General features: G+C 34.2%; 1 protein-coding gene and 1 long non-coding RNA gene across 2 annotated transcripts; one reads left to right on the top strand and one right to left on the bottom strand.

Moving 5' to 3' along the window:
* Positions 1 to 68,499: 68,499 nt before the first annotated feature.
* On the bottom strand, positions 68,500 to 74,476 carry PCDH20 (protocadherin 20). Its single transcript, XM_006191292.3, has 2 exons — positions 73,668 to 74,476; positions 68,500 to 72,600 (listed from the first exon to the last, which is right to left on the bottom strand). The coding sequence occupies exons 1-2, from the start codon at positions 73,797 to 73,799 to the stop codon at positions 69,877 to 69,879; spliced, it is 2,856 nt and encodes a 951-aa protein (XP_006191354.2). The 5' UTR covers positions 73,800 to 74,476; the 3' UTR covers positions 68,500 to 69,876.
* LOC116668741 lies at positions 74,384 to 115,078 on the top strand. The gene is made up of 3 exons (XR_004325987.1): positions 74,384 to 74,517; positions 81,030 to 81,100; positions 113,305 to 115,078. It is a non-coding gene; the product is annotated as an uncharacterized LOC116668741 (long non-coding RNA).
* The last annotated feature ends 29,101 nt before the right edge of the window (positions 115,079 to 144,179 follow it).

Here is a 144,179-nt window from a genome sequence, read left to right as displayed (position 1 = left end):
GATGAATAAAGAACTAAGTAAGGAAGATTTTTTTCATAAAAAGGAGGAGTTGGCTGAACCTGTTATTAATACAGTGTCAATGAAGCTTGGGATTTAAAGCTAAAGATGTAATACATTCAATGCATCCATTTATGATTCACTCTGAATTCATATTTATATATTGTATTTGATTACTCTCCATTCTGCTTTAGATTTTCACTTGCTGTTCTAGGCAAACTAAGCTTTTCATCATTTCTTTAAATATCCATGCTCTTTCATTCCTGTCTATGCTGTTCTCACTGCCTGGATTTTCCTTCATCTTTCACTGTGCAAGCAGTTAATTGTCCTATCCTCTGTGCTTTATTGACATTTAGACTATTTTTGTCATACTGCCTATCACTCAAGGTGTGCTGCATTTCTGTATTTCCATTTACCCCCTAGCATGTTTAAGAATCTTGTGTATAGAAGCAACTTACAGAGTGTTGTTGAGTGAATTGTGTCCCTCACTTTTTTTAGTACTTTCTCCAACTTTTCTGCTGAGATTTAACCCACCATTCAATGCAATAGTTTTCGATAGTGGTTTCATACCTTTCAGGTAATGGTAACAGAGAGGAATAGAAATAATTTGGGGAAAATGCCACTTCAAAGAAACTTTTGGCTTAAAGTCAGAAATTCTGTTTTAGAATGTGATAATCTGAGTGGTTATTATGGTTCATGTCCCCTCTACTAAGAAAGCAATCAAAACTGTTAATTGAATTAAAGGAGCTAGAAGGAAAATTAAGAGATGCCCACTTGTTTTTATCATTGATGTAAAAATAATTTATTCTTACAATTACTTTGAGCATAAGCAACACAAATAATCACTTGGCAAATGATAAACACTACAAGTTGTGGTAAATCTATATTCTTTAATTATAAGATATAATTTGAATAATATTTCCCTATAGTGTTTCCCTAGGGTGTGAACTCAGACCCTATTTTTATTAAGATGAAAATAAAAGATGAGTTACAGAAGCGTATTCATGATCTGCAAGTGAGGAAATAGTGTGCTACAAATGCTATAGAGGTATACAATGATAACCATTGAAGGGATTTTTTAATTCACAATGAAAAGAAGTACTCTACCAAGAGTGTCAATTCAATTCAGTTTATGATTATAAAGTACCAAACAGATTATAGGATAAAGCAAAATAGAAGGCAACCGTATCATAGATTTTTTTTGAAGGGATCTAATTATTTAGCTAATTTATCTTAGGCCTCCTTTTTAGAGAGTTCAATATAATATGATTTGATTGAATTTGAAATTTTATTTTGAAGGCTGCTTTTATAAATCAAGTAGTGGGATAAATATCTGATGTGGAGGATAGAAAACTCAGGCTACTCTATATTTGGACATTTACATGTTTATTTTTGTGCAATTAAAAAAAATATATATTTATTTTTGTAGTGATTAGAATGCTCAAAAATGAAATACACACAGTTAAAAGCAAGGAGAAAACCATACCAGAAATAGTGAAGAGAATGACAACATAAAGTAGCAAAACGATGTACAAATATGGTGGATGTATTACAGCGTATAAACTAACATGAAGTGGTAAAACTCCTATCTTACATAAATTCTTTATAAATTATTAGAATTCATAGACATATTAGTGAGTATTTTTTACTTTAGTTCACTTCTTTCCTTCTTTTTTCTCTTCTTATATTAATGTACTAATTAATTTCTTTTTGGCTGCCCAATATCTAAACCAATTCTAATTTAGAAGAAATCTACTATGAATCTTTGTGAGAGGTGGAAGTCCAAGAGTCCATGTTTCCCCAGGGTTTTAGTCAGCCCTTCTGTCTCTTCAGATAATCCATATTTTGATGGTACAAAGAATTGTATGCTGGGGTCAACCCAAATATTTTGGACTGCAAATTTCTATGACTTAAAAAAATCAATGAAGAAATTATTAAATGGCTAGAGGTTGTAGTTATACTTAAGAGAATCAATTAACAGTCAATGTGGGGTTCTTTTCTGCAAAAATATATCAATGGTCTGAGATTTTACCTATTGGCAAGTTAACAAGTTAGCCTGCCAATGTTTCATGGATGCTAGTAGAAGACATAGACTTCTGGATCAGAGACAAAGGACAGTTTATCGCCCATAGCAATAGGGCAGCTTATTGCTCACAACTATAGCAGTAGTCAAAGTATTGGCATTTTTGCACCAGTTTCTTGAGTACCAGTTTCTACAGGGCTATATGAAAAGTGCTAGGTGATGCATGCATACTCAGTGAGACACAAGGCAGATAAAGGGCTTTGGGAGTCTGAGTCTTCTTTGGGCATTAAGTATACCTGCTCTTTGCTCCAGAAGAGGCACTATCCAGCTCTGTCTTTTAAGATGATTCACTGTACAAGCATTCTTGAACAATGGGCAGTCAGTGCTTTGCTCACAGATCTACAGAAATTCAATAGATGTGTAGAAAGTGTCTTGTCTCCCAACACTCGTGGACCATGAGTCATCCTATGTTACAAGATTCATGTCTCAGAATATTAGTCTCAGAATATTAAAAAAAACTCTAATCTGGAATGAGTTTATGATTTTTGTATTAATGCTACTATTCTTAAGTAGAAAACAGTTACATTAAATAAAGAATATGAAATTTAAATCATATTTAAAAATCTGTTACCAGGATGAAATATTATTTGTGAAGTGCTTTGAGTATAAAGATGTATATACCTCTCAACAAAGATTATCGCATATATACTTTACAGTAGTTTTATGGCTATTAAAGTTAAAGACAATGACAACTAAAGGGCAAATCTATCTTCAGTTTCAAAGATTAATCATTGGCTAACTTATACCTTATGATTTAGTTAAGTGTTTTACTTTTTCAGTATGAAAATGTTCACTGGTGTTTAATGCTAGGCTTACAACAAGCAATGCACTTGTTAAAAATTAATTTTAAGATTTTTTCTCCACATTCATTAGACATCCTGTTTTACAATATACATGCATGTACAGAATTATTTCTTAAATTTCTTTTTTCCCTTGACTATGCCACTTCTTTGTCATTAGCAACTGAATGCTATTTTTTTTCCATTTTCATGAATGATAATGACAATGGCATTGGTACTAAATATGCAAGTAGGTCTGAAAATAATCTGACCTTTTTCTCTAATGTGATTAGCATGGGCTGCCACCCTTTATGGTGTAACATAACAGCTCTTTTGATAGCTGACTGCAATCAATCATTTGCACTTGCCTGATTCAGCAGGGCTGAATTGCTCTGAGCCTGTTTCTCAGAGGACTGATTTCACTCTGGGAATTGGTTGATACTGTTTGTCTTACTCTATATAGCTTTTGAGGAACCTCAAATAATTGTGAATAAAGCAAAATGATAATGCAAGTGTAAGCCTAACTTAAATAAACATATGTTTAAAACTATGTTGTGGACCAAATTTAAATATGGTGAGTTGGATGCTAGAAATTTAGAATGCATGTTCTAGGCACCAAAGTTGAAAGAGAAAATCTAATGTCATTTTATATGCTGTTAGGTTCCAATGTTAGTCTTATTAAACTCATAATAAAATTTGAATAATGACAAAAAATGTTTTCCCAGACCTAATATTAAAGTGAAGTTAACAACATTGAATTAAAAATGCCATTTTATTTATCTTTACTTTTACTACTTGAGTAAAATATTTTTAGAGAACTATAGATTAGAAAACTAAAATATAGAGGTATGCCTGACAGTTAGAACACCAGTGGTGGTACCAGAGTAGTCTTGGGTCAGTGACTGGTTAGAAAAAACGATGTGTCAAAAGCTCACTCATACAGGTGGGAAAGGGTGAGAGCGTCTAAGAACCTGCTCTCCTCAAGGAAGAAGTATATAAATATCATTGACTCACTACTAGGTGGAGCTTTAAATGACTCATTTGTCCCAAAATGCAATATATTGGTTTATTTATGGCCACGAGTATCTCTATATACACCGACCAATTGGAACCTAGTGATGTCTTTGCAGTGCCAGTAAAATTAAAAATTCATAGTACTTCCACAGCAATTTATTTCACCTCAACTTTTTACTATAATATTTTTCACTGTTTTTCATCTTATAACTAAGTGGGCTTTTAGAAAGCTGAATAGGGAAATTATTTTTAGAATGTTGAATAAGGAAACTTTAGCTGATGTCTTTTTTCTTCTTTTCAGCAATTTTTCTTATAGCAGATAGATCATTTAAAACAAATTCTTTGACCTTAAGACTACTCAAAGCACTGTAGCAACCAATCAATACATTTATGTTGTTGATGATAGAATAATGTTAGTGTTTCTTCAGCTGAAAAGCCAATTATTTAGCTACTCTGTTCATCACAGGCAAGTTGTCTCCTCCCTGTTCAGCTGAAAGAGTTCGTTAATTATTTCTTCATATATCTATAGACTCTTGACATCTTGTTTGATTCTACTTGCACCCATGAAGTCTCATGTACGTACAAATGTACACGGAAGAAGTACAAACAAATGGATTCACATTTATATTCCATACCATCGACGTGAATGGAGGCCATTACTCCAGTAGGTCTATATTAATAAGTGAAATAATAGGTGAAAGGGATAGTTTGCTACGATGTTTTACAAGTACACGTTACATACACACACACAATTACATCTGATAATATGTTACTTCACGTCTTTAGGTTTGTACTTATTTATTTTCCACCTGCTTATGCTTTGAAATCATAGACAACATCTTCTAATACTTTCTATTCCCTTAAACTCCTTCTCAATATTGTACTCCATATATTATGAACAATTTCTAAATTATATTGACTTTTACTACAAAATATCTTTCTCTTAAAATATGATTATATAAACTAAAAGTTGAACTTTGGCAAGATATTAAGGAAAAAGTTTACTGAAATTTTTTTGTTTGACTTTGACAATTAATAGCGCCTGGTTTAGAATACACTTAATATTACTATATTTGACATCATATTTAATGGATAAAAGAGCACTTTATTAAAATTTTTAAACTTTTAGAATTAAGAGGACTCCCTCATCACCAAAAAGCAACATGCGATTTCGACTGACACTTTTTTGTTGGTTTTGGTTTTAAAAATGTATTTCATTGCTTTTTAATAGTTTACAGCTTGAATAAGATTTAATTGACATATCACAAATTTAAGGTTTACAATAAGATGATTTGATACACACATATATTGAGAAATGATTACAATAATGTTGGATAACATATCTGTTACCTTACATAGTTATCATTTTTTGTGTGGCTATGATGATAACTTTTAAGATCTACATTCATAGCAACTTTCAAGTATATAGTACAGTATTGTCAACTATAGCCATCATGCTGTATATATGTCCCCCCAAATTATTCATATTATAACTAGAATTTTGTAACCATTTGACTATTTTCCACTATCTCCCCCACCAACCACCAATCTGCTTTCTATGGAATTCACCAATTAATGGCAATCTTGTCCTGGAATTTTCTTTGTTGGGAGGTTTTTGATTATTAATTCAATCTCCTTACTCATTACTAATCTGTTTATATATTCTCTTTCTTCATGATTCAGTCTTGGTTTATTGTATGTTTCTAGGAATTTGTCCATTTTTTCCAAGGCTCTCCAATTTGTTGGCATACAATTGTTCATAGTGGTATCTTTTCAAACTTTGTATTTCTGTAATATTTAAATTTAATATGTTATATTCTATTTACAATTTTATCTGTCTTTTTTTCTTGATTAGTCTAGCTAAAGTTTTGTCAGTTTTATCTTTTAAAGAACCAACTCTCAGTTTTTTAAATCTTTACAAAATTGTAAAATTATTTTTCTATTCTCTATTTCACTGATTTCTGCTTTTTCTTATTTATGATTATTTTATTCTTTATTATTTCCTTTCTTCTGCTAACTTTGAACATGACTTGTTCTTGTTCTACTCCCTTGACAGATGAAGTTAGGTTGTTTATTTGAGATCTTTATGTTTGATGTGTTTATTGCTGTAAACTTTCCTCTTAGAACTGCTTTTGCTGCATCCCATAATTTTTGGTATGTTGTGTTTATATTTTCATTTGTTTCAAGATATTTTTGATTTCCCATTTGATTGATTCTTTGTCCCATTGGTTGTTCAGAAGCGTTTTGTTTAATTTTTATATACTTGTGAATTTTCCAATTTTCTTCCTATTATTGACCTCCAGTTTCATACTGTTATGTTTGAAAAGATACTTGGTATAGTTTCTATCTTCCAGAATTTGCTGAAACTAGTTTCATGGCCTAACAAGTGATCTATCCTGGAAAATGTTCTGTGTGTGCTTTAGAAGAATATACATTCACTCCTGTTAGAGGAAATGTTCTGTATATATCTATTAGGTCAGTTTGGTGTATGTTGTTTTTTGATCTGTTTTTTTTTTTACAACAATATACAAAATTTCCATATTGATTTTCTGTGTAGATGATCCATTAATTGTTGACAGTTGGGTATTAAATCCCCATCTATTATTACATTGCTTTTTATGTCTCCTTTTAGTTCTGTCAATATTGGCTTTATACATTTAGGTGCTCCAATATTAGATGCATACATATGCACAATTATTTTATCTTCTTGATGAATTGATCCCTCTGTGATTATATAATGATCTTTTGTCTCTTGTGACCATTTTTATGTTAGTCTACTTTTCTGAAATAAGTATAGAATTGCTTGTGGTATATTTTTTCCCTTTATTTCTATTCATCCTATGTGGGCTGTCAAAGTGAAGTGAGTCTCTGATAAGCAGCATATCATTGGATCTTGCTTTTTTCATCCATTTAGCCATTCTGTGTCTTTCAATTGGATAATTTAATCCATTTATATTTAAAATAATTATTGATATGTAAGGAAGTATGATTGCTATTTTGTTAATTGTTTTCTCACTGTTATGTAGATATTTTGTTCCTGCTTTCTCTCTTTCTGTCTTCCTTTGTGTATTTTTTGCCTATATGTTTTGACTTCTTTATCATACTTTTTTGTGTTATTTGCTATAGTTTTTTTTCTTTATGATTACCATGAGACTTGCATAAAATATTTCTAACATTCTGTTTTAAGCTGATAACAATTTAACTTGGATAGCATACAGAAACTTTATACTTTTATTTCTTCTCCTTCACAGTTTAGGTTATTGATGGTATAATTTACATTTATTTCATACTGTGTTTCCAATAACAAATTATTGTAGTATAGTAGTTTAATGAAATTATTTTTAACTTTTAAACTAGAATTTTGAGTGGTGCACTTCATTACAATACTAGAGAACCTGACATTGAATCTAGAGTTACATTTACTGACAAGTTTTACACATTTGTATGTTTTCATGATGTTTATTAGCATTCTTTCATTTCAGCTTGCATTTCATCTAGCATTTCTTATAAGATACCTCTAGTTGTGTAGAACTTCCACAATTTTTATTTGTCTGTTAAAATCTTTAACTCTCTTTCATTTCTTAAGGCCAAGTTTGGAAGTATAGCACTCTTGGGCAACAGTTAATTTTTTTCTTTCAATATTGTTATGTCACTATCTCCTGGTCTGCAAAACTTCTAAGAAATCAGCTTATAATCTTATGAAGACTCACTTGTATGTGATGAGCTGCTTTTCTCTTGCTGTTTTAAAACTCTTTGACTTTTGACAATTTAAGTATAATGTACCTCATTGTAACCCTTTTAATGTTTAAATTATCTTTCTTTTGGCAATCAGGATGTTCATTTCTCGTCCCAAGTTTTTGGAAGTTTTCAGCCATTATTGCTTTAATAGATTTTTGTCCCTTTATTCTTCTTCTCTCCTTCCAGGAGTCTTATAATGTGTGTATGTGTTCACACATACATACACATATATACACATATATGTGTGAACACATACCTACACATATATACACACACTTTTTTTTAATCCTGTACCATATATCTTGTAGGGTTTCAGCTCTAGGATTTCTGTTTGTGGGTTTTTGATTTAATTTTGTTTTGTTTTGTTTTTGATGGTTTCTGTTTCTTAGTTGAACTTCTCTTTTTGTTCATGCATTGTTTTCCTAATTTTGATTAGCTATCTATCTGTGTTCTTGTAGTTTGCTGAAATTATTTAAGAGGGTCATTCTGAATTCTCTGTCAGACAGTTGATAGATCCTCATTTCTTCAGGGTCAGTAATTGGACCATTATTAGAGTCCTTTGGTGGTGTAATTTTTACTTGATCCTTTGTGATCTTTGTATATTTGTGTTGATATCTGTGCATTTGAGTAAGTCTTCCAGACTTTATAGATACTCTTCATCAGGGAAAGATCTTCACTGGTCAGTTTAGCTTGGGATATTGGGTGGGTCAGCTGGTAGTGCCATGGGCAAGTTGGGCTTTTTTTGGGATCTCTATTTGGACAAGTCCACTGCCCATGCTCTGAGGTTAGGGAGGGCGTAACTGGCTGGGCTCTGTGGTTGAGTGAGCCTGCTGGCTATGTTCCATATTCTAGTGGGGCAACTGTTTGGTTCTACAGCCAGCTGGGGCCACTAGCTGGGCTTTGCTATTACATCTGGTTGGGTGGGATCACAAGCTGTGTTCCCTGGCAGGGTGGTAACACTGGTCTGCAGTTGGGCAGGGCTATAGGTCATGCTCAGCAATTATTACCAGTTAGTAGAGTCTCAGTCTGTGCTCATCAAATAGATGTTGGTACTGGCTGGATTCCATGTACAGGCAGGGCCACGGGCTGTGTTTCATGGTCAGATGGGCCCTTAGGCTGTGCTTTGCAATCAGTCAGGGCCTCAGGTTGTGTCCTGAGTTTGAGTGGGGCTGCAGGCTGGCTTCTCAATCAGGTTAGCCATTTATGCTCTAAAGTTGGTCACTGGAACTTGTTGCTCAAGGTCACTGGCCATACTCTTTCATCAGGTGGGGCTTTTGGCTGTACTCCACAGTTGGATGAAGCTGGAGTCTGTGCTCTGCAGTTGGGCTGCATCACTGGTTGGGCTTTCCTGTTGGGTGGAGCTTCAAGCTCTGGTCCATAATTAGGCAGGGTCACAGCTGGGTTCCCTTCCTGGGCAGGACTGCTGGTTGTGTTCAGCAATCAGGTAGAAGTATAGGGTGGTCTCTGCCGCTGGTTGAGGTTGTAGCCTGGGCTCTGTATTTGAGTGAACTGTAGGCTGAGCTCTGAGGCTGCTCAGTGTCACTGTTCAGGCTCCCTGGTATATGCATCCAGAAGCTATGTGTCCAACAGCTGGGCAGAGCGGTTGGCTTGGCTCTCTGCCTAGGCAGGCCATAGGATGTGCTCTGCAGCTGCTGGGCATCTATGACCCAGCTTCCCTGTGGGGTGAAACTGGAGGCTATGCTTAACAGTTTCTCCTAGTGATTCCTGTGAAATAAGACTCATGTGGGCCTCCTGGGAAATGTTCTGCAATGCTGGGGAAGCAAATATCCACTTTGGGTTATCTTTTTCACATTGGGGAAACTGTAGGCCTGGGAGACCCATACGGTACAACACCATGCCATCCTGGGGGAGATGTGATGAGATCAAAGCAAATGTGTTCCTTTTACTCTTCTAATGAGGTCTTTTTCAGTCTTTGTGTTCCAGGCAAGTGCTTTAGCCTCCTCCCCAGGGATGTGTGATTTTCACAATGGTTTCTTATCTTTGGAGAGTTGCTAGGTGGTCTTGTGAAAAGACGTGAAGTCAGGAATGACCTATGTCAGCATCTTGATGCTGTCACTCCTCCACTGACTCTTTTATGCTTGAGGCCATAGAACTACTCCAGGAGCTTAGCCAGAACTATGTTTCCTAAATCTAAGCTAACAGAGCTTTTTCAAGATGGTATACTGATTTTCAAAGATTATTAGATTTTACTGGCCAGGAATTATATCCCTTTTCCCTACTTACCACTACATCCCTATACTAAATTTTTTTCTAAGGTCAGTTTCAATGGTTAATTCTTTGAACCTCAAATTCTGGCTAATTTCTGTTATTTGTCAAGATCAAAATGATCCTGTGCATTTCACAGCTTTTGCTGTAATGAAAACTTAGGGGCTGTCTATGAAGAAACAAATTAGAATTTCCTGTTCATCAACTGCCAGGGTAAAATGAATTGCTTCAGTGCATTCTCTGGAAAGAGAAGGCAAAGGAGATCATTTGTTTGTATTCAGTTTAACCTCTTTGGTTTATTGACAATGGAACTGGCTAATGACAAACTGTTAAGAACTATTAAGTTCTCATTAGGGATGCCTCTGGATTAGAGTCATGTGGTACATGACGTCATTTAATAGTAAATATTAAAACTTATTTATGAAAGGAAGACAAAGACACATCTGCATTATTCAGAAGAAGAAAACAGAAGAGTAGAACTTAATTGGTATCAAAACCAGGTCAGAGACTATGATTTCAGTTCCATGTAACTTTACCTTCTCATTTCTTGACTTGGTAATTGTTTCTGGCAATGCCATGGCTAGAAGAAAAAAATGCTTTCAGAAACATGAGCAGCTTGGAATCATTATTAACCTCAGGTTGTCTACACAATTAATAATTCAATGTAATTTTATCTATACTAGTTTTCACAATGCTTTGTTATAAGATAACGTGATATTAATCCATCTGCCAGGGAGCAAGCTCTAAGAAAGAATACAACTCATACATCAATTAATTTATTCTTAGTTTGGAGGTTTCTATGTGGACTACTATGTGACATGCCAATTATTAATGATTTAAATTTGAATGAATTTTATATATTATGGGCATATTAAGGTGCACTAAAGCAAGCACAGCAACACACATTGGCATGTGATGGCTTTGAAAAATGTTTATAAAATATGTATGCAAAAGCAGGTCTTCTAAATTTTATTAGCTTTCCTAAGTACTCACCTAGAAGCCACTTACTAGACTGTCTTAAACAAATTAGATTTATTATTTTTGAAAGTTGAACATTTGTTTTTTATATTTGCTTCAGATTTTTCATTACTTTTATCCATATCTAGAATGCTCTATCTGATCTTGATCTGTGAGGAAAAAATAAATAAATATAACCTTTTAACATATAAGAGCAAAAAAAAAAACCTCTTAGAAAGTATAATTTAAAACAAACCCCAGAATTCAGATTTATACAAAAACAGTATTTCATTGAAAGACTGAAATTCAGCTAACCTAATATTTTATTTAGTTTCTGCTTTTATCTTACTGTGTGACCATATGCACACCAGAGTGCCTGTCTATTTTAATTTCCTTGTCTGAAAAGTACAGCTAATAAGTTCTATTTACTTAATTCATTGGTTTACAGTAAAAATGTCAAAGCAAGTTCTAGTGCTGTATTACAAAGACCCCAGCTTTTGTGTTAATGGAAGATTAAAATCCCATTAATATTGTGAGAATGATTTAATCTCTCAGATTCTCTGTTGCTTCATCTACAAAATTTTGTGAGAGTTAAAAGTATGTAAGGTATCTGGCACATAGTAGATACTTAGGCAATTGGTCAATTTTCTAATCTTACTATACAAGACTTTATAGGAAGACTGATAACCTATTATAAGTACCTCAACGTGCAACTTCCCACTGATTGAGGCAAGGGTACTGCAATGCAAATAACAATGATATACATATTTTTATGAAACCATAATTTTGAAGTGTACATTCAATCAAACTGTTAAGACAAATTAAAGTCATTGGTGAAAGATGATTTTGTCAAGCATTTGGCTATTCATCAGAGTCTCAATTTTATTTATAAATTCTTTTCTACAGGTATCTGTTAGATACTGGAAATTCATAATACTTTTTTGTTTACAGAAAGTTTCAGCATCCCTAAGTAAAAGCCTACTTCCTGCCATATAAAACAGAAATATTAGTAGCAGTATTGAATCTCTATTACCTATAAAAATTTGCTTGATAATAATTCCAGATAGATCCTTTAAATGTCTTTGAATCCTAAGAATTAAGCCCTTGAACCCAGCCTGGTCTTGGAGCTAAGTCAAGAAGTAAATGGAGTTTGGAGGGATTAGGATACTAGTGACTTGAGTGGCATGGAAATTAAAAAGGGGAATGGATATATTCTTTAGAGATCAAAGGGTGAGTCAATGATGGAAAGTTCTCTAGCAGCAGGAAGGCAGTATAAAAAGTAGAAACTCACACATGCAGTTCGTTGAAGGTTGTAGGTTAATTGAAAAAGTTTGCCCTTATGGTTTACTACTACATACATACTATGTTAGATGTGATGGAGATAAAATGTATGCCATTCTCTGTATATTTATCTATAAGTCATAGAATCTTGTATTTGGAGGAGACAGTATTGGTTATTTACTTTAACCTATGTTCAATTTCATATCTCAAAACCACAATTACAAAATTTTCCTTGGATGAAATGAGGACTTCAGTGTCATTATTTATTTTGACTTGCTTGTTTTATATCATATCTTTTTCACTTCAATACAAATATAAGAATATATGTGACTTAAACTATGCATCATTTAGTTCAACTTAAATTGGCAGCTTATAAGGGCAGGAAGCTTGTAGGCAGCCTGGTAGCTGATTACTTGACAACAGCAGAATGAATTATTGGCAACCTTAACTCTGCTCAAAACTAAAAAAATGCAAAGTGAATAATAACAATCAATAATAGAGATTCTGTGGCAACATTTTTCTGGTTATTTTATATCCACTTAATATTTAGCTGCGTTTGGGAAACTGCAACAACAAACCCCTAGAACACACTGGATATTTATGGTGACCAGATTCAGAAAAATGTATCATAATTGTCTCAGAGGTTTATTGAGGATTTTTATCCAAAGCTGGAAGTGACAGCTGACAGATTTTACTGTATAATTTGCTACAGTGGAAAATGATGCATTTTGTCTCTTGGCATAAACTTTGCCAAGGGAACACTAGTACCTTCCAAATGGATTAAATTTTTTTAAATTCTCACTATCTTAAAAAAAAAAGCTGCTTTCTATTCAAACATTATATAAAGCAACACAAAAATTTGAAATTATAAATTTCTTAACTGTGATAGGATATGATGAAAGAAATTTTCACATATTGACACATAGGGAAGCAATTTTGGTGTATAAATGATTTAACTCACACTTTATGTTGACTTAACCAGCCTGTTTGTGGCCTATCAAACATTCATTGTACATATGCTTTAATTAATAAAGAAAATAATGCATTGGCCAGAAGTGAGTTATGTCGGTATTAAAAATAAAGATTAAATGTCTTCCTTCTTGGGACACCAATGATGGTACTCCTTCCGCACTGATGATAGCACTTCCCTCACAGGTGCCAACGTCATACTGATTCTCTGTTTACATGATGATATGCCTTTTTTCCCCCCAAACTTGAAAGAATGTATCCCTGACTTGTTTGATGTTATTTGTTCTGACAAGATATAAAGCTGTGCTGAAAACCATGCTTCTCTGGAGCAGTTCTGCAGAGTTATCTGAGAGGCTGTTTTCTGGGCTATAATCTTTTGTTTGGCTCAAATAAAACTCTTTCTATTTCTATTATAGATTATTTATTGATTACTTTTGTTGACAGATATTTGAACAAGAACATAGTGGTCCCCCCACCCCCATTTTTCCTTCATTAAAAACACAACAACAATAACTGACTTTGGAGTTGGATTTTATTTCTTTATTTTCTCTTTTGATTTTGACTTATAAATTTTATGTGTTTTCAAAGACATGAATTATCAGAGATGGAAAATTATTTACCAAAAGTATAAGATAATAAAACAAATTCCTTTAGATTAATTTAACTGCCATAAAAAGATAAAGGTATTTTATGTTATAGCCTGAAATATTATATTTAGATTTGTGAATATCCACATACTATGAAATATTTATATCTTTAGAAATTATAAAATTAGGGCTGCTGGTGGTTTATGTAGTCCATATAAAGAATAAATGCTAGAGTATTAGGAGAGGGAAAAAGAGAAAAATTTGGAAGTACTCATGTTAATTTTTATTTGATTTAGTTATAATTATAAACACTTCAAAGTTGTCATATTAGAATCATAAAATCTTTATTTGCATAGGCATGCCTTCATTTCCACTAAAGCATATTCAAACCTCAGAGAAGTCTGATTTTCTCCAATCTTCTATTTCTGAGCATCTCTCCATATTCTGGACTAATGTCTGGGTTGGCTAAGCAAGAAGAACTGAGTATTCATTCTTTTATGCTAGTTTTCATTCTAGAAATGAGATAAGGTTTTTCTATTCAGCCATGATCTCTCTAGGTTTAGTTAGGCCCCTCCGAGCTCTCTAAAGATACGCAAGGGTGGAGCTTTTTTCTTATTGTTTATTCCCCAGCCACTTTCAATGATGTTAATATATAACTTTGAGGAAATTTGCCAGGAGATTATAGCATACAAGGAGCCCTCACTCAAGTTTGCAAGGGAGATTTTTAGCACGTGACAACAAAGAAATTGACAATGCATTTTCTAGGAGAGTTAAGAGAGATTGTATGTGCATTTAATACTTATAAAAATTTTAAAATAGATATTTCACAACCAATTTGACAAATTTTAAACAAAAGAAAAATAGATTTCTAGGAGCTATAGACCACTGCATCATTGTAATAAGTTCACAACTACATTTAATTAATTTTACATGGTTATGTGGTTTCTTTTAATCCTGAATATGTCAAAAAGTACAAATAACATTGATTTGTAATAAATGAGGACTTCTCAAATATTACAGGCTGCAATGTTTATTGTCAGTGGAGCTATTAACAAACAACTTCACTTGAAATTTTTAATTTAAATTCGGTATTATGTATTTACCAACAATGGAACATAAATAACATAAACTTTTTCAGGAAAGAATAAAGCTACTGATTTTAAATGAATTCATAAATTCTTTGACAACTGCTAAAGTAGAAAATTTGATTCATGACCCAAGAGACATGTCTGTTAAATATACCAGTTACATTTTTGCTTTATTTAAAATTGCTTTCTGTGTGATCAGTCATCCCTAAAATGTTCTCTCAACTAGATACTATTCCATATTTTCCACAGATTTTATATTTAATAAATGTATGCCTTATATGGGTATGTGGCTATATGGGGAAATATACATACATAAATCTATCTACTGTAATCATAAGAGAAATAGCTTGATTATCTTATAGTCCTGGGCTGTTGATCTTAACAAGAAAGGGCATAGGTGTTCTAGTTTGTCCTGTGTGATCAATCATGAGGTGAAGTGTCAGATATTCAATCTCTTGTGGTTTAGCAAAAAGTTTTAGTTTTATTTATAGTAGCCACAACTCCCTAGATCCCATACAACTCCATAATTAGTAACTATTTAGACCAGATTGGAACAGGATTTATGCTGAAATCTTTCCTTCTGGGATAACTTGAGACTCAAGTACCCCTTCTACCTAATGTAGCATATATTCTCAACCAAACCAGAACTGGTAATTTTTCAAAATAAGAATAAAGTTTATGTCATGAATTATTACAATTATCATCATCTTGTGAATCTTTGCTCTTACTTTGAAAAAAAAATTTGAAAAATAATTTTTGAAATATTTGAAAAATCTTGTGAAATGTGAGGACAATTTCAGCTATTCTTTTAGTGTTTGAAAATCATCACACAAAATATCCAAATATATATATATACATATATAGATTTGTATATGTGTATGTATAATTTTAAAATTATGTTTTTAAATTTATTGTTGCATAACAAATATGAACCATCTTAAAATGTAGTATCTTAAAAACAACATTTTGTTATTTTTCTGTAACAATTCTGTGACTTCACTAGGCTCCGTTAGTTGATTCTCTCTTGGGATTTCACATATATTTGTAGTCAGATGGTTGTCAGGGTTGGAGGTATCTGGAGATTCAACTGGACCAGATGTCTAAGGTGGCTCACCCATGTGGATGATAATTGATGCTACTTGTGATCTGAGAGCTCACCTGTGGTTGCTGACAGTACCCAACATACATAATAATCCCTCTAATTCATCTTAGACTCTTCACAGCATAGAAACTGAGCTTTAAGAGTGAGTAATTCAAGAGGTAGAAGATTGAGGCTGCCAGTCTCTTAAAGCCTGGAAATAAAAACTGTCTCATCATCACTTCCACAATTATCTGTTGGTCAAAGCAGATACAAAATGTGTTCACATTCAAGGAGAGGGAATTTTAACCTGACTTCTCCATGGGAGGAGCTTAAAGAACTTGTGGCCAATTTCAGCTTCCCATAATTTTTTTTTAATAAATAATTTCAGTAATGTAACCTTGCTTTTTGTTGAAAATGAGGAAAGTGCCATCTATTTATTCCCAGTGTCATTCTGTTACCTCGATAAATCATCTTATTTTGGAAACTTAATTTGTATAATTTGAACAAATGTCATAAATGAAATACTTTCCTATAAAAAAAGACTTAGGGAATGCTTATATTCTTTAAATAACAAATAGCTAATTATATATCTAAACCTAATTATCAATCTGTGATCTAAATTAAACTGTTATAGGTTTTGAGATTATTGAACCAATCATGTTACTATAAATATTTTATGTTAGGACTCTCTGGTACAAATGTGCAGATTAATACTGTAATTTATAAAGATCTTTCAACTTAAATGCTTAGTGATTTTTTATTATTTTGTCCCATTGGCTTTCTGACTGTTTATTATTCATTTTCAGTAAATGTGAGGACAATTTCAGCTATTTTTTGAAAATCATTACATAAAATATCTATGGATTAGTAAATTCTGAAGAGTAATAATTTGGTGGAAGAGGGCAAGAGTAAAATCAAACAAAACCAAGCAACATTTCTGAATAAATGATTTCTAAAAACCAGCACATTTTTTATTCTCATTTTGACATTTATTTTTGTCCTCTATTGCATTTTTCTTTGAATACTATCATTTTATTCCCATAAATATCCATCTTCTTCACTGATACAATAGTTGAAACATATCATTTTAATATAATGCTTGTATAATGAATGATATGAATGATATGATATATTAATTTAGCAGAAAATATTGATAAGGAAATTATTTTAATATTGGTTTACTTTTCCCAAAGAAGAGAATTTACAAAGTTGTGGTGATTTACCTTTTTAAATTTTTTAAACAATGAAGTATAATTGAATTACAATATTACATTAGTTTTATTTATACATTGATTCAATTCTTTTATACATTATGCAATGATCAGCATGAAAAATCTTGTTATCATTTTTCACCATAAAAAGTTATTACAATATTATTGACTATATTACCTATTTTTTACATCTCAAAACTTATTTATTTTATAATTGGAAGTTTGTACTTCTTAATCCCCCTCACCTATTTCTTTAATCCCCATACCCACTTCCCTCTGGCAAACACCAGTTTCGTCTCTGTATCTATGACTCTGTTTCTATTTTGTCCTGTTGGTCCATCTGTTTAAGATGTTTTTTAGATTTCACATGTAAGTGAAAGATAGTATTTGTCTTTCTGCCTGGCTTATTTCACTTAGCATAAAACCCTCTGAGTCCATCTACATTGTCAACAATGGCAAGATTTTATTCTTTTATAATTACATATACATATATATATGTATAATTATTCTTTTCTATTTTTTAGTCTCTATTTTATTTATTTATGCTTTTATGTTTAGTATATTTTTTTCTTCTCCTGCCTTTGGGTTTTGTTTGGTCTTATTTTTCCAGTTCCTCTAGGTAGAAATTTAGATTGAGATTTTTCTTGTTTCCTGATGTAGGCCCTTATCACTATAAGCTTTCCTATTACAACTGTATTTTGCTGCATCCCTTAGATTTTGGAATTATTTGTTTCCATTTTTATTTATCTCCAGATTTTTTTGATTTCCTCTTTGATATTTATCCAGTGACCCATTGGTGGTTTAGTAGCATCTTGTTTAGCTTCCATTTTTTTCTTTTTTTAATATAGTTGATTTCTAGTCTTTTAGCATTGTGGTCAGAAAACAATTCTTAGTGTGATTTCAGTCTTCTTAAATTAACGAGAATTATTTTGTGGCCTAATCTGTGATCTACCTTGGAGAATACCCCATAAACACTTGGAAAGTATATGTATCCTACTGCTTTTAGAGCGAATGTTCTGTTCATATATCAATTGAGGCTATATGGTCAAACGTGTTGTTAAGACTAGTGTTTCCATATTGATTTCTGTCTCTATGATCTTTCCATTGATGTAAGTAGGATATTAAAATCTCCTATCATTATTGTGTTAGTGTCAATTTATTCCTTTATATTTGGTAATATTTGTTCATGTATTTAGGAACTCCTATTTTCGATGATATATACTTACAATTCTTATAGCTTCTTGTTGAATTGATCCCTTTATCATTATGTAATGTCATTCTTTATTTCTTTTTACATTGTTTGTTTTAAAGTCTATTTTGTCTGTTTAAATATTGCTACCTCAGCATTTTTCTAATTTTTCTTTGCATGGAAAAACTTTTTTAATCTCCTTACTTTCAGCTTGTGTGTATTTTTTTGATCTAAAGTGAGTCGTCTGTAGGCAGCATATGAATGGGTCTTTTTTTAATCCATTTTGATACTCTATGTTTTTTGATTGGAGCATTTAGTCTGTTTACATTAAGGTAATTATTAATAGGTATGTACTATTGCCATCTGTTAACAGTTTTCTATTTGTTTCTATAGTTCATTTTTGTTTATGTCTTCTTTCACTCTCTTCCCTTCTTATTGATTTGATCACTAACATTAATGTTATGTTTGGAGTCTTTTTTTTTCTTTTTTGTGTATGTATTTATTAACAGTTTTTTATTTATGATTGCCATTTGGTTCATATATAAAACATATATATATATATATATCACATTTATACATACATGTTTACATGTTTATTTTAAGTTCATCTCTTCAGTCTGAACACATTCTAACACCTCTACAATTTTATCCCTCCTACACTGAATATATTTGACATCATATTTTACATTTTTATATGCCTCTCTTATTGTGGGTATAGATGATTAACTACTTTGTCTTTTACCCTTTTACTAGCTTTATAAGTGGCTTTTACTGTATGTTTACCTTTTCCAGTGAGATTTTTTTCCTCTTTAAACTTTATGTTTCTAGTCATGTCTTTTCCACTCAGAGCAGTCCTCTTAACATTTCTCATAAAGCTGGTGAGTATTGCTGGACTCTTTTAGCTTTTGCTATTATGTAAATCTCTTTCTCTCTTTTACATCTTATTTTTCTCTCTTATGTCTTAATGATAGCCTTGTTGAGTAGAGTGTTCTTGGTTGAATTTTTTTCTTTTTTTTCATTTTATCATTTTGAATATGGTGTGCCACTCTCTTCTGCCCTGCAGTTTCTATTGAAAAGTCAGCTGAGAGTCTCATGGTAGTTTCCTCATATGTAACTAGTTGCTTTTATATTGCTGTTTTTGTTTTTGTTTTTGTTTTAAGATTCTCTATTTATCTTTTTGCTATTTTAATTATAACGCGTCTCAGTGAGGACCTCTTTGGGTTCATTTCTGGTGGGGAAACTCTGTGATTCTTGGCCCTGGATAGTTGTTTCTTTTCCCATTTTGGAGAAGATTTCAGTTATTATTTCTTTAAAAATACTCCCTGTCCCTTTTTCTCTCTCTCTCTCTCCTCCTTTTGAGACTCATGTAATGCAACTGTCAATATGCTTGATGTTGTCTCAGAAGTCTCTTAATCTATTCTAATTTTTTTAAACTATTTTTTATTTTTTCCATTTAGCTTGGGTGACTTCCATTTCTGTCTTCTAATTAACTGATCTATTCATCTGTATCATTTAGTCTACTGTTGAGTCTTTCTAGTGTATTTTTATTTCAGTTATATGTTCAGCTCTGTTTAGGCCTTCTTTATATTTTCTAACTCTTTGTTAAACTTCTTCCTGTGTTCACCCATTTTTCTCTTGAGATCATTGAGCATCTATGATCATTACCTTGAACTCTTTATCAGTAGATTGCTTATCTGTACTTTGCTGGGTTCTTCTTCAAGGGTTTTGTCTTTTTCTTTCCTTTAGAATATATTACTATTTTGTCTCATTTTGTTTAGTTTTCATCTCATTATGGATTCTTCTTTACATCTTTAGTTGTGGAGTAATTTTTCTGCTCTTTTTCAGATCATTCTTATAGATAATTGTTCTTTAAATAGTTGTAATTTTGGTGTGCCCATGAAAGGAAGTGAGCTCAGGGTCTTCCTACTCTGCCATCTTGGCTACATCTCTCATGATTTCCCTTTTATAAATATATGTAGCTATACTTTTGTATGTAAAATGAGTACAGTGTATGTAAAAGTAATGATTAGTTCAACAAAATTCTCCTATTAGACAGTATATCCACCAAAAACATGTAAAATGAAGTAGCTAAAGCTTTAGATGCCTTCAGTGAGTCATACATCTTTTCTTGTTAAGTAACCCTATATATAGAAAATTAGATAGTATTCTTTCCAACTGACACCACATGATAGAATGACATTGTACATGTGCTAACTTTAGGAGTTTCCTTTTGGAAATTTCTCTGATGTAATAATTATCAGAGTCTGTGGGTTAAATCAAATGATAGTTTCTGTACAAGAAACGTGTTCAAAAAATTACCCTACTTGCAAGCTAACAAATTAGCCTGCCATAGCTTCCTGTCTGGTGACAGAATACACAAGACTCTTGGGTCAGAGAGGAAGGACAGTTTATTGCTCACAGAAATACCAGGAGACAGAGTGTTAATATTTTGTATTATTTTCTGAAGTTCCAATTCCCATAAAGAGACATTTGGAGAGCCAGATGACACATGAACACATAATAGTTGCATTGTAGGAGGGAAACCCTGGACTTAGGGGACCAAAAACATGCCCCATCTTTGCTCTGGGGGAAGACATTATCTTTATTACCCTGAACAGTAAGCATGTGTTACCTTTGCTTTGGAGGGACTTTATCTCCATTCCAAGGCTTTAGACAAATCTGTCCTTTCACACTCTTTACCAAGAGAATTTTTTGTGACGTTATCCTTAAAAAGATAATGTGACTCAAAGAATAATCAGTGCCTCACTTTGCTAGATTAGCAGAAATATATGAAACCCATGGAAAATTTTTTCTCAAAAGTAAAGTGTGTAATATAGTTTCCCTAAAACAAACATAAGATATAAATAAATACTAGTGGCATAACATAGTGAATATTCATTCACAATGCCAAATTGGGTAGCAACTTTTTGGTTTTCTTATTGACACAGAATATAAAAATAGTAAGGTTCAGGAAAATATTATAGGTCCTTCAACTTTTTCCACAAAATCTATAAATGAACAAATGATACCTTGTTGGAAAATCATACTATGCATTGTAGCAGTACCAAAAAATTACATTCCCTTAAATGGTTTATAAGTTCTATGGGGAGACATAAAGTCCCTGTATGAAGCAAGATAAAGGACAACTTATTAAGGTGTATATGGAAAAACTAGATTATGGACATAGAATTAATATGCTATTGATTTAATTTATAAACCATTTTGACATCATTGACTCATTTTGTATTCATACTTCATTTATATTATAATATTTTATTGATTTGACAATTTAAAAATTTTACCATCTCTGAAATAACCATGGATTTTATACTAAATGGTATCTTTAGAAATAAAATAGTGTTTTCTGAGTGATACAGATAATAGTGATATATTTTTCATCATTCAAAATGTATCATTTCCATTTGGAGAAAGAGGAAGTGAAGCTCAAAAATATTGTTATTTTCTCAAGGTAACATAGGCAATGCATATTAAAACATAATTTGAACCAAGGCCCTTTTATTCTAAAACTTTTTAATATAACAAAAAATGCTTTCTGCTTCATGGTTTAACACTTAAAACTATTTCATTATTAATGGATTTGAGAGTTTCAGAAGAAATAATATTTGCTCAGATTAGCTTATCACCAAACAGATGTTTTGTTTCCATCCCATTAAAATAGTCTTCAGAGAGTTAAAAGGCTAAATACAATGCTGCTAATGGGAAAATAAAACAAAATATTATCTTTTTTGCTTGTGGCCATCTGAGTTGTGTTTATCTCTTTCTTTTCAGCACACAGGCCTTTTTTACCATTGGTAATTAAAACTCTGTCGTAAGTATGTAAAATATATTTCCTATTTAGTTTTACTGGAAACATTTTACTTTTATATTCTGTCTTCTGTTGCTATTTTAAGTTTATAAATGTATATTCTTAAATTTTTACATAATGGTTTCTGTATTTATTATGTTCTCTTTCATATCTGTGGTTTGTTTTTACTTTCATTATTGGTGTTGACATTTTCACTTTTATCATTTATTTGCTTGTTGGCTCATTCTAATTAATTAAGCTTTTATGTTTCTTTCACAATCTTTGGATGATTTGTCAGTCTGGATAAGGTGGGCTAGATCATAAACTGGTCGAGTTTTAAGGATGAGTGAGATTACTTATACTCACCCAAGGGAACTTTCACTAGGTTCAAAAATAAGCATTGCAAATTCTCTAAATATCTGCAAATATGAAACAAATGAGTGTCAGGACACTTAATGGATGCCATAAACTAGTGTCTCCCTTCTTCCTCTTGCAGACTCCAAAAGTATCTTAACTGTGGGTGGAGATTCAGGGATGGTTTACAGGAAGTGTTTTCACTGACATTAGTACTTTTTACTGGGAATTGGGGCACAATGGTAGCCCATATTGCTTGATGTACAAATTCCAAAGTTTTACCAGTGCACAGCTACATAGTATACTTCTATAATGATTGCAAACTTAACTATTCTCATATTTTATTTGAGATTTAATCTCCACAGACATCCCAGTTACAGTCTACCACAGTAGGATGCTGGGTAGAGGTTAATTATAGGTCTGTGCCTAAGAGAAGTCTATAAGCACAAACAAGCCAAAGATATGTGGCCTACTTTGGGGTTTCCTGGGGCCTGATGACTCGTAGGAGTACAGGACATGCTATTTGTCTTTGTAGTCTCTCAGCTAACTCACACTTTTATGCCCTTTTCTTAACAGGTAAGAAGTAATGGAAAATCTCCCTATATTGATTCCTTGAGAAATAGGATTTTTAATTTTTACTTTCTTCTTTTTACTTTCTTTTTATTTTATTTTCTGTCTTTTTTGTTTGCTTGTTTATTTATTATTTGCCAGTACCACAAAACCTACATAGTCATCTCCTAATCACTATTCTCAAAAGTAATCACCATCTAGACTTTTAAGTCAACCACTTCCTTGCAAAATTATCTGGTAAGAGACAGTTCATGACCTCTCCTTACTCTCAAAGGGATCTAAATCCCCCAAAAGTTAGCTAACATTTCCCTGAAAGTGTAATCATTATAATACTATAGGGAACTGTAGAAAGAAAGGATTGTGAGAAATAGGTTCATCCTAGAACCGGTTAATTTTAATTCACATATAATACTTGGTAACGCATACTTTAAAAATGTAGCTAGCAAGAGGAAAGATATAGAGAAATAAACTATTTCAACATTACATTTGTCATTTGTAGCTTAGTGATAAACCAATAATTCAAACAAAGAAAATAAAATTAGATATTTTCAAGTTTTAAGGAGTTTTTTTGAGTAATCTGATAAATGACAGCTTTTATTATTTTGATGCATTGTGGATTCCCAAGACAGTATTTTAGAAACACTGTGGAAGAGAGACAGTAATTTGAGACATTTGGATTGCCCTCGGCATGACCCAAACACCAAACATTTTTACCTGTTGCTATTTATTTATTTACTTTATTGACATACAGTCAGTTTACAGTGTTGTGTACAGCATAATGTTTCAGTCATCCGTATACATACATATATTCCTTTTTATATTCTTTTTCATTGTGGGTTACTACAAGAAGTTGAATATAGTTCCCTGTGCTGTACAGTAGAAACTTGTTTATCTAGTCTATATATATTAGTTAGTTATCTGCAAATCTCAAACTCTCAATTTATCTCTTCCTACTCCTTGCCCCCTGGTAATCATAAGTCTGTTTTCTATGTCACTTTTTCTAAATGAGAATAACAGGTAACTCTGACTGTCTATGTAAGGACTTTGCCAAGAACAGTAACAAAGTATTTGTTGTTGCATTTGTTTACAATTTAAATTCATTATTACTGTTGAAATTTCTTTATTCTTTCTATTTATACTGCAAGATGATAATTTGTTTCAGAAGGTGGACTTACTGCCTTATAATAATCTAGTAATTCTCTCCAGGATTCTTCAACCTGAGTTCTTCAACTTGGTTTCCATAGACTTCGAGGGGTACCTAAGAATGACTGAACTTAAGGATCTATAATAATTTCCTTGCTTTTAGGGTTTAATTAACTAAGCATGTGTTCCTAAACAATCTAGTTCAGTTTTTCCTCCTTTCTTTCTGTATTTTACATAAATATAGTCATTCAGCATATATTATTTTGTGTGTCTGGCTTAATACTATATTGTGAGATTCTTCCATATTGTCAGTCTTTTAAAATTCATACATTCAGGTGAGTGCTTAATAGTACCTCATGATTCTAATCAGCAACCTTGAATAATTTTTCAGTTGTTTAATTTTCATATGTCAGTTTATTGTAAATTACTATGCTGTTGTTTAATAAAAGAAAGGAAAGGAAAGGAAATAAGCCAAATAAGAAAGGAAAAAGGGAAAAAAGGAAAAGCAAAAAGTCAAGGAAAAAACAAAAGAAAACTGAGTGAATTACAATAACAAAGGTATTTTTTTTATACATGATACTCGATCATCTTGAGTTGGTTGTGGCTCTAATCCAGAAGTTTTGCACTCTGAGATCTAAGCTGATAAAGAAGCCCCTTTCCAGATATTACTTGTCTCATGACAAATGAAAAGGAGAACTGGTAGGCACCTTTCATGGATTAAAGCTTTTGCTTAAGTGGCACATGTCACTTTCACTCATATTTCATTGGCCAAAGCAATTTGCATTGTGAAGCCTTTCACCAGTGGGGCATAGAAGAATGTGCAAATTTTGTACAATAATACAATCTATCAAACCTTCTTTTGTGAAGTGTCAGTTCAAATCACTTGTCTATTTTTCTCTTTGATCAGATCCCCTCAACCAAGTTGTTAGTTTTTGTTTTACTTTGGTTTTATTGATCATCTTCTATTTTCAAAATTTTCTATTGTATTAAGTCATCCTTCTATCTTTATTATTTGTTTATTTTATTATTTAATTTAATATGTCCTTCTTATATTGACTTCCTTTAAAATTGTTCTAAACATTTTTAAATTCATTTTTATTTTAATTCATTTTTATTTTAATGGAGGTACCTGGGATTGAATCCAGGATTTCATGCATATGAAGCATATGACCTATCACTGAGCTATACCCTCACCCCTATACTGATTTGTTATGGTAAATGCTTAACTTACTAATTATCAACATTCACATTTTTAATATATACATTTAATGGTATATATTTTCCTCTAATTTGTTTCCCACAAGTTTTAATATATGCAATTTTCATCAACATGTATTCAAATTACTTTTTAAAAATTCTACATCATAATTTTTCATTAATCAATGAGTTATCTGATAGTTTTCAAACATGTTGAGATTTCCTAATTACCTTTTTTCATTTTTTTCTATCTTAATTGTGACCATAGAAATACTTTGAATGATTTTCATCTTTTCAACTTTATTTGCCAACCATAGGTAAGTCATCATAATAAATGTCCTCTATATGGAAAGAGGTGTATTGTAGTTAGTAGTAGGGCCAATAGCCTACATATACTTATTAAATCAATTTGCTAATCTTGGTCTAGTATGATATAACAAGTGGTATGGGAAATCTCAGACTGACTTCTCTGAGCCTATTGTGTCCATCTTTTTCCAACTCAAGATCAGTGATTGTTGCTTGAAATTAGCCATGGTGGGAGAACTTACACCATAGAAATTAGTACATATTACAAACTATTTGGGGAAGTTTATAACTTCTGTATATCCAGCAGATTTACCTCATCCAGTAGGTTTGGTAAAATTAGATGAAAATCTGTAATAATAAGATCATCATAGAAGCTATTTTACACAATTATAGTCATCAAGAGAGAAATGGATTTAAAACACATACACACACAAACATACACACGGAGATGCATGGTCTAGTTCTCTACAAGTGTAAGCTTTCTTCTAGTACATCACTTGTAATGTGATTGGTGGCATCAGTTCAAGTGAGTTTTCTCTATCATATTAAATTTTACAAAATTCTGTAATAAAACCAGTCCAGAAAATGCAATAGGATAAATGAGAAGCCATCTTATCATTTGTTTCTCTTATCTCTAATCTGCCTTCCCTTTCCTTTAAAAGGGAATATCACAGATTGTCAGTAATATTATAAAAATTACAAGGAGCATTCCAACAGGAGGGAAAATGTAATAACTTACTATTTATATAGTATGAATGAAGCAAGAGATATTGCTACTTTTTGATCTTATTCCATAAAGGAAAGTAATCACTTCTTTCCTGTGGTCTGTGATTATAGAAATGTCAGTACAGTTTTAAGATTTTATATCACCCATGGGTTTTTAACTTAAATTGGATCCAGCAAGAATAGAAACGGTTTAAAGACAAGCCAGGAGATAGTCATTTAGTGTGGTAATCAAGCAGAATTCCTCTAAAACTAGTAGTATGAAAAATATTTATGACATTTCCAGTTTAGAGACTAACCAATAATTCACAAAAGGAACCTTCTAAAATTAGATATTTTCTAAATTTTATGAAGGTTTTTCTGAATAACCTAATAGATGGTGGTTTTTACTGGTCATGCTACATTTTAGATACCCAAGGCAGTACTTTAAAGATTTTTATGGGAGAGAGACAGCAATTAGGGACATCTGGATTGCTTCGGGCATGACCCAAATATTTTTTACTTGTCATTTCCTCTTTAAAGAGAGTAATTATATCTAACCCTGACTCTCTAGGTAAGAACTTTGCCAAGAACAGTAATGAAATTACAAAGTATCTTTTTACAATTAAAATTCAATGTCACTGTGGAAATTTTTTACTCTTATTTATGTAACATGTTGAGAATTTAGATAATGGGCTTATTACCTTATGATAAGCTTATAATTTCTTCCAATGTATAATTCCTTAGTCAGGTTAGCAGAGTCCTTGGATTTTGAGGGGATCTATTCATGGATGAACTTCAGGAACCATAAACATAATTTTATTCAATTCATAGCTTCTTTAATTTCTCAAAGGACTTTTGTTTCCCCAAAACCAACAGTCCTTTGGAAGTGTGATCCTTGTGGTACTACATGACATTTTGAAAGAAAGAAGTGTGAAAAGCAGCACTATCTTAGGATAATTTTAACTATTACATAAAACACTTTGTAGAGTTATTAATGCACTTAAATGCATATTATTAAAGAACAGCAAATAGGAAAAAAAGATTCCAGGTAAATAAAATGCATTAATTGCCTTCTATATGTCAGGCATTATATCATATCGATCATAAAGATTTAATTTTTTGTAGAACAAATATTACACTTCTATGTAGCTAAACATGGCAACTAGACTATTTGAGATTAAAAATAATTTTTAAATCAGTATTAATTTTACTTTAATAAAAACCATTGTACTTAACAGAAGTTAATAATCTCCAGTTCCCAATATTTGCTCCCTATTAGAATCACCCTGGTAGTTTATAAATTACTCCAGAGCAAAGGCCTTACCCTAGACCAGTTGAATCAAAAACTCTCGGGGAGGGTCTGGGTGTTGATAATTCAAAAAATCTCTTCAGATGATTAATTGTTCAGTGAGTGTTGAGAACCACTGCTCAACAATTTAAATGAATAATACCTAATTATATAATTCAAGCAGTAAGTGCATACAAGTACAATTTTGCTTAATTTATCTTGAGGACTTAAACTTCCCAATTTCAAAACATACTGTAAAGCTACAGTAATCAAAATAATGTGGACCTGGCTAAGTACAGACGTAGAGATCAATGGCATAGAACTGAGAGTCAGGAAATAAACCTCCATGTTTGGAATCAATTGATTTTTGACAGTGAAGGCAATACAATTCAATTAGGAGAGAATAGTATTTTCAACAAGTGGTACTGGAACAACAGGGTGTCCACAGGGGAAAGAATGAAATTGAACCTCTTCCTACACCATGTATGAAAAAATAATCAAAACATACAATAGACCAAAATTTAAGAAATGGAATTATAAACTCTTAGAAAAAATATGGGAATGTATTTCTGTGATCTTGAATTATATAAAGCCTTCCTAAATATGACCCAAATCATCACAAGTGACAAAAGAAAAAAAAAGATAAAAATTTAAATTTACCCAAATTAAGAACTTTTTGCTTCAAAGGACACCATAAGAAAATGAAAGACAACAAACAGAATGGGAGAAATATGCAAATCTTTATATGATAAAGAACTTGTATCAAGAATATTTAAAGAACTCTTACAATTCAATAACAAAACTACAAAAAGCCCAATTAAAAAAGGGCCAAGTGAGAAGGAAAAGGTTGGGCTGGGCCAAGACTGGGCTGGGCTAACTCATGAATTTAAGTCTCACTTTGCAAGACTGATTTTGGGTTACTGCAAGCAACCCTTTGCTTCTACTTTTATGATACTGCCTAGCTGTATTCACCCTATTGGTTGATGGACCCCAAGCTTGTAAGCTACCTTATAAAACCTCACTTACACTTCCCAGAGGCACTCAGAGCTCTGGAGTGATAGCCTCTCTGAGCCCACTGGTGTAATAAGCCTGAATACTTCAGCCCTCTGAGTGGTGTTTGGTTCTTGGCTGGACTGCCATTTCTGTAAAATTTTTGGAGGCTCCAGCAAGATTCAACCATGCTGGCCCCTTGAGCCACTGGACTGGTGGCTCTGGCCAATAGGGGTATGAGACTCTGGTGATGAATGAGGTGGTGCCACCCGACTGTATTCCGGGTTCTCTTTTGCAGTGGCTCAGCCCCCCATGAGGCTAGACATCAGACTCGGTGGAGGGATGGACAGACTCACCAGGGAACCATCCAGACAAGGTAGGGCCCCAGGATTAAAGTCAGGTCCTGTCCCAGTGGACAGAGGCTGATCCCTTCCTTCACCCGAATGGTGCACCAGGTTTCAGGATAATGTGGGAGGACTGTTGTTAACCTCTATGTGTTTGTGTGTGTGTGTGAATATGTGGCCTGAAAAGCATGCGACCAGGCTCGAATCTGTAGCTCCATGGCCTCTGGGCATGGAGTGCGAGTGAGTCCCAACCTTTGGTTCCATGGTGACCTCATATGTCTCAGGGCAGTATCTACCCCTCAGGGTATCGATCAGGGTCAGTGGTTTATACTGACCCACCAAAGCTAAGAGGCACCTTCGTCCCCATGAGGGGAGTGGCCAGCCAGACACAGCAAAAATCCTCCCTTGTCTTGTCTGTGACACTGGCACAGGGTGGCCATATGGGGAGGGAAAGGGACATAAAGCAGCCAATGAGTCAGCGCCCCCCTGTGCCCCTGGAGGCTAGGATGCCATTTTCTCGAGAAAGTCTTTTACCTAACCTTGTCACAGAACACTCAAGACTTGCTGTCCCAGCTCCTGAACCGACCTAACAAGTCCCTTTTGCCTAACCTCAGACCCTTAGGACTTGAGTTTAGAACAGAGATTTCTTCAAGATTGGGTTCACTTGGCCTTAGAAGTCCCCTTTCTAGTCCACTTGTTTAGCCATCAACCATCAGTCCCAGTCCCTCGGTATGTTAGTTCTGGATATAGAGAGGATTTGGTAAGGAAGTCCCTGGAGCTAGTTCTTGCCTTGGGCTTCAGAGACTTCAGCTGTGTCTGGAACTCGGACTCTCTGACCAAGTTAGCCTTCAAATAACTCATAGAGCCAGCAAGAGAGCTGTCCTTCTAGGAGCTCCAGTGCTTTGAAGAGTGGAGAAGGGGGAGATATAAAGGCTGCCTTCCCAAGTACCCAAAGCAACAGGTCTACCACCCTTAAAACATCTCGACAAAATGGGAGGCTCGAAGTCAAAGCCCACAATCCTAGACTGCATGATTAAGAATTTCAAAAAGGGGGTTCACAGGAGACTATGGAGTTTGAATGACCCCTGGCAAGCTCTGCACCTTGTGTAAACTTGAATGGCTGACCTTTGGAGTCAGGTGTCCTTCAGGAGGAACTCTGGACCTACAACAGTGTGAGCAGTCTATTAAATAATCACTAGAAACCCAGGCCACCTAGACCAATTCCCTTACATTGAATCCTGGCTGAATAACACCCAGAACTCTACCCCCATGGATTCTGTTCTGCTCAAATGGGCCTGGACAATGCAAGATATTAGCAGTTCAGCCAATCCAGGCCAAGAAGGCAGATAGAGAAAAGCCTATTTTCCAGGGAGACACAGAAGATGAGATATGCCTGCCCCCTCTGTATGTCCCTGAGGCACTGACATGTCCAGTCCCACTGGAGATACCAACACCCTCTGTGTCACCACCACCCCAACCTGAGGACCCAGAGGCAGAGCCCAGCCCCCAGCCTGAGCTGGTAGGAAGGAGACTCCACTCAGCACAAGCTGGAAGACCAGCACCACCTGCCCTCCAAATGCTGCTGTGGGAGACACAAGGGCCATAGCAAGCTGGGGAAGACAGAGTTATTCAGCCTGGGCACCCTGTACTCTATTACCAACCCTTTAGCACTACAGACCTTCTCAATTGGTACCATCATACTCCTTCCTACTCTGAAAAATCTCAGGCTATGATTGACCTCAGAGAGTCTATCTTCCATTCTCACCAGCCCACCTGGGAAGATGTCTGCCAGTTGCTTCTGACCCTTTTCAATACGGAGGAGAGGGACACGTTCTCTCTAAAGCACAAAAATGCCTGCAGGGCTGAGACCCTGGGGACACCCTGAATATTGAAGGATGGGCCATGACACGGGCCCCTGACACCAGACCAAATTGGAAATTTAATACCCAGGAAGGAAGAGAAGTACTACGTGAGTACCAGGAGGCCATCCTACAAGGTCTCAAGGCGGGAGCCAAGAAGCCGACTAATATGTCCAAAATGACCTCGGTGACCCAGAGGCCAGACAGAACATCCACTGACTTATATGAGAGACTATGTGAAGCATTCCAAGTGTATACTGTTTGATCCTGAGGTGCAAGAAAACCAGTGGATGATCAACACTGCTTTCATAGCCCAATCATGCTCAGATATACACCGGAAACTCCAGAAACTAGATGGATTCACAGAGATGAACTCTACACAGCTGCTGGAAGTAGCAAACAAGGTTTTTGTAAATTAAGAGCGGGAAGTCCAACGAGAGGCAGACTGGTGAATGAAGCAGAAAGCCGCACTTCTTGCAGCAGCCCTGGGAGAGATGGGCTTCAACCAGAACCCTGCTCCACCCCAGAAGAGGGGACCCTGACCCTGGACGCCCCTGATCGATGCACTAGTGTGCATACTGCCGGGAGACAGGACACTGGAAGAATAAGTGTCCAAATAGAAAGGATGGGGAGAGAGCACCCCTCAAGAAGCCTACCTACCAACTGGAACCTCCAACTGAAAACCTCATTGGACTGGCCAGAATCGACTTGGAATAGAGAGTACCAGGCTTCTTGCGCCTGGGCCCCTGGGAGCCCAAGGTCAAAATGCTAGGGGGCCAGCCAATGACTTTTATGGTAGACACAGGAGCAGAATATTCTGTGGTAACCCAGCCTATAGACCCCCTTAACCAAGAAAAAGGCAACCATTATAGGGGCTACTGGGGACTTGACTGCCCACCATTTCTGCCAACCATGATCCTACCAAGTAGGGGGCTGTCTAATGACATATGAATTTTTATGCTTGCCTGAATGCCTAATATCATTGCTCAGATGAGACCTTCTATCTAAATTGGCTGCTCAAATCAACTCTGTTTCTGGAAACCAGGTGTACCTGACCCTCCGGGGGGGGGGGTCCATGATCCTGGCTATCTCTGCTCCCCGAGAGGAGGAATGGCATTTGTATGAAAATAATGAATCCCAGAAAAACCCTGATGGGCTCATGGAAGAGTTCCCATCAGTCTGGGCTGAAAATGGGCCACAGGCCTAGCACGTAATCAGGCACCACTAGTAACTGACCTCAAGCCTGGAGCTGGCCCAGTCAGGCAGAGACAATACCCTATTCCTCAAGAGGCACACCTGGGAATCCAGAAGCACATACAGTGCCTACGACAAGAGGGAGTCTTAACTGAATGCAGATCTCCTTGAAACACACTGTTATTCCCTGTAAAGTGGAGGGAACAGACTATAGGCCAGTTCAGGACCTACAGAAGCTCAACAAAGCAATCATCACCCTATATCCAGTGGTGCCAAACCCATATACTCTCCCAGGCCTCATTCTCACAAGTGCCAGATGGTTCACATGTCTGAACCTTAAAGACGCTTTCTTCTGCCTTCAACTCTTGCTGCTAAACCAACCCATATTTGCATTTGAATGAGAGGACCCTCATACAGGGAGGAAAACCCAACTGACTTGGATGCGCCTTCCCCAAGGATTTAAAAACTCACCCACCCTGTTCAGAGAAGCACTAGCTGCAGACCTTGTAAAATTTCTTGGGGAAACATTGAACTGCACCCTGCTCCAATATGTGGACGATTTGTTACTAGCCAGTCCAGATGAAGATGATTTTTGGAAAGGAACTTGAGCCCTCCTGGAGTTACTCCAGACTATGGGATACAAGGTCGCATGGGAAAAAACCCAAATCTGTAAGAAGACAGTCAAATACCTGGGATTCATTACCTCAGAAGGACACCGAGCCTTGCGGCCAGAATGAAAACAAGTTATCTGCACTATACTGAAACCAGGATCTGGATCCCTGGGTTTTCAAGGATAGCCAAGCCCCTCTATGAGGCAACTGCCAGGTCAGGAAAGGAAACCCTCAAGTGGGAAGCTGAAAAAGAGAATGCCTTCAGGCAGCTAAAAAAACTATTAATCCAGGCCCCGGCATTGGGCCTGCGAGATGTGACACAAGAATTCATGAAAGAGATTGAATCACTCTCGGAGTCCTGACTCAGAACGTGGGTCCATGGCAGCACCCAGTGGCCCATTTGTCCAAAAGACTGGACCCAGTGGCATCAGGATGGCCACCCTGTCTGTGGGGCCTCGCTGCCACAGCCCTCCTGGTCAATAAGGCAGACAAACTCATGCTGTGGCAGACTTTAAATGTTAGAGTACCCCACTCCATGGTGAGCCTGATGAGCGGCCCAGGTTACAAGTGGATAACTACTGCAAGGATGACCCACTACCAGGGGCTATTACGTGAGAATCCAAGGGTGCAACTGGAGACTGTGCAAACCCTAAACCCAGCCACTTACCTACATGAAGGGGAAGGACAGCCTGACCATGACTGTGAGGAAGTCATTGAAGAGGCATACGCAAGCAGGACTGATCTGACTGGCATGCCCCTCCAAAACCCAGACTTGGAGCTCTTTACAGATGGCAGCAGTTACGTGCAAGATGGGCAACGGCAGGCAGGATATGCCGTCACAACAACCTGTGATGTGATCAAGGAATGATCTGTCCCCCAGGATGGTCTGTCCAATGACCAGAGATTTGGGCTCTGGTCAAGGCACTAAGAGAAGGGAGAAAAAAGCAAGTCAATATATACACAGACTCGAAATATGCTTTTGCAACCCTACATGTACATGGAGCCATCTATAAGGAGAGAGGACTCTTGACTGCTGGGGGAAAGGAAATCAAGAATAAAGAAGAAATTCTGCAGTTACTGGAGGCAATATGGGATCCAAAGGAAGTGGCCTTTATCCATTATAAGGGACACCAAAAAGGAAATGACCTTGTGAGCCAAACTGTTAAAGTTGCAGGAATCATCCCATGGATTCATCACTCCAGGATTAAGACGGTGACCCCACCCCAGGAAGAAGGTTCCTGGAAAGCTGAGCGATCCTGGGAGATCCACTCAGGCTCAAGATCTGGAGAACCCAGGAGAAAGACTACAAGCCCTGCTCTAGCCACGCCCAGAGGCTGGCTAGTCAATGCACAGCTGAAGCTTGAGGAAAAACTACTGAATATACTCCTCCTGTGCCCCCTTACCCCTTTCCTTTCTTGCTATATTAGCCTGCCTACTGGCGGTGGGGCTGGCCAGCACTGCTTCACCTGACTGGAGCATAGGCCAAAAGATCTTGATAGCCCTTTCATACCTTGTTATAACTAGCTCTCTCACTACAGCAATATGTCTAAGATAATCATAAGGCTGATGTTACTGGAGCTAATGCCTTCACTCCCCTGGATTTTGCAGTGCACTTGCATTGAACCAGGTGGCAGGTAGATCAAGTGCCAATGTGGATTCATAGCTTATACCTATTAGCCAGGTAAATGCTATGACTCAGCTTCAGAGTGCACATATCAGGACAGGCCCTACTGGACTGGTATGGTTAAGGCTTCCTCTGTATCTGGCATCAAGTGCTATGTCACACCAGGCAAGCCGGTGTGCTGGACCAAGCAAACACATTATGGGATAAATTATGGAGGAGGGATACAAGACCAGGCATGCCAGCAAGCAGCCCAAAAAGCAGTCCAGAGGCTGCACCAGAAGCTATTTCCTTCCTTGGAGCCCATAAGACTCCCACCTTTAGCCAAGCCTCAGAATCTAGCTCCACAAATAGATGGGCTTTTGGCTGCTGTCCATGGAATTCTTAATCATTCCAATCCAAACTTAGCAAAGGATTGCTGTCTGTGCTTGTGTCCCAGTCCCATCCAGCACCTAGTTCTGCCTTTGGCAAACCTCTCTAAGGTTTTCACCATGACTAACAGCAATGCCGCCTCCACCACTAGGAGTCCCAGGCTAAACTGGGTACAGCTCGCTTACAAGGCACCAGAATGTTATTTCAACAGTGGAACCAATCCATTAGGGGGCAATCTGACCATAAATCAATGTCATAAAACTTCTCACTGTATGTGTCAGGGCTGCCAACCCACACGGGGATGGTCTAATAATGGGACTTATTTTGTGTGTGGCGAGTTTGCCTACCAATGCCTCCCCCCTCAAAGAGGACAGGGCTGTGTGCTTTAGCCTACCTCACCCCCAGGTAGATATTTTGCCCAACAACCAGAGTCTCCCTATTTCAGTTGTAGCTCACCAGCAGCCATGAAGAGTAAAGTGGGCTATATAACTAATCCCTTTGCTCATGGGGCTGGGAGTGGCGACGGGAGGAGGCATGGGAATCGGTGGCATAACCTTATCCTCTTATTACTATTATCAGCTCTCAAGGAAGTTCAATAAGGACTTCCACGTGTAGCAGAAATCCTGGGAGCTCTGCAAAATCAGACTGACTCCCTGGCCGAAGTGATCTTACAGAACAGGAGGGGTCCAGACCTGCTCACATCCAAAGAGAGGGGGCTGTACCTCTTCCTAGACAAAAAGTGCTGTTTCTATGCCAATCAATCAAGAATTGTCAGAGGGATGGCCCAAAAGTTACAGGACCAGGTGGAACGGAGAAAACATATTTCAGACAAAGGCCCACAGACAGGCCCCTGGGCTGGACCTCCTGGCTGGCACCGTTTATAAGTCCCTTGTTCCTAATTTGTGCAGCTCTACTATTTGGGCCTTATATCTTAAATGTCCTGAACCATTTTGTCAGTGAACGGATAGAGGCTATAAAGCTCCAGAAGTTAGCTTCCAATTATGAGCCTCTACAACAGATGGAGGATGATGCTTTCTCCAACCTGGGTTGTAAAAGCATCAAGAAGGTGGAATGAGAAGGAAAAGGTTGGGCTGGTCCAAGATTGGGCTGGGCTAACTCATGAATTTTAAGTCTCACCTTGCTAGATCAGTTTCAGGTTACTGCAAGTGACCCTTTGCTTCTGCTTTTATAATACTGCCTAGCTGTACCCACCCTCTTGGTTGATGGACCCCGAGCTTGCAAGCGACCCTATAAAACCTCACTTACACTTCCCGGAGGCACTTAGAGCTCCGGAGCGATAGCCCCTCTGAGCCCACTGGTGTCATAAACCTGAGTACTTCAACCCTCCGAGTGGTGCTTGTTTCTTGGCTGGCCTGCCATTTCTGTAACAAAAGTACTTGAATAGAAATTTATCCAAAGAAGATATGCCATTGGGTAATAACTACCTGAAAAGATGCTGAACATCAATAGTCATTAGGGGAATGGTAGTCAAAATCACAATGAGATACAAACAAACAAACAAAAATAATAACAAGTATTGGTGAGGCTGTGGAGAAATTAGAACAGTTTGATGATGAGAATGTAAATGTTATAGTCCTTGTGGAATAAAAGTCTGACAGTTCCTCAAAAGGTTAAACAGAGTTACCATATAAACCATTAATTCTTCCCCTTGGAGTATTCCCAAGAGAAATGAAAACCTGTGTTCACACAAAAACTTGAACATGAATGTTCATAGCAGTATTATTTACAATAGCCAAAAAATGGAAACAACCAAATGCCCATGAACAAATGAGAATGAACAAATACTATGGAATATAATTCAGCAATAAAAAAGAATGTGATACTGATATATTCTACAACATGGAAAATATTTAAAATATGATAAATCAAAGCAATCAATCATAAAAGATGACATATTATATATTTCTTAAATTTTATTGAGTTACAACCAGTTTACAATGTTGTGTCAATTTCTGGTGTACAGCACAATTCTTCAGTCATACATGAATATTCATTTTCATATTCTTTTTCACTGTGAGCTAATACAAGTTCTTGTATTTATTTCCCTGTGCTATACAGTATAAACTTGTTTATCTATTCTACATTTACCTGTCAGTATCTACAAATCTCGGACTCTCAGTCTGTCCCTTCCCACCCCATCTTGCCTGGCAACCACAAGTTTTTATTCTATGTCTGTAAGTCTGTTTCTGTTTTATATTTAAGTTCCTATGTCTTCTTTTTCTTCTTCTTCTTATTTTTTTTAGGATTCCAGATATGAGTGATATCATATGGTATTTTTCTTTCTCTTTCTGGCTTACTTCATTCAGAATGACATTCTCCAGAGACATCAATGTTGCTGCAAATGGCATTATGTTATCATTTTTATGGCTGAATAGTAATCCCTTGTATAAATATACCACATCTTCTTTATCCAGAAGATGACGTATTATATAATTACATAATTCCATTTAGATGAAATATACAGAATATGTAAAACCATAGAGAAAGATAGTAGATTAATAATTGTCTAAGGCTGGAAGCGTGGAGATGGGAGGGAGTGACATGGGCTTGAGCTTCTTTGTGAGGTAATAAAAAATATTCTAAAATTGATTGTGATGATTGTGAAATTCTGTTATAACATTAAAAAGCAGTTGAACTATGTGTTTAAAATAGTTGAACTGTATGCTATGTGAACTATATTTTAATAAAGCCATTAAAACTCCCTTATAGAAATATTACACCATCATCTCCTCTCTTAACAACATTACTTCTATAATCCTCACTTTAGCATCACCCTGGCTTCTAATTTCTGAAACAAAGGTGCACTCAAGAGGGGCAATAATGCATCCCTATTTTCTATTCTCAGTATCCCATGTCCTATTGTCTCCTCAATAAGATTGCCTCCTCAATTGGAGGATAAAATTTGTTGGTGTCTCCTTTCCCTTGACCTCCCTGTGTTGGTGTGTTCTAGGTTCAATGCATGCAACTTTGTATGTAGTTAATTCCCAGTTAATCACAACCAGCCTCATGGTTTTTAATACTAACTGTATACTAATGAATTCCATGTATATTTCTAGCTTAGTGCTCACGTTAAAACTTTAGAGCTATATGTTCCAACTGTCAACATCTAAACCTTCATTTCCAATGCTCACCTTATTTCATACACCCCCAAAACCTTTTTATTTCCACACACTCTTTCCTATCTCACAAAATGGTGACTTTATTCTTGTATTTGTTTACACCAAAAACTGGAATTCTTCTTGACTTCTTTCTCTTGTGAAACCTTGCTGACCACTTCCTATTTCCCATACTGCTCTCCTCCTGGATAGGCCACCATCATATTATGAAGTTTCATTCTGGTGCACCAGGTTACAAGTGGAGAAAAGGAGCTTGGGATTTTAACATTCAGGATATATTTTTCACTTAATCATCCCTGTTTCAATACATCACTTCTATTCTTACTGTGCTGTATATTCCCTATTTCATAATCATTCTCATTCAACCTTACTGGAAAGTAATCTTCTTTGTCTTCTGTGTTGGAGCAGCAGTCCTCCAGCTGGGCAGAGACAGGGAGGGAATCTGGGGACCTATTGTCTTTCAAATAGTATTTCAACCAATATTTCCATTCTCACCACCTGTTTCAACCACCTTCAAAAATACCAATATTGTTCGGTACATGGAGTGTTAGGGAGTTTTTCCCATAGCCAGTTGACTTGTTTTTCCAGGTCTGCTCATTCGGTTGACACTTTTTCAGCTTTTTTCTTTATCTAGAATTTTGCATCTGCTATTTCTTTCACACTCTATATTTTGTTCTCTCCTTTAAAACAATTTCTTTTTTTGTCATTGGAGTGGAGTCTCTGGAGAATGAATGATAAGCAATTTTTCAGACTTACATTGCTCATATTCCTATTATCTTTTTAACTCATTCCGTGTAAACTTTTATCTTTACCACTTTACTCAAATTGTTCTTTTCATGATCTGAAATATTTCCGTTTGCCAATCCAGTAGTTAATATCCCAGCAAACTTAAACAAAATTCTTTACCCATTTAGTATTGAAATACCTTTAACACTTTATTTTCATAACACCATTTATTGCACTTATTTGTGGTTTTTCTTCCATTTCAATGGACATTCCACCTATATTAGTCTCCTCTGCTGTCTCCTACTTTTCTCCTAGACCTTGATGTATTGGTGAACCCCAGGGTCCTGGTCTTGGACTTCTTTTCTATCTACCTTTTTAAAACTGAGTTAATGTATTTTCCATGGATTTAAAAATAATTTAAATGGATAACTGTCAGATTTATATGCAGTTTTGACTTCTTCCTTGACCAGATATGGTCATATACATATCTTCTGTCAGTTCTGCTTGGTTATCTGAAAGGCATCCTCATTTCAGCATACTCAAAATACAAGTCTTGCTTTCCCAAGTCCCCAGCATTCCACAGGTTCACTCTCTCTCCAGAGTAGTTAATGGAATCATGTCTTATTAATTCTTTGTTTAAATACTTGTGATTGTTTCTCACCATGTTTGTAGTAAACACTAGTCTTACCATGACCTGCATGTCTCTGTTTATCTCGCAACTATATGCCTTAAAGAAAAAACTATATGCCCTTCTATTCCCCTTTCATTTCACATTTATTATTTCCTCAGATACTCTGAGTTCATATGGCCCTCAGGCTTTAGGGCCTTTCTAGTTTTTACTCATTCGAAAAGGAACACAAAAACTTTCTTATTACCAGCTTTTTATTTTAACTCATGTTTCATGAGTAACAAGAGTTATTTCTTCAGTAGCTCTCTTTATTCCCAGTTAAACTTTTTATTACTATTTTAAAAAATATTGAAGTACAATTGGTTTACAATGTTGTATTAGTTTCAGGTGTATGGCAAAGTGATTCAGTTACATATAAGATATTGAATATAGTTCCCTGTGCTATACGCTATGTTCTTGTTATCTATTTTATATACAGTAATGTGTTTCTATTAATCCCAAACTCCTAACTTATTTCTCCCCCCTTTTCTGTTTGGCAACCATAAGTTTGTTTTCTATGAAACTATTTCTGGTTTGTAAAGAAGTTCATTTGTATCATTTATTTTTAGATTCTGCATATAAGTGATATCATATGATATTTGTCTTTGTCTGACTTACTTCACTTAATATGATAATCTCTAGATTCATCCATGCAAATAGCATTATTTCTGTCTTTTTTATGTCTGAGTAGAATTCCATTATATATATATATATATATATATATATATATATATATATATATAAAATATATTACATATACAATATTATATACAATATGTATATATACACACACATACATACGTATATACATATACATCTCATATATCTTTTTAATCTATTCATCTTCCATGAACACTTAGGTTGCCTCCATGTCTTGGTTTTTGTAAATAGCACTGCTACAAACATTGGGGTGCATGTGTTTTTTCTAATTAGAGTTTTCATCTTTTCCAGCTATATACCCAGAAATAGGGTTGCTGGATCACATGGTAGCTCTATTTCCAGTTTTGTAAGGAACCTCTGTATGGTTCTCCATTGTGAATGCACCAATTTACACTCCCACCAACAGTGCAGGAGGGTTCCCTTTCCTCCACACCCTCTACAGCCTTTATTATGTGTAGAATTTTGGTGATGACCATTCTGACTGGTATGAGGTAATGTCTCATTGTAGTTTTGATTTGCACTCCTCTAATAATTAGAAATATTGAGCATCTTTTCATTTGTCTATTGGCCATCTGTATGTCTTTGAAGAAATGTCTATTAAGATCTTCTGCTCATTTTTAATTAAAAAAATTTTTTTAAGCTGTACGAGCTCTTTGTATATTTTGGAAATTAATCCCTTGTTGGTTGCATCATTTGCAAATATTTTCTCCCATTCCATAGGTTGTTGTTTTGTTTTACTTATGGGTTCCTTTGCTGTGCAAAAGCTTATAAGTTTAATTAAGTCCCATTTGTTTATTTTTGCTTTTATTTCTTTTGCCTTGGGAGACTGACCTAAGAAAACATTGTTACAGTTTATGTCAGAAAATGTTTTGTCTATATTCTCTTCTAGGAGTTTTATGGCATCCTGTCTTATGTTTATGTCTTTAAGCCATTTTAAGTTTATTTTTGTGTATGGTGTGAGAGAGTATTCTAACTTCATTGATTTAAATGTGGCTGTCCAGCTTTCCCAACACCACTTGCTGAAGATACTGCCTTTTCTCCATTATATGTTCTCACCTCCTTTGTTGAAGGTTAATTGACCATAAGTCTGTCAGTTTATTTCTGGGCTCTCTAGTCTGTTCCATTGATCCATATACCTGCTTTTGTGCCAATAACAGGCTGTTTTGATAGCTGTAGCTTGGCAGTATTTTCTGTAATCTGGGAGGATTATGCCTTCAGCTTTGTTCTTTTCCCTCAGGATTGCTTTGGCAAGTCTAGGTCTTTTGTGGTTCCATATAAATTTAGAATTATCTGTTCTACTTCTGTGAAAAAAAAATCTCATGGATAATTTGATAAGGAGCACATTTAATCTTTAGATTTCTTTGGATTTTGACAATGTAATTTTTCTCATAGCATACATCATTTCTTTTGAGTTGTTACCATCCCAGGATAGTTTTCTTTATTATTTTGCTTATTTATTTTCTTTGAAAATTTTCTGCTTCTTGTCCTTATAACATATGGTTGAATAAAATAAAGAATTAATGAAAATATCACACAGTGAAAAAGGAAAAACATAGTACTCACGATCATAGTGTTTGACATTGAGTCACCTAGACAGCCTGTTTTGCTTAACCTAAGTTTTGTTTTCTTCAAAATTTAACACAGACCTTATTAACAAAGAAAATACTGGTAAATGTTAGTTATCAAGGAGTGATAAAAAGTTAATAATAAATCAGAAAGCATGATTTCATATAAATCAAGAGATTCTAAAAGAGGACATGCTCAACTGATACCAGACCATGCTAAGATGTCAAGTTAGATATGAAATGAGAAGAGTCTCTTGGACATTAGAAGGGGAAATGGTGAACAACTGAGTTAACTTATTTTCTTGAGGGTTTTCTTTGCAAAATAATGTAGAAAGATGGTGGGATGTTAGCTGTGAGGGAGTAAATTCTAACTAATTTATTTGATATTGGAAGAGCAGATACCATTTTGGAATAGAAGAACAGCTGCCTATGCTTCTTCAGTGGGATAAACCCTGGTCTTTTGAGTTCAATGATAAACATTATGAAACTGTGCAATGTCTTCCTACTTAAAAATATTTCATAGGTCCAAAAGTGTTTATTTCCCATGAGACAGATCCCTTTATTTGTTTATGTTTTAAATTCATTTCTATGTGTCTTCTATTTTGGCTAAGGAGCCCATATTTTAGTATGAGGTTGACCTTTACATTTAGTTTTTGGTATTTGGTATTTGATCATCTTTTTTCTTTCTTTGTATAAGACAATTCAGTGGGAAGGCTACATAACTGATTACATTCAGAAACCATTTTGAGTGGAAGTTCATAAAAACTCTCTTAAGGTGTCTTGCACTTTTCATTCCTGAAGTTCTTCCTATTACAGTTAGATCATAAAAAAATGCCATATATGCCATATATAATTTTCTTTTTATAAAAATAGTACTTTATTTTCCATATTTGTGGAGAGTTGATATAAAAGATAACCATTTGATAATATTTCCTGTGGCTTCAGCAAAGTATTTAAAAATACATTGGCAAATATGATATGATCTATTGTACAGTAAATTACTGTAACAGGGAAAGAGCATATTTAATAGGGCTTCCAGAGTAGTTCTTTTCTAATCTTAGATGGAACATTATTTATCCAGAAGTTTGTATTGCTCTGGAGAAGAATTCTGATTTATATAGACATGCCATAAACCAAAGAACTTCATGGTGCTCTTTCTCTTATTCTTGTTGAGTAAACTATCTTACCTTCTCTCAAGAAATGGAAGCACACCTCAGAATTGCAAAAATATGGCAACATAATGTTTCTAAAATAACTTTTAGCAAAATGTATACAATTCCACTGAAGAACTCCACCAAAAACCTCTTAGGTTTGAATTTTTACTGAAAAGTTACAGGGTATAATAAACATATAAGACATAAAAGTCATTCATGTTGCTATACATTAACAACAAACTATCTAAAAAAGAAATAAAGAAAACAATGACATTTATATCAGCATCAAAATCAATAAAATATTTAGGAATAAGTTTAACCAAGGAGGTGAAAGACCTGTACATTGAAAATTATGACTTTGATAAAATATATTTAAGAAGACACAAATAAAATGAAAAATATATTAAGTTCTTGGATAGGAGGAATAAATATTGCTAAAATTTCCATATTACCCAAAGCCATCTATAGATTCAATGCAATTCCTATCAAAATTCTAATGGCAACTTCTATCTAAATAAAAGTAATCCTAAAATCCATATATAACCATAAAAGACCCCAAATGGCCAAAGCAATCTTGAGAATGAAGAACAAATCTGGAGGCATGACTCTTTCTGATTTCAAAATATATTACAAAACTATAGTAATCAAAACAGCATGGCACTGACATTTCAACAGGCACTAGACCACTAGAACAGAATTGAGAGCTCAGAAATTAATCCTCGCATATTCGATCAACTATAGTCTCTTCAATAAATGGTGATAGAATAATTGGATATTCACATACAAAGGAATAAAACTGAGCCCCCATCTTACATCATTTGAAAAAATTACCTTAGAATGGATTAAAGATACAAATGTAAAACTGGAAACTATAAAACACCTAAAAAAAATAGGGGGGAAAATTCTTTGACATTAGTCTTGGCAATGATATTTTGGATATGACACCAGAAGCACAACATACAAAAGCAGAAATAAACAAGTGGGACTAAATCGAAAAGCTTCTACACAGTAAGGAAAATGGTGAACAAAATAAAAAAGCAATCTAAGAAATGAGGGAAAATATTTGCAAATCATATATATGATAAGGAGTTAATATTCAAAATACCAAAGGAATTCATACAACTCAACAGGAAAAAACAAATAATTCAATTAAAAATAGGCAAAAGACTATACATTTTTCCAAAGAAGATATGCAAATGTCCCACAGATGCATAAAAAGATGGTCAACGTCACTATTTATCAGGGAAAAGCAAATCAAAATCACAATGAAATATCATCTCACATCTGTTAAAATGGCTGTTATCAAAAAGACAAAAGATAGCAAATGATGAGGTTGTGGTGAAAGAGGAATCTTTTTTCACTGTTGGTAGGAATGTACATTGGTACAGATCTATGGAAAACAGTATTCAGGTTCCTCAAAAAATTAAAAGTAGAACCACAATATGATCCAGCAATCCCACTTCAGGGTAAATATCCAAAGGTAATTAAATTACAATCTTGAAGAGAAAATCTGCATCAACATATTTGTTGCAGCATTATTCACAATAGTCAAGACATGGAAACAACCTAAGTGTCCATCAGTGGATGAATGGATAAAGAAAATGCAAGAAAATGGGATATATATATTGTAGTGTGTGTGTGTGTGTGTATGATGTAAACATACGCAATGGAATATCATTAACTTATAAAAAAAGATGGATGGAAATGCTACCTTTACTTCAACATGTATGGATCTTGAGGGTATTATGCTAAGTGAAATATTTCATAAAGAGGAAGTCAAACACTGTATGACATCACTTATATGTGGAATCTAAAAAAGCATAACTCATAGTATGAGGGTATAGAATGGTAGTTGATACAGGCAGAGGTGGGAAATGGGGAGATGTTATAGTGTAAAAACTTTCAGTTATAATATAAATAAGTTCTGGAGATCTAATGTACAGTATGATGACTATAGTTAACAATACTGAATTATATACTCCAAGTTGCTAAGTGAGTAGATCTTAAATATTCTCACCACAAAAAAAGAAAAATAATTAATCATGTGATAGATATGTTAACTAACTTATTGTGGTAATCATTCTACAATATATATGTGTCTCAAATGATCATGTTATACACCTTAAACTTACACAATTTGTAAGTCAATTATATTTCAGTAAAGCTGGGAAAAAAGCAATATGTGTTTGTTCTAAGGCTGACTTTTTATTTTTTTGAAAGCAATTCTAAGGATGAAGAAATAAGCCTCAAGTTCATTAAGTCACAGTACCAAGTAGAAAGGAATAAAGCTGATATGCCAATTTTAGAAATTACTACAGAAATTGAAAAATTATTTAAAGAGATAGAAGATAGATTATTATAAATGATCTAGATTACTGACATGACCAGAGCTAAATGTAGCTCCTTGATATAAGTACCTGCTATCAGACCATAAGATATAAAGTACTAGGAGGTAATATTACAAATATGCTGGTTCCATATCTGTTACAGATAAATCCAAACATGAAGAGACAAAAAAGTTTCAAAGAGTAAATATTCTAAATTATCAAAATATTAGAAGATAGCCCAATTATTTTACTGTGGGGTCATAACACACTGAAGAGGCTTCTCAAAAGAACTGAATACTTTTTCTCTTTGAATAGAAGTTGCTGCCTCTTTGAACAATTTTCCTCTTCCTTTTTTTCAGAAAATGTGCTTAAAGTTTTGCATTAAAAATGTCAGGCAAACACTTGCCTGAAATTGTACTTATTATTTAAAACATCAACCTCCTACCTCTCTTCCTAAGTCCAGCGGCAGGTCCTTTTATTAAAGGCTAAAGTAAATGAACAGTTACCTTTAGGAGTGAGCATGATTAACATTAAAATAATTAAAAGCCAGATTTCAAAGGTGATATTATTAAATATTAAGCATTATTACAATAATACCGTAACAAAAAGGCACCAATTCTATTTCAAGTAAAATTAGAAAAATGATTTATTTTGGTGAATACAAGGGCAAAAAGGAGCAATGGTTTGATATAGATTTCATGTCATTTAATTTATGGAAATTATAAAATTATTATAGACACATTTCAAGTGATCTTTTGTAACGGAAATGTTAATGCTCATGAAAAGACAGAAGCTCAAAAGATTATAGATGGTGTATCCTATATGCTCCTTTAGAGACAGGTAAAGAAATACATAATTATCTCAGTATGTTCTAAAATCAAATAGAAGTCCTGGATAGACCTTTGTGGAGATGAAGACAGACAGTTTGTGAAGAGATTTATCACTAGGGACAGTTTTTATCAAAGAAGAATCAGATTTTCCACCAATACCAGTCAGTCCTGTCTCTATTCCTGGCTGAAATGGAGACCAGATCACCCAGCTGGTCACCTGTCACTGATGATACATCCTCCCTGGGTGAGGAGTGTGTGTGTATATGTATCTTCTATATAACATTCTCCTTTAACCCAGAACAAAGCCCTACTGAGAAAAATTTTGTGTGGGAATCACATCAATCTTTTATAGAATACAGCCTACCTTCTACATTGCTGTAGTACAGAATAAGCATGGATTTCCTCAGAAAAAAAAAAAAAACATGAACAACAGAAAGCATATCCCTTCAAAAGCATGCTGCTGCTAAAGCACATGTGACAACAAGGCCCCTGGAGAGTCTGGAGATTCAGAGATACTGCCTTCCTTCAAAACAAATTTAAAACTACAGATGGAAAACACTGTGCATTCTGTTCTCCATGTGAATGGAGACATTGTCTTTGTAAATAGAATATCTAGGGAGTGGCCCTAGGAACAGTCTGCACATTTTTATTTCATTTTAGTTTTTCTAGCACTTATTTTGTGTTAAGAGGTTTTTTTTTGGATTTTTTTTTTTTTTTTTTTTTTTTTGGTTTTCCTACAGAGAATATAACCAAATATATACTGAAGGGCTCTAGGTGCTGTGCTTTGAAATCCAGCACTACATTTGTGGTTTGTACCAAGGGTGTCCCTCACACAGGCTGCTCAAGGGCAATGACTTAGTAGATAGGATACTAAGGCAGACTGGTACCTGGGAGACACTTAACTCCAGAGGGCTGACATTGGCCAGACATTTAGGAACAGCCATACAAGATGCCTCCACTTAACCTTCTCTAAATTCAGTCCTTTCTAATTGTTTCAAAGGATAAAACAGATGGAAGGTTTTATTTCACACTTTGAGCATGTCCTTGAGATTGTGAAACTTTTAAAGAATACAATAAATAAAGAAAAAGAAACAAAAATTATAAGAGAAGAAATTAATATTCATTTTATTTGACTTCACTTAGGGATATAAGTACAGAATCATAATTAACCTGCCTGAAAATAATTCAATATCACATTCAAGAAAAATCAGAAATGAGTATTGAGTGTTTTTAAAAATATGATGCCAAAAATGAGTTTGGGAGTATTCCCTCCTTTTCAATCTTCTGGAAGAGTTTGAGAACAACTGATATGAGTTCTTCTTTGTAGAATTCCCTGGTGAAGCCGTCTAGTCCTGGACTTTTATTTGTAGGGAGGTTTTTTATTGCTAATTGGATTTCATTTCTAGTGATAGGTTTGTTCAAGTGGTCAGTTTCTTCTTGATTCAGTCTTGCTAGACTGTGGGTTTCCAGAAACTTTTCCATCTCCTCTAGGTTATCTGTTCCACTTCCATATAGTTTTTCATAATATTCTCTAATCTATTTGCTAATATTTAAAATCCATTCCTCAAAATAGACTTTAAATTGGAAATGTGAGGTTACATATTTAACATAATAAAAAAGTTATTTCATTTTGTGGTAGGATTTAATGTCTTTCTTCTAAGATTGTAAATGGAACTAATCACTTTTCAAAGATCCTTTAGAAATAACTGTTAGAATTGTCAGGATTATAAATATAAAATTTGAAAAATTAATGTCAAACCTGAAAGAAAATGAGTTTTTAAAGTTTTTAATGTAAAGGTGGTAGACACTAGTTTAATTTTCTCATTACAGACAAACCTCTGGAAAATATTTAGAGTGTAGAAAAAATTACCCCTGAGTCATCAAAAGTCCTAAATTTTAAAAACCATTCTATCAAGGCACCTAACATTTCCTGATGAATATCTACAAATTCTAAGTGCTTTTCTTCTCTGTTAAAAAGAAAGAAAGACTCTTTTTTAATGGAGACAAAAAATAGATTTTTAAATGATAATAAAAAGATCATAATTCAATTGATACTTCCAAATATAAAAATAATTAATACAGTTTATTATGTAATTGCAGTCCATATGAGTTTGTAACGTGAAATGTACAAATGAATAGCATTATTTAGTTATTTTATTCTAATTTTTAAAAAGCTTCCAAAATTCTAGAATATTTTCTGTGAAATATAGTGCTCATAATAAAACATTAGTCTTGAGGCATATATTACTGCATTTATTATAAATAAGATTTTAATGCAGTCAAGGTCTTGAGCATAAGTTAATTATCTCTGATCTACAACTGCATTCCAAGCCACATAGAGCCTTTTGCAAACACCTACTGTTCAGTTGTGTCTTCATAGTACATTATAGATGATTTGAGTACAAGAGTCAATAACTTGACTGCATTTCAATAGAAAGGAAAATAGGTATAAAACTGGTGTCTTCAATAAAAGTCTATGTAATACATATTGTATTTTGTTGAAACTTAGATGTCATTGATTATAACATGTAAAACTAAGACAGTAAAAAAAATGTCAATTCCAAGCATAAAGTTTATTTCTATTTCAGAGATGATACATGTGCAAAATTTTACATCTTAGAATTCATGAAATATTGTACTACCACCATTATGGTCAACTCCTGGATCCTTCATGAAGCTTTAAAATTAAATACCTATGATCTTGAGCCTTTATCTTCATCCTTAAGCTCTTGAATTCAGCCAAACATAAATAGTACTTTTCAGAAGACCCAGAGTAAAAATATGTATAGACTTGAATCATTTGTGTAACTTAACTTACAAATAAACCATAAGTGTCTTGAGTAGTATCTTCTTCTCCCAAGTTCCCACCTCTATGGGACCATAAGAAGTTGTTTTGTTTAGCCTAAAACCCCCTACTCTATATTTTCCTGCTCTACATTTAAGATGTATGCTTTTTCAATCATCTGTTCAACCTATATTATCCTTTCTTCTGAGCCAGGTTTCCCCTCATCTCTCTCCTAGTTTTTTTTTTTTTTCCCTTTATTTCTTAAATTGAAGTATAATCAAATTACATATATATTCATTTTCATATTCTTTTTCATTATAGGCCATTACAAAGTATTAAATATAGTTCCCTGTGTTATACAGTAGGACTTTTTTATTTTATTTATAGTAGTTAGTATCTGCAAATCCTGAATTTCCAATTTATGCCTCCTCACCCCCATTCCCCCCTGGTAACCATAAATTTGTTTTCTATGTTTGTGAGTCTATCTCTGTTTGTAAATAAGTTCATTTGTGTCTTTTGCTTTTAGATTTCAAATGTAAGTGATATCATATGGTATTTTTCTTTCTCTTTCTGGCTTACTTCACTTAGTGTGATGATCTCCAGGTGCATCCATACTAAAAATGGTATTATTTTATCTTTATTTATGGCTGAGTATTATTCCATTGTATATATACATATACTATGACTTCCTCATCCAATCATCTGTCGATTGACATTTAGGTTGCTCCTGTGTCTTGGTATTGTAAATAGTTCCACTATGAACACTGGGGTGAATGTATATTTTTGAATTAGAGTTTCCTCCAGATATATGCCCAGGAGTGGGACTGCTGGATCATAGGGTAAGTCTATTTTCAGCTTTTTTAGGGAATCTCCATGCTGTTTTCCATAACATAGTTTCCATAACCAAACTACATTCCTACCATTAGTGTAGGAGGTTTCCCTTTTCTCCACACCCTGTACAACATTTATTGTTTGTGGGCTTTTTAATGATGGCCATCTAGCCTCGGTTTTGTTTGTTTGTTTGTTTGTTTCTTTTTAACATGCCTGACCCTAACTCTATTCTGTTTGTTGCACTTAGATATTTTCCTACTGAAGTGTGCAAAAATGTAACTGTATTTTCCTATAATTCAATATAACTTTTATTTTAAATCTTATTCCACTCTGTAATGGAAAGCGTAATCTTGCCAATTCAAAGTAAATTCAGTCAAATCTGTTATTTCTATTTAATATAGGCTTATAATTCAATCATGTTAAGATTTAAATGTACTTCTGAGGTTTTCTCTTTGCTCTTCAATAATGAAGTTACTTAAATTAGAAGTTCTGCTAGCCATACCTGTTGCTAGAGGGTCATTGTAGAGATAGGACTCTCTAGAGTCTTCAGAATATAAAACATCTGAAATCATGTGCGTGGGCACAAGAATAGCAGGGTGAATATGCTATATTATTACATTTCTATTTTGCCTTCTGGTGCCAATAACCCACTGATACGTGACAGATATCATCACAAGACTTCCAGTGAGGAGGGTCCAGACTATATTGAGTAAGCCATCTCATAGCAGGCTCAATAGCTTTCTCTCAGTTAACTTTTATACTTTATTTGGAGACAAAGAAAGTTTTCAGGTACCAATTTACAGACTCACAACCTGAGTGATCCCTAAGTATCACACACCTTCAAATGTCACACACGTTCATAATGAGATTTCTACTCTTCAGCACCAGGGTTTTGTTTCTGTGTTTTGAACTCATGTGTAGAAGTATAGCTGATCCCTACTCTTCGATTCTGAACTTGAAGGTGTATTCCAGACCAGGAGGTGGGGGCAGTGAATTTATACTGCCCCTACCCCCACCACACACACAGAGTACTTCTAACATTACTTTTTCTTTCTACAACTCTCTTTCTTCAACAAATTCTAAGTGTTTACTAGTTCAGAGATTTCAGGGAAGAACTTATTTGGCTAGTATAGGTGGACTTTCTGCCTCACATCTGAATCCCAGGCTTTTTGCAGCTAGAAATGGAAAATGTGGTGTCTTTTCTCCCTGTTTTTAATTTGACTACTTTTTTTTCTCTACAGTGAATGAGAGTCCTGGATCCTAAGCTCTGAATTTCAGTGGTCATGGAGTAGCAGAAAAAACATTCAACAACTAATTCTTGGATTATGATTCTGAATCACTCAGTTAACATCTTCACACTTTTCCTTGACTTTTTATTTTATATACTGACCTAAGCTGAAACATGGCTTTTTTTCCAGAAAACACTGCTGCCCTAAAGCACACTTAATTCTCTTTTTCCCATACCTCATGTGACTAAGGCAGGGGAGATGCTAAGTGTTCTCTTTATTCCACAGTGCTGGGAACAACTATCATCTCTCCTATCTGGTGTGGAGACTCTTGCTACTTAAAGATTCAGGGCAGTGTTCCTACTTGACAAGGGTAGAAGAGTGGACAGAAGTGATTAAAGATGAAATGATGACATTTGGCTGATTTAATATTTTATGTGATTAGTGTTTTACACCTGAAACAAAACTTAGGCAAATACCCTAAGGGAATGTCCTTCTTGACGATTTTCTTTCTCATGCCTCTGTAATCATAGAAGTTGGCCTTTGATCCTAAGAGAGGAGAATATAAAAAGCTTTATGACACTAACTTGATGGATCAGAACTAAGAGCCATTCTTCCTTCTAATTCTACTCTGACCTTAGTGTTCCAGAACTGGATAACTCTTTCCAGTTTCTCCACATTCCATTGGCCTTGAATCCTAATATCCCACTAATTGCATTCCTGACTTCTACCTGTAAAACTTCTTAATCCAGCATTTCCAATGCTTAGATCATCATCCGTCATCTATTCTTTATGGAATAGTTTTTGCAAAATCTGGCCTACATGAATCAGAATATCCTAAGGGTGCTAATTTTGAATAAGATTCTTACACCCCTCTGCAGCCTACTGAATGAGAATATCTGAACCTGAAGCTCGCACATCAGAACGTTTCCTAAGAAGCTCCAAAGGTGATTCTTACATATTCCAAAGTCTTACAACAACTGAAATGGAACAATTCTATGAACAGACTGGTGACCAACCAGTATTTGCTTTTGCCTACTCTTTGATAGGCACTACGGGAAAAATTCAAAGGGATTGTCATAAACATGCCAGGAACTCTCTGACATCATGTAAATTAGCTTAGGATGGCCTCATTGACAAAGGAGTGACCATATGGGGAGAGACTCCAGCTGTCCCTTCCAAAACACCAGATATGTGACTGAGGCCATCTGAATCCATCCAGTCCAAGCCAAAGCCAGCCCAGATGCAAACTGCCCTATTAACGCACAGAATTGTGAGAAATTTTTTTTGTGTGTGGTTTGTTACACAGCAAAAACTGATAGACCAAGTAAAATTTCTTTTGCAGAAAATCTGTGGTAAGCACCAACACATTCTGTAACCTATTTTCTCAGTGCAGACTAACTTTGCTGTATATTCCATCTACTGTGAACTTGTTCTTTCCCCTTTCCTCATTTTCTTCCGTTCATTCACAGAAGTTTTGTTGCTTATTTTCTTTTGAAAGTGTCCTAACCATCTTTTTGTTTACTACATTTTAAATGCACTAACACTTTTTCACCATCGACTACATGTAAAATTTTATAATAAAGGCAAGGTGTTTAATGAAGTTCTTTTTTAGAAGAGCACAAAAATTGGGAAATGACTAAATTCTCCACATTAGAATAGGTGAAAAATTATTATATTTGATGGAAAATATTCAGTGTCTAAAAATGATATTTTTGAAGAATATTTAGTAATAAAGAAAATGCTTATAGTGTAATAAATCATCTTATAACACATATCTTTGTGTGTGGTGGGGGTAGAGGGATTATACTGTATAGCATGTAGAAATATACACAAGATCTTGTGGTAGCTCATAGAGGAAAAAATGTGACAATGAATATATGTTCACATATAATTGAAAAATTGTGTTCTACACTGGAATTTGACACAACATTGTAAAATGACTATAGCTCAACAAAAAATGTTAAAAAATGAGCATAATTAAAACTGTACATGTAGCTATTCATATACCCATATATAAAAGTGAAAGATATGTACTGGAATTTTAACAGTAGTTATCTCTAGATAATGACATAATAAATTATTTTTATGAAAAAATAAAAATAACAAAATAATAGACAGTGATGTAATGAGATACAATTGATACCACTTTTCAAACTGTGATAACAAAAGTGGGAAAAATTTTAAATCATATAAAACCAGTTGCATGACTTTAAATGCCCATTTAATTTAAAGATGCATAATAGTTGAGACTGAGAAGATTAATAAAAAATGATTTTGGTTTGAAACAGTGCTTTTATATTTAGAGTTGATAAAATGTGTTTTTTACTTTTAATTAAAAAAGTATTAATTTAAGGTTCACCAGAAAAGTCATGGGGCCTGTGTGATTTTTCATCTGGAGACAGTGAGTAAATGAATAAATGTTAAGGAACAGTGCGAAATGAAAACAAAATATTGTGTTCCACACCACAGTGTTTTAGAGTGACATGTTTGCATTCTGCTGTACTTTTCTTTGTCACTGTCAGTCTTAAAGTTTCTCTTAAATTTTACAAGGATATTTTACAGCATATTCCTTGTAGTCTTCCCTACTTCCTTGAGGCCTGCCACTCTTCTGGGTTACTTTACTGTCCATGTGGTTAGTCCAGACAATACTCTAGTATTCCGTTACCTTGCATCCAGTTTCCTCTCACTTCCACTGTTAAACCTCCTTCCCTCGTTAGTCACCCTTTGGACCATAAAGTCAGTCATAGCTGCTCCACTTCAAAAATAATAGTTTTGTCTGATCATCGTTGTCTAACCCTCTCTTTTAATTTAAATAAAATTCCTCCACCTTATTATATATTTGAATCTATAGAATCCTCCAATTTCTCCACAGCAGTTCTCTTTCATCAGAAGTTTTTTACATCTTCCCTATTGTAATGTTTTATCCACTTCAACCACCGTCTTTCTGGTATCTTCATCTCCTTTGCCTTGTTTTTTTTTGTTTGTTTGTTTGTTTTTTCATCCCTTATATCTAGCAAAATCTCATTCTTGGTTAGGATTCATATGCCCCCTTTCTCCATGCCTGCATCTGTGCATATGAGTAGTGATTTAGAAGATCACACAATCATTCAAACACATATTCAAATTATTCATTAGTATCCTTTCCATAATTGGTTCTTGTTCTCTTTCCTTTAAAGCAGTTATTTCAAACATCCTCCACTGTCCACAGCATTCTGTGTCTCCCATTTTCCATTAATTCTCAACAGATGATTTCACCTTTCTACTTTCTACTTCACAGAGGAAATAGGTAATTAGTCCCTCAAGTTTCATCAAACAGCTGTACAATTTCACCCATCTACAGTTGCACCTTTGGCATCTTTCTCATTACAATGAAGCATATTTCATCTTGACTATGGTCACTATATCTACCTCTTCACTGGACAACATGCTCTTCTGGGTTATCTTTGACTTGAACTATTGATTCTTCTCTATTTTCTCCCTTCAAGTCTTCTTTCCTATTGATTCCACTGTATCCAATATTTTTTTTTTTTTTTTTTTTTGCCAGACGCAGGAAGAAAGAAATTCTGCTCCAGCCATACATCCCTCTTCAACTGTGCCCTGTATCTTTCCTCTCTTTCAAAGCCAAATTTCTTGACAAGAGTTGTCTTCCCTTATTCACCTTCCATTAACTCCAAATTCTACTGCAATTTTGCTTTCACACCCACCACTCCACCAAAACTCCTCTGGTTCAGGGCCATAGTGACTTCTTTGCTGTAGATCAGTCTGGCATTTCAGAACATACAAGTCATTTTCACTTACCTTTTTTTTTCTGGTGTTATTTCAAGCTTGTAATATTATTCACATTTTCTGAGCAAGAAACTGATGTTCTGAAAGTTAATTTGGTCAAGATCACAAACTTGCAGCCCTAGATGGTGAAGATTGATCTTGAATTGAAGGCTCCTGACTCAGTAACCTATATTTTGCTATAGTAAAATAAAGTGAATCAATTATATTCTCACACTCATTATCTAATGCATATTTACAGCTTATTTTTTTTTTTTACTTCAGATCATAGAATCCCATGGCCTACACTGATAGCACAGGCCACAGCATCTGAAGTTATTAATAATTTAAGATGACCCAGAAGTTTCTGGGGAACGAAGAAGCTAAGGAGAAAATTTTGTCTCATGAATTTTCCTGTAAAGCTAAGGACACATGTAAAACTATCCCTCCTAAGTAATGTAAGTTGACTCAAGCAAAAGTACAAAGGGAAATATTGAGACATTGAAAATCTCATTGTTAGGAATTAGTCTGATTGGCCTAAATAGACAAATAATGAATGATAGATCTCTGATCTGATTTGGAAACAGTTTTCCAATTTTTCATTTTCCTTAATAACTCTCTTTCCATTGAGGGACTTTCATTTTGTGGATAAGAAAATTATGCAGAACAATAGTTATAATCCACAAGAATATTTAGTTCACAGCTAAGGTATAGGTAAGTGCAAAATATCCTGGAAGTAAAAGAAAATAAGCTCTTGAGGGCAGGCTTTCCTGAAGAAATGACACTTGAGCTAAACCTTAATGATTGTAGATACTGTCCAGGTGGTTAAGGGAGGAAAGGGCATCTGAGCAGGGGGACCAACAGCTGCAAAATGCAGAGACATGGGTATCATGGTATGTTTAAAGGACTACAGTCAGTTTGCCAATAATGTATTAGCCAAGCCTTTAAAGAAAATAACTACCAGGATGACAATTCAAAATCATTTGGAGGAGTGAAAACAGCAGAATGGATTTATTGTTAACACAATGGAAAGTCTCCAGAGTGGCTCCTTTCAAGCACAAATGGATTGAAGGATTTAAAAGATGACATCAGTTCTCTGCTTTGTTTTTCTCCTGTTTCTTTCCTTCCCTTCCTTTTCTTTTTTCTCTCCTCCCTCCCCTCACCCTACTCTGCTCCCTGCCTTGCTCTCTCTTTTTTCTTTTTTCTTCTGGGTTAACCCAATCCTCAGCCAGGCTCTTACTACAAAGTAGCCACCAGCTAAGATCATCCCCATATTCCTGGATCACGAAGTGTGTATTCATTTCAAGATTAATCACCTGTGAATGAATGCAAATTTCTTGAAGAAAATATGTTTGCCACTACCTCATCCCACTTTATTTTCTGTTTTTTTAACCTGTGTTTCAATTATATCCATAGAAGTTTAAGAAACCCTGCTGTAGATAAAGGGGAGCCTTTGTAAGGATTGTAATAAGTTAATATGTGAGAAAAATAAAATAACTCTAGTAATTTACCAGGATAATACAGGGAAACAAAAGCAATGTATGATTCAGGCATATAATCTACTGTCTTTACTATGTTTATGTCATTATTTATTTAACCAATTATGGTTAAATAGGAATGGTTTTTCCATTCCTATTAAACTGCAATAATTATGCCTATTTGAAGCTATTTTTTGGTCTACATTTTTAGAAGTGGAAGTGCAAAGGAAAATAATGCACAGTTTTAAATGTATATACATTGGCCAATAGTCCTCTAGAAAAAATTTCCCAGTTTCTACTTGCATTAGCAATTTATTTGTTTTACTTTTCCAGCAGCATAGACTCCCTGAAATTATGTATCTTTGTAGTTGTCAATGTGACAATACAGTTCTATTGGAAGAGGATATTTTTGTGTGTATTTTCACAAAGCAAGACCTATTTATAGCTGCCTTCATGTCCATTCATGGTTTGGTTAGTAAAGGGTGGCAGAAATGGTTGATCAGCACATTTACTACCTTGTGACTTACTTTCTAATCATAAAATGTATCCGTGTGTCTACCTCAAGGAGGACAGTTGTGAGAGAGAATTTACAAATTCTACATTTTTATAAAAACAAGAGGTTAGCAGTACAACTAGGAAAGAAAGGAGCCAAATGAAGATGGCATATATTACTGGCATCATATCTCAGATGGGAAGGCCAGAAAAACAAATGAGAGAACCATTTGGATGTAATTAGTAAGCAGGAGGCAGGGAAAAGAAAGAAAAATCTGTAAACTAGGGAACAGATGATGCCTATAGCCCAGACTCCTCCAAATCTCTCATCTTGCCTTTCCTGCTTGTTCTGCTGTAACAAAATGTAGACACTGAAATGTACTCAGCCTAGAGATTATTAATAATTTTGAAACTGAAACCAGCTGCATACAAAATACTGTAAACCAAATGCTTGAATTGATTCCCTTGGTTTTATTCATCCCCTATTAAGACACTTGTTCCATCAAATTGCAATTTTATTTTAAGTGTCCTTAACTAAACTCTGAGTGCCAAAGAATGGTTCCAATTGCACACTTTAAAGTATCTCTGGTTGGGGAGAGTATAGCTCAGTGGTAGAGCACATACTTAGCATGCGTGAGGTCCTGGGCTCAATCCCCAGTACCTCCATTAAATAAAGAAATAAATAAACCTAATTATCCCCCCCAAAATAAATAAATAAATAAATAAATAAATAAATAAATAAATAAATAAATAAATAAATAAATAAATAAATAAAATATCTCTGTATGTGCTGCATACTAGATGCTTAATGAAAATGTTTAATAGTTTAATTCATGAATTAATTTTTACATCTTCATATGTTACCCCCACTAAGTTCCCATTCAAAGCAATTGAAACTCCAAATAATATCTGTCACCTTTATTATTTTTTCACTCAACATTTAGTGCTGGGCCCTGAAAATACAAAAATTGTTCCTGGAGATTTCCTTGCTCTTGAGGTATCATCCTTTAAGTCAGGTGGTGCAAGCAAACCAGAAGTGAGAGGGGAATTAATATTTGAATGACTGACTCCCATGTACAAGGCATAGTGCTAACCACTTTACATGCATTATTTCTAATCCCAGAGAAAATCCAGGGTTATTCCTCTTTGTGCATTTTGAGGCAAAGATGACTCATAGATATTCATGAAGTTTCTCTAAGATTTTAACACCAGTAGTCGGAATATGCAAGGTGTAAATCCATGTTTTCTTTACCTTGTTGCATGTTGCCAGTCTTTTTTCACTTCTAATGAAGCTGTGTGGGATTTCTCTGTTTCTTTTCAATCTTATAAAATGAGAGGATAAGTGGGGAGATTTTCATCAGCACATCTTTCATTCCTAACAATTAAAATTGCTAGTAATTTCATTTTTGTTTATTTCAAATTTTCATGCCTAGAATACACTTTTCTATATTTTTCTCCTATTCTTCCTCCGTACTAGATGCCTCTTATACTGATAGTTGAAACAGCATTTATAGCCCCTGGAAAACAGAATCCCCTGAATAATTACATCTTTTATTTCAGTGGGTATACATGATACTTCTGCTAACCACTGCTCCATTTTTTCCCTCCTAAGCATAAACCAGAACATTAAGGGAATGTAAGATGATGGGGCAGATCACACCTGTTCTAATTGCAGGCCCTCCTCAGAGCACTACTCCTAGGCTCGCTCCAAGACTTTGCTACATTGCCCTTTTTTTTTTAAGGTTACATATTTCATTTTTTTAAAGTATAGTCAGTTTACAATGTTGTGTCAATTTCTGGTGTACAACATAATGTTTCATTCATACACATACATACATATATTCATTTTAACACTTTTTCATTATAGGTTACTAAAAGATATTCAATACAGTTCCCTGTGCTATACCGAAGAAACTTGTTTATCTCTTTTATGTATAGTAGTTAGTATCTGCAAATCTCAAACTCCCAATTTATCCCTCCCCTCCACCCTGTGGTAACCATAAGTTTGTTTTCTATGTCTGTGAGTCTGTTGCTGTTTTGTAAATAAATTCATTTGTGTCTCTTTTTAATTCCACATGTAAATGATATATGCTTTTTCTTTCTCTTTCTGGCTTGCTTCACTTAGGATGATGATCTCCAGGTTCATCCCTGTTGCAACAAATGGCATTATTTTATTCTATTTTTATGGCTAAGTAGTATTCCATTGCCTTCAAAGTCAAGATATAATGGTTTTCTTCTGAAGTACATAACAACTCTAATTTATGTGTTAGGACTACCTACCATTCATGCAGGCATTCATCCATTTATTCCACAAATATTTTTATGAAGTCTCTATTCTGTGCCAGACATTATTCTAGGTCCTAGAATTACAACTTAAAAAAGAAGACAAAGTTGCTGTTCTCATCAAGCTTATATTCCAAGAACTGTCCTAGACTAAAATTTCCAGAAGGTAGGAACAGACATGCTAGTTACCACTCTAGTTACCCTGTCCACTTTTGATGATAATGAGAATGTTCTGATGACAAGGGCAATGGAAAAAATGATCTGATTCATGTTAATTTATGAGTTTAGTCTTTAGGAAGTGTTGGAAATATTATCCAGTTTTATAACAGGTTTGGAGGGGATGCCAGTGATGAGATAAATCCCAAATAGGCTGGATGTTAGAGTACCAAATAAAAATGGCAAATTTTGAGATTGAAATAATGAGATTGTAATATGGTGATTTTTAAAATTTGCTGCACATTCAAAAGCTGCTGAGGAACTTCAAAAAAAAAAATTCCAACTCTCATCCTACAACCTTGTACCAATTAAGTCAGAAAGTTGAAGGGTAGGACCAAGGCATCAGTTGTTATTTTTTTTTAACTCTCTAGTTTATTTCAACATGCAGACAAACAGAGCCAATGATTCAAACAAATTTTTATCAACCTTTAGTGTACATACAAACCAACCAGGGATTTTATTAAGTACATTAAGTACAGACTTTAGTTTAATAGATGTGGGAAGGGCCCTAGATTCTTCATGTCTAACAAGCAGCCAGATGTTGCTACAGCTGCTGCTGCTGCTGATCTGCATGCCACACAGTGGGTAGCAAGGCTCTAAACAGGATGTGTACCTTATCAGGACTGTAAAGGCTCTGTGGCTAGCTGCCTGCTCTTTTCTGAGCAGTGGTGATCTCAAACTCAACCAGGATAGTAGAGACATCATGCTCCATATTGACGGGAACCACCTGAAAACTACTCAGAGAAGAGGCTGTCCAATACTGTAGGTTTTTCTGATGAGTTTGGAAAAACTCCCCATCCCAAACCAAGAATTCAAGGGACTGCTGGGACATATACCTGGAGATGCTGATCTTCAAGGTCTTTAGGAAGTACCATCTTAGTACTTGGAACATGTTTAACCAACAAGTAAACCCCCAGGAAGAGAAGAAAGAACCAGGCTATCTCCTCTATGAGAAATTCCAGTTCTGTAGCTCCTCCCTATCCTAAATGTGTTTCATAAGTGAATAACCTGAGTACAAATTATTCCACAACCTAGTAATGATTAGACAAATGATAGGAAAGACATGTTCTTTTTGTGAAAATGTAGCTTAGATTCCATAACATTTAGAAATGAGAGATCTAGCTCTATGAGTGATTATCTCAATTTCTTTCTAAAATATGTTCTAAATGGTCACTTATGATCCTCTGTCTCTACACCCTTTCTTTATTAACCATTTGAAAATTTTATTCTTGGAATATGTTTTTACTGTTTGGATTTTAAATTTATTTGAACCAGCACCCCTCATCTTTTTTCTTAGATTAGATTTTAGGACAAAAATCCTCCAATCATCAAAAATGACTGACATGCAAAGTGGAAGAGAAATGTACATTTTTAAGAAAGAAACATTTTTTTTTTCCAAAATGAAGGGAAAAAATGACTTTGTATTTTAGCCTTTCAGTTACAGGAGTTCTGATATGAATCCAAAACTCTTGACTGCTCTTGCAAAATGATATTTTACCAGTGTAAAGTGTTTTCTATGATACAGTCCCATGTATCATGTATTGGATATGTTCAATAGTAAATGCCCAATAAAAAGTGAGTGCATACAAAATTAATGATTCTAATGAACTTCGTCTTCAAATATGAATTCACTGTAAAGATTGAAGCAGCTTTTGAATAGGAAGTAGAGGTATTAGAAAAGTGAAATAAAATGATATTAAAAAGAACCTCCCCAAAGTGTGTTTTCAGAAAATTGGAGATTGTAAGTCACTTCAAATGATCCATTGATTGAAGAGACTCATCCATTAGAAACACTATTTTGTCTGCAACAACAACAAAAAGATACGTTTTAATGCATGTTTTTTCATCAGAAAAACATTTTACATATGCAATCACAACACATACACCCACAGTATCTCAATTATAAATATCATTCAGTTCATCTTATCCAAAATTGGGTCTGAGATAAATTCAATAATTCAGCATTATCCATCTCATCTCTAGTCATCTGAGAAAGTCTTTTATGAAAATAAAAACACTTCTGGTTTTCTGTTTGTTTCTGTGACTTGGTAAAAGTAAAATGAACATAGAGTCTAACTGGCAGGGTCACACTGCCTGGAACATAGTAGGCTCACAACACATGATTTTATTTTATTTTTTATATTTATATTGATTATTGTAAGATTTGTTTTACTTAGCAAAGTATAACTTGAATGCACTTAAAATTCTTGCTTTATAAAGAAAATTTAAACCATTTATTGAAAAGGCTACACAAAATAAGACAATGTTTCATTATAATGGATCAACTAAATGCCACCTTTAATGGATGTATAATGTATCTTTCAGGATACTGTAGTAGTTTTCTATTACTGCTTTAACAAATTATTACAAAATTAAGAGCATAAAATAATACCCATTTACTAACTCCCACTCCTGTGGTCTGAAGTCTGGGTACAGAGTGGCTCAGCTGAGCCTCTGCACGCTATTTTGCAGTGCAGAAATCAAGGTGTCAGCAGGGCTGTATTGCTTTCTGGAGGCTCTGTGGATGAATCTACTTCCAAGCTCATTCCTCGCTAACTGTCAGGCTGGGTACCTCTCTGTTTTAAGGTGCATAACATCAATTACATTTGCAAGGCCCCTTTTGCCACATGATATAACATATTCACAGAGCCCATGCAGTAAGGCATGGACATCTTTGGGGGGGTAATTCTGCCTATCATAGACAGGCTAATACACAAATTTTGAGAATATTGATCTCCCTTTATGAAAGACCAACAGGATGACTATCATCAAAGAAGCTCAAAGAGGAAGAAAACAGTGATGTTTTAAGATTCCTCCTCAGTTCATGAGACAGATGTTTTGTAAGTTTAAGTGTGTATACACACACACACACACACACACACACACACACATACATACATATATATATATATATATATATATATATATATATATATATATATATATATATTACCTTTCTTTTCCAACATATACATTCACTACTAAGATCTTTTAGAAATCATCTCCAATTGGACTAACTGATATTGCTCACCAAATGGTTTGACTGGAAATGGTGTTATGTCATGGTACTTCAAAATAAAGCACAAAAAAGGAATTAATTTGTTTCACTTAAATTATATTAAGTGTTTTATTTCAAAGAATCTTATAAGATAACTGATACTCAGTTATTCTTCACAGAAATCTGATTCAATTGCTAAATACATTTGTAAACAAGACTGGGAAAATAATATGTTCTTACTGCTTTTTGTAGGAAAAATCCTTTGTGGGACTAGACGGAGAATTCGAGCATATGTAGGATAGTTGGCTTTGCTAAATTTGAATGCTTAGATGATTCAATGTAAGTATTTTAAGGATGAGCTAAATACCTATTATTGAAATTCTCCTTGCAGTGAATTTTAACTGCTACTTACATGAAAATCTGTAAATCAAATGGAACTTTTTACTGTTGAAAAAAATGATTGAAAGGATCATAAATGGAAAGCTGTCTCAATATAAAGCAATAGTGTTTTTTAGCACCTGGTTTATGGTTAGCATTGCCCACATTCAACTTTGAAAATGTTTATGATTTTATAATTTAACTACAAAAATGTGAAGAAAATTAATTTCCCAAGTTAATAAGTTTCCCAATTTAATAATAGGTGGGGTGAGGAGGAAAGTTCGTAGATACAGTGTTTCAAAAAAAAATAATTTAAATTTCTTAGAATTTTTAAATTGTTATTGTTATTCTTCTTCTTTTGCCCATTTTTATTCTACCTTTAAAGTACAATATTTTTCCTTATGAATCTTTTAAGAGTTAACTTCTCTGGAGAATATTTTTTATTCATAATGAAATGGAGGATTCAGAATGTATTTGCAGTAATTTTTATATATTAGCATTAAAATGTCCTCATCATATATTTCACCAGATCTCATAACTTTGAAAATATTGTTATATAGTATTATTTGAAAGATTTACATAACAATTCCTAAAGTACATTTTACACTCCATTAAATCAAAATCTCATATTGCCAAGAAAACACCTTAAGAAAGCTTATTAACACAAATCTATGAATTTGAAATGATATAAATTATATTTGCAAAACAAAAATCAGTGTTATCTTTGAAATACAGTGGCAGGGTTACGGCACGGTACGTATGCACATATGTAAAATCAATGAATATCATAATTACATTTTAATTATTCTGAAATGTAAATATATGATCTTTCTGAAGGGGATAGCTGGTTCACAGTGCCCAGTGCATTTATTTCTTTAATTTTTTAAGTGCAAGTTGTACTTGAGAGCTACAGAGAATTCCAGTTTTCAAAATGAGAAAAGAATATATGTTATAAAAGTCTTTAAATTTGCCCATTATATCCACAGAAAGCACTTAGTCCCTATTTTGTTATTCATATTCATTGCAAAGATTATATTCCTCTAATAATTTTGATATTCCTTTTTTGAGTTTCCAGTGTGTGGTACATATCACTAGGCAGCACTTTCATCTGCCATGATGATCTCTGTCTCTCTCTGGTAGATGTAAAAGAAGTGCAGGTGAAGACTGGATGGGAGCAAGAACATATTCATTCCTTATTATGTGTCTTCTACATTAGTGTTTCCCAGACTAAGAATGACCTTTTTTGAGGATGGAAGAAAACTTACCCTTGTGCCTAGAACAATGTCTTGCTTGTAAGAGGAATAGGCTAATAGTAAATATGTTTAGTAAATAAATAGTTGATGATAATAGTTTTTATCTTTGTTGATGCTTCAGGGTTTTGTACCCAAAACTATAAGGAGAAAAACAATAATCCAAAATTCCTTTGAGGTTGTGAAGTTTGTGATTTAGAGTTCCTAACATTTAGTCATTCTGGGTTTGTCTTCATTTACTTTACTATACACAAGACTGGTCATCTTCATTTTTCAAATTAATCATATCTCTTATATCTATATTTGAACTTGCCTTTTCTATATCTAATATGTACATGAATTTTGCATAAGTAAATATTTATTCCCATATTATAAATCAAGTACATTTTTTGTGTTTTTCTGTAGGGCTCATAAAAATTTCCTTGATTACTTTCAGGTATTCTCTCATCTTCTAAAGTTTTATGTTCCCTTATTATTTTCTTACAATTATTATATTTGTCAAATACATATTATATTTTTTATACTTTTCTCTTTATGTTGTATAAATAGCTTCCTTTAAAAAATTATATTCCCAAATGCTTTCAAGGAAGATATATAATTCTTATTAATTCATTGTAATAATTAGTTTTGATTGACCTCATTTTTACATGTGATTTCATCTCAAAGAATTTTTTTTTAACATTTGGTATACTGTCTTTGTACGTTTCACCATTTTGGTTAACTTTCCAATGAAGTTACCTTCATTTAACATGTATGTTTTAAGAGAAATATTTGAAAGAAGAGTAACTCTGCTGTTTTTAAAAAGATTTTGATTACTTTTTACATTCATGATTGCTGCTTTCTTTTCTAGTCACTCAGTTGTCAAATTTTTTATTGATATTCTGTCAGTTTTTTTCAACTGTAAAATGAGGGGCTTGGACTAAATTATCTGTGAAGTTCCACAGTCTGACAAGTGAAATCATATTCCTGGCCCTCATGAGATTTCCAAATGAAAAGGGACATACAAACTTATTGTGGGGGAAAAAAATCAATGGGCCTAAGAAATGGATAATAAAGATAAATATATTAGAGTGTGTTGAGCATATAGACCTTTAACCTAAAACATTATCAATTTTATGGATTTTTTTTTGCTGTGTAATAAAAATGGCTGAATGAGTTTGATGGAAGGATGAATGAAAAAACTGCATAGATGACATCATAGCACACTGTTTAATTCCAATAGCAAGAATAATAGCTAATATTTATGGAACACTTTATTTGTTTGAAATATTTTGCATGAATTAATTTATTTGATTTTCAAAATGACACTATGAGGTAAAATATGTTAATAATTTCCATACAGATGAGCCTTAGGCGGGGCAATTTTTTGGAAGAGAGGACAAATGACTTCTTGAAGCTAGGACCGCACACAATAATGTGTTTACATCTACTAAATGTTTACTTAGCCTGGGTTTGAAATTTCCGCCAGTTGGTACTAGATACTATTAAATTTTTCATTTACAGCAAGATAAACTGGAACATAAAATACATTAACTGACTTCTTTCATCCAAAAGTGATTATAAGCCTGAAGGCCTGTCTGCTTCTGGGCCCTAACTAACCCATTTCACCTGCTCGTATCTCCTGGATCTTGTTCAGAACTGCCTGCAACAGACATATTTTTCCTCATTTTCACACAATACTTGAAATTACAGTTACAATTTACATTGTCCACTTGATATTTTATTGTCTTTTTCTTAAATTTTTATCATGACTCTTCTGCATGTAGAGATTTTTAGGGCAAGTACAAGCAAAATATTGCAAATGCCTTGGATAAAATGTTATTGATGAGGTCAGTCTCATGTTGGAATATCTACCACATGGGCACACAGTAATGTTTATTCAATTGAATAGAATTGACAGTCATAAATATGAAATAAACTGGGTAAACTGGTTTTTTTATAATTCCATCTGTGTCATAAAACCCAACATTTGGAAGGGGGTTATGACTACAGTGCTTTCATTGCTGATTTAATGTTTAATAAATAGTTTTCTATCCTTTTCAAATTTCTAAAATAGGCTTGAAAGCAAATTGTGAAAATGATGAACTTTCTAATCTATCACATGTGGATTAATTTGTACTGATATCACAGCTTTCTTTATCAGCCATAAATTATTTACATATTATATTCCACAATATAATATAGCTCTTTCATATTGCCTGGTTTAAGGCCCCATCTTTTACTTGAATTGTCACTACTCCTTCTAACCAGTCTCCAGTCTTCTTCAACACAAGCTCCACACATGGCCAAAGTGATCTTTTTAAAAACAGACGTTCCCTGGTCAAAACCCTTAAAATTCTCATCACCTTTGGGATAAAATGGTAACCTCCAAGTATGACAGCCTCCAAGCATGAGTCCCTTCACTACTTGCAGCACATGCAATGTCCAAGCTCATTGTTAAGCTTTTTCATTCCCTTCATCCCTTTGGCCAAGAAGAATGGTAACATTTGTGCTTCTTTAGTCATGACATGCTCACTTGTACATGTGTACCTTGCACATTGGCCCCTCTTCCTTAAATACCCTTCTTTCTCCTTCTGGCCACTTTCCCCTAGCTAACTTCTCCTTTTCTATACTCAGGTTAGACATAATCTTCTCTAAGAGGGCCCACGTTAGAAATTGTCTCCTTTAGGAAGCTTTCTCCAAGACTTTACAAGATTGGGTTAGGTTCTGTTCACTTGGCATCCTGGGAATAGGCATTTATCCCACAAAATGTTTTGAAATTGAAGGTTTTCTTATTGACATTCTGCACCATAATCTAAAGTCATCAAGGGACTGTACCTTGTTTCCAGTTAAATCCATGGAAATTAAGAGTACCGAAATAAATACATATGGAATGAAAGACTGAATGATTTCTTTTTTTAATCATTACAAAATTCTTCCTAAGTCTTAAATTCCTTCTTGACATTAGTGGATTAAGTCATTCAATTTTGTTTTATACCCTTGAAGGAGTACAGTCCCAGTTTAGAGTTTTATCAGAGAAAAAAAATACTGCATTTTTAAGTACAATTACATATATTGAGTGACATTAAAAATGATTATAGACTGTATGTGTGTAAGTATATATCATCTGTGGAATACACATGATCTTATCAGAAACAGAAGTAAGCAAAAAAAATATGGTGGGTCTCTTTGCTCAGGAATCACTAATTTTTTAACTGATGTTTTCTTTCTTGAGTCTATTTGTGTAACTGTCAATTCTCTTCCCTTCAGTAAATATTTGTTAACAATTCACACCATAAAGGCACATTGCTAGGCAAAGATTGCACAAGTCAGCAAAATATTATTTACTAGCAATTGACTGCTTTCTTGCAGTGAGGAAATCTACATTAAAGAAAATCCTAAGGTATCCATGTTTCTGGCCTCTGGGAGCTGAGGCTGCCTAACAAGTTGAAGGGCACCATATGTTCAGTGCTGTCTTTTCATTACATTCTTCATTGTCTGCCAAAGGTCAGGACCCCAGAGCCCTCACCTTACCGAGGAGAAATTGGAACCTGAGTCTCACTAAGCTCAGGAGAGGGTTCAATAATTCTTCTTCTTTCTGTTGTCAATTGAGATTTGTTCTAGAAGCACAAATTAGAATCCTCATGAGAGAGATTACGGCAATGGTATTAGATATCATGTCAGCTTCATACCATCCCTCATATTGCTTCAGTGATGTTATTTCACAGGAAAGATCACGCCTAGTGTTTTCCTAAAACATGTGCAAAGCACCTCTAAAAACAAAGGATCTGGATTTTATTTTTAATACACTCATACTATAAAATTGTTTTAAAAGAATCATTTCTTTTTCCTTTTCTTTTAACTACCACTGATAGAAACATAACTACCAAGAAAACAAAAATTTAAAAATAAGGTCAGGGAATCTAATGGGTCAAGTAATGTAAATTGTTTGTTTTTCCCTTGTAGCTGACATTGCTATGTTGGTTTCAAATTCCCCAATCCTAATTAACCATTTTCTCTGTAGTATAAGAATGGATTTGGCAGTGCAAAGATCAGAGCAATCTCTTCTTCATTAAATTGGGGAAAGAGGACTCGCTGGTTCTCAAACTGTTAAATGGATATTAGGGTTTTTAATGAATGGAACGTTTATTTTTGTGCCAGCTCAACTAACAACATTGACATGATTAGCATACATTTTGGCATCCATTCTAGCACAAGGTGTTAGTAAAAAAGGGGCTTTTATCTTTGAGCTTAATTTATTTTCACTTTCCTTGTTATAAATGTTTTTAATGTGAATGAGATGTTTTTGTCAAGGAAATCTTGGCACAAGAAATTATTCAGAAATGCGTCCTTTTATTAATGTTACAGACATTTTTCATGCTGGAGATGAAGTCCATACCCCCAAACACATGAACCTTCTTCAAATTTAGAAATGGTGATTAAAACACTGCATTTGTGGAGGACCATTTTTTTTTTTAATGGTGCTACTTGTTTCACATATAGTTCTTTCCTTTAAAAGAGAGAAATAAGATATAAAAATGACTGGTGGAGGATGGTTTCCTTCATTGCTCTATGTCAATTATAAATGAAAAGTTTTGGGGGCTAAATGATCTTAGTTTCTTAGCTCAGGTGCCTCTCATACAAAAGGAATTTCTGATAAAAATATATTTCATTTTTGTAACAAACACTACTGCTTCATATGCTTTTATTTATTTAAATTGTCAAGTTGATTAAAACAAGAAAAATGACTTAATACATATTCAAAAGGTCTTGGGTTTTTGTATTCAATTCTTTTTTCTCAATGTATTTTTATTTTAAAATTCATTGAAAACACTTGTAACACAGCTAACAGAGGATTTGCTATATGTAATAAAATGAGTGTTTATAATTGAGTCTAAGTTGATAATAAATTAATATGCATGCACAGATGCATGGGTATAAATTTCCATGTGAACTATCAAACACATAGGCATACCTCTTTCTATTATATATATGTCTATAACTACACACATATTTAATAGTTTACCCAATATTTAATTGAGTAATGAATTAGTTTAATATAAACTTTAGCATAACAGAATATTTACAATTTACCCACATTTACCTCTAAAAGCAAACAAATGCCATTAACAGGCACTTCAGTGAAAGAACAAGCCCATGTTCAAATATAAAATGGTAAAGATGAGAAAGAAATTATGAAAATATATACCTTTAATTTGCAGACATATAAACACTTTTGGTACAGTACAGACACATGATGCCAAAAAGTAGAATGATCCAGTTTAAGTTTTACACTTACTCTTTGTTTACAGAAATAATTTTGCTATAGTTCTCATATAAAATAAAACTGCCAGCTCACACAATTAAGTGAAGGTAATCAATCACTGATGAACTAGCTTGCTTCACTGCAAAGGGTTCCATAAAAGCTAAATTATCAAAGAAATCTGCTGCTGGGCTGACGAATAAACTCTTGGCCCTAATCCAAAGCCGAAGAAAGGAAGCCAGAAACGTAGCCAACAAACCTAAACACCAACAAAAAGATAAATATAACTTTCATGTAAAAGGTCCAGCTAAAACAACCAGTAGTGTCCACCAGCTTCTTGAATAATTTTGGTTTACTATTATTTTGTCTTTTCTTATGTAATGGATGAGTTTAAGCATATACAAATCTAATATATAACCCAAGTATAAAGTTCTATTAACAAGTTGTGAAAGCATCAAAATGTCATGAACACCTATGAAGCAACTAAGGATTGAAAAATATCTTTGCTTCTGGCTACTTTTCTTGGACACAATTTCTAATTACATTTTCTGTAAGAAAGACTATATATTTCCCCCCATAATAATAGCAAGTGCAGTGGATAAAGCAAACAGAAAGCAATTGGAGTACGGAGAAAGTGAGATGCTCTTCATCAGGTCAGATCTTTAACACAGGCAAAGATTCTATCCTCGCTAAAGAAGAATTGTGTTTCTTTGTGATGCCTTCTATTTCAAATCATACACGATGTACTTGTTAGGTGATAAACATTCTGTTTACAAATGCATTTCTTTTCTTTTTTTATCATACATTTAAGTGGGGTGAAATTCCATCTACTTTTAATTTCATCTTTGTTAAATGTTAAAAATAATATATTTAAAATATACTCTTTCATTAACTTCATGTACAATTGTCATGTACAATACCTCAAAACAGTTCCCTGCAAAGGAGCAGCTGATGCCCTCTTGTGGTTAAAGGACTTTTCAGACAAAAAAATGCGATGTACCATTTTCTTACCTTACTCCCAGGTTTTAACAGTCATCTGCTTTATGTATGAAAGCTGCAAATCATGTCTAAGCTTTTTTTTTTAATTACAGTTCGATAGCTATTAGTACTTATTTTCATTAAAAAATGCTGTACACATTTTATAACCTCTGATTTTGAATTTAAAAACCTGTAAACAGCTATTTACAATATAGTACACATTATAAATTTGTCGTCCTTCATTGGAACTGCCACCTGTCTTGCTTGGGTGGTGAAAGTCTCCCCAAAGCCAGTTAAAAGATCTCTGTTTTAACATCCCCAGTGAAATATCAAATATTAGAAATATCCATTGGTTTCCTCTCTCTCACATTCAAGTCAATTTTTCCTTTTAATGGAATTTGTACTTCCAAATTTTCATCCTCCCTATGATGCGTCTTCCCTCTCCTTAAACAGATGTATATGCCCATCCCTGTTACAAGAGTGATAGAACCCAAGCTTATTACAGACAGAGCTACTAATGTGGGCATGCAAGACCCAGGTTCAACTTTCCTATGAGTCGGTTCGATTGAGATCTGCGGTTGTTTCTCCTCTATATTAATTTCTGATTCTTTTCTTAAAAGACTCTCAATGTAGCTCTCATTACTGACTGTGTCATTGACAAACAGGTTCACCATGACTGTGGAATGGAGAGGTTCAGGATAACCATGATCACTCACTTTTACCAGCAAGCGGTGGAGCCCATAGTCTGTTTGCATCAATGCCTCTTCCAAAGTAATGTTGCCCGTTTTAGGGTCAATCCTAAAGGACTCAGGCCTAGGACCTCTTCTCCCTATGATGCTGTAAGCTATGACGGCATTCATGCCTGTGTCTTTGTCAACTGCATAGACCTCTGTAACTGGGGAGCCAGGGAGAGTAGAGGGTAGTACCAAAAGGTAGGACATGTTAGACTGAGGAAATAAAACAAGAGGAGGGTTATCATTGATATCTAGAAGGAGAATTGTGATTTTTGCAGTGGAGGAGAGGGGAGGCTCACCCCCATCAACAGCTTCAACCCACAAAGTATAGGAGCTCTGCTGCTCTCTGTCCAAGGAGACTTTAGCTCTCAGCATGCCCTTTCCTGTGTCTATGACAAAAATATCGCTCTGGTTCACCATGGAGAGGGCGACCCATCCATTCTGCCCAGCATCGGCATCTGTTACACTAATTACTCCAATCTCACCATATCCTGGAAAGTTCTCTGGTACAAAGAAGCTGAAGTCCTTGTTGATGAACCTAGGGCTATTGTCATTTTTATCCAGCACTGTGATAGCCACGGTGGCTACCGATTCTCTGGGCGGCTTCCCAGAGTCAACAGCTCTGACGGTGTACCTGTACTTTTCCTTCTCTTCTCGGTCCAGCTGAGTAGAAACTGTCAGAATTCCTGTGACACTGTCTAAGGAAAAATATGACGGAGCATCAGGTCCCAGAAAATATGAAACTTGGCCTCTCTCTCCACTGTCAGCATCTGTAGCATCTAGCTTGGTCAAAAAGGCATTGGGTGCATTGTTTTCTTCAATGGTTAATTCTACCAAGGGTTGAAGGAAAACAGGAGCATTATCATTATCATCTAAAAGTTGCACTTTAATAATTTTTTTGACATGAAATCCCTCAGAGTTCCAGGCTACCACAGCTATTTCATAGAACTGCTGGAGCTCATAATCCAAAGGCTTTGTGGTTTCTAGCAAATATTCATTATTGTATGGTTTGTAGGGTGATAACCTGAATGGTCCTTCACCCTCCAGGTAGCAGTTCACCTTGTATTTACCTTCCGGATCTCTTATGGTGAAGAATGCAATTGGAGTGTTAACAGGTTCCAGTTCTTTCAGGTAAACGATACCATCGATCTCATTTGCTATATAACGAGGGACAATTTCAGGTGGTCTGAAAATGACTTTGATAATGGTCACCAGGGCAGTGATCACGGCAGGGATGCAACCTGGCCCATTAGCAAGGATGGTGAGCTTGTGTGTTTGCAGAACACTTCCTCCAATTTTACTGAACAGTTTAATGACTCCAGAGGTTTCATCCAGATGGAATAAATCCTTGGATGCCAGTGGAACTTTCTGGCTATAAGAGTAGGTAATCTGAGCATTGTTTCCCAAGTCTCTATCCACAGCCTGGACAGCTGCAATAGGTGTGCCCACTGTAGCATTCCCATACACAGTGACATTAATCTGTGAGTCTGTGAAGAGAGGGCAATTGTCATTAATGTCACTTATACCAATGGTGAGGGTGGCGCTGCCCAACAGTGGTGGAGACCCACCATCCTCAGCTATGATGATGCTCACATACTGGTCCTGGGTCTCCCTGTCCAACAGTCCCATGACAATTAGGTATGGGGTGCGCTCCCCATTCTCATTCTCCTCCACGTCCAGAGTGAACATACGATGATAGTCTAGTAGGCGGTAGGTCTGAACCCCGTTAGTGCCTATATCTGGGTCCATGGCAGGATGTTCTATGGCCAGCCGGGTGTTTACAGGTGCATTTTCTGGGACCCAAACCGATATTTGGGAAACAGGGAACTGCGGGGCATTGTCATTGATGTCCCGGATAGCGATTTTCACCTTCACAAACCTAAAGTATTCCTGAGGCAGGACCAGTACATCCAGAAGCAAAAGACAAGAGTCAGCGGAAGGTGAAGAGGAGATGGAAATGCTGCCACCCCAGGCAGCCCCTCCACCCCCTTCAAGACACAGCTCCTCCCGGTCAATTTCCTGGGCAGAAGTGTGCAGCTCCCCAGAGCGGTTGTCTAGGGTCACATACTGGCCACTCAGTCCCTGGGAGGCCAGGCTGAAGGAGAGAGGGGGGTTCAGCTCAGTCCCGCTGTGTTCTGTAGGCTGCGACTGCGGGTCCCGGCTCCCCGCGCGGGGCAAGAGCCGCAGGTCCTCCGCCAGGCTGCCGATGAGCACCCCGGCGGGCAGTCCTTCGTTCAGGCTGTACAGAAGCTCCGTGGCCCGGCTGTAACTCGCCAGGCAATTGAAGGGTCCCACGAAGAGGAAAAACAGAAGCAGACGCTGAACGGGTGAGGGGGGCGGGGAGGGAGGAGAGAAGGCTTGTTACACACAGGGAAACAGAGAGCTTGGAGTCAGAAACCCCTTGCGCATCCCCATTCCCCAGAGACAAACCTGGTCAGAATGCGGTGAAGAGGAAACTTGCTGCAAAGGAATGATCTATGGAGCAATACTGCCTCCAAAACTTAATTTTTCTGTTCACATTCTACACCCTCTCTACACACACACACACACACACACACACACACACACACAGACGCACACCCTCCGCAGGGCTCCCCATCACCATCTCACTCAGTTACCATTCCAAATCCCAAACCATAAAACAGCCCTGTAAGTTCACACCAGAGTAGAGAGGGCTGCACAACGCGACAGGGAAACCACCAGGGTAGTTCCTGGGCAGAGCGGGAGCTGGTAGTGGAGAGGACTGAGATGTGGGTACCTTATTTCCCACTGAAATGTTTCTACCACTAAGGTCCCCAGAACGCGAAATGTGTTAACATCCTTTGCTATGAGACGGATAACAACAATATCAATAATAATAATAACAACAACAATAATAGCATGGACCCCTACCCCATTAAATAAACACGTGAGGTCAGAATAATTGTTTTACATTTTAGCACTTATCTAAAATCAAATCGAAAGGATCTGAACCTCCACCCCCTACCAAGCTCTCTGTAACACCCCTCCCTTAGGGAAAGAGAAGTAAACGCGAAAAATGATTACGCAAAAACAATTTGTCAATTGCAGGAGACAGTCATAGCCAGATGCCCGCCGCAAGAAACAATCTCCGTATCCCTTTATCTTAAAGCCAGTTGAGCACACCCCCAACCCCCTCCACCTTATCTGCCTACATTTCTGATTCAGAAAGTTCTTCTCACGACCCAAGGACTTGCCTATTCCTAGCTAAAATGAAGACACTATCCCAAACTCCCTTTCCACCCCCTCAACCTACCAGTGAAGTTTGGATTAAGGTAAAAGGTTTGAAACAATGATCAAGGAGTGGAAACTGCCCCACAGTACTGCAACTTGTCCGGACCGTGGGGCTCCTGGACGCCAACCCTTACCGGCAGGTTTCTGTAGCTGAAGCTGCTCCTGGGACGACTTAGACGCCCCATATCCAGGCGCGGGTGCCAGGTCGCCGGGCGCCAGCTCACTGCCAGGGCCGACGAGCTGCGCGCATCCCCTCGGCCGCGCATTCCCGGGGAGGCTGCAGTCGGCGCGCTCCTGACGGGAGGGCGGCAGGAGACACTCCTCTGTGCATGCAAATCACTGGGGAACTTCAGCCAATAGTCACTGGCTCGTCAATTAAGGACAGCGGCTCAAGGGGGGCAGAAAGGCGAGGGGGCACCGGGGTACGGTCATGGCTTCCTGCCCCGGACGCGGGTAAACCCAGACCCCGCCGGAGGAGGCGGAATGGGGGACTTGCATCTGACCACTGCGATGAGGCGCCACCCGGTCGGGCTCCAAGGCGCGCGCCCACCAGTCTCCCTTGTAGCCACACCAGTCACAAACCAAGTCCACAGGCTGCGAGCGTGAGAGGGAGAATTAGAATAAATAAATAAGCCTGCATTTATATCTGAAAAGAGAGGGAGAGGAAGTCGACGCTACAGAGCGATCACGGGCGCGATCCCCAAACGCCTGCTTTGCCACCAGTTTTTCCGAGAGACTTGGATCCAGCAGCGTTTGCACAGAAAAAGAAAATCCACTTTCTCTGCGGAGGGAAGGAATTTCAAACTCTTTGTAAGGCTGCCTGAACCGGAAAAGCAAATATATGAAGTCGGTGAAGGTTTCGACATCCTTTAATTTTGAAGCGTCGCTGTTGGCGGTGGCAGAGCTTCTGCCAGTTTCCTAGTTGCAGGCTCAAGTGTCTCTGGGTGACTGCCTGGTGGTCTTTAAAGGCAGCTACTTGCTAAGGTAAAGAGCTGAGGCAGAGTGGAAATGATTGCGCGGTAAAATGAGTGGTTTTGCCTGCAAGTGATTCTACCGTATTTCTCTAAGGGTTGCTTTTTTTTTTAAGGGCACTCACTGAAGCCTAGGTTTAAAAAAAAATGGTTACTTTTCAAGTTATTACGTTTTTTTTTCCCCCTTGGAATGCTTACTGGGAAAATTATTTCTTTAGAAAGGAATCCTGGAGGAGTGTGGTGCAAAATGCTAGGATATCCCCTCTGGCTCAGACGCTAAATTTGACATTTGACATGTTTCTTCCTTTATAAAAATCAGAGCTGGTGAGAGACTCCAGTGCATTAAGATTGTGAAATACTTTTTGATCTGCAGGGTGCCATGTAAGTAATGGAAAAGACCATTGGCCTTTCCCTGAGTAGACATATCTCTTCATCACTAGGTTTCCATATATCCTGTGCACTGCCCTGAACATAAAATCCTCCCGGCTGAGTAACTAGTGACTGCGCCTGGAACAGAAAAGTCCTCTTCTTGGGTCACAGAAAGATCTGACATCTCTGTGCTTTCCATTGGAACCACTTCAATTTTCTTCTTCTACTGTATGCTAACTAGAATATAAGTTGCTTAGCTGAGCTAATTGGTTTGCTTCTGACCCTTCCTATTTCCCCCCCATCCTCACTAATCCTAGAGACACAGCATGCTACCTATTGACAAAACACTGCATCAAAATAACTGGTGTGTGTAACAGCTTCTTATTGCACAAATGGGGCTATACATGGAGATCACAAGCAAAATACTCTGTATACATCTGGCTTATAAAATTAGCTCATTTAAGCTCCATAGAGTGAAATTGGAATACTAATGCAGTGGTAAACACACAGAGGGACATGTATATGTAGGTGTAAGGCCATTACACAGGAAACAAAACACAGTCAGGGAACTATGATCTGCCTCTCTTTACTGCGTCAGCTGCTTCTACTACTCTACTGCTGAACTTTTACCATAACTGGTAAATAATTACTTTGGGATCTGTAGTTGAAACATATCTGACTCCAAAAATCAGTATCAAGCTGCTTCTGAAATGTGTTTTATTTATGTCTTCCCACAATATCTACAGCGTCTGGAAGTTTGGGGCACAAGGCCAGAATTAGGCAATTCACTGATGGTCAGAATACATACAGGTTAGACCCACAATCTGAATTAATTCTACAGCAATACAGTTAGCAACAGTGGTAGACTATATATCTATCCCCTTACAGCTCTCTCCCTTTCCAACTCACCTTCTGTTTTGGTGAAAATATAGGAATTTCTTTCCTTAGTTTGTCCTTTGTTTACAAGGATACTGCACAGGAACTAGCATTTATGAAGACAATCCATTTGAAGTGACATCACCTCTTTGTAATTACTTTCTGGATTGTCCAAAATTTCCCTGGACTCTTCAGCTCCTTCTTTCTCCACTTTGCAATGGATGCACCATTTTTGGGTATCCCTATATCCCATCCCGGAAGAATCTCAACTTCTGGTCATTTCATCCAGCTGCTTTGTATGAAAAGGATTATTACTCCTCCTCCCCTTCATTAAGTTGGCAAGAAATTAAATCTATGAATTCAGCAATGATTTTTTCTAGAGTGTAAAAGCTATGCCCATATGAACTATATGTAAATTGAGACACAGAAATTAAATATCCTGGAGATAGAATTTGGACCAACAATAATAACCTTTGTTGCTTTAAGTTACTGTGATGATTGCACCCTGCATGGAGTTTTGTCTTCAAGGCCAGCACAATTTGAGGTAATGTCTTACATGTCACATTCCAAACTGTTAACTGAGCCAATCATTATTATCTTTTCTGTTTGAAGATCTAAGCAGAGATTTCATGCAGGTGTACATTGTAATTGGGTGTTTAAAAAAAAAAAAAAAAGACCAAATACTCCTCTTTCTTCTCCTGCACCTTCTTTCTGGGCACTGTGAAATCACCCCCAAACTCCTATTCCTTATGATGCCAGCCCTGTGACCTACCATCTGGTGTCACATATTTCTTTCTAAAGACGACTTAGAGAGCTTCTAAGCTATTAGTCCCTTGATAATAATACTTATGAACTTCTCAGATATCCTAATTCCTCTGGGCCTGCTTCCCAGGTGTTTTGTAAAAATCAGTCTAGAAGAATAGCTAGATTATAAACCTCCTAAGCTTATTTTTTCTATAGACAAGGGAAACAATGTGATATAATAGACGGTACACTAAACGGCCAGGGGATTCAGATGTCCTTCTCTGGGTTGTTGCTAAGTTACTTTGTGACTTTGGACAAGTCATCAGAACTCTCTGTTTCAATTTCCTATAAAAACACCCACACTCATTACATGCACATAGATGAGGGAAATTGCTTACCTCACATCTGTTGTTAATAGACACTAATTAATGATACACAGGTTAATTTGATCATTATTTACTGCATTATATCACTGATGGTTAATAATGCTTTTTATTTACTGCAAGCCTTCTCTTGTAGTTTTAACTCTTTATGAAGCTGTGAGCACGCAAATGTCTATCAAACTTTGTACAATTAGCAAGCATACCCTAAAATTTTTAAAATTTTGAAGTACTATGCTTTCCATATAGCTTTTGTTTGTGTTTTTCAATTAATTCTGTACCATTTAAAGTATTTTAATAACAGTATGCTACTCACAAAGTTTCATGTGAGTAATATATATATACAGATATTTAAATTTATTTTGAACCATAGTCCTATAAATATTCTGGTTAATTCAAGATTGTAAATAAATACAAACTCAGAATATGACCTTATTTTGATTATTTTATATTTTGCTTGTTAATATATGAAATTAGCAGTCCCGTTAGATGACTTAAAATATGTGTGAGTATATATATAATGTATATATTACATATGTATGTATGTAAATGTAAATAGTACAATATATAGGACACAAAATATCATATGAATATAATATAATAATTATAAATATGTAATTAAATATGTTTATATATATACATTTTAAGAATATATTATTTCAAAAATATATAATTTATACATATAAACATATTATGCATTTGTAAATACGTGTGTGTGTATATATATATATATATATATATATATATATATATATATATTTTCTGATCCCATAATCAAGGTTGAGGGATGATCACATTTTTAAAACCACTAATATATTTGAGAAATAATAAAGCACTTACTGAGTGTAGTTATGTTCTGAACATACTACTGGGGCCTTTACATGTTTATTTACTTAATCCTTACAACAGTTTTATAATATAGATATTACTGTATCAATTTTACAGATATAGATTACACATTTATCAGTGTCTATTCCAACTGGAACCCAGTCTGTAGCCTCCAAAGCACATGATCTTTCTGCACTGGTACACCTGTCTCACCTGAATGGGTGGATCTAGGGCCTGTTTATATACATTTAAATGGCCTTCAAGTCATCAAATACTTATCACTCACTTACAATAAGAAAAACATTATCATAGACATGGATGTGCTGTATGAGGCCTTTTTGAAGAAAACCTCTGTTAGTCAGTTTCTGTTTCCTAAACACATACATATACATAGACACAAACTTCTCTGTTTGTCTAGCTTAGATCATCTCACAGCTTATAGACTTAAAATACACTATGAATGTATATGATACCTACGTGTATACTTGAAAGTATTGCAAGGTTCTAAGTTTTTTCATGGGTCACCTAGTTAGCCCTCATTCTATGTATTAGCTGAGAGCAAGAGAGATGACCCATAGCTAATGCAAATCCTCAAAATACTCCTATTTCTTAAAATAGTAGTAGATTTCTGCCTCAGGATTATCTCCAATATTAGAGGATAACTTAGAAAAATAGCATTTTTTAGAACTACCTATTATTTCCCAAAGCCTTTCTATTAAACATTGCCAGAAATGCCAGTTAATAACTTTATTTTATATTATCTTATTAATTCTTCAAGTTTATAAAATTTTTTTAAGAAACAACTGATTTGAGTAAATTATTGTTCAGGTATATCAGACAAACTTCAAAAAAATCCTATTGCATATTCCCTACAAAACTCAGAAATTGTGAGACTAATAGAAAATCAGCACTTTTGTTCTTTTGCTAGACAAGCTGGATAGTTAGCTAAGAAAATAAATATACATTTATATTACTTGTATGAAAAGGGTGCAAATAAGCTGATTTACAAGACTACAAACTTGTATTCTAAAACATTCATCACTGCACTGTGAAACTTACAAATGCAACTTTTCTAAGAGTTATTCTATTCTGACTGGTACTTTTCTTTTTTAGAAAACTTTTTGTAAATAGATTTCACATATCTCCTCTTTCTCCATGTATTCCAAGAGGAATGGATATAAGAGGGTTGAACTGTCCTTTTATTTTCAGAACTCAATTAGCATCACTTAAATGGGGATAAGAATAGCTGGGTGAAGTCATCCAAAAAACTCCAGGCCTAATTTTAGCTCACATTTTCAACTTTCTCTCCTTACCCTCAAAATAAATTTTAAAAGTCATGTTTGACTCATTTAAATTTCACATTCTTCCTTCTCACTTCTGGTAGAGGTGATAATGAGCAGTGAAATCATCAAAAGAAAGGTAGTAGGATTGAGGAAGAGACAAAATAAAGAGCATGGAGAATCCACAAAGCGGATCAGCAGTCGCTGAATAATGAACAGTTAACCAAATGCAGTTTATTGATGGTATCTATATGCCTTGCTCCCTGGAGTCAGTCCCTGGGAGACTTGAAAGAAGGGAGAGGCATGGGCTGTGCAGAGAATAAAGCAATTGTGAAGCCTATATATTAGCATAGAAATTAGGTCAGGGACAAAACAAATCCATCGAAGGAGAGAAATCATTTTAGATTTCATTTTAGGGCACTGATCCTGTGCCCTGTATACTTCAGAAACCTATTCTTCATTCTCAAAGACTGAAGTGTTACACCGGGAAAAGTTTAATGAAAGCTGTGCTCAGGTAATGTTTTTACACGGATTGGCCCTTCTCCTGGCTTTATGAAATTAATTTTTATCTGATTCTTTGAATTTCAGGTGGGATTGTAAAACCACATGACTGTTCTGATCTCAAGATACACTGAATTAGTATTGTAGTGTCAGTGAAAGGCTATGCCAATGATGTAAAAGTCAATGTTTCATAGTGGTATACCCATGTCACTGGCTTCTTTCCGGGTACCTATTTAGGATGAGGGTAGAGGTTGCTGACTTCAGTTCATTTACTGCTAACAACTACCAATTATTGAGCACCTAACTTTTGCCAGATGCATAGTGAATGTTCTCTCTAATCTTCACAAGGACCCTGCAAGTGAATGATGGTTTCATTTTAAAGATGAGGAATCTGAAGCTCTCAAAGAGTGATAGATTGCCTGAGGTCACACAGCTGAGAAGTGGCCAAGGTAGGATTAAATAAGGAAAATTTGAGGTAGTTTATTTTAATTTGGTGAATATTTTCTGTGTATTGGGGATAATCTAATATTCACTGAAGTAAGCACATATGTTGAATATTAAATATGTACACATTATAAATGATGCACAGAGTCTGATAGCAATAAAATCATTCAAAATTACCAAACGTGGAAAATTTGAGTAATTATGAAGTTCAATAAAAAGTCCATGCCATATTTATAAAATAACAACTTTTTTCTTTCTTTACTTAGATTGTCAAGAAAAGTAGATTTTGTAAATTCATTTTCATTAATGGTTTAGAATTACATAGCAATAACACACTGATTTGGTGAATGCAGTGTGCTTCCTGAGAAAGAGATCATAAAAGATCCTAAAGGCTTGCAAATTCTTAATCATAGATAATATTGAAATCTGGTCAAGTCAATATCACCTTTATTTAGAATGCAATAATAATAATTATAACTTTTTGTGGAGTGCTCCTCTTTATGTATAAATTTTTCATTAACTAGACTTATGTGGAACATCACTACTAATTGGCTTTTAGTGACAGTTGTATTATTAACTTTATTTTAGATATTCATATGATCTTTTAAGATTTAAAATAACTCAAACAAGTGTAGATAAGTTAAACATAACTAGACTAATATTTATTATTACCCATAATTTAGACTTTGAGCAATTTAGCACTCACATAGACAAGAGAGGAAAGAAAGCTAGAAAGAAGAGATTGAGAGATTTATGTAGAAAGCAAACTTTTTTATATTTTTTCTCGAAATAAAAAGGATTAAAAATTACTTGTATGTGTCACAAGCATGATACATATTCTCTATAGAAACAATTTTTCTTATCCTAAATGTAGATATACATGGTATGCTTTCTTGGAAAATAAAAAGCATTAAAACACAGTTCCTGCTATTTCCATGGCATCACTGCCAAAGTTTCTCTGAGGTGTCATTCCACATCCTCCTTAATACAATAACCAAAGCAGCAGTGACTTTTTTGGCAAAAAGACAGGTTTTCATTGACCACTTACCATTAATCAAAAAATATTGGAAATCTTGAATCACTTTTATGTTTTTCTCCAATAGATTTTGGCAAGCAAAGAGCATATACCTTAGAAGTCATCAGACACTGAAGAATGGCAGAAACAACATAGAAGGTGCTGGACTCTTATTTTTGTTGTTGCTGTTGCATGATTATGGTCCACTTTCTCTGACTCTGTGAAACTACACTTAAATGTGCTTGTACTTTTTATCTCTGACCTATTTTGTCTTTGCTGAATTTCCTCTTCTCACTTTTTAACCATAGGTTCCTCCAAAGTTCTCTTATTTCCTTCTAATCACCCACTGGGGAGCCCTTTCATTATAATTCTAGTCATTCATTTCTACATTTAGGTGTCCCAATGACACTCCTAAAATCCTCAAATTCTACACATTCAAAAATTATCCTGTCACTAGGAGAAGTCATATGGAGCTGAGAATGCCTTTCCCTCAGGTAATAAAATTCCTCCCCTACCAAAATTTTGCTCTTTCATAAAAATGGTCTGTTTGAAGTCAAGAAATCTAACATATGACAATGCTTCTAGCATAAGGCAGAAATGTCCATACTTATAAACATTAACTACTGAAAGGTAGTTCATAACTATTATGAAGGCAGTAATTATCATTACCTTCTGTTGGAGGAAGGCAGACTGAGGTGCATGGATTTGTTTTCACCGTATTAATACAGAGAGGACTGACTATTCCTGGAGCAGAGCAGATGTAGACGTTTGAAGAAATCATATAGCATTCAGAGTACTGTTACCTGAGCAAAGTCTACTGCCTACAAGAGGCTTCTGAGAGTTGAATTAGAATGTTGAGAAAATAACAGCTACCAATTATTAAGCATTCACTGAACTAAGATATATATATATATGCATTTATATATACATATATAGGCATGCATATACATATGTACATACATGTATCTATGTGTGTTGAATATAAATTCTCATAACAGCCCTATCAGATAGGAATTACTATTTCCAATTTGAAAATGGGGAAATTATAGCTTAAAACATTATGTACATTATCCAAGATCACACAGTCAATTTAAAACCTTTCAAGCATTACCTTAATTCAAGCACTATTTTCCTGAGTGTACTAGGCTATGTAGTCGCACTGGCTGAAAAATCTAATTTGGGGAAGGAGGGGAGACAGAGAGTGTCAGCTGAGGGGGGCTGGAGAGGGATTCGAGGTGAGCTGCCCAACTGGAAAAATGTGCAAGGAGCTGACATGGAGCAAAACAGCACTTTATTCTAGTACAACAAGATGGCACACCCCCGGCATGGCACACCTGTCCTTTTTATATATTCTGCCCGCACATGCATATTGTTAATAATGCTGACTCATGCTAGTAGCACATGCGTACATTTACCTCTTACCAGGTGCAAGCTATTGTGCACTTTGGCCTGGGCCCAACGACCTACTCACTTAAGGCTGCCGACAGAGAGTATTTTAAAAATCTCAAGTTTAACTCATATTAACTTAGCCTGACTTTATGCTTCAGTTTTCCCCAAAACAGTCTACTTTACCCTGTTGTCCCAGGGTATTGATAGTGCCCCCTTTCACTCTTTATAATACTGTGGTTTAGCTAATGAAATGTAAGACCAACTTAAAGTAGCCATATTTACAAGATTGGTGCAGAAAAGTCAATGTGCAATGAAAAGATAACTGTTACAAAGACTTTTACACTTGTGTGATGTGGTCAGTACATTCTTTTCTGAGAACAGGTCTAAGTGGGAAGAAAAAGAACTGGGAGAATCAAATTGTAAAATGAATCAAGTGCTTATTCGCATCAGGCTGAGGCTAGGACTGTCCAGCCAGCGGAAATGGAATATCCACAACCATTTGGCTTCTATGATCTCTCCAGTGCCGGTGCATCCAAGCACACTTCCTCTGGGATGCTCATTTTTTTTGTTTCCAAAGCTAGTTGGTCTCTCTGCTGGTGAACATATGCTTTCTTTATAAACATAGATATCTTTATTGGGGTATGGATAATGCTGATAATTGGGAAAAGCACTTTCTGGCTGCTGCTCTGATGTGTATCAGATCAGGGGAGAAGGCATTTTTCCTAATTGAGGAGGCATTTTATTGTAGCCTGTGGAAAAAGGAGACGCATTATGCCTATGAGACTCAGCTCTGTGGTCAGACACACCTGGCTTCAATTCCTCATTCTGCAAGTTACTAGCAGTGTTACCTTGCGCTTTATGAGAATTTTGAAGACTCGATTTTTCCATTTAATAAAAATAGCTTAAAATTTTCAGCACTGACCATTTGCCAGGTACTGTCATAAGAGCATCGCTCATATTAAGAAATTTAATCTTCGTAGCAATCATATATATGAACTAGGTACTGTTACTATTGTTATTTTGACATGAGGCATAAAGGGGCTTTGTACTTTACCTCAGGTTACAGCCAGCAGTGGAGGAACTGAAATAGAAAAGAGCCAAAGTGCCTCCAGAACTGCACTCTTGACTCCTCTGTTCTGTGCTCTGTAAAAAAGGATTAATAGCATTTACCTACTAGTAGCAAGTATTTAAATAATAGAGTGCATTTAAAACATCTATCACAATCGTGGGCACAGAGTAAGGTTCAATGCACGCTAGCTGTAAAACCATAAAAATAGTAATTCCATTCTCCTCTTCCTTTCTTCTTCCCATCATTCATTTTCATTCAAGTTAAACCATAGTTCTTTTTATTCCCAGCACACTGCATAATTATTGCTTCTTTGCCTGTAATACATGTTCCTTCAATTAAAAATTCCAATATGGTCTGCTACGTTTTTCAAAATATGCTTATTCTTCACAGTCCAGTGTATGTGAATTTCTTTATTTCACTTTTTTGGTGCTTTCATCTACATCAATTTTGATTCCTATGAGTTTTACTGAAGTAGAGATTTTTTCAAATAATTTCTTTATTTTTGTAATAACTTATGAATATTTTGCATGTCTTTACATTTTCTTCTGTATCATTTTTGGACAGAATAGAATTCACTCATATAGGTGTGGCAGGTAGTATTTCAATATCTTATATGAATTTTTTTTCAGTGAAGCTTCCTTTACCTACATCTCTGTAAACATTCATGATTATTTAGTGTAAGTTGATAGATATAGAATATGTGTTTGAAATGGGAAGTAAAAACTTAAGGTTTCCTAGTTTGGAATATAATATATCCATATAAATACAAATATAATATCTCAATATATTACTGTATAATAATAGATACATATATTACATTTATAATATATCTCATAATGATGTGATATTAAAATCAATAAATATGTCTCAATATTTTTAGGAATATGCAATAATATTTGCAGTGTGTGAAGATACTAATTTTTTTACATAGATATCTTTACTAGATAATGTATTTTTATTTATTTCTCATATAATAGGCCCAAGTAGCATTTATTATTATTTTTACTGGAAGAGTAAAAATTTGGAAGATGGAAGATATTTTTCATTCTGGGGAGAGAATTGATAATTTTACAATTGCTTATTTTTGTATTTATTTATTTACTTTTGGAGAAGGTACTGTGGATTGAACCCAGGACCTTGTGCACGCTAAGCCTGCACTCTACCACTTGAGCTATACCCTCCCCACTACTTACTGCTTTTTTTTTTTTTCTAATCACTGTTCTCTTTATTTTTTTTTAACATTTTTTATTGATTTATAAGCATTTTACAATGTTGTGTCAAATTCCAGTGTTCAGCACAATTTTTCATTCATGGACATATACACACTCATTGTCACATTTTTTTCTCTGTGAGTTATCATAACATTTTGTGTATATTTCCCTGTGCTATACAGTGTAATCTTGTTTATCTATTCTACAATTTTGAAATCCCAGTCTATCCCTTCCCACCCTCCACCCCCCTGGCTTACTGCTTTTTAAAGTTTGTTATGCAATAAGGGTAGGAGAGCAAATTTGTCTGTCAAATGTTAGGTAAATTTCTTAATTTTTTGCTCTACGTTGACTTCTGTTTCCCCAACTAAATAACAATCTCTTTGTGGATAATGTTTAGCACAGACTGGGCAGATAGCAAATGTTCAATTAGTAATTTTTAAATGGCTAAGGCACTAATCTCTTAGATTTAATTATTTATTAAGTAGTCTAAAATGCCTTTAAGTTTCACTAGCAGCAAGATGATGAATTTCTAGATACAGGAGATTCTATCTATTTATGCTGTATTTGCCATAATTGTATTAATAAGTTATTTTCTTTTAATGGATATAATGATGTGTATTAACATAAATTTTCTTTGACTATAATAGGTATTATTTAGTTCTCTAATGTGAGAATAAACAATTTAATTAATATTTATTTAAATAGACTTAAATGGCAATGTGTCTAACTTTATTGAAGAAATATATTCTTTTTCTCCAAATTAAATATATTGAGAATGTCATATTCTCATTTTTGTCTCAGCTGGAGGACCTTTTAGCATCTAGAGACTGTTGGTCCAGCAAGATCTGCTAACCCACTTGTTTCCTTCCTTGGTCAGTAAATTCTTCACTAGACTTAAGCAAAATGACAATATAAAAATAGTTTGCTCCTCCAGGGAAAATGTTTCTTGTTTTTTTTTTGCTTTTAGTAACAGGTCTTTTCATTTTTGGCTCTAGTTTAAACCATGAGAGAGAGCAATAAATGAGCAACTGAATGGAAATGAGGCTGTTAGAGTTGCTATCCCCACAGAGAAAATGCCTTTAGTTAAGGAGTGACTCTCTTTTACTCTTCCTGTGGTCCATGGTATATTTTACTTATCTGCAAAGTACAGGAAATAATACCTTTCTCTGATGTCATGTGGATTAAGTAAAAAGTATGTCTGTAAAGAGCTTAAATTTCCGAAGCAAAAAAGAAAATCCTTACTTCAGTCCTAGGGTTGGAGATGAATTCCAAGTGGCCTTCAGTTCCAGAGCTTGATAGATGAAGCTATAATCAGAGCATTACAGAATCCTGAGGACATCTTTTGTACTTTCACTATTGTTTTTCTCTGCCCTCCCCAACTTCTCCTTCTTACATAGCTAATATTTCTTTCTGTATAATATAAAAATTTATTGTTTCTAAAAATCAATGGTATCAGTAATAAGTCAGCAACTGGAATATTTCTGTCACCATGAAAATATTCCACATGACAAAAATATTATATATCCTAGTCGAGTTAGTTTAAATTAAAGCAGAATTTGAGACCTTGTTTTGTAATTTGTGGTGATAGGCATTGCAGAAATGTGAACTCACTGCTGGTTAAACCTGGACTTTATGACCAGATGGAATGTTCTAGAATTTAAAATCTATTAAGTGAGGGGGTACATATAATACTACTGTTAATAGGAATTATAGCTGTATTGATCTCTTGCTTCAGTAAAGTCTTGTTGACAACTATAAAAATAAGTGGTTACTGTCATTATCCCTGTTACAGATGAGGAAACTGAGACACAGTGAGTATATGAGCCATATAAGGCAGGATTATACTGCAGTAATAAATAAATTCCACCCTTCAGCCACTTTGCACAACCAAGGTTTATTTCTTGCTATAATATAATTACATGTGCATTGTTGGTCTCCATGCACGCACTCAAGGAACAGGTTGATGGAGGTTCCATTGTCTGTGACTTCTCCATCCTATCTCTTAGCTTTCAGGGAGGGAGAAAACATGGAAAACTTTTACCAATCTTGGCCCAGATGTACAGACATCTTTTCTGACAATACTTCACTGGCCAAAACTCATCACATCTCTTGTCCATCTGCAAGAGATGGAGAAATTTATTCTTCCCTTTTGCTTGGGAAGGAGAGGGACATCATATTTGAACATGCAGAATAATTTCAAAAGAAAGTTTAAGTAGCTTGTCCAAGGTCCAAAAGCTGGTAAATAGGGGGAAGGATATAGCTGAAGCAATAGCGTGCATGGTCAGCAACCAAGAGGTCAGGGGTTCAATCCCACCTACCTCCTCCAAGTGGAAGTCAATCAAAAAACCTAATTACCTCCCCCTCATGAGAAAACAAATTACCCAAAAGCTGGTAAATAGTAGAACTGGAATTCAAATCTAGACAAACTGGGTCCAGAGCCAGTACTTCTAACAACCTTACATCATCAGTATCAAATAAAAAAATATTTTATGACCTCCATTTCTTCTTCCCAATTACAAACTTATTAATTAATTTTGGGATTATTTATTCCAAATACCTATTGCACTCAAAACCAATAAAGAAATGACTTAAAAAATCACAGCTTTACTCTCATCTAATACACATTCATGAGTATAGCTATAGAGCGTGTTCTCAGTAAATAGTATATATATTGTATATATATAAATATTATATATAATTAACATATAAATATATATATATATAATATGTACAACTAAGAGCAATAGCTGACTGTTCCAGTATCTGGTTTACCTGATTTTTTTTTTAAAGAAATGCATCCTAATTGTTCATTCTCTTCAGATTCTTAAATGTCACACTATATCAGTTATTTTACAAGGTTACCAGTCATAAAAGAGGACAAAGCATTCAGAACATTCTACCCATTCCCTGGAGCTATAGAATTCTTTTTTTCTTCAGTCTACATATACACACACACAAAAATTAGTGTTTTAGTCACTCTAAACATGAATCAATTCTTTGTCTAGTGTCCTAAGTAAATAGCAAATGGATTTCAGATTCTCTATATTATCATTTACTTACACTCTGCAAAAGCTAAAGATGTGTGAGTTTTATTTTCCTATCCATAACTTTAGTCAGGGAAAACAATAAACTAAAATACACATTAGATTTCAGAAGATCTTCTTGTTATTGCCTGCTCAATAACAAATAATATGAGGATCATAAAATCTTGAAGAAGATGCTGAATTTCTTGAGGGAATGGATAGAAATGCTCTCTGGTGTATTAAACTCATTCAGAAGAGTGCTTACTGGGGAAAGACAGACATTTTATTGCCAAAGAAATTTTGGATGTACATAAGGTTACAAATTTGTATAAATCTTTTAGAACAGTAAAATAAATAAACTAGGATATTGAAGGCCCTGTTTTTTTGTGTGTGTGCTTACAGATTGGTGTATTTCTTTTAAATTGAATTAAATTTTAACTCATTTTAATCAATCATTTTATTATACTGTCAGAAAAAATTGTTGAAACCATTGACAACAATGTAATGCCATATATTAAGAGTTTAATAAAACATTTTAAGAATAAAAAATACAATTAATTTGGGTAAATTCATAATTGACTGGCTTGTACAGTTTGTAAAGTTAGAATTATCTATTAGATTTATACACATTTAGCATAGTAAGATGCCTTAGGGTCCAACTTATATTATAAACCACTCATCCCAAATATGGGGAAATGAGGCTTAGAGAAATTATGGTCATATTGCTAAGTATCTAACTAATGGCTGACTAATGAACAAGTTGTCTATTTACTGTTATAATGCTACATATTTATCTTTTATTTTTCATTAAATAACAGCTCTGATAAATTTTCAAGTTTGGATATTATGATGTTTATAATTAAACATTAAGATGCCTACCACAAGTGCCTTAAATTTGACAGAATAAACAACAAAAGCTTTGAAGCAATGCAGAAGTAAACTTACAGAGGCATATAATAAATTAGGCACTGATTAATTTGACATTATGATGAATTTTGCTGTGAATTTAGAAGGCTGAGCTGGCTTTTCATCTTCTTATTCCACACATTACAAAGAAAAAGTATGTCCTTCTTGTTGGGTCTGAGATATTGACACAAACAACTGCATAACATAGTTTTTTACTGCAAAACTATATTGTAATATAAGCTTGTACTTTTTTGTAACAAAGCAATCTTTAACAGCAGATCTAGGGCTCTGTTCTGTTGGTTTTTTTTTTTTAACATTTATTATAGTAACTGCCAGTTCTACATTCCTTCAGATAAATTATTATTATTGTTCCAAAGCAATGTTTTACAGTAGGAAGACTTTCTACTTTTATCTGTCAACAATGAACATATAACAATAGCTAAAATAGATTTAAAATATTGATATCATATTGAACTGTATCTTCTCACAGATTTTCTATGCTTCATTCTCTGAGTCTGTTATAAACTATTCACAGTTTAGGCTGGGACAGAATCCTTTAGGATGGCATGGGGTCTGAATAGGAACAAGATAGACTTTAATTGTGATTCTCTCTAACCATGTCTATGACCTTGATCAAATTATTTGACTTTCTTGTGTGCTGCAATTTTATAACTTATTTTAAAATGTGTTGGATTTAGTAAGCTCTAACTTTCATTACTTATCTTAAAAATTCTGAATCTGAGAGTCTATATAACACCTTTCATGATTTAAATGGACAAAAGTGAAAAATAGAATAACTGTGTTTTATAAATCTGCTCCTTTTCCTTATATTCCACTGTTAAAGCACAATTGATTCTTAAACTCCCATAGCTTCTGGAATTATTTGACCAAACTAATCTCATCATATTTTACCAAAATCCTAGTCTGTTTTTGGAAACTCACATTGGGTGGTAAGAAGCAACAGCCAGAACATATTGGTTTCTTGGTTTAATCAAAGGGAGAAAAAAATAGTAGAATACATTTTATTAGTAATCAGAAAAATTGAAATTAAAACTTTATTGAGCCATGTTTATACTTTACAAATTGCTGAAAATTAGTAAGTCTAACAAAACCAAGTGTGTGTGAACATGTGAGTCAGTAGGAATTCTCATATACTTCTGGTCTGCTGGCAGTAGTTCAGTTGATCCCCCTGATTTGGAAAATAATTTAGCATGGTTTATAGATACTTACATATGTAAAAGAGCCGTGTGTTTTAGAGAAAAAAGGTAATTACTAACATACAATTCAGACTAGCAGTTATATTTGAAAGGAAGGCAGGGGATAACATAAAGAAGGAATAAAGAGATTCAAAAATAGTGATTTTGTCTAGTTCTAGAGTGTGATTTATTTTGTTATTTTCATTCAGAATTTATTTACATGTGACATATTCTTTTCTAAAATTTTTTATTGAGTTATAGTCATTTTACAATGCTGTGTCAAATTCCAGTGTATGGCACAATTTTTCAGTTATACATGAACATATATATATAAATGTATATTTATATATATAAATTGTCATACTTTTTTTCACCGTGAGCTACCACAAGATCTTGTATATATTTCCCTGTGCTATATAGTATAATCTTGTTTATCTGTTCAACTTATGACTCTCACTATCTACAAATTTTGGACTCTCAGTCTGTCCCTTCCTACCCCCCACCCACTTGGCACCACAAGTTTGTATTCTATGCCTATGAGTCTGTTTCTGTTTTGTATTTATTTCTTTATTTAAATTCGACATATGAGTGATCTCATATGTTATTTTTCTTTCTCCTTCTGGCTTACTTCACTTAGAATGACATTCTCCAGAGACATCCATGTTGCTGCAAATGGCATTATGTTGTCGTTTTTATGGCTGAATAGTATTCCATTGTATAAATATACCACTTTTTCATCCAGTCATCTGGTGATGGACATTTAGGCTGTTTACATGTCTTGCCTATTGTAAATAGTGTTGCTATGAACATTGGGGTGCAGGTGTCTTTTTGAAATAGGGTTACTTCTGGATATATGCCCAGGAGAGGGATACCTGGGTCATATGGCAAGTCTATTCCTAGTCTTTTGAGGAATCTCCATACTATTTTCCACAGTGGCTGCACCAAACTGCATTCCCACCAGCAGTGTAGGAGGGTTCCCTTTTCTCCACAGCCTCTCCAGCATTTGTCATTTGTGGACTTTCGAATGACAGCCATTCTGACTGGTGTAAGGTGATACCTCATTGTAGTTTTGACTGACATTTCTCTGATAATTAGTGATATTGAGCAGTTTTCCATGAATCTATTGATCATTTGTATTTCTTCCTTGGAAAATTGCTTTTTTAGGTCATCTGACCATTTTTGGATTGGTTTGTTTGTTTTTTTCTCAGTAAGTCATATGAGCTGCTTATATATTCTGGAGATCAAGCCTTTGTGGGTTCATCATTTGCAAATATTTTCTCCCATTTCTAGGGTGGCGTTTTGTTTTACATATAGTTTCCTTTGCTGTGCAGAAGCTTGTAAGTTTCATTAGATCCCATTTGTTTATTCTTGCTTTTATTTCTTCTAGGAGAAAATTTTTGAGATGTATATCAGATAATGTTTTGTCTATATTTTCCTCTAGGAGGTTTATTGTATCTTGTCTTATGTTTAAGTCTTTGATCCATTTTGAGTTTATTTTTGTGTATGGTGTAAGGGAGTGTTCTAGCTTCATTGTTTTGCATGCTGCTGTCCATTTTTCCCAACACCATTTGCTGAAGAGACTGTCTTTATTCCATTGCATATTCTTGCCTCCTTTGTCAAAGATTAGTTGACCAAAAGTTTGTGGGTTCATTTCTGGGCTCTCTATTCTGTTCCATTGGTCTATATGTCTGTTTTTGTACCAGTACCATGCTGTCTTGCTGACTGTAGCTCTATAGTATTGTCTGAAGCCTGGGAGAGTTATTCCTCCAGCCTCTTTCTTTCTTTTCAGTAATGCTTTGGCAATTCTAGGTCTTTGATGGCTCTATATAAATTTTATTATGATTTGTTCTAGTTCTGTGAAATATGTCCTGGGTAATTTGATAGGGATTGCATTAAATCTGTAGATTGCCTTGGGCAGTGTGACCATTTTAACAATATTGATTCCTCCAATTCAACAGCATGGGATATCTTTCCATTTTTTGAAGTCTTCTTTAGTTTCCTTCATCAATGGTTTATAGTTTTCTGTGTATAATTCTTTCATCTCCTTGATTAGGTTTATTCTTAGGTATTTTATTACTTTGGGTGCTATTTTAAAGGGGATTGTTTCTTTACTTTCTTTTTCTGTTGATTCATTGTTAGTCTAAAGAAATGCCACTGATTTTTGAACGTTAATCTTGTAACCTGCTACCTTGCTGAATTCTTCGATCAACTCTAGTAGTTTTGTGTGGAATTTTTAGGGTTTTCTATATATAGTAACATGTTGTTGGCATATAGTGACAGTTTCACTTCTTCTTTTCCAATTTGGATCCATTTTATTTCTCTCTCTTGCCTGATTGCTGTGGCTAGGACTTCCAAGGCTATGTTGACTAGGAGTGTTGATAGTGGGCATCCTTGTCTTGTCCCAGATTTTAGTGAGAACCTTTTGAGTTTTTCACCACTGAGTACTATGTTGGTTGTAGGTTTGTCATATATAGCTTTTATTATGTTGAGATATGTTCCCTCTGTACCCACTTTGGTGACAGTTTTTATCATAAATGGGTGTTGAATTTTATCAAATGCTTTTTCTGCATCGATTGAGGTGATCATGTGGTTTTTGTCCTTTCTGTTGCTGATGTTATGTATTACATTGATTGATTTGCATATGTTGAACCACCCTTGTGTCCCTGGGATGAACCTCACTTGGTCATGATGTATAATATTTTTTATGTGTAGTTGGATTCTATTTGCTAAAATTTTGGTGAGGATTTTGGCATCTATGTTCATCAGTGATATTGGCCTATAATTCTCTTTTATGGTAGTGTCTTTGCCTGGTTTTGGTATCAGGGTGATGGTGGCTTCATAGAATGAGTTTGGGAGTATTCTCTTGTTTTCAGTCTTCTGGAAGAGTTTGAGACTGACTGGTATGAGTTCTTCTTTTTATGTTTGGTAGAATTCCCCGGTAAAGCCGTCCAGTCCTGGACTTTTATTTTTAGGGAGGTTTTTTATTGCTAATTGGATTTCATTTCTAGAGATCAGTTTGTTCAAGTGGTCAGTTTCTTCTTGATTCAGTCTTGGTGGACAGTATGTTTCCAGAAACTTGTCCATCTCCTCTAGGTTATCCAGCTTGGTTCCATATAGTTTTTCATAATATTCTCGTATTGTATTCTGTATTTCTATGTTATTTGTTGTAATTTCTGCATTATCCTTTCTTATTTTGCTAATTTGTGCTCTCTCTTTTTTCTTCTTTGTGAGTTTGGCCAGAGGTTTTGTCGACTTTATTTACTCTTTCAAAAAAACAGCTTTTGGTTTGATTGATTTTTTCCTATTGTTTTTCAAATCTCTGTTTTATTTATTTCCTCCCATATCTTTATGATTTCCTTCCTCCTGCTGAATTTTTGGGGGGGGCAGTTTGTTCTTCTTTTTCTAGTTCTTTTAGCTGGTGGGTTCGATTGTTTATTTGAGATTGTTCTTGTTTTTTGAGGACAGTCTATATCTCTATAAACTTCCCTTTTATCACTGCCTTTGCTGCATCCCATAAATTTTGTGTGGTTGTTTATTCATTTTCAGTTGTCTCAAGGTATTTTTAAATTTCAACTTTGAATTTGTCATTGACCCATTTTTTTTTTAATATCACGTTGTTAAATTTCCATGTTTTCCTTTGTTCTCCTTTGTTTCCCTGTAGTTGATTTCTAGTTTCATGGCATTGTGGTCAGTAAAGATGCTTGAGATAATTTCTATTTCCTCAAAATTGTTGAGACTTCTTTTGTGCCCAGGTACATGATCAATCCTAGAAAATGTTCCATGTTCACTTGAAAAGAATGCATATGCTATCTTGGGGGGCTGTAATGTTCTGAAAATATCCACCAAATCTAATTTTTCTATTGTATCATTTGATTTCTCTGTTGCTTTACTTGTTTTCTGTCTGGAAGATATCTCTACTAATGTTAATGCATTGTTAAAAATCTCTGACAATCATTGTATTCCCTTCATTTCCCCCTTTATCTCTGTTAGTAATTGTTTTACGTACTTAGGTACTCCTATATTGGGTGCATATATATTAACGCATGTAATAGGTTCATCTTGTATTACTTCTTTAATCATTATAAAATGTCCTTCTTTATCTTTCTTTATGACCTTTGTTTTAAAGTCTATTATGTCTGAAATCATATGTCATGAAGTCACTGCAACACCTGTTTTTTTTTGGCTTTTCCATTTGCATGGAATATCCTTTTCCTTCCTTTCACTCTCAATCTATATATGTCCTTCTCCCTAAAGTAGGTCTCTTGTGTGCAGCATATTGAAGGTTCTTGCTTAAAAATCCAGTATGGCACTCTATGTCTTTGATTGGAGCATTTAGTCCATTAACATTAACAGTAATTAATGATAGATGTGTGCTTATTGCCATTTTGAACTTATTTTTGCAGTTGATTTGGTATTTCCTCTTTGTTCCTTTTGTCTTCCTTTTGTGGTTTTGCAATTTTCCTTCGTATTATCTTGGATTTTATTTAGTTTTTGTGACTCCCTTGTAAGTTTTAGGCTTGTGTTTACCCTTTTTTATAAGTCTTTTAACCCATTACTATAACAGCTTGTATTTAACAGATAGTGATATAAGCTCAAATCCATCCTACTGAGAACAAAATTTAAAAAAAAAAAAAACTCTGTATTTTCTTGCTTCCCTCTTCCACTTTTAATGATTTAGATGTCTTCTTTTACAATTTTGTGTTTATTCTATTTGTAATTCATCGTAGTTATCACCTTTCCAGTTATGATTTTCTCATTTCTGTAGCATCCTGCTTCTTTTCTATTTAGAGTAGAACTTTCAACATTTCTTTCAGCATGGGTTTAGTGTTGCTAAACTCTTTTTGCTTGTCTGTGAAATTCTTTATCTCTTCTTCTATTCTAATGGATAACCTTGCTGGATAAAGTATCCTAAGCTGCATCTTCTTTTCTTTCAGGAATTTGAATATATCATGCCTCTCTCTTCTGGCCTGTAGTGTTTGTGAAGAGAAGTCAGTTGAGAGCCTTATGGGGGTTCCCTTGTAACTCACTCTTTGTTTTTCTCTTGCTGCCTTTAGGGTCACTTCTTTATCCTTGACTCTGGCCATCTTGATTATGATCCATCTTGGTGTGGTTCTGTTTGGGACCCTCTGAGCTTCTTGTACTTGGACATCTGATTCCTTTAGGTTTGGGATGTTTTCAGTCATGATTTCTTCAAATACCGTTTCAATCCCCTTTGTTCTTTCTTCCCCTTCTGGGACCCCTGTTATGCATAGATTGGCATGCTTTATATTATCCCATAGGTCTCTTATATTGTTTTCATTGGTTTTTATTTGTTTTTCTCTCAGCTGTTCTGATTGGGTGGATTCTGTTGTCCTATCTTCTAGGTCACTTATTCGTTCCTCTACATTGTCTAGCCTGCTTTGTACAGACTTTAGATCAGCTGTCATCTCAGCAAATGAGTTTACCAATTCTACTTGCTCTTCTTTATCCCTTCAATTTCATTTTTGACATAGTTTATATCTCTAAACACTGTTTCTTTTAGTTCCTTCTGTACTTTGATCACTCCTTTTTAGAAATCTTGATCTAGTAGGACATCAATGCCTATTTCATTGATCATTCTTTCGGGGGATTTCTGTTGCTCTTTTAATTGGTAGTGGTTCCTGTGTTTCTTCATATTGCTCATATCTCTCTGGCACTGTGGCTTATGGAGTATCAGTTATCTATTGTGGTCCTTAAGGAGTTTATTTATTTATCTATCTAAAACCTATGCAGGAATAAAACTTAAGGAACCAAAGGGAGAGAGAATTTTAAAAGAAGAGAGGGAAAAAAGGTTTGAAAACATTGTATAATCAATAATAGAAGAGCAAGTTGAAGCAGAATAACAATTGAGTTGAGACATCTTTAAAAAAAAAGGAGAAAAGAACAAAAAACAATATTTGAAACCTGTGTATGATGAATATCAGGAGATCAAAATAAGATATAAAAATGACATGAGGTGGATTTTTAAAAATAATAATAATAAAAGTATTTTAAAAGAAAAATTTAAAAAGGACTAAAGCTGGAGACATATACAATTATTTAAAAAGTAAAAATTGTAAAGGTAATAGAAAATAGAACAGATAAAAAAAGATTTTAAAAAGGGGGGTGAGGGATGTTCTCCTGGAGACTGTGCATTCTTAATGATTTTATTGATAGGTCTTTCTGTCTTTGCCCTGTTTTGTGAATTCAGCTTGTTACTTCCAGAGGCCCTCCATTGGCAACCATCATCTGTGCTGCTCCCAATGCTAGCCAGTAAGCAGATCACACCCAATCCCAACACTGTGGTCAGGTGCTGCATTCTCACAAAGTGGGGGCCTTGTCACTCCCCCTCCTGATGCTACTGTCAGACGCTGCGCTCCAGCGAGGTAGGCTGGCAGATTGTGCCCCCATCCAGCACCTTGGTCAGGTGCTGCGCTCCTGCCAGGAAGGAGGGTGGCCACCCACCACCTCCCAGTGCGGGTTGCTCCCCTGCTCTGTTCAGCTGCCGGCTCCACCCTGGGTCTGTGTCCATAGACAGGCTCAGGGAAGACAGCAGAATAGCCCCAACCCTGCTCCATGCCAAAACTCAGCTCCATGTTTGTCTTGGTGAGGCGAATTCTCTGAGGTACCAGGGCAGAAAGATCCTATTTGCCTCAGGCTGTAAATAAGTCTCCTTCTGGCCTTTGAGACTGCTAAGCCCTTAGGTATAGATTCAGGTTTCAACCCCACCCTCACCTGGGTGCTAAGTGCTGGAGGATATGGCGGCTGTGGCTGATCCCTGCCTCTCTTCTCCTGAAAACTTAGGCGGGTTTTCAGAGATGGAGGTATGGCACTCTTCCCCACAGGGCACATAAATAGTGTTTTTTCCCCCATATTTTATGGGAGGCCTAGGTTGTTTTGCCGTGTGTACCCACTCATCCATGGCACGCAGCACCCTGCAGTCCACCAGGGTTGCCTCAGTGCAGGCTGCCCCAATCCACTGCCTGTCTTGGGCAGCCTGTCTCAGGCAGCCTGTCTCATCCCCCACCTGCTGCTTTGCCTCTAGGGCTGGGGGTTGCAGAGACCCTCTGTGCCCATTTAACTTAATTCTTTCAATCAAGGGGTGCTCCATACAGATCTCAGCCTTGGAGGTTCCCCCTCCGTCCTGCTGACCTCTCCGTTGGAGAAGGGGAGACCCAGAAAATGAGCACTATTCCTCCTTTGCCACTCCCTCCCCGTGGGACTGGTTCCACACTGCTTTGCTTTTTCTTCTTTCTTTTTCCCTTTTCTCCTATGAGATTCATGATGTCTTTGTCTTTTTTTTTTTTTTTTTTTTGGTCAAATTATATTTATTTATTTAAACATTTTTTATTGAGTTATAGTCATTTTACAAGTCTTTGTCTTTTGAAGACGGCAATGTTCTGTCAGAGTTCAGCAGGTGCTCTGGCTGGCTGGGTGGGTCTGTGGATGTAAGTTTTGGTGAATTTGTGGGAGAGGGTGAGGTACAAGCATCCTTTTACTCTGCCATCTTGGCCGTCTCCTGACATATTATTTTTTGTATCAAGCATTATATATTACAGGCATTAAAAATAATTATAGCAAATATATACTTTCATAGAGTGACTCTCAACCTTTTGCCAATTTTTTTTTTTCCTGGAAACTATGTTGTAAGAAATTTTGTATAAGTGAATTATTTTCTTACCAAATGAAAAGAAATACTATAACTTGAGTATAAATTAATATTCACTTACTTAGTATTAGAGACCTTTGAGATCTAGTTGTATACAAAAGTAAATATATATATATATATATTCAGACATCTTTTCTGAAAGCATAGGGACATCAAAATGATTACAATACCTTGTCATGTGAGAAGCACTCACAAAGTGTTAATGGAAGCACATTAAAGAAATCCATTAACTCCTGACAATTTATGGAGAAAAATAAGAGAGGGCATTTAAATGTTAAGAATATTACAAAGGAATTCACTAGACAGAAAAAGAAGTAGAGAAAACAGAATAGTTAAAGACATCCAGGAATAGTAAAGCAAAACATCTGAGGAAGGACAATTTGTGCAGTGAGGGGGATATTTTGAGGCCATAAAGTAGAGAGGTACAGATGGGTTAATAGCAGAAAAGAAAACAAAGATGTGACAAGTGTGTCTTCCATATTAACACATATGGATGGTAATTGGTAAGGAATTGTGAAAATTTACAGATGATCATGATTTCTATTTTTGATAACTGTGAGCACATTTTTATGGAGAAAAGGTGACAAGTTTCTATTGAACTTGTTGTATTTCATATTCCTTATTTGAGAAAGAATTACAAGTTTATTTAGACAGACAGGCTAATTTCTGGACAGAGATGAGAATTAAAGATGTAATTACATTTTTAAATATCAGCTTAGACGTGGCAGGTGAAACCATGGACTTGCTAATATCATTTAGGGATAATGGTTAGAGGGATGAGAAGAATCAAAGGCAGAAATCTGGACTATAATAGTCAAGAAAGAGCCATATGAGACTGAGAAAGAGAAATCAGAGAGGTTAGGCTTTAAAGCCAAAGAGAAAAGATAAGAGAAGTAAACATTTCTATAGGGAATGAAGGATATCTTTAAAAGAGTGTTTAGGTGTTAGGCATTCTACAGTCTCTTTACATATAAAATATCTCATGTCCTCTCCACAGTCTTATGTAGCATGTTATGTTCCTAATTTTACAAATGAAGTGAATGAAGCAGAAAATAATTAAATTTACTTAATACTACATATACCCAGTAAGTGTTGGAGATAAGGTTCAAACTCTGGTCTCTCTGAATGCAGCTCACTTTTAAATGCCCCTCAGTATCTGAATAGGTGGAGAATTTCAAATGCCCAAAGCCAGAAAGTAATCAAGTGACCATTAGAATTAGCATTTAGTAAGAGAAAGTTTGGTATATTGGAATGAGAAATCAATTATCTCTTAGGAAATTTATGGAAAAAAATTAATGGAACTTGAAAGTAAAAAGGTCACAAAAGAATTGTTATGGCAACGGTGATAGACAGTAACAATCTGTATAGTTAGACAATGTTGAACAATAATGGACAAGTTACTTCACATTTCAAATTCAGGTTTTCTGCTCTCTGAAATGTAAATAATTCTTAGGTTATTTTAGATGGACAAATTAAGTAATATGCATGAAATCTCCTGTCACTAGTGTGATATATATCTTCAAATCTCCTCATGTGTGATTTTGCTCTGAAACTTTGGAAGAGTGTGAAGAACGAAACCAGACTCCAATATGTTGAGGCGTAGATGAGAAATATGGTAGTGGAGACAATTAATGGAGAATAATCTCCCAAACATTTGGCAGTGAAAAGAATTGCACTGGGGATGCAGTTGAATGAGATGATGGGAATTAAAGGAGGAAACATGTTTATGAGATGTATAGAGAGATAAATTGAAGACAGAAATGTTGCAATGCCTTAAAGAACTGGTAGAATAAAGTTGAATCGTGTCCCTGAGGAAGATTGGATTTGAGTGATTCTCCTGATAATTTGTTTCTTTCTCTTTTCAACTCCTTTGAATAACAGGTTTTGGGTGATCTTGTGGTAGAAATGATATCAGACCAATTTGTACAGTATCCAAACCAAGGTCTTCTCCTGTCACCAACTAGCAGTGTGACTTTGAGGAAGTCACTCAATGTTTGATATGAACTGAATATTTGTGTCTCCCCAAAATTCATGTATTGAAACTCAGCCCCTAGTGTGATGGTATTTGGAGGTGGGCCCCCAGAAGGCAAGTATGAATACATTAGGTCTTGAGAGTGGGGCCCTCATGATGGGGTTAGTGCCCTTATAAAAATAGGAGAAGACCTAGGATCTCTCTCTGCATGCACACACCAAGGAAAGACCATGTGGGAACATAAACTGGCAAAGAGCCCTCACCAAAAACCTGACCACGCTGACACCTTGATCTAAGACTGCCAGTCTCCAGAACCATGAGACACAAATTTTTGTTGTTTAGCCAGCTAGTTGATTGTATTTCATTAGAGCACCTTGAACTGACCTAAACAATGTCTCAGGACTTAATTGTTGATTTGTATAATGAGGCAGCTGGACTAGAGAATCCTTGGAATCTTTTCCTGTTATTCTGACTTTAATTTTGATGATGTGCTGAACATCAATATGCAAAATACCTTGAATTTGGTACTTGTTTTTTATTTCTTTGTTCTTAACCCAACTCTAATTCCCAAACTTTGGTAAGTTAAAAAAAGAAAAGAAAAAAGAATAAAAGGAAAGAAAAGAAGAAAAAAAATCACCGAAGGCATGCTGAATGTGTATGAAAGCAGTTAGGAAGGGGAACTTTCAATAGTGTGCTTAGGTAAACCCAGAAGTTTATGGGCTAACTATGATATCAGGATCAGAGCTTTCATCATCTTTTTCTTCGCTTCTTCTTTCTCCCTTCCTTTTTCCTCTCTTCCTTTTTTTTCCCTTCTTTTTCTTTTTTTCTTCCTGATTTTCTGAATTCCTATCCTTCTTCCAAACAACCAAGAAAAGCTATTTCCTTCTCATTGCTCTTGTTCTTTCATTATTCACTGTTTAATTGGGAACTCGATTCAGATACCAATAAGATAAACTTTTTCAAGTAGTAAATAACAAAGTTCTGCATTGTATACAATATTGAATTAAATATATTTAATAAATGTGTATTTCAGCATATCATCTTCTTTCATGTTTTGATGATTTGCGAACCTAAGATTTCTTTTTTTTGAAGAAGAGAAGAAAGTATCTATATTATCTTAATACTCACCTTTTAAAATAAAATATTTCATCTTTTAAAATCAACTATGAACCCAAAATTATTTAATTTAGAAATCTACTAAACATATTTATGACCTATATATATATAACATGCCTAGGAATACTGGTCAAAGATTAAACTGGATTTAGGCTTCAGTTCTAGGAGACTATACCAGTCAGGCTAGTTTTCAATCATTAATTAATTCATAAAACATGTCCTGTATCTACTACAAGCAAAGTTCTAAGATTGGTACTGAAGGTAAAAGCATAAAAATAATTCCAAAATGTGCTTTCAATTTAGCTAGGATATAGACAAAGATAATGGAGAACACTAACTCCTGTAATCATGACTAAGATAGTCATTAAGTAAGTAAATGACACTTTAGTTTTAAATATGAAAGATATGTCTAAAATTTCAACTCTTTCTCCAAGTTCTGAGTAAACATAGTTTATTTTCTTCCCAGATTAAGTAAGTGCATAGAAAAAGTAACTCCTCTTATTCTATATGTTGAAATAAGATGGCTAAACCATTTTATAGAAAAACATTTTAGATAATGTTACTTATGGTTATTAAATGTTGATTTACTAATTTTTTATTTTAAAATTTGTCCATGTTTTCTAAAGAACAGAACAGGAATTCTACAATACATATATTGACATGAATATTTCTTCACAAGTCATTTGGAAAATTTGAAGGTCAATATTTTACATGACTTTATAGACCCTTTCTAGTCCTAATTCTGTGGTTGCTACCCGTTACACTTACATCCCACACAGCATTTCACACATATGCAGTTAGACACATAAAAAAGCCAAACACCAAATTACACACACCCCTATTTCTGCCAAAAGATAATAAGACTAAGGAGTAATATCAACTTTCTAACAAAACTATTGTATTATGTCCAGAATATACTATAAACCAAATGTTTTCAGATATTTTGACTTGGGAAAGGGTTTTAAAGATACACATTTAAAAAACAGTTAAGAGTTGAAATCACAGTGCATTTTAGACATCCTATCCCATTAGCTCTTTTTCCAATTATTTCTTAGGAAGAAAGTCTTAACATAATAATGATTTCTGTATTGTGCTGGGGAAAAGTAAGGTCTATGATACAGTGTTAATATGATACAGTTGAAAAGCTTAATACCATAAGTCTTTCATACCATTTCTTATCACATTAACACAGGGGCAGCATTCCTTTCCTGGCCAGCTTAGTTTCCTTATTGCCTGAACTACTGAGATTCATGAATATTTAAACATTGTAAAAATAAGCTCTTGTTGATTCTGTGCTGTAGCTCAAGAACTGGGGTAGGTTTCTTTTTTTTTTTTTTTTTCTTCCAGAAGTTGGATTTTGTCAAGAAAATTTCTGTCACCTGCAGAGGAGCACAACACCTGAGGGGTAGGACTTGCCAGGACAAGAGTGAGGATTTTCTAGTATTTTTCAGGGTCAGTCAGTCACCACACAGGGCCAATGGGCAGCAGGCAGCAACTCTACCATGTTGGCAGCAAAAGGAGAGGTATGTATGTTCAGAGAGTTTTCTGTTTCTTCATTGCCAAGCTTCTTGCTAACCTTCTTGCAGTTATGGATGTAGCAATTTAACAGTTTACTGTTGATTTTAATAAAGCTGATGGTTTTGCCTAAGGACTTTGCATAGGCAGTAGGCCATTTTGTGTATTTGCCTATGTGATTCTGTATTATACCCGATTCCTCTTCTCTGAAAAAAAAGAAAAAGGCAGTGAATGAATCTAGATTCTACTGTGACTTCTAATTTGTAAGTTTTTCTTTTTTGCAAAATGGACAGCTAAAACATTCATTCAATGCATAGAAAATTGTGCTGATACTCATCTAAAAGCAAAAAGATAATTTCTTACAAAAATGCATTTTCTTTTTGAACAATTATTCCGGTTTTAATATGATTTAGACAAAATTATTATGTATTAGGTATTAAGTGTAGGTGAATTCAGGATAGCAATGGTCATTCAATCAATTCACACTTATTCAGTGATCACAGGCTGAATCTCTTTTATCAAGAGAACCTAAATTTAACTCAAGTAATCTCTCCATTGCCAACTCTAGGATGAATCCAAACCAACAATAAAATCTCTATTCCGAGTATGTGTCACATTATAACTGACCAAGATAACATTAATGTTTTTCTCAGTGTGACTAAATTCTAGCCACAGTATCATCAGGGCTCTAGTTTCATTCCTCTTTGATTTCCTTGTCTGCAATTGATTTTTTACACCAAAGTCTTTTTCCCCAGGCTAACATACCTCATAATTACATCAAAGCAAAATTTGTACTAGCTGTTGTTAAACAGGCAAGAAACATTTTATTTCATGCTATTGCAATAGAGGAGAGAGAGGCCAGAAGTGAGTCTGAAATCAACTAAGGTGAAATAAAGGAGGATTTTTAAGAGGTAGGATGAGGGGTATCATAGACCTTCCATGTTTGCTAGTTGGCTAATGGTTTTTACCTAAATGAAACTAAGGTTTTTTATACCTCCATGGCAGGAAGTGGTTTTACACTTGGAGTCAAGTGCCTAGAGAAATTAGGCTCCCACTTTCTACGGAAATTGAGAAAGAGTTCTATCCTTTATAATAATTACATTTCAAATAGATGGTTCATAAATTCTTGAAAAAACAGTCCTGGTTTATAAAACTGGCAAGATTCTTTTAAAAAGATTTACATTTCAAAAAGACAGAGAAAGGATTTACTATCACAAGATTTCTAAAGTAAATGTTCTAAGAAAAAGGAGATCAGGAGCCAAGTATCAGACAGAAGCCTGTCTAAAGTTTAGTCACACTGAGAAAAACATTAATGCTACCTTAGCCAGTTACAATGTGACACTCATTGGGAACAGGGATTTTATTGCTGGTTTAGATTCATCTTGGAGTTGGCAACGAGAGACTACTTGAATTAAATTTGGGTTCTGTTGAAATCAAAGAAGGGAGAAGAGAACCCTGGGCAGGTAAGAACCAATGTCACTGTATCTTATTCAAAAGATTTTCTTCATTTATATATGTATTTTACTTGGGAGAGAGCTATACATAGTTGTTGTTTATAATGGATTATAGAGTTTCAGTTTTGCAAAATGAAAAAGTACTGGAAATTGGCTATGCAACAGTGTGGATGTACTTAACACTACTTAACTACACTTACAAGTGGCCAAGATGGCAAATTTTATGTCATATATTTTTAATATTATAAAAAATTTAGAAGCTATTCATAAAAAATATTGAAGTATTTAGAATAACTTAAACTAGTAAGCTATTTTTTTTTCATTCTAATCATTCTGTTTGTGAAATTATGTTTTTAATTCAGGTATAGATTTTGCTTTCAAGAATATTTTAATTCTTATTTTTGTCTCATAATAATATGAATTATTGCAAATATTTGGAAATATTTATTCCATTAACCTGTTAAAAGTATTGGAATTAATTACTTTGTCTTCATTACAAAAGGTAAAAGTAGAGGTGGAGTATAGGGCACTAGGTGACATACTTTAAACCCATAAATCATTTAGAGACTGTAAACTTACTCCCTTTACATATTTAAAACTACTTTTTTTTGCATCCTCCCCTATAAAATACAAACGACTCAGAACTGGACTCTTAAGAAAGTTACTGGCTTATACTTCTGAAAACTGTGGCATGGAAAAAGCTTCTATTGTGTTAAAAATGTGATAAAAATGAGAATGGATAAAAATAAAGGTACAGTTTTGTGACATGAAAATATCTTATTGATATATAACACCTCAAGACAAGTTCCAGAGGTTAACTTCCTGTATGAAAGTTCTTTTATGACAAAGTAAAGCTTGCAACTTTCCTAATCATGAAAAATCCTTTAAAATAAATGTGAAAAATTTCTCTATTAAGATAAGCATAATTTTACCAATAACAAATTAATCCTTGACAATTTAATTGGATGGTTGATTTCAAAACATACTCGACTTTTGCCTAACCAGTATCAAAACGTTAAAAAGTGAAAGTTGAGTTATATATTATGAATTTCCCTTAGCTACCAGCCTCAGTGAATAACCATGTACTTTTAAATATCTGAAACTCAGGGGATTGCTAAGGCAGGGGGTGAAAGGGATGGGGAGAGGAGACACATAACTCAAGGCCACCTGAGTATACTTTTTTAACTCTATTTGGTAAAATAGTGAAGTTATCTTGTTTTATAGTTCTTCATATTACATTTTTTCCCCAGGGAAAACAATTATTTATTATAAGGAAAGAGTTATATACCTGTGGGTATTAACAAATTTTTACCAATATAAATTTACAATATAAAAACATTTAAGTACAATTTTCTGTTTAGTCTCAGAGTTATTAGCAGTCACATTGTGAATTTGTTTTTTTATATCGAGAACTGTATTAATAGTGACTATTTATTCAGGATCAGTTGGCTTTTCTACGTGTAAAATGATTTTTAATTGTCACCATTTCTTGTCATTAGTGTATGCTTATAATTTACTTTAGATAATACAGCAGCAATACAATTTCATCAGACACAAACTGCCAAGAGAAATGATGGAAAGAAACAAAAGTTACCTGACATCTATATTTTCCATTTCTCTTTATGTAAAAATTCTATAAGCTATATAGTCATTATTGAAAAAAAAACTTCAGAGAAACAATAGAAATGTTAATAAATACCATTATTATTTCATCTAAATTCTAGGAAAAGGCAAAGACCCAGATTTTTAAACCCAGCACTATAAGCTCCCTTTATCCTGTGAGCATGAATGAAAACCAGTAAAAAGAACAGATAAAAGATACAACAATACAAAAACATGAGATAAAATTATTATATATAAGCTATGAAATAATAAAGAGTTTTAAAGAGATGAGGAAAGTCTTGAAAATATTTACAGAGAGCAAGAAATTATAAAAAGTGAAACACCAATTTGGAAAACAACCAGATAGAAATTCTAAAAATGGAAAATACAAAAACTGAAATTAAAAACTATAAATTAGACACAACTAAGTGAGATTTATTGAGCCAAATTATTCAAGAATACAGAGAGAAATATGGAAATATAGAATGGAAAGTAAGAGACATGAAAGATAGTATGAAATGTTGTATTATATATCTATTACTATCTTCTTTAATATATTTTTACAAAAGACAATAGAATAAAAACTGATTTAAATGTGTGTGTATGTGTGTGTGTGTATATATATACATTATATATATGAACTGAAATACTATGCCTACTGAAATACATATTTAAAAATAATTTTCAAAACATTTTCAAGCAAGCATAGAGTTCATCTCTGAAACACCTATAGTAAAGGAAACTATAAAGGGTATATATCACTGTTAAGAAAAGTGATCCTAAATGGAATATTTGAGGAGTAAGAAGGAATGAAGAGGCAAAACAATGGGATAAATATATGAAAGGAAAAAGCCTACAAAGAAACATTAATCATATAAAACTACCAAACAACTAAGCAAACAAACATTTTTGATTATAGAGAATTGAAATAAATACAGAAACAGTACATAAATTGATAGGGAATAAACTATCTCAGTATTTTAAAGTACTTATTTTATCAAGTAGGAGAGCAAAGATTTTTATTCAAGCTAGATATGATAAGTAGTGAATACATGTTGAAATCCAGATGAGCTGTTACAAAAATATACAATTTTTAAATCAAACTCACATCTCTTATCAAGCTTTTTAATTAATTTCAAGAATAGAGGTGATCAAGAGGCTCTACCAAAGCAAAGAAAGGTCTAGGCAGCTCCCTAAGTCTTCTCTTCTCTTATGGGACACCCAGTATCTGGCTCAGATTGGAAGACTTCTCTAAGTGAGGTACATAAGTTACTACTTCACACAACTGGAAGTGTTTATTTTATGAAGTGTATCTACTTCATGCTCCCTGATTACATGATGTACTCTTAGAGAACAACACTTCATAAGTCCATGGATTCTAAAAGATTTATTACTATAAGTAATCCTTTAGCCTGAGATTTCTCTTTAAAATATTTCAAAGATAAAGACTTACCTCCTGGAAAATATCATTAGTTTATTTACCTAGAGCTGCAGTTATCATGTTGATCAGGAAATTAGACAAGGACACCTGCTTTGTTATCTTTTCTCCAGAAGCACCCTTTCAGTAATTTGTGAAGGAATGAATTAGAGGTTAGCTGTGTAACGTTTTCCTCTCCACTCTGATAACCAATAAAAAATAGGAGCAAAATGAAATGTTCATATTAGTAGAAAACACAAAATAGAATGGTAACAAAATAATTATTCAATCCTACCAAAGGCTAAAATGGACAAAAACAGAAGATAAATAGAAATTGCAAAATAAAAAGATACAATTAATGTAAACATTATAGTAATTATATTAAATATTAATGTATAGCATGTTCTTATTTTAAAAAATTGATTAAAATATAATTGTCACGTTTATGAGAAATCTGAAATAGAGAAATATAAAAAAGTTTAATGTAACATTTGCAATCAGATAAACATACAAATACTAACCAAAAGAAAGCAGTTTTGAGGGGGAAGGGGTTGAGAAAGATAAATTGAGAGTTGAAGATATGCAGATACAAACTACTATATATAAGATAAACAACAAATTTATACTGTATAGCACAAGGAACTATATTCAATATCTTATAGTAACTTATGGTTAAAAAGAATATGAAAACAAATATACACATGTTCCTATATGACTGAATTATTGTACTGTACACCAGAAATTGAAACAACATTTTAAACTGACTATACTTCAGTAAAAAATATATAAATTAAAAAAAGAAAATAGAAAAAAGAGAATTGTTTTTTAAATCAAAGAAATTTTGCAGATAAGGCTGATGGAAAACTGAAAGAACTTCCAGAAATTGATGGGCATTCATTTAAAATTTAACATTTAGAAAAATAAAATAAAATAATAAAATAAAATAAAATTAAAAAGCAGTTTTAAGAACATTGATGACATTCAAAATGCATTTTATTGCAAAAAATTACTGAAAATTAAAATTACTTCAAAATGATAGAAAAATTCCATTAGTAAAACAAGCCCCCAAATTAATAACTGTATAGAAGTTCTAAGAAACATTTTAACAAGTTTTATCCAATGGCATGTATACACTATTTCACTCAACAACTATAAAATATTTATTATTTTAAGCACACGGAACACAATTATAAATATTAACCATGTGCTAGACCATAAATCAAGTCTCAAATGTCTTTAGTTGATTCAAATCATATGGAGTATATTATTTGACAACATTACCTTAGTCTAGACAACAATAAAAATGATAACTAAAAGTCCTCATGTATGTGTTAATTAAAGACATGTAAATCTAAATGACCCACCTAAAAGCTAAATGATAAACTTGAAAAGCATCTGTGTCTGGGTTGATAGGGTTAGATGTGGAAGGTTGAAAAAATAAAGAAAAAAGAAAATTCAGTTACATATAATGGGGAAAAAATTAGAACCAAAAGAATACAAGAACACAGATTGATTTTCAACTCAAATTTCTTTCCAGCAAAACTATGAAGTAAGTATAAAGGCCGAGTAAGACATTTACAAGCATGAAAAAATTCATAAAATATATCTCATGCATGCTTTATTATTAAGATACTGAAGAATGTACTTAACAAAAGTTGGTAAACCAGTTAAGGTACAATGCTGACATGTAAGAAACAAAGTAGCTAACGTAGAGATTAGCAACAAGAAATTCCAGGATGGGCTGTAAATCTACAGATGAGAGCAGATTGGAGGCCAAAGATGCCAGGAGTCCAGAAAAACAAATAAATGGAGTAAGTTAATAAACACATAAAATGTAATTTAGAAAATAAACTTCCTCTACCAGATTAACGGTTATCAGCCATGATTGTCTATCACATTAGCATAGTCTGGGGAGCTTGAAAATGATATCTGTGCTTGGGCACTAAAGACTTTTTGATTTAATGAGTCTGAATGTGGTAAGTGGTGGATGGATGTGGTAGGTTTTGTCAGAGAGAGTGTACTTCAAGGGCAGAGGGCTGAATTCATCATACTCCAGGGCAAAGAGCTGAGTTTATCGTAATTCCTCATTTCATGGCCATTATTGTCACCTGTCCTTGCAAGATCCTACTCCCAATTTTTAAATTTCCTTTTATCCTTATGACTCATTTCTTCTCCCACCATAGGAAACCATTTTGATTTATTTGTTATATATTATTGTATCTGTATGTATAACTGTTTATGTATGTGTGTATCTGTATAACTGCAAAATGGATATTTCTTTGAATAGATCCATTTAATTAGTGGAAATGCCAGAGTGATATATCTCATTTTGTGTCTTCTTTTTTTCCACTGAGTACTTTGTTACAAGTTCATTTTACTTTGTTCTGTGTATCTCTACTCTATTTCTATGGGATGAGCAATTTATATGAAGCAACAATGGATTATTATTTCTTATAAGTCTAGGGCAGTTCTGCTGATTGGACATGGTCTTAATCATGTCTTTGCATTTGGAAGTAAAGTCTTTTAAGGACCAGGGCAGCTGGGATGACTTGGCTCCAGTCTCTTGTAGTCTTTCATCTGGGTCTTTTTTGCATCATATTTTCTCATGGTTCCTTGAGAGCAAAAGCAGAAACTTCAATGACTCTTTTAAGACTCACCTAGGACGTAGAACAATATCATTTCTTTCATACTCTGTTGGTCAATACAAGTCAAAGTCCAGCCTAGATTCAAGAGGCAAGGTAACAGACTCTACTTTTTAATGGAAGAAGTAGCTAAGTCACATTGCAAAGGGCATGGAAAAGAGAGGCATGCTTCATTGGGACTATCATTATATCCATAAGCCATATAAGTAAAACAAAGAATTATAAGTGAATAAAAAATGAGAAAATATCAAAAAAGAGTAACCATAGACCACTAATTGTCACTGAACAATACTTACATAGTCATCATAATACTGTAAATACTACTTATCAATCTGAGTAAAGAAAGGCTGACTCCCTCTTTGAGTAGCTCTGGGAAGGCTAAATGCTCTGCTAGCATCATAATCAACAGATAATTTATAAAATCAATAAATTAAAGAAAAGTAATATAGTATATATATATATATATATATATATATATATATATAAATTGGAGTGAATACTCAAAGAAATAGCTTGAAAAATTAAAAGTTATTGCTTGTGGTTGTGGTTTGTGGACTGGAAAGGTTAGGAATTTCTGGTTTTTGTTATGGAGCTTTTGTCAATTTCATAGTGTGCACAGAGTTATTATGCTTAAGCAGCTAAGGGAAATCAAAACCAAATTATAACAAATACATAAGCAATGATTAATCTGATGATCTTTTGCTTAAAATACCATTGGGTCAGCCACCTTAGAACAAATTCTTGTAACATCTAACTAGAATATCTGAGAAGACACAGAATAAGGCAAAACCTCTCTACACATCATAAACTATGATGTGAAACCAGCCTATTGCCAGATTCCTGGAGGAAGTTTTCCTAATCCCAAGGCTGAAGAGATTGCTCTTTTATAAGGGCACGTACTGGCCTTTCCACCCCAAATAAATCCCATTTATGAATCTCTGCTCTCTGGCTCAAAAATTCAAGTGCATTCAGAAATTCAACCTGAAAGTTGGGTAGATCTTCTGACACGTTGGCTATATACCATACCAGAACAACCAGAATAAGAGACCTTGAAATGACAATCCTCCTGAATCCATTCCTTAGACTGAAACAACACTTTGGAAGGAAATCTTTGTGGTTATGGGTGAAGTGCACGCTGGGGGGAATGATAATCAGTGGTACATCGCTTCTTTCAAAAGACTTCCAGTAGTCAATGAAAGTGCTTTAGATACAGCTGCTCCAAGAAAGAAGCCCTAGTGACAGTCAAATTGGTTTTGCATTTTTATATTGCATTTTGCATTTAGTTTGTGTAGAACTGTAATTTTGTTTTTTTATGAACCTCTTCTCTTTTGAATGTCAGAGAACCTATCACTCAGGAAAAGGATATCCTATTTCAGTTCAGGAAAACAGCAGTCAAAGAAAGCTTGTTTGTTACAAGAATTTGAGATGGAAGTTGTGCATATGAATATGCCTGCAAACTGTTAAATGAAAGGGTAATTTGAAAAGAAACTATTTTTGCATAGAATAAAGTTAAAATTCTTAATTGAGCATACTATTTTTATTGTATTTATGGCAAATACACATAGCAAAAAAGAGTATAAGAATATGCTGCATCACATTAAAGATGACTATTTTTTTTTATTTTCCATAGTGATTATAAACTACTTTTATGATAGAAAATATCTACATTAATTTAAAAGAAGACTTAGTAGGACAGTGAATATTCTTGTGGAAAAATATTAAATTAAGAACTGAAAAAAATTCCTAGACAATCAACTTAGCAGAAAGACTGTGTTTGATAGCAAAATGTAATGTAAAAGGTCACTAGTGGCACACAAAGAGCAACTATCAATTGGTTCTTTTTTCAGTTCCCTCTTCTTTTCGTGCTCCTGGCATTCTCAATTACCATGATTTTAATTCCACCCACATCTTTTCCTCAATTCTGTCTCTGACTTCTATAGTTGGATCTCTTCTTTTTCTAAGAAGTTTCGTGAATTTGTAATATTTTTATATGCCCTTTACATCCTGATAGCACTCTGACAGTCTAAAAGAAAACTTAAATGTTGTATGACTTGATCTCAGTAGTTAGTATGAAATTATTTTTAAGAGAGCTACCCCAATAGGTACCAACATTTAAATGTAGTATAACTCATGATAAAAATGAGTATCTAGATTGTAATATAATGTATTTGCTAAGTAATCTTCCACACTTTTCCTCCTATTAATGGTGCAGTGTATTTCCCTGCTTGTTGACTTTGGTGCTAGTCATTTGATGTATTTTGGACTATAAAATATCAGCAGATATAAAGAAAGCAGAAGCTTTAACTGTGCTTATATAGTGGGGCTTGTCCCTGTTTCAGCCATTGCTATAAAAATAATTTACCAAGGCTACCTCACTGGTCCAAGGAGGATGAGAGACATGGGAAACAGCTGCCTCAAGATGAGCCCAGCTTTGATCTGTCAACCATGCCAGGCATGCGAGAAATAATATATTGTTAATTTAAGTCACTAGGTTTGGAAATGCATTGTTATACTGAATACAGGAATTAGTACTGATAAGTGGGGTGCTGCAATTACACATATATAATATATGTGTAATTTTATACTTAATATATATACATAAATACATATGTATTATTTGTTTAAGATTGAAAAGTGTTAGGGTGGTAGATGAGAAACCTGTCATAAGATATAAGGAGTTAAATGCTTAAAATTTTGCAAACCATGTTACATGTTATGTAGTAGCAGGGTGACCATCTATCCCAGTTTGCCTGGAATTGAGAGGTTTCTTAGAATGTAGGACTTTCATTACTAAAACTGGGAAAGTTCTAGGCAAATCAGAATGAAGTGATCACCCTATGAAATGTTGAAACATTTGTTGCCTGCAGTAACATGCAATATAGTAAATGCACCTTAAGAGGTTGTTCACTGAGTAAGATGATAGCCAGGTGGATACCAAAATCGTGAGCTTGGTGCCTTTAGTTGCATATAATGCTGTTCTGCAATAGAAAGAGGTCAGGGAATAACTGTCCAGTTTGTAAACAGAATAGTTGGTTCTGAAACTGAAACATTTTCTCCCCTCTAACTTCTCCTTCCAACAAATTTTAAAAACAGGATGCAGACAGTAAAATATAGCCTCATGGTGAAAATTAAGTCAAGGATTTGGCCTTAACGTCCCTTTGTTAAATTCTCTAGACTACCTCATCACTTCCTTTTCTAATTACAGGAGGAATACTTAACACATATTAATTGATTTGCTATCTAGCCAAGGGCTCCCCATGTTAGTGTTACTGAAGTATCTGGGAAATGTGGTCCATTCCTTATATGACCTATGCTAAAAAGTAAAGAGAGAATATGGAAGTAGTAAAGCATGTGTGATGTAAATAAAAATGTTTTGCTATGGTCAATAATAATAGCTTATAATCTTGATACGATATTTAGTTATGTTTTTGTAGTAGAAAGAATGCCTCAATAATAACGTTTAAAGCTCCAAATATCATTAAAAATATCAATGTCACAGATAGACTCAAAGTAATTATAAAATATGGAAAAGCTGAAGTTTACTAAGTGAAAAGCAAAATAAATACACAAAATGATCAGATTATTGAGCAAAACCATTTTGTTATGTTTTGGAAAGTCAATTATACATGTGAGTCTGCATTGATAAAACAATACTAATTATTATTTTTATTGATGTTTATAGTTTATTTTAACTACATGAAAATAAAACTTTTTTTACATTTCTGAAAATTGTATCTCTGCAGTTTTCATAGCAGAATTATTGAACTACAGTAAGAGACAAAAGTTAGTTTATGTGCCAAAAAGGAATGAATGAAATTGTTTTCTCTTTAGCAAGAAAGAATTTACTATTATTTACTATTATAATACACATTGAACAGTCAGTCAAAACCATTTATTGAGCACTTACTTGGGGCAACGCATTGGGGGAATATATGCATGTTTCCTTATATCTTTAAACAGCATTTAAATAAAAGAAGCAGAAGGGAAAAGGAACGAAAAACTAAAACACTAAATATTAGAAATTCATTCTACAAACATAGATTTCATTTGCAAAACTCACTAAAACAGTTAAAAAGTAAGTAGAGTGACTAGAATTTAAGGAAGCTTCTTGAGGTTCTCAGAAAAAAAAACTTTGGTTTATCAAAAGTAAATGCATTGCTAATATATGTTTCTCTCTTTTCCTAGATGCCTAACATATAATCACCTCCATTCCCAGGAAGTAAATTTTAACTTCAGTCTCCAAAAGAAGAACTCTGTGCTAACTGTATAATTACATGATTCAATCCATAAATACCAACTTTCTCACCAGCTGTCTCATCAGTTCACTTCTGCATCACAATCTGAGAAACTATCACTCCTCTCATAGAGGGCAGTGCTGTCTCAGAATAGTAAGACTGTTACTCTGAGAAATGAGACTGGGCTCTATCGATCTAAAGATGTCGTCTGGGGAAACTTGCATCATTGCCACTCATGTATCTCTGTTCATTTCACAAACCTTCACTTTGGCAGTGGAGAAGGTAAAAATAGTCAAACACCCAGAGAAAACTAATACTCTTCCAACATTATGCTCCACTTGTCATCAAGTACAATGCTCTTGTCATCATCTTATTGGAAAAAAATTTAAAAAGAAAAACACTGTTTAGATTTAGCATGCCCAGTCTCCACTATGCCTCCTCTTCTCTTCACCTCCTATTGAAAACCTCACTCTTCCTCTGATTTATGTTTTCTCAGTAAATGGCATTGTTGTTTACCCCACTGCCTAAGCAGGTGCTTCACAGTCATCTTTGCTTTGCTTTCATATATCCAGGTTTAAATAAGTTCCAAATAATCTTTCTTTGAATTTTTAACTTCCACCTCCACTGTGCACATCATATGCACTCAATATATGAGAATTGTTATAATATACTCCTTAGCAAGGCCCTTTGCTACTGTCCACTTTTCTAACATCCCCTTTAGCTGTATCTTCTCATGCTTACTGGATTGTATATTTCCCCAAAAATGCACTTTCAATTTGTTGTTTTGCACAGACTAGGGTTATATTTGGACTGTGTTCCCCCAAATTTTTCTACTGGGTGAATTAACTCCTACTCAACATCAAATTTGAGTTACATAAATTTCCCTGACTCCCACCCTTATTGAAATAACTCTCTGTGTTCCCATCAAGCTTTCTATCCATTTTTAATGTATCATTTATGTTACATTTTAGGTGCTTGTCCTTGTTTCCTATGGTGGGATCCTGAGACTAGGAGTCATGTCTTATTTTTCTTTGAATTTCCAGAGAATGGTAGAGTACTTATAATATTAAAGGCATTTGATAAGTTGTTTATATTTTCTTTTATTTCTATTCTTTTTATGAACATTATAAAAATCCTATGATTTATGAAAGTCTAAAGTGTAGTAATGGTCTCTGTGCTATAGTAAGTGTAGAAGTGATTATCATTTAATAGAACCATAGGAGACGGAAAGTTTTCATGGCCACTGAGAGTGCTATGGATACAGAAATGTCTGTGAGATTTAGCAAATAAAAATACAGGACCTCCAGTTAAATTTTAAGATCAGATAGACATGAATTATTTTTAGTATAAAAATATTACATAGGACATACTTATACTGAAAAAGTATCTGTTGTCTGACTTCCAAGTTTAACTGGGCATCCTATATATTATCTCTGAGTGCTAGAGATCAGAGGAAGTGGAAAGCACACAATGGAAGATAAGCAATAGTTAGGGTGACTGTAAGTCCTGGTTTGTTCAGAAGAGAACCGGTTTATATTTACTGTTCTCACATAACTACCAAAAATTCCCACTTTGACCCTCAAACATGATCAGTTTGAACATGAATTGTATGATCACAGCAAATATCAATAGGAACTCAAATCATTATTTAACAATTATGAGATGACAAGTGGAATATTGCAATCAATTCTGGAAATTCAGTTTTGAAGAGTTATTATAAACCAAAACTTATGTTATATAAACAAGATTATACTGTCTAGCACAGGGAAATATATACAAGATCTTGTGGTAGCTCACAGTGAAAAAAATGTGACAATGAATATATGTATGTTTACGTGTAACTGAAAAATTGTGCTCTACACTGGAATTTGACACAACATGTAAACTGACTATAACTCAATGAAAAAATGTTAAAAAAATTGTTTAAAAAACAAACAAACAAACAAAAACTTACAGCTTTGACAGCAGAGGAAGACTGTTGGAATGAAGTTTCCAGACAGTGTGAAGAATAGTAGATGGACCTGGAGATACTTGTTCAGCTGAGAAGTAAGAAATGGAGACAGTAACTACTCAAGTTTATTGTAACATAGAAACAGAGTATAAATGTACTGTGTGTCACTCCAAGAAGGAAATAGTAGCAAATGTAGAAGGTAGGATCTTTAAGGCCCTAATTGTGGCCGATATTTTCTGTCTCTCTAGTTCCCCTTGCAATTTGTTTCAATCAACTTGTCCCGCTTTCGGATCCTTGAATGTAGTTGTCTGCTTCCTTCTTCAGAACATGCAACTCCCATTCTCCTCACTCTGACCTCTCAAATGAAACCATCTTTCCTCTCTTTCCCTCCTGTGGGCATCCCCCATCCCTGACCTCCAACTTCCACTTAACTCCCTTCTCTCAGTTCATGCAACAATACTTTTTTTCAGCATGATTTTTTGTGAGAACTTGGAGGACATAAGTCTTCCCAGCTAAACATTAACAGTGACTTTTATTATTTCCTTGTCTGTATTTATCTCAGTTTATAATAATATATTTTTGTTATTTCTTCATTATTTTATGTCTTTTCTATTAGACTGTAAGCTCTGTGATTTTGATGTATTCTACATATCTGGCATTAAATAAATACTTGCAGCAAAAATGCACGAATATAAGGAAATAGTTTAACAGAAGTGAAATTTAATAAAGACTCCATCCGTCCAGATGCAAAATGGACTGTCTTTAAATTACTGAACTTGTGATCACTTGACATTTTTAACCAAAGAATGAATGACCATCTGTCAGTGATAAGGATGTTCCAGAAGTGTTTACACAAATAACGAAGAGGGAAGTTGATGGTCTCTGAGGTTTTTTCTGACCTTTATATTCTGTGACTTACAAATGAACTTTATAACACAACTTGCTTGTAAATTAGAACTGCCAATATTTCACAAATAATTATTCTGAAATACTATAAGACCCATTGAGTATTGCACATTAAATTAGTGATCAATTGTTGAGTAAAATAGTGAAATTAAGAGATGATTTTCTTTATTTTTCTTCCATTTCAAGATAAGAATTTGATGACACATTAATTCAATGAGGTGTCAAACTGAAGTATAGTCTAGATTAAGATTTAGAATGCAAGATTCAACAAGCTTCCTTTGCATGTTGCATAGTGAAATCTTCAATTCCTTAAAATATAAGAAAAATAAGTATATTGTTTGGAATACTGAATGATTAGAACTAAATAATATAAAATCTTATTCAATGTTCTAGTGAATTTACAACTACTACTAATTTCATAAAATTCTGCAATTTCCATTTACTTTGGCTTCAATGTCAAAAAATATATTATACATGATGTCAAATATTATATAGTATTTTCTGCCCACAAAATTAGTTCTTCACTTTAAAGAACTAAATCTACTTGTTTCTAAAAACTTATCATCTTACAAGGAAAATATGCTTATAAATTTAGACACTTATAATAAATTAGATGCCATAAGAAAAATAGTATTTCAATTACTCATAACATGGAAATGTTGACACTAGTAACTGTTATTTTTTAATTTAAATAATATGTTATTATGAAATGCATTAACCATTATGCATGTACATGATATTTATGCTCTTTTGTTTATTTAATACTTTCTTAGTGCTTATGTAATGGTAGGCAGTATTCTTTTTTTAACTATTTTAAAATATTAATTCTTAATATTAACTGCTTTTTAAATATTAACTGGTTAAGTCCTGAAAAAAATCCTACAATAGAGGTACTATTAATTTGCTATTTCACAGAAGAAGAAACTAAGACAAAGATGTTTAGTCAATTGACAAAACTCACAGGTTGTAATAGTGAAACCACCTTTGAATCAAGGCTGGTTTTAGAACAAGGCCCTGGGATAAAAAATGAAGAATATGGTACTGGCACAAAAACAGACACATAGATCAATGGAACAGGATAGAAAGTCCAGAAATAAACCCAAACACTTATGGTCAATTAATCTATGACAAAAGAGGCAAGAATATACAGTGGAGAAAAGACAATCTCTTCAATAAGTTGTTCTGGGAAAACTGGATAGCTACCTGTAAAAGACTGAAACTAGAACATTCTCTAACACCATATACAAAAATGAATTCAAAGTGGATCAAAGACTTAAATGTAAGACCAAATACTATAAAACTCCTAGAGGGAAATATAGGCAGACTACTCTTGGGCATAAATCACAGCAATATATATTTTAAACTGGCTCTTGGAGTAAGGTAAATAAAAGTAAAAATAAACAAATGGGACCAAATTAAACTTGAAAGCTTTTGCAGAGCTAAGGATACCATCAACAAAGGGAAAAGACAGCCTACAGACTGGGAGAAAATATTTGCAAATGATGAGACTGACAAGGGACTAATTTCCAAACTATACAAATAGCTCATATACCTTAATATCAAAAACAAACAAACAAACAAAAAGCAAGCAACCCAATCCAAAAATTGGCAGAAGAGCTAAATAAGCAATTATCCAATGAAGACATGCAAATGGCCAACGGGCACATGAAAAAATGCTCATCATTACTAATTGTCAGAGAAATGCAGATAAAAACTACCATGAGATATCACCTCACACCAATCAGAATGGTCATCAATGAAAAGTCTACAAATTATAGATGCTAGAGAGGGTGTGGAGAAAAGGGAACCCTCTACATTGCTGGTTCGAAGTGTAGACTGGTCCAGCCACTATGGAGGACAGTATGGAGGTTCATTAAAAAACTAAAAATGGACTTACTATGTGATCTAGCAATCCCCACCCCTGGGCATAAACCCAGAGAAAAATATAATTCAGAAACACATGTGAACCTCAGTGTTCACAGAAGCACTATTTACGGTGGCCAAGGCATGGAAGCAGCCCAAATATATATACACATCTTGACCCAGTCATCTAGTGGTGGACATTTGGGATATACCTACACACACATACACACACACATACATACATATATATATAGTATTATATATACAATATAATACTATATATATATATATACACATACACACACACACAATATAATACTACTCAGCCATAAATAAGAAGAAAATAATGACATTTGCAGCAACATGGATGGACCTGGAGATTGTCATTCTAAGTGAAGTGGGCCAGAAAGAGAAAGAAAAATGCCATATGATATCATTTACATGTGGAATCTAAAAAAAAAAGGACGCAAATGAACTTGTTACTTAGATGATTGATTCCTTGAATATGTGTGAGCACATTTGACTGTCCTTTATGATTGGATTACTGCATTCTGTTGATTCTTATTTTGTGGCTTTAATCTTTTGATTACTATGTAAGTTTAAAAAGCTAAAGCTCTAAACTGTTCTTGGAAACAATGAGCAGTACATATATGTAAACTGAAAAAACTATATGCAGTATATGGTATATATGTATTTACATGCAACATATTGTATATGTGCAGTCAAACTGTAACAATTCTACATAATAAAACTGAAAAATTGAAAAAAAAAAGAGTAAAAGTCTCCTGTCCCATTCCTTCCTCATGTTTTAACACTTCTTAGAGGTAAGCATATTTTGCCTTTAGTGCTCATACTATTTCTGGCAGACATCACTATAACTTTAAATAGAGAATATATACTGCTGCTTACTAATTTTTTTAAAACATAAGGAAATTTAAGCACACTACTTCTAATTCTCTTTCAACCTCCATTTCCATCCTTTTGTTAGTTGTGTTTTGGTTTTTAGTTCTTACCTTTAATCCTTTAAGAAATGTGCTTAAATATCTAATTTTCATCCATTGACTTCAGCTGTTTTTCATGTAGACAACTCTTCTCTTACCTTTTATCCTCATCTTATTTGAGCCAGGGCAAGTATATTATCAAAACTTGTATGATTTGCATTTTTAGAGAAGTATGATTGATTTAAAAGTTAAAAACAAGCAAAAAATCATTGACATATTATGCTTACATAATTATGATTTAACTCAGAACCATGTGCTATGAAGGGCATAATGCAATGCCATTAAAATTTGAGATCTTTACCTTTTTTTTTCTTATAATTATTCAGAATCATGCTATAGTTTTCTTTGCTTGAATGATGACCATGCTTTTATCAAATACAACTTTAGATTTCCACAGATTTTCTGTATTTTTATGTACTTTATTGAAGAGGTGTAGAATGGTCTTCTGATCCATTGATCATATATGTCAAATATCAGATTCAATTTTATACATAATCATTTCACAGAGTTTGCCTTATGGGTAATTCCTATAACAATATTTGCATATATGTGCATAAGTATATATGACTGAGTAGATTTTCACACTTAAAAGATGTTTAAATAGGTACAATTGTATAACAGGAAAAACTGTATAGTGTTATTACATATGGAATAAGTTTATGAAATATTTCAATTTGCAGTTTGTCAGTATAATGTAGGATATATTTTTAGTTCCTTAGTTAATAAAACCATTATGTGCCTATAATAATCCATTAGCCCCCAAGGAATATAAAATAATTATACCAAGTAACCTATTGCAAAAATATTTAATACTGAGTTACCTTGCTTTCACTAGGTCAATTGTTTATATATTTGAATATTTTTTCCTCTCAATAAAATCAGTAATCCTGAGACTTTGAAACAAATCCACTTTACTTTGTCCAGTACCTTGTAAGAGCATAATTGCTCACAGTGGTTGCCATTTACGTTTTCAGGGAGACTTTTTAGTGTATTCTCATCATTAGATGTAATTTCTTTATCTGCATTTTATGATAACATTGAACAAGGTGCTAAATATTGTGATACATCTAGTTACTAAGATGACTTTGTTCCATGAACATAAACATTCCTTGTTTGCAAGATCACCCTTTTCCTATGCCATTTAAGGGGAGGATTCAGGAGAAAAGGAGAGGGGGAGAGACATTTAATTAGTGGTATGACAATAATCTAAGAAAAGCAATGGGCAAAGATGTCTGCTGCACTAACTTAAACCTATTACCATTGTGTATATTTTATTCATATGGAGAGTTATATTTACTCTGGGCATTTTCCTATTGTGGTTACTCAATGTCTATTTTTTTTTAACATTATTGCTTTTATCTCATTTTAAATGTTAAGATTTGGTCAATTATACCATAATAATCTAGAATACATGTAGTATTAGTATTAACATTTTCAGTCTTAGAGTAACCAATAGATTCTTCTGAAAAACTTAGTTCAAATAATTTAAAAGTGACTAACAAACACTGTAAAAAATATAGGATTATATAATGGAATGGATCATTCTATCACATGTTTTAAAATAATATAATGGGAAGTAAAACTTACCTCAGATTTTACCATGAAGATAATCTTATATTATGCTGTGAAAATAATCATGCTCACATATCATTAATGAATGTCCATAAATGGAAAAATATCATCAACACTTTTGCATTAAAATATTTTGGGGAAAATAACCTAAATAAGCATCTACATTGCATACAGATACACTCACAAAATATAGAATATTTTATTAATCAATATACCAATCACTACTAAGCTGCTGTTGCTTGCAGACACAAATTACTTACAAGTTTATGCCAAGATAATGAATTTTTCATTAAAGCCTGGATCAATGTTTCTAGAAAAAAGATATGTTAAGGTAGTATCATCATATTCACAATTCAGATCACCTATACAGCTAAAACTTCATCACAAACTGATGCTGTTCTTCATGGTGGACATTTTTGAGTTTCACTAAAAGTTAAAAAGTCAATATATGGGTGGAAATTTCATTTAAAAAGTGGGATTTTTAACCATTGATTAAACCCTAAATAAATTCCTCAAGTTTCAGGGGACAATACAGTTGATTTCAGAATGTTCTGGAAGAAGGCAAGTATAGGCAATTAATGATGTGAGGATAAATGAGAACACCTAAGTTTTATGTATGCTTACTTTGTTAAAAAATAAGAGAAAGTTTTATATGTATTCTCAGTCTAGAAGAAAGTGATTATGATAATTTTGGCACTGAAAATAATATTTTTCAATGATTTTAACTTGTCATCCTTAAAAAAAAAATTCTCTTGTTTGACAACAACTATCAAACATTTATTGCTGGAGTGATAATAGCATGAGGGTAAAGTATCCCTGCATATAATTCTGGTTAGATAACATTAAAGCTCTCATAGAAAGAGAAACAGTATAAAACCTCTTTTATATAACACTTCATTTACTTTGAGTTGAATTTTATCTTAAAATAACTACAGTGTTTAAAAACAAGAGAAGGTGAAAAGGTATAATTCATAAAGGAAATAAACACAGCTAAATGTAATCAGTTTGAAAAGACGACAAAGCATTCATTTAAGTAGGAATGAAATGTAAATAGCTTCATTTATCAGAGTAAGACGGGAATCTTGATTTCCCTAATATGGAGAAAATATTTGTTGAGTTGGAGACAATTGTGAAGAAGTAGTTTCAGACAAAGAGTAAAGAAAATAATTTTGGAAAGCTTATTTTAAGTAGAGGGCCGAATAATCAAACAAATCAATGCTGTATTATTTCCTTACTTTGCTCTTGGTCTTTTTCTACTAGCATCTTTTGTCATGGGAAAGTTGATATGTTATTTATGTTTGATAATATTATTCCCCTATTAAAAGGCTTCAGTGGTTCCTTGCTGCTTGCAAAATAAGTCTGAAACTACACAGCAAGGCAATTTCAATTGTGGCTTCAGTTTTTGTTTCATGTTTTTTGTATCACCAATAGGTCCAATATTCAGGACTATTATATGGTTGCATATCCAACTCAATTTTCTTTTTAAAGAAATGACTGTGAAATTTTGTAATATAAGGTTATTTAAGATATCAGAGACATAAAAGAGTTGGTGTCATAATTTTTCACTTTTTTATTTATTCCAATATATTTATTGGCTATGGTAAATGGTAAGGATCTTCTTTGTCTAATTACATGTTGCTCATTCTATGTGAGCAACTACTACATTGATTGAAATGATGTTAAATAACATCTTAAAATTAAAAAGAATAATACCTTTAAATTCTTGTACAAATATACATTTTGAATTAAAATGCAAGAAGGGTTTATTTTACTGTAAATTCAATATATTCTGTAATTATGATAACATGATTTTTTGAAATAGGAATATTTATTTCCAATTGAGTCTATCTTTCAAAAAGTTGATACTATTTTACAAATATGAGATGAAAATTTTTACAAGCTTCCATAATTTAATGGGGGCAAATCAGGAAACTTCCTATGCACACACATGGGTACACAAAAATTTTATTTTTAGGTCATTGGCATATAAACAACCCCAAAATACCAATAATGAATTAGATCTAAAAGATTTTAAAGATGACTACTTGAAAATGCATAGTTATAGAAGTAATTCATATAGTTTATAATTTGGATTCTAGAAACTTTATTTTCTCTTCTTTTTTTTTCTTTTTTTATAATATATGAGTGATAATCATGTCCCTATAAATTGTATATATATTATTAATCAGCACCCAAATACCTATGATAAGTATGTTAGATTTTTGAAGAAAGAAAATTATATTTTCAGTATCAGGTAACATTTTATGAAAAGAGCTTTTACATCAATGAATTTACTTAAAACCACATATAGTATATTGCTCATGCCATATTCTTTAAACAATAATTTTGGAGCAACCCCTATGTGTTATCTGATCTGTATATACCTGATGAAGTCTGTGACTAGGGTTACAGTGATATATTTCATTTAAGCTTAAAACAATGTAGTTTTTAAAGAGTTGTTGGTAAGGATAAAGCTCAGTGCAATTACTTATTCAAAAGAAAAACTTTCTTCTCCTCCATCTGTTTAAGTTTTATTTTTTTGTGTGGGGGAGTCCTACTATTTTTTAGTATCTTTTCTTTTTACACATTCTTTTCCATGTGAACCTACCAAGTGTCCACATGCTGCCACATTTTATTATGATTTATTTTTCTTAAAACACAAACCAAACTATGTCACTGTACAGTCTAGAATCATTCAGTTGTTTCTCAGAGCCTATAGAATACCAATTCTGTTTCTTTGCAAGAGATAAAAGGCTGGTCCATCCCGTCTTTCTAGCTCTCTCTCTCTCTCTCAACATTTGTTCCTCATATTCTTTGCAATTCAGTTTTATTGGGCTACCAATGGGTCCTCATGAAGCTGTGAAATTTCACATGTCAATGCCTTGAAACTTGTAATTTTAGGAAACTCATAATCTTCAGGATTTAACTAAAAATGCTATTTGTTTCTTTCTCTTTTTTCTAGATATTTGTATGTGTAGTCAAGCTGACATCAATGTACCTTTATTTTATTAATGGTGTATATATCTGATCCATACTTAGCTGGGAATGCCTCAAAAACTTTGCATCTCCTGGGCCTTAGAACAATACTGCACTCAATATAAAAAGATAGAATAACTGACATTGGGATAAAAGAACTATGTAAAAATTTATGTCTTAACACAATTTCTACTGGTGTGAGTTTAGACTTTGATTTAGAATAGGGATTAATTCTAAAATTTGTATACAAACACAAAAGACCTCTATAACCAAAACAATTTTGAGAAAGAAAAACAGAACTGGAGGAATCACTCTCCTTGACTTCAGACTATACTACAAAGCTACAGTAATTAAAAGAGGATTGTAGTGACCCAAAAACAGACACATAGATGAACAGAATAGAGAACATAGAAATAAACCTACACACTTAAGGTCAATTAATCTAGGACAAAGGAGGCAAGAATACACAGTGGAGGAAAGATGGTCTCGTCAATAAATGTTGCTGGGAAAACTGGGCAGCTACAAGTGAAATAATGAAATTAGAACATTCTCCAATACTGTATATAAAAATAAACTCAAAACAGAGTAAAGACCTAAATGTAAGACCTGACATTATAAAACTCTTAAGAAAACATAGATGAAAGACTCTGACATAAATAGTAGCATTTTTTTGATCTTTCTCTTAAAGCAAAAAAAATAAAAGCAAAAAGTAAACAAATGGAACCTAATTAAACTTAAAAGCATTTGCATAGCAGAGGAAACCATCAACAAAGCAAAAGGACAACTTACTGAATGAGATAAAATATTCACAAATGATATGACTGATAAGAGGTAAAAGGTTAATATCCAAAATATACAAACAACTTGTAAAGCTCAGCATCAAAAAAAAAAAACACACAAAAAACCCTAAATAACTTGATTATAAAATAGGCAGAAGACCAGAATAGACATTTTTCAAAAGAAGACATACAGATGACCACAGGCACATGGAAAATGCTCAACATTATCAACCATCAGAGAAATGCAATCTGTAATGAGACATCACCTCACACCTATCAGAATGGCTATAATCAAAAAGAATATAACTAACAAATCTTGATGAGAATGTGTAGAAAAGGAAATCCTCATATACTCTTGATGAGAATGTAAATTGTTGCAGCTACTGTGGAAAACATTATAGAGGTTTCACCAAAAACTAAAAATAGAACTACTATATGACCCAGCAATTCCACTCCTTGACATTTATCTGAAAAAAATAAAAAACAACTCACTAATTCAAGAAGATAAATGCACCCCAATGTTCATAGCAGTGTCATTTACAATTGCCAAGATATGGAAGCAAACTAAGTGTCCATCAACAGATGAATAGATAAAGAAGATGTGGTGTGTATGTGTGTGTGTATATACATTAATATTTATATTATTTATATTTATATTTATATTTATATTTATATTTATATTTATATTTATATATACACACAATGGAATACTACCCAGCCAGAAAACAGAATGAAATTTTGCCATTTGAAGCAACATGGAAATATAATGCTGTATATTAACTATATCTTAATAAAAATTTAAAACTAAAGAATACAGAATGTTTGTTTACACTTCTTTTAAATTTCTTACCTGTAAGAAGACTTTCTAGATTGACCCTAGATTTTCATATTTATGTTTGCAAGCTTATATATTTTCAAATATGTAAATATTTCTCATGATTTTCTAACAATTGTGTATTCAAGTTCAAGTTCACTAAGTCAGGAGCAATAGGTTGAGATAATTATATATTAAACAAATATATATTATGCATACATAGCACATACACATATCACTACATATTATATATATTTATACATCACATTGCATAAAATATGTGTATATTGTCTATGTATATATATTTACATATATTTGTGTTTTCAGTAAATTTATGGGAAGTAGCTACATTCAAATTAATAAGCTATAGAAAAATAATTTTCAGGATATAATAATAGAGAGATTATAAATGTGGAAACTGACAAACTAATTGAACCATAACAGAGGCCATGCTTAATAGATTGCAAAGATAGAAACAAACTAATACATATACAGAAACTGTCATAAATATAGATTTGTGAAATCTTTTTTCACAATTTTCACACATTAAAATACATTGTATTGTTAAAATGTTAAAGATGTAAGGTGATACCTTAAAGATACTTAACTACAGTCTGTAACTACTGTCATGTATGAAATTGTCTATTATTTTAATCCAAATATTCCTCTTCAATATCTAGATATTTCTCTTAGCCTCACAGTTTGGAAATCAATCTATAGATCTTCTGTCTTAACCAATAGCATAAATTGCCTTTAAGCTAATTATACAAACATTTTCAATTTTATTTAAACCAGTGGTTTCCAAACGGAGGTGGCTTTACCCTCAGGTGGACATTTGACAGTGTTTATTTGGATGTCAGAGCCTGGGGAGGAGATGATACTGACATCTAGTGGATAGAGGCCAAGGTTGCTCCTAAACATCCTGCAGTGCACAGGACAACCTCCAATAAAGATTACTTGATCCAAAATATTAATATTGCCATGGTTGACAAACCTCACTTTAAGCAAGTTTTGTTCAGTCCCACGAGAATAATGCAAGATCTGTTAAAAAAAGTGAATTATCCCCAGTTTCCATGTGACCTAAGCAACATTATGTAGAATCAACACTAGTTTGTATTTCAAAATTATTATAAACAAACAAACAAAAACTTTCAAAGCCTCTACTGAGTTGATGGTATTTTCTATTGCTATTTTTTAATGGGAGTATAGTCAGTTACAATGTATCAATTTCTGGTGTACAGCACAATGTTCCAGTCAGGCATATACATACTTATTTTCATTTTCATATTCCTTTTCATTTAAGTTTATTACAAGATATTGAATACCTGTGCTGAACAGAAGGAATTTGTTTAATATATTTTTATATATAGCAACTAACATTTACAAATCTCAAACTTCCATATTTACCCCTTCCCACCCCCTTTCCCCTGGTAATCATAAGATTGTTTATTATATCTGTGAGTCTGTTTCTGTTTCATAGGTGAGTTCATTGGTGTCCTCCATTTTCTTTGTTTAGATTCCACATATGAGTGATATCATATGGTATTTTTCTTTCTCTTCCTGGCTTACTATACTTAGAATGATAATCTCTAGGTCTATCCATGTTGCTGCAAATGGTATTATTTTATTACTTCTTTATCACTGAGTAGTATTCCATTGTATAAATATACCACACATCTTTATCCAGTCACCTGTTGATGGACATTTAGGTTGTTTCCATGTCTTGGCTACTGTATGCAGTGCTGCTATGAACATCGGGGTGCATGTTTCTTTTTGAATTGGAGTTCCTTCTCAATATATGCCTAGGCGTGGGATTGCTGGATCACATGGTAAGTCAATTTTTAGCTTTTTGAGGAATCTCCATACTGTTTTCCATAATGGCTGCACTAAATTACATTCCCAACAGCAGTGTAGGATTCCCTTTTCTACACACCTTCTCCAGCACTTATCATTCATTAACTTTTTAATGGTGGCCATTTGGACAGATGTGAGGTAATATTTCATTATAATTTTGATTAATTAGGTCCCATTTGTTTATTTTTGCTTTGATTTCTATTGCCTGGTTAGACTGCCCTAGGAGAACACTGCTAAGATTTATGTCATATAATGTTTTGTCTATGTTTTTTTCTAGGTGATTTATCATGTCTTGTCTTAAATTTAAGTCTTTAAGCCATTTTGTGTTTATTTTTGTGTAGGGTGTGAGAGAGGGTTCTAACTTCATTGATTTACATGCAGCTGTCCAGTTTTCCTAACACCACTTGTGAAGAGACTATCTCTTCTCCATTTGTATATTCTTGCCTACTTTGTTGAGGATTAATTCACCATAGGTCTGGGGGTTTATTTCTGGGCTCTCTATTCTGTTCCATTGACCCATATGTCTGTTTTTATGCCAATACCACACTGTTTTGATTACTGTTGCTCTGTAGTATTTTCTGAAGTCTGAGAGTATTACTCCTCCAGCTTCATTCTTTTTCTTCAGTATTGCTTCTATTGTTTTCTTTTCTTTAATTTTTGGTATCTACTGATAGTTTAATAATTAAACTAGGATCAAGCACTTTTGGTCGGGACCATGATAGATGCATAATACAATAAATCAGGCATGCCTGCACTCAGCAGGGCAGATTTCCACAGAGACCCAGAGACTGCAGCAATCTATTCTTTCCTGAAAGCCACCCTGTAAAGAGGTAGAATAGAACTTGGGGAGATAGCCTAGCTCTTCTGACCTCTCTAGGCAACATTCCAACTAAATTATACCATGTTGACAAAAAATTAAGATATCCTTAGAAAAAACATTCCCAAACTTCTTCAGGATCCTGTTCAACTCAGTTGAAATGATTGAGGGAATGCTTAAGTGTGAAGTAAAGTAGGATTAGTGACATCCTTAAGTTGTTTGCAAAAAAGATGTAGGATGATAGGTATTAAATTATAAGATTTCTTAATATGACATAAATATTCTGAGCAAACTCAGAAAAATTTGCCCTACTGAAGTCCATTGAATGTTATGTTCTATTTGTATTTTAAAAATATGTTCTTAGCCTTAATCTCAGTATTTATGATTAACTTTTTAATAAATTTATTAAATGTGACATCAGTCATATTTTAAATTCCTTTTGAGATCTTTTTTTCATGGAGAATTTCACAGTCTCTGACTTATATATGTAAATGTGTGTATGTGTATATAACAGACTATACATATATATGGTACATATATGTCTAATATATGTGATATGTATGTATATTTACTTAAAATGGCTATAAATGTTTATTAAGTTCAATTTACATAAAAATGTACACAATAACTGATACTCTGCACTTCTGTTACAGGTATTTATTTCTTAATAAGAAATCAAAATCTGAATTAGTAGAGAGGTAAGCTTTGTGCCACATATTGAGTTACATTTTTGTTTGTTGGTTCATACATTTTAACTAAAAAAATAGAAGTTATTTTTATATACCATTATTATAGGATTCTATTACAAAAACTCTAATCTTTATTAAATGAGGGGTGGTTGTATTTCAGTGAAAACAGATATGTTTAATCACATTATGTGCCTTCAAGTAAGATAATTTTTTGCAAAATGTTATCAACAAAACTATTTTACTCGGAGAAAGAATAAAGTATGTCATAATAAAGTTAGAAGTAAAATACAATAAGAAGATAGAGTTTTTATATCCTATTGGGGTTTAAAACAGTCATCATTGAGAAGATGGCTTTTGAGTTAGGTTTTGAAGAATTAGGAAGATTTCTATCAGTAAAGGATAGAGTTATCAGGATGCAATTTCAGGCAACATATTCTTTCTTACAGTCATTGAATTTAACTTCTGATAATGCATTTTGTTTTCCATAACTTCCAATAAAATACAAGATCATAGTTTATCAAAATCTGATTTTTATATAAAGGTAAATTCAGATAAATTGCCATAATCCTTACAATTTAAGTTTTAGTATATATGCCATTTCTTTAGCCATTTTTTAGCCATCAGCTTATAGAAAAAAATAATAATATAATGATTTCTAGTAGATACTTTTGATTTAATTTTCCATAACATAAGCATATATTTTACACTGTAGTAATATTATTAAATTAATTTATTAATTTATTCTCTTTGCTTCTTCATTGTCTCTAAGCACACATAAACGAGTTTATACTGTATCTTTTTGGTTTATTTATGTATGTGACAGTGCAAAATAAGAGTGTAGTGGCAAATAGAGGTCAGATCATGTAAAGTTGTATAATTTAGTTAAAAAATCTAAAGCTAATGCTGAGAGTGAATAGGATGTATATCAGAGTACACATAGGAAGTATAATGAATATAAGGTATGAGTATAGAGAAGTAGGAAAGGAAACATGGATGACTCCTGGTTGTGAGTTTTAGAAACTGAATTGAAATTGGTGCCCTTCCAAAGATAATGAAATGAACAGGAAAAAGGCAGGAAATACTGAATTCTATTTTTGATATGCTGAGGGTGAGCTGCTTCTGGAGAGTCAGTAAAATAGAAATATTCAAGTTCAGAGGAAAAAAATCTGGTTTTTAAATATCATAAATTATAAATTATAAGCATAAACATTTGAAGTGGCAAATAGAGGTGAATATGTAGGAAAAATAGTTGGTAGGAAAAGAGAGCCTGGTTGGGATTTTAAAAACTATAAACAATTAAGAGGTTTCCTCCCCAATCTCTCTTTATGTCACTTGTTATTTTTCCCTGGGAACATCTTCTCCTCAGGAAGCTCAGGTTCAACATAATATTGCTTTATCAACACTAAGTGACTCATCTCCTATCTTCCACTATTTTTTTAAATTGAAGTGTAGTCAATTTACAATGTGTCCATTTATGGTGTACAGCATAATGTTTCAGTCATATATACACATACATATATTCATCTTCATATTCTTTTTAATCATACATTACTACAAAATATTGAATACAGTTCCCTGTGCTATGCAAAATAAACTTGTTGTTTACCTATTTTATATACAGTAGTTAGTATTTACATATCTTGAACTCCCAATTTAACTCTTACCACCCTTTTCCCTCTGGTAACCATAAGTTTGTTTACTATATCTGTGAGTCTGTTTTTGTTTTGCAGATAAGTTCATTAATGTCTTCTTTTTTTTTTCTTTTTTAAGATTCCACATATAAGGGAAATTACATGGTATTTTTCTTTCTCTTGCTGGCTTACTTCACTTAGAATGATAATCTCTAGGTTCATCCATGTTACTGCAAAGGACATTATTTTATAATTTTTTATGGCTGAGTAGTACTCTATTGTATAAATATACCACAAATTCTTTATCCATCAATCTGTTGATAGACATTTAAGTTGTTTCCATGTCTTGGCTATTGTAAATGGTGCTGCTATGAACATTGAGGTGTATATATCTTTTTGAATTAAGGTTCCCTTTGGATATATGCCCAGGAGTGCAATTGTTGGATCATATGGTGAATATGTTTTTAGTCTTTTGAAGAATCTCCATATTATTTTCCATAATAGTTGCACCAAACAACATTCCCACCAGGAGCGTATGAGTGTTCCCTTTTCTCCACACCTTATCCAGCATTTATCGTTTGTGGAATTTTTAATGATAGCCATTCTGATTGCTGTGAGGCGATACCTCACTGTAATTTTGATTTGCATTTCTCTCTTAATTAGTGATATTGAGCATTTATTCATGTGCCTATTGGCCATTTGTAAGTCTTCACTGGAGAATTGCTTGTTTAGGTCTTCTGCCCATTTTTGGATTGGGCTGCTTGTTTTTTTGTTATTAAGTTGTATGAGCTATTTGTATATTATAGAAATTAAGCTTTTGACAGTCACATCATTTGCAAATATTTTCTCACAATCTGTAGGTTGCTATTTCATTTTGCTTATGGTTTTCTTTGCTGTGTAAAAGCTTATAGGTTTAATTAAATCCAATTTGTTTATTTCAGTTTTTATTTCTATTGACTGGGTAGACTGTTCTAGGAGAACATTTCTAAAATTCTTTCAGAGAATGCTTTCCCTATGATTTCTTCTAGGAGGTTTATAGCGTCTTGTGTTATATTTAGGTCTTTAAGCCATTTTGAGTTTATTTTGGTGTATGGTGTGAAGTAGTGTTCTAATATCATTGATATACATGTGTCTGTCCATCTTTCCCAACACCACTTGCTGAAGAAATTCTTTTCTCCATTTTATATTTTTTCCTGCTCTATTGAGTATTAATCAGCCATAAATCTGTGGGCTTATTTCTGTGCTCTCTATTCTGTTCCGTTGATCCATATGTTTCTTTTTATGTCAATATCATACTGTTTTGATTACTGTAGCTCTGTAGTATTGTTTGAAATCTGGTAGGGTTACTCCTCCAGCTTCTTTCTTTTTCTTCCGTATTGCTTTGCCAATTCTGGGACTTTGGGTTTCCATATAAATTATATGATTATTTGTTTTAATTCTGTGAAAAAATGTCCTGGGTCATTTGATAGCAATTGCAACAAATCTGTAAATTGGTTTGGTTACGTGACCATTTTAACAACGTTACTTCTTCCAATCTAAGAGCATGGGATACATTTCCATGTCTTTAAATCATCTTTAATTTCCTTAATCAGTGTTTTGTAGTACTCTGTGTATAAGTATTGCACCTTCTTGTTCATATTTATTCCTAAGTATTTTATTTCTTTGGATGTGATGTTAAAAGGGATTGTTTCTTTACTTTCTTTTTCTGATATTTCATTTTGTTCATGTAAAGAAAAGCAACAGATTTCTATATGTTAATCTTGTATCCTGCTACCTTGTTGATTTCTTTTATCAGCTTCAGTAGTTTTCTTGTAGAACCTTTAGGGTTTTCTATATAAAAGTATCATGTCATCTGAATATAATGACAGTTTTACCAGTTCTCTTCCCAATTTGGATCCCTTTTATTTCTTTTTCTTGCCTAATTGCTATGGCTTGGACTTCTAATACTACATTGAATATAGACAGTGAGAGTAGGCATCCTTGTTTTGTTCCAGATTTTAGTGAGAAGGATTTCAGCTTTTCACCATTGAGAACTATGCTGGCTGTGGGTTTGTCATAAAGACTTATCATAAATTTGAGTTGAATTTTATGAAATACTTTTTCTGTATCTATTGGGATGATCATGTGATTTTTGTCCTTTCTTTTGTTGATGTGGGGTATCACATTGTTTGATTTGCATGTGTTGAGCCATCCTTGTGTCCCTGAGATGAATCCAACTTGATCATAATGTGTGTGTTTTTTTTATGTGTTGTTGGATTCTGTTTCCTATTATTTTGTTGAGAATTTTTGCATTCATTTTCCTCAATGGTACCGACCTATAATTTTCTTTTTTGGTACTGTCTTTGTCTCATTTTGGTATCAGAGTGATGGTGGCTTCCTAGAATGAGTTTGAGAGTATTCACTCCTCTTCAATCTTTTGGAAGAATTTAAGAAGTATTGGTATGAGTTCTTATTTGTATGATTGGTAGCATTCCCCAGTGAAGCCATCTGGTCCTGCACTTTTGTTTGCAGAGAGGCTTTTTACTGATGCTTCTATTTCACTTCTAGTGATTGGTCTGTTCAAATGATCTATTTCTTCTTGATTTAGTTTTAGTGGAATGTATGTTTCTAGAAACTTGTCATTTCTTCAGGGTTGTCCAATTTGTTGCCATATATTTGTTCATAGTATTCACTTACGGCTTTTTTTTTTTTTTTGTATTTCTATGGTATTATTTTAATCTCTCCATTTTCCGTTCTTATTTTGTTTATTTGTATTCTCTCTCTTCTCTTCTTGGTGAGCCTAGCTGGAGGTTTGACAATTTTGTTTACTTTTTCAAAAAACCAGCTCTTGGTTAGATAGATTTTTTCTATTATGTTTAATTTCTATTTTATTCCTTCCCCCCTACCCCAATGTTTATTATTTATTTCAATTCTGCTGACTTTAGGTTTCGTTTGTTGTACTTTATCCATTTATTTTTAGGAGGTAGGTAGGTTGTTTATTCGAGATTGCTCTTGTTTTTTGAGAAAGGCCTGTATCACTATGAACTTCCCTCCATTCAACAATTTTTATGAACTTCTTTCTGGACCATTTTGCTGCATCCCATCGATTTTTTGTAGTTGTGTTTTTATTGTCATTTTTCTCATGGTATTTTTTGTTTTATTCTTTGATTTCATCATTGACTTTTTTTTTTTTAAGTAGCATATTGTTTAGTCTCCATGAAATCATTTGCTTCTCATTTTTCTCTCTGTTGTTGATGTCTAGTCTCATGTCATTGTGGTCATAAAACATACCTGAAATAATTTCTACCGTCTTAAATTTGTTGAGACTTCTTTTGTTTCTGAGTATGTAGTCTATCCCAGAGAATGTACCATGTGCACTTGAAAATAATGAACATTCTGTTTTTTAGGGATGTAATGTCCTAAACATATCAACCAAGTCCAACTGTTCTATTGTGTCATTTAGTACCTCCATTGCTTTATTGATTTTCTGTCTGGGAGATCTTTCCCATGATGTTAGTAGGGTGATAAAGTATTATTGTATTCCCATCAATTTCTTCCTTTATGTCTTTTAGTATTTGTTTTATATATTTAGGTGCTCTTATTATAGTGGGTGCATATATGTTAACTAGTATAATATCCTTTTCTTGAATGGCTCCTTTATAATTATATAGTATCCTTCTTTATCTCTCTTTTTTGGCCTTAGTTTTAAAGTCCATTTTGTCTGATACAAGTACTGCTACTCCCACTTTCTTGTAATTTCTATTTGTATGAAATATCTTTTTCCCTCCTTTCACTTTCAATCTATGTGTGTCCTTCTCTCTAAGTGGATCTCTTGTAGTCAGTACATTGTAGGCTCTTGTTTTATTATCCAGTCTGCCATTTTATGTCTTTTTACTGGTGCATTTAGTCCATTGACATTTACAGTAATGATTAATAGATGTGTGTTTATTGATATTTTCAACTTTGTTTTCCATTTTACTTGGTATATCTTGTGTTCCTTTATTCTTCCTTTTTCAGTTTGATAATTTTCTTTTCTATTAGTTTTGTTCTTTTTGAGTTTTGTGACTCTACTGTATGGTTTTGATTTGTGGTTACTCAATTTTTCAAATATGTTAACCAATTACTATATCTGTTTGCTTGAGAATTGTAGTTATATAGGCTCAAACACATCCTAAGAAGAATGAAAAATAAAATCTACATTTTCTTGTTCCCCTCTCCCATCTTTTATGATTTTTATGTTCTCTTTTACATCTTAACGTTTATGCTTTTGTAGCTTATTGTTATCTCATCTCCAATGATGATTTTCTATTTTCTATAGCTCCCTGCTTCTTTTCTATTTAGAGTAGACCTTTCAATATTTCTTTTAGCATAGGTTTAGTATTGCTGAATTGTTTTAGTTTATGCCTGTTTGAGAAATTCTTTATCTCTCCTCCTATTCTAAAGGATGGTCTTCCTGGGTAGGGTATCCTAGGTTGCAGATTTTTTTTTTTCTCATTCAGGACTTTGAATATATCTTGCCACTCCCTTCTGGCCAGCAGTGCTTTCAGAAATCAACTGAAAGCCTTATGAGACTTCCCTTGTAACTAAATCTTTGTTTTTCCCTTGCTACCTTTAGAATCTTTTTTTTTTAATCTTTAAATTGGACCATCATAATTATAACATGTATTGGTGTAGGTCTGTTTGGGTTCTTCTTGTTTGAGACCCTCTGTGCTTGGTTATCTGTTTCCTTCTTTAACTTTGGAAATTTTTCAGTCATGATTTCTTCAAATACATTTTCAATCCCCTTTTCACTTTCTTTTCCCTTTGAGAACCCTTTTATGCATAGATTGGCATGCTTTATATTATCCTACAATTCCCTTATATTGCTTTCATTGGTTTTGTCTTGCTTTTCTATCTGCTATTCTAATTGAGTGATTTCTGTTATCCTATTTTCAAAATCACTTACTCATTCTTCTGCATTACCTTTTCTACTTTTGACAACCTTTAGCTCAGCTTTATCTCAGCCATTGAGTTTTCTGGTTTTACTTGGCTCCTCTTTATAGTTTCTATTTCCTTTTTATAGTATTCTGCATTTCTATTGATTATCTTATTTCTTTCACTTGTTTTATCATCCCCTTTTTGAAGTCATGATCTAGTAGACTGTCAAGGTCTATTTCATTTTTCATACTTTCAGGAGATTTTTCTTATTCTTTTAATTGAGAGTGGTTCCTCTGCTTCTTCATTTTACTTATATTTTTCTGACTTTATAGTTTGAGTAGTATTATTTATCTACTGCAGTCTTGAAGTGTTGTTGTTTTTGTTTTTGTTTTTGGTAGTGTTACTGTGTGGACTGTGTGCATCTAATAATTTTGTCAGGAGAGGTGTTTTTAGAATGGATGGTTGTCATGTCTTTCTTCTGTGTGTGTTGGTTGTTATCACTTTGACTGGGGCTGTGGTTGGTGCTGTGGTGATCAGAATCTGCCCTGGTTGTTGAGCAGTGCCTCCTTTTTGTTCTGTGGTTTTCACAACCCTGACAGGAGCCAGGTCTGCTCCCCTGTTGTTGGAATAGAGGCTTCAGACCCATTTCTGAGCTGCAGTGTGTGGTAGGTGGGATTTGAGCACTTCTACTGGAAGAGGAGACACTGAGTATTCCTCCTCAGGAGGTGTTCACCAGGATGTGCCCTCTGTGGTATTGTCTGTCACTTGTTATGAGGATTTACAAAATATGCATTATTGATCCTTCCCTTGTCCCTGCCTGAGCCACAGGAATGTTGGCAATCTGCTCTGGTGTCCCCAAGGTTCTGTACCCACAAAAGCACTAGTACAGATCTGCTGATATTTGGCACTAGGGCCCACCATAGTGAGAGTGGAGTCACACATTTTGATCTGCAGTACACCAGGGTCAGCAAAGATCCTAGCCCCACATCTGCATAAAGTATGCAGGCCCACTTTTACTGCCAAACCCACCCCCACCATGTGCCACAACTCCACTCATTTGTCTTAGAGGCACAAAGACACCAGTGGAACAAATCCACCACTGCTGCCTGGGGCTAGAATCAAATATCAGTCTTGCCTGTGAGGTTTTTGGATGCCTCAATATGGTTTCAGGTTTCAGCTCCGCCTTTCCCCAGGAGCTGCATACCTGCTGAGCAATGCAGATTGCACACTCTTCCATGAGAACCACGGTGGTGCTTTTTGTAGGAGTCCCAGGCTGTTATGTTCTGCACACAATTCTGGCTACAGCCCACACCACACTCCAGTCTTCTGAAGCTGCCTCTGTGCAGTCAGCCCCAGTCCTCTCCCCAGGTTCCTCCACAGAAGACCAAGCTCCAGCAGCCTTGCCTAACCTGCTCTGCCAACTCACATCTCAGGCTAAGGATCACAAGGCCTTCTGCGCTGGTTTCTCTCAGTTCTGCCTGCCAAGAAGCTGCTGCTTTCTCCTCCAAACCTCAGTAGCTTCCCTTCTGTCTCTGCTGATCTCTCCACTGGAGAGAAGGCATCTCAGAGAGAGAATGCTTTTCCTCCTTTGCCGCTCCCTCCTTCCAGGACAGGTCCTGCATTGATTTTTCTTTTTCTTATTTTTTTTCTCCTATCTGTTTTTGTGAGGAATCTTCTTATATTTCCAAAGTAAGAGATATTCTGCCAAAGTTCAGTAGCTTTCTTTGTGAATTGTTTGGTGTGTTGGTGCAATTTTTGATGTATTTGTGGGAGAGGATGAACTATGTGTCCTACTACTCCACTATCTGGGCAATCCTCCTTCACCTCCTATCTTTGATTATAAGTATGTACTTCTCATGTCCCCCCAAAGAATAACACATAACACTGGGCTACTTCTACAAATTCTTATTAAATTATGCACTAGTTTTGTCACCCTTTCCAAGCAACAAAATTGTTTTACTCCAATTAATTATGCACCAAAGAATACCTTCTGTTGAGGATATTATTTCCTGGAAGATGGACAAAGAGAATATTTCCACTCAAAGATTCTGTTAGTAATTCTCAAATTTTACTATGATGGAACCCAACTCCTTTTCCAGGCAACATAATCTGTTCTGCTAAGTGTCAGGAATTATTCCAGCCTAATTACTTACAAAATTGCAATGACACTTTTATTATAACAGTATTATGATTGACACAGGGTTGCTACTTTATTCTCATTCACTGTTCTTTTCACTCCACTCAGAGTACCCACCCTCTCTTCCAGGTTCCCTCCCGTCTCACTGGCAGTAACCATGGCTGGTTCCTCTTCCCTTTCTAAATGATTTTTCTTTTCCTGTGGCTCTGGTACTCTTTTGTTTAATGATGTTCTGTATCTCCATGGCTTTAAATAGCTTTTACATGATGATGACTTCTGCATATATAGCCCAGGCCTCCATCACTTCCCTTTGATACATACAGCTCCACCAAGTTTCAGACTCCCATAGCCAACTTGTTTCTTAATATTACTACTTGAATATCTAGTGGGCATCTCAAATCGAATATATCCAAAATGTAACTTTTGATTCTGCTATCCCCACCCAATTGTACCAATGTCAGTAATATCTCTATCATTTACCCTGTAGCTCAAGCCAACATACTGACAAAGCATCCTTGATTTGTCTCTTTTCCTCTCTGCCCATATGAAATTGCTTTACCTTTACTATTGCCTCAACATTCAAGCTATGGTCTCAATCTAATTATTACCATTCGCACTGGTACAACCCTAGTCCTTCATCCCTTGCAAGAGACTGGATATAGCCTTCTAAAGGGTTTCACCTTATCTCCCTTCTGTCTACCTCCTGTTAACATAACCTCATCCTTTTTTCATTCAGGGTGTCTTTGAATTTGCTGTTCTAGCTGCATAATATATTTCTCCCTCACATCTTTGAATGGCTCAGACCCTTATCTAATCCTGGTCTCTACTCAAATGACACCACTTTGGAAAGGGCTTAAATGATTGTCTTTTGTAAATTGTCCCTCACTCAAATCAATTTTTATCAGCTGTTTCTGCTTTATTTTTAGTCACAAGATGGATATTGTATTATATATTAATTTTTTTTATTTGTTTATCATCTGCCTTCCTCACTAGTATTTAAGTGCCATGAAGGCAAGGACTTTTCCTTCTCTATGTCTATATCCCAAGAACTTAAAATATTACTTGGCTATAAATATTCAGAATTATTTGTATGGTGAATAAATGGAGTATGCAAGGGATTTAGAAATGTAAATCTTTTTTATGTTTGACATGACTCTGCCTTAAGCCATTACAATTCTATTGGAAGGAATGTAGCCAAAATAGTTAAAGATTAAATAAGGTAAAACGTGACAGCATTCTCTGATTATTTCCACTAATGTTCTTATACATTTGTCTGTGAAAAGTCTGCTTTTCTTAACTGAGTATTCCCATTTTATATGTTGCCCTTATGTTTGTCTTAAGAGTCTTTAAAAACTGCAACCAGACTGTGGACTTTCAAAGTCTTTTATTTCTTCATACTGAATGTGGGATTTTTATATTTAGAACACAAACTCTTTCCTAATTATAGGCAACCTACTGCTCTAAATTTTGCATTCCACTTTGCAGTTTTAATGCTATGCGATTTACTTGCTACCAATTTTGATGTCAGAAATTTGACATTTAGATTGCTTTTGTAAAGTACTGGTAAAGTGAATTTAGTACTGAATGAAACTTAACATCTGTTTCCTTGTCTTCTTTTTAATTGTTCTTTTTTTTTTAACTTATGTATAACAATCTGTCCACAATGTCATGATAATAGGTCAAAAACTCATCATGATTTATAAATCCAGAGAAAATATTTTTAATCCTCAGCAAGCTATTTTGCTGAGATTTTTGCCAAATAACAAAGGACTATAATGCAACTTTCATAGTTCACTAAATAAATACCTACATATTAATATAAATTTATTAAAGATAATGTAATTTATAGAAAGATCCTGAAATTAATGTTCATTTATTATGGAATTCTGATGTTAACTAAAGTCATATCATGGTTTTGAATTTTAATTAAAAAATTAATTATACTTGGCGATTTAACATAATCATTTACATTTTGTGGTCATATGTTAGTTCTTGACAAATAGATACATAGATAGATAAATACATATACACATATGTGTTATGTATAAATAACTGTGTGTGTAAGTGTAAATATATACAAATATTTAATCAACAAAACATTAATTAAATTTTTACAGTGCTTAAAATGAACAGAAATTCAAATCCTTCCTGTTTTGCCTTCATGCCTGTTCTTTTTATTCACTAATTCATAAAATTGAATCTGTAGGCATTATGTTAAAATACTGCAAAACCTCTGTAGTAAAGCATGGTGATACCTCTTAATAGGACAAAAAACATCAGTATTATTCAAAATTTTCCTTTAAAATGTTGCCTAATTTTTGTTATACTGTATGGCAGCTTGAAAAAGGGCAAGCTCATTAAAGGATTTCAATGTGAATATTTTCTAACCTGTAAAATAATTTTGAAATTACTTTATTTGTAGTTTTGCCTTTGAGCTATTTTTTCCTTCATTGTAGAAGAAAGCAGCTGGTGGTATTCCCAAATGTTAGCTTACTTTAAAAATTCTTGCACTTCATTTTGCTTATTTGACATTATCTTTAGAGATCACAGTTACATTATGAGAGTCTCCTTTGGCATTTGAAAATTAGACATGAGGAAGTCTTAATTTACATATTAGAATATAGGTAAGTAAAATTTCTCTGGAAATCCTATTTGATATTATTCTTATTTTCCATTAATCTCTTGATATCCAAGCTAAAACTTTTGTTTTCTGTGCACAGACTAAAATTTAGCCTTGCAGATCTTTGATTTAAATAGATTATATAAAATTTTTTAATTTCATTAAAATATTTCAGGGTTTTTATTTTTATAAGAAATAATGTAATAATCTGATTACTTTTCCAATAATTTTATTGCTCAGTGCATGTTCTCATGATTTTCAAATATCTCCAAATTTTGTGAGGTTTTTTTTTTTTTTTGAGATAAGTAAATCTTAGGATAAATTACTTCAATTTTTTTAAAGTAAAAGTTTAGTGATATAATTTACTGATAATTGCTATTAACTTCTAAGTATTCAATTAGAAGCATAAAATCTAGCCATTGAAATCCCATTAATTTTACATTATATATAATATTTTAATGTGGGTAAATCCCATGAAAGATAAAATATACTCTTCTTCTATGACATACTTACCACATCTATTGAAAATGGGGCTCACCCATAATAGAGAACTGTTTCTGGTATTTGATATTTGGCATACAAAGTTATTATAACATGATGCTCCTCATGCTCCAAATCTTCTTTTACAATATTTTTCTGAAACACCAAGAGCATTCAGTAAATGCAAATAAATCCCTCATGGGAAAAAAATTGCTCAGTTTCTTGATTTAGTTTATTACTTTCTCTAATGATAAATTATACTGTTACTAACATTTGTCCATAAGTTTTGACAATTTCCACTCCTCTTCTCCAGAAGAATATTCCTTTGTGTCTTATTTCTATTTAGCCAATTTTTATTTCATATAAACTGCTGATCATTATTATCAATCTAAATAGAAAGTAGAAAAATGAAGGAAATATATTTGGTCAATATAGTTTGTTTTTCTTATTTTTTATCAAAGCCTTAGTACAAAGGTAATAACTATTACTGAATTTCTAGTCAAAAGAAAGTTTTAAAGATGAAATGTAATTTTCTTCCTGCAGTAGTTAGGATACTTTTTAGTTTTCATTTTTGTTTGTTTGTTTGGTTTGCAGGTGCTAGACATCCATTTGAAATAGCAAGCAATTAAAGACATCCTATATAACTCTAATATCTTATGATTTATTACGGCTTCAGACAAGGCTTGGTCCAGTGGATAAAATCATTTTATCAGGGTTCTGCTGGCCTTTGTCCACTTCTTAAATTTCCCTTTATCTGTAATGGTTTTATTTGGAGACATTCTGTCCATGAAGTGGGGGAAATGGCTTATGTGGTCCTTTGAGCACTTCTATGTACCCAGTATACCTTCTGTATGTGCTTTCTACTGCTCAAAGATTAGAAAAGGGGAAAAAAAGTTTTTTTTTTTTTCCCCACAATGCTAACTTACATTGGAAATGATTCAGGAGCCTATTAATAATTTGAGAAAACTGTATTGTCAAAGAAGCCATGAATTTGGAAGAAAAAGTCATTATGGTTCAAACCTAAGTTCATATGATGGGCCCCCAAACCTGTATGAGAAACTGGGAAAATTGCATACCCTCAAGAATATCACACTCAACAAAACCCACTTCAGATATTGCCAGTGAAAATAATGGATAAAGAAAACTCTCCCAGGTGGTAGAACTAGGGGCCATGTACAAGACCAAAAATTACTCAAAAATATTCTTCCAGAAATCAGAATTACATTTTATTCAAAGAACCTTTGTCATGTGCATGGCAGTGGGTCCTTAAACCTGCCCAGCAGATTCTGAACTTGCTAAGTGTGTGTGTCTCTAATTTTCTTTCTACCAAATGGAAGTGTCTATTGCAGCTATCCTGTTCCTAGTATACATTAAACATTGAGTAGATAATTTATCTTTTAGTTCACAGACCTTGAAAACATGAGGAGTCACTGAATCTAATGGAGAAGACTGCCCATCTTCCAGAGAGTATAAATACTGAGTTGGATTCAATTACAGGATAAGACTTTGAATGTTTTTTTCCCTTTTGGGAAAGGGTAAGTACGTTCAATGTGTGAGAAAAAAGAGCAAAAGTATATCTGGTAATCACAAAACAGATTGGCAAATAATATTGGTACTCACCAACACTGATGTTCTCACTTATTCCTGGACACACAAATTGATCACATTTCCTCACTTATTTAGTCTAAGTGAGGAATATATTTAGCTTAATCACTGGAATGTGATCTGCATCATATCCGGGACAAGGTAGGTGACAGTACATATGCTTTTTTTCAGGTTTTCTGTCCTTCCTTATCTACTGGCTAGATATAATGGGTTTTGAAGAGTGAGCTGAAGATATGACAGCGACATTGGAATTTAAAAAACATGTGCCTGAAAAGTGGCATAGAAAAGAGTTCTAGTGACTCATATCAAATTGATGTATGTAAGAAATACACATGTATTTGTATTAGATCATTGAGTTTGGTGTAATTTTTTGTTTGCTTGTTTGTTGATTACCTAGAAACTTAAGGAGAATGGAAAAAAAGGTAAATCAACCTAGATTTGAAAAACATAGGAGAATAAGTGTGTGAAATTAAAACAAAGAAAAAGCAAAAAAAAAAAAAAAAGGGATGTATCTATGAAACCATTGGAAATTTCTTTGGAAAAACCTATAACATAGAGTCCATCCAGCATTATTGGTTATTAAAGAAAGGAAAAAAGGCAAAGATTAGAACATAACAATATAACATGGGGAATATAGGTGCAATGGAAGACACACTAGAAAATCTTAAAATATAATCTAAAATTGTATGTCTGATCTGTTGAATCATGAAGTATACTTTCAGTGACAATACAATACCAGTTGTCATTGTATTATTCAATGGTTAATTTTATTTTCAAATGGAAAATGCCATAAACAGTTTTTGCTTTTCTCAGTTGAAAGTATTTTTATGGTCTTGGAAGCTGTTCTCCCACAAAGTAAAGACATTTTTCTAAAGCACAAATTTGAAGAAATGAAAGAAATTTAAATCTTTTACAAAGATGAAGCAGATGTTGTAGTGAATGTAGACATATTTCTTCATTACTGCCTTTGAATGATTATATTATATCAATCAATAATATATCAAGCCTACAGGATACATTTGATGTGTTGTAGGGAAGGGAGATGGAAGGTTTTATTATTTCTCTGCATTTCAAAATTGTAAATAAATATAAAAGTAAATTATAAATGTTTTCTGCTCTGTTTACCATTATCCTTTTCTGGAACCATTTGTTTTGGACCTACTATTTTCCAAGCACTCTGCTAGACATTAGGATATAACATGGGAAAGATACCTGTGCTTGTGACTTCTATTTGTCTCTTCTTCTCAACCCCAGATATAGTCCTATGCAAAAAGATTCTGATGCAGGTCCAGATATCTCTTCAGCTAGATGAAGGCAATTGTTCAGATATGTGAATTAGAATTTTTTGATTTTATAACTATGCCCTGGCTCTTTGACTTGGAGTGTAAACAGTAGAGTCTAGAATGTATTCTTTTATTTCTGTCCTAGATTACTTACCTTAAATGTTCTATTGATTAGGCTTAAACTCTCCTATAATTTTAACCTCTGTGTATCAGACCCATTTTATGCAACACATCAGAACTTCTGGATCTTCCCTGTATCTAGGGCTTTTTGCCCATTTGTTCCAAGTCAAGTGCATGTTGTGCTAATCAACTGTTTGACCTCGGGCTCACATGGGTGTGACCCTTCCTGAGTAGGCATCTTTCACGTCTTACCCCAGGATTCCCTGCTGTTCATGAGGTTTGAGACACCAGGGTCACCGTTCATGCACAATCTGGGAGTACAATCAATGGGATGAACCTTTGGCCAATAGGACCACTGGATCAATTCTTCTCCCTTTGTTGTTTCAGAGGGACTCTCTGAGATGTACTAGGTTGAACCTCTGAGAATGAGCAACCAGTCATGCTTGATAGCAAGCAGTGATCAACCCAATAATAGATGCGTAATTGGTTTTACATTCTTCTCTGATTTACTTCCATTTTGTCTCCCTTCTCTTCCTTGGGACCTTAATCCCTAGTAAAGGGATAGCATATAAGCCTTTGCCTCAGGATCTGCTTTTTAGGCAATCCAGGTGAAGAAATTGTTCCTTTCTGCTGATACTGATAACAAATTTTCATATCTAGAATCTAATAAATCCCTCTTCTGTTCTATAGTCTCATTTAGCTATTACCAAACCCTAAATTTCCTTAAGCTGTTAAGTTCAGGGCCTTTCACATGTACAGGCTTCCTCTAAAGCCTTGTGCCTAATTTTATATTTACAACTTTATATTCTTTTAAAATTATATCCACATGAT

Source organism: Camelus ferus, chromosome 14 (assembly GCF_009834535.1).
Source record: "Camelus ferus isolate YT-003-E chromosome 14, BCGSAC_Cfer_1.0, whole genome shotgun sequence".
NCBI lineage: Eukaryota > Metazoa > Chordata > Mammalia > Artiodactyla > Camelidae > Camelus > Camelus ferus.
This window is presented reverse-complemented; position numbering and strand designations above follow the sequence as displayed.

Coding starts and splice junctions, on each gene's coding strand:
- PCDH20 (XM_006191292.3), bottom strand. CDS start 73,799: ATGCGCGGCCGAGGGGATGCGCGCAGCTCGTCGGCCCTGGCAGTGAGC. Junction 72,601..73,667: donor TCAGCTACAGAAACCTGCCG/GTAAGGGTTGGC, acceptor TCACCCGTTCAG/CGTCTGCTTCTGTTTTTCCT.